The sequence below is a fragment of the Microcaecilia unicolor genome, chromosome 5 (assembly GCF_901765095.1).
Source record: "Microcaecilia unicolor chromosome 5, aMicUni1.1, whole genome shotgun sequence".
In the NCBI taxonomy this organism is placed as follows: domain Eukaryota; kingdom Metazoa; phylum Chordata; class Amphibia; order Gymnophiona; family Siphonopidae; genus Microcaecilia; species Microcaecilia unicolor.
In genome coordinates, this window is record NC_044035.1 from 324183070 (window position 1) to 324304965 (window position 121896).

Sequence of the window (121896 nt, forward strand, 5' to 3'; positions counted from 1 at the left end):
TCCTTTGTGCTGTTCATTTTTTGAACTATTCTTTTCTACTAATGGACCACTTATTCAAAAGTTTTTATTTGGTATTTTAAGTACTGTAATATATTTCTCCAAGGAGTAAACTCACATTTCACTACAGTTTCACAATTTTGTTGACAAAAAAATTCTGATGAATCATTTTAAGTGCTAAAATCTTTATCACTTACATTTTTATCTTACTTTCAACTGTTAATATCACAATATTTAAGTTATCCCATGCTGTTAATATCATCATACTTTACTACAGCCTGCCTGGACCTTTGGAAACAAAATGAATTATTTCTATTCTAAAGCAAATAAAAATTACCCTAACAAAAATTCTTGCATGAAAACGTCTGCAAAAGATTTGGAGCAAACAAGGCATTCTGCTCTTCCCAACCAATCCGATATTTACACTGAAATATCAAAGCATCCCATGGATGAAGGAGTGGCCTAGTGGTTAAGGTGGTGGACTTTGGTCCTGAGTTCGATTCCCACTTCAGGCACAGGCAGCTCCTTGTGACTCTGGGCAAGTCACTTAACCCTCCATTGCCCCATGTAAGCTGCATTAAGCCTGCCATGAGTGGGAAAGCGCAGGGTACAAATGTAACAAAAAAAAAAATACTGTATTTAACTAGAACTTTCAGTTGCAGTTAACTGCACATAGAGCCAGCCAGCTTTTCTTTATAGATACAGAGTAGGATAAAAACATTAGTGAATCATACCCACAGAATGCTAAATATGACACATTTATCCTCAGACTAGCATGTAATAATATTCCAATAAACTATTAACATAGTAGGAAGAACTTGTACCTTGTGGACTAACAGTCTGTGTTGTCACCATAGGCATCCTAACCTGCATAGAAAAAAAATCAGGAACTCACTATATTTTGTATGTTGCATATGTAAACATGCCTAATGTATGTTTATATATACTACTACTACTACTATTTAGCATTTCTATAGCGCTACAAGGTGTACGCAGCGCTGCACAAACATAGAAGAAAGACAGTCCCTGCTCAAAGAGCTTACAATCTAATATATCTATTAGTTACAAGGAAGCCATGTTTGATCTGTTGCTGGTTAGTGTTAATAAGGAGAAATTATGTTTTACCTGCTGATTTTCTTTCCTTTAACTGCAGCAGATGAATCCAGAGATTTGTGGGTTGTGACCATCTACCAGCAGGTGGAAACAGAGAGCACTTGTACAGCGCTGCGTAACCCTAGTAGCGCTATAGAAATGTCAAGTAGTAGTAGTAGTAGCACTGAACTTTGTCAGTATTTCTCATAACAAAGCAGAAGGAATAAAGAATCATAATAGATCCCCTTCCTCACAGAGAAGTAGCATGAACAGTAGAAAACAGCAAAAACTTTTATCACCAAAACAAGCCATTACCCTAAACAGAGAAATGAACAAACCATGAGAACAGTGCACTGAAGAAGGGTGGGGTTCTGGATTCATCTGCTGTGGTTAAAGGAAAGATAATTATCAGGTAAGACATAATTTTCCCTTCTTTAGCACCTGCAGCAGATGAATCCAGAGACTTGTGAGATGTAGCAAAGCAGTCCTCATCTGGGGTGGGATTCCGAAACTTATATAAGTATTGTCATACTGGGACAGACCAAAGGTCCATCAAGTCCAGCATCCTGTTTCCAACAGTGGCCAATTTAGGTCACAAAAACCTGGCAAGATCCCCAAAAAGTACAAAACATTTTATACTGCTTATCCCAGAAATAGTGGATTTTCCCCAAGTCCATTTAATAATGGTCTATGGACTTTTCCTTTAGGAAGCCATCCATACCTTTTTTAAACCCTGCTAAGCTAACTTCCTTTACCACATTCTCTGGCAATGAATTCCAGATTTTAATTACACGTTAAGTGAAGAAACATTTTCTCCGATTCGTTTTAAACTTACTACATTGTAGCATCATCGCATGCCCCCTAGTCCTAGTATTTTTGGAAAGCGTAAACAGACGCTTCACATCTACCCGTTCAACTCCACTCATTATTTTATAGACCTCTATCATATCTCCCCTCAGCCACCTTTTCTCCAAGCTGAAGAGCCCTAGCCGCTTTAGCCTTTCCTCATAGGGAAGTCGTCCCATCCCCTTTATCATTTTTATCGCCCTTCTCTGCACCTTTTCTACTTCCACTATATCTTTTTTGAGATGCGGCAACCAGAATTGAACACAATATTCGAGGTGCGGCTGCATCATGGAGCGATACAAAGGCATTATAACATCCTCATTTTTCTTTCCATTCCTTTCCTAATCATGGGCGTAGACTGGGGGGGGGGCGAAATGATGACAACGTGACGGCGCCAGTAGTAAAAAAAACCAAAAACAAGCAGGCACGCGCTCGTCTCTGTCTGCTGCCTGCGCTGGAGGGAGGGAGGAAGAGAGGGGGTAGACAGACACGCTCATCTCCGTCCGCTTCGCTTCCCTGCCCTCTCTGCGTCCCACCCGAAAGGAAATGATATCAGAGGAAGCCGGGACGCAGACAGAGAGGGCAGGGAAGCGAAGCGGACGGAGACGAGCGTGTCTGTCTACCCCCTCTCTTCCTCCCTCCCTCCGGTGCAGGCAGCAGTCTTTTTCAGCTTTTCTGTGTTCCTGGCAGCAGTAGCGATGTACACGCTGCCTTCGGCTCTGCCCCAAAGCCTTCTCTTCAAGTTCCTGTTCCCGCATAGGTGGGAACAGGAACTTAAAGAGAAGGCTTCCGGGGCAGACTGAAGGCAGCGTGTACATCGCTACCGCTGCCAGGAACACAGAAAAGCTGAAAAAGACTGCTGCCTGCGCCGGAGGGAGGGAGGAAGAGAGGGGGTAAATGGAGTCACGATCCTGGACCTTGCAGGGGGGGCAGCAGAGGGAAGATGGATGGGACTGGTAGGGGTGGGGAGCAGAGGGAAGGAGCAAGAGATGGATGGGATTGGGAGGGGTGGGGAGCAGAGGGAAGATGGATGGGACTAGGAGGGGTGGGGAGCAGAGGGAAGCCTACTGGAAAGAAGACACAGAATAAAACAGAAGACACTGGGACCAAAGCGAATAGAAAAACTAAATGATCATACAACAAAGGTAGAAAAAAGTATTTTATTCAGAATTTATTAATTGAAATATGTCAGCTTTTTGAAATGTGCATCTGTGATATTTTGCCTGTAAATTTCAATTTTTCTGGTATTGCTGCATGCTGAGTCTGACTTCTTGAGTTAACTTTCCAGTTCAGTACTTTGCCTTCATACATTTTTATTTCTAGTTCCTCGTGTCATGTCTGTTGTGTCATGTGTTTTTCATGTGTGATTAAGGTGCAGTATTCTGCTAGCGTGTAGTATTTGCAGCCCTTTTTGTTTTGCTTTTTTTCACGAGGTAGTGTATTGGTGTTTTAGAGCCTGGTGTAATTACAGTTCTGCCTTTTCACGCATAAGGTTGTAGCTCGTCCTGTCCTTGGAATTAGTGCTGTTATGGTTTAGTAAGGATATGAGTGTGTTTTTGCACAAGTTTGTGTAAAGCGTTTTGCAGTGGAGAGATTATGTGTTGGCCTTACTGAGGTGGCACCAAAACATCAGAAAGGGTGTAGAGTCTAAATCATGACACACTACCTCTTGAAGGATCTACATATAGAGCCTATGCATTTCTAAGGTCAACACTGGTATGGTATGGGAAAGGGGGTGGGGAATACTACTGGAGATGAAGAGGGAGTGCTGGGTAAGGAGGAAAGAAGGAAGGAAGGAAGGAAGGAAGGGAGAAAGAGCTGGCTTGATATCTCATACATATTCATTATGGTTATTCCCCAAAAAAGCCAGCTCTTTTTCCCTTCCTTCCTCCATATTAGCATATTCATTTTGCATATGTATATATGCAAATGATATGCTAATATGCTCCGCCCCATCCTTTGCCCCCACAAATGAAACAGTCAAACTACGCCTATGTTCTTAATAATACCTAACACTCTATTTGCTTTCTTAGCTGCAGCAGCACACTGAGCAGAAGGTTTCAATGTATCATCAACAACGACACCTAGATCCCTTTCAAGGTCTGTGACTCCTAACATGGAATCTTGCATGATGTAGCTATAATTCGGGTTCCTCTTTCCCACATACATCACTTTGCACTTGCTCACATTAAACGTCATCTACCATTTAGACGTCCAGTCTCCCAGTCTCGTAAGGTCCTCTTGTTATTTTTCACAATCCTCCTGCTATTTAACGACTTTGAATAACTTTGTGTCATCAGCAAATTTAATTGCCTCACTAGTTACTCCCACCTCTAGGTCATTTATAAATATGTTAAAAAGCAGCGGTCCCAACACAGACTGCTGGGGAACCCCACTAACTACCTTTTGCCATTGAGAATACTGACCATTTAACCCTACTCTCTGTTTTCTATCATTTAACCAGTTTTTAATCCACAATAGAACACTACCTCCTATCCTATGACTCTCCAATTTCCTTTGGAGTCTTTCATTAGGTACTTTGTCAAATGCCTTTTGAAAATCCAGATACATAATATCAATCGGCTCACCTTTATCCACATGTTTGTTCTCCCCTTCAAAGAAATGTAGTAGACTTTCTAGCTTATTTTTGAAAGAAAAGGACGACCATCTTTCGACACAAATCGGGAGATGGACGTCCTTCTCTGAGGGTCGGCCAAATCGATATAATCGAAAGTCGATTTTGACTGTCCTCGACTGCTTTCCGTCACGGGGACGACCAAAGTTCCCAGGGGCATGTTGGCAGTGTGGCAAAGGCGGGACAGGGGCGTGGTTAGGAGATGGGTGTCCTCAGCCAATAATGGAAAAAAGAAGGGTGTCCCTGTCGAGCACTTGGTCAACTTTACCTGGTCCCTATTTTTTCACAACCAAGCCTCGAAAAGGTGCCCGAACTGACCAGATGACCACCAGAGGGAATCAGGGATCACCTCCCCTGACTCCCCCAGTGGTCACTAATCCCCTCCCATGCTAAAAAACAAAAACTTTACAAACTTTTTTTGCCAGCCTCTGTGCTAGCCTCAAATGTCATACTTAACTCCATCACAGCAGTATGCAAGTCCCTGGAGCAGTTTTAGTGGGTGCAGTGTACTTCAGGCAGCAGGACCCAGGCCCCCCTACCTGTTACACTTGTAGTGGTAAATGTTGAGCCCTCCAACCCCCCCAAAACCCACTGTACCCACATGTAGGTGCCCTAAGGGCTATGGTAGTGGTGTATAGTGGTGGGGAGTGGGTTTTGGGGGGGGCTGGGGGGCTCAGCACCCACACTAAGGGAGCTAGACACCTGGGAGCAATTTGTGAAGTCCACTGCAGTGCCCCCTAGGGTGCCCGGTTGCTGTCCTGGCATGTGTGAGGGACCAGTACATTGCGAATGCTAGCTCCTTCCATGACCAAATGCCTTGCATTTGGTCATTTTTGAGATGGTCCTCGGTTTCCATTATCGCCGAAAACCAAAGTCGTCCATCTCTAAAGTCGACCTAAATGATGAGATTTGGGCGTCCCCGACTGTATAATCGAAACAAAATATGGACGCCCATCTCATTTAGATTATACGGGTTGCCCTGCCCCTTTTTTCACCGTCCTCGGAGATGGGCGTCCTTAGAGATGGTCGTCCCCGTTCAATTATGCCCCTCTTTGTCTCATTAATCCATGCTTTTGAATATGCTCTGCAATTTTGTTCTTTATAATAGTCTCTACCATTTTGCCCGGCACTGACGTCAGACTCACTGGTCTATAATTTCCCGGATCTCCTCTGGAACCTTTTTTTAAAAATCGGCGTTACATTGGCCACTCTCCAATCTTCCGGTACTGCGCTTGATTTTAAAGATAAATTACATATTACTAACAATAGCTCCACAAGTTCATTTTTCAGTTCTATCAGTACTCTGGGATGAATACCATCTGGCCCAGGAGATTTGCTACTCTTCAATTTGTAGAACTGTCCATTACATCCTCCAGGTTTATAGAGAATTAATTCAGTTTCTCTGACTCGTCAGCTTCAAATACCATTTCTGGCACCCGTATCTCACCCAAATCTTCCTCGGTGAAGACTGAAGCAAAGAATTCAGTTAATCACTCTGCTACCGCTTTGTCTTCCCTGATCTCCCCTTTTACTCCTCAGTCATCTAGCGGTCCAACCGATTCTTTTGCCGGCTTCCTGCTTTTAATATACCTAAAAATATTTTTACTATGTATTTTTGCCTCCAGCGCAATCTTTTTTTCAACGTCCCTCTTAGCCTTCCTTATCAGCGCTTTGCATTTGACTTGACATTCCTTATGCTGTTTCTTATTATTTTCAGTCGGTTCCTTCTTCCATTTTCTGAAGGATTTTCTTTTAGCTCCTATAGCTTCTTTCACCGCACTTTTTAACCATGCCAGCTGTAGTTTGGTCTTCCGTCTTCCTTTTTTTAATACGCGGAATATATTTGGCCTGGGCTTCCAGGATGGTGTTTTTGAACAGCATCTATGCCCACGCAGAGCACCAAATAGCCAAAAAAAGAGTCTGCTGAAGCCACAAAATTCAAATGATAATGCATGGAAAAGGAATGCAATGAGGACCAAGTAGCTGCTTTACATACACCTTCGAGGGAAAAAACTTGTGATTCCATCCAAGAAGTTGCTAGGGTCCTAGCAGAACGTACTGAAAGAGAAGTCGTCAAACGCACGCAGAGGAACTTCCAGAGAAGACGATTGAGGAAGCAACTCGAAGGGCACAACAGCACTTCGGCTGTCGTGTGTTTGGGTCCTCCGTCAGCACAGGTAGTCCACAACGGCGGCGGGTGGCGGTTTTCACCAGCACGGGGGGGTCGAGGGGGCCGTAGCGTGGGGGGGGGAGAAATTGCCTGCCTAGGGCCCGTTTCCTTGCCTTCAGAAACGGGCCTTTTTTACTAGTTTTTTTTAATTCTGCCTATCAATAACCTACAATTCCTCTTTTAAACCCCAATCTTTAAATTCCCAAAGCACAAGTCCTCCTTTAAACCCCAATCTAAGTTCCCAAAACACAGAGCAATATAATGTTCACTTACCAGAGAAATGTCCTCTTCTCTCAGAACTTCTCAGAAAGAAAATTAAATGGGACCTTTCATCTCTATATAGTTTTGAATCTAAGGGGACTGCTTCAAACAAACCCGTTCAAGCTAACTCAGTAATCCTATTGCCCTTAATAACCTTTGCAAATATTCTATTTCCTCACACCTTAATTAATACCTAATTCAAGTCAGTAGCAGTGCTCATTCTCCAGCAGCCAAAGAACAGAAAATAACTGTATTTTAGAACAAAATTGAGCCTTGCTACTATCCTTTTTAATTTTCTTTGGCTCCAGGGATATCGTATCAGCATAGCCCCCCAAACAGCGAACCGATTCTGCTTTCTATAGTGGGAGCAGCACTTCACCACTTCTGCAGCCATTCCCAAAAGTAAAAGTGAAACCGGCACAGGAAACACTCAGCCCGCTTACAGCTAGTGAAGAATCCTCGTCTGCTCCAATTATTGGCTGAAGAGAGACAGGCTTCCTGCTCTCACAGAACAAGCAGCCCAGCTGCCAAGCTCTCTGTCCCCCTAGAGCCTTTACCTAAAGCTGTTCTGTGACTAAATCAAATTGTTGTTCTTTTTTTTTTTTTTTTAAACAGAAACAGCTCAAAGAGCCTTTCTTTTTTAACGGAGAGGAAGGATACAGGAAGCAGAAATGTGTGCTGGGCACAGGCTGGGGGAGGGACCTGGAACCACCAGGTGTACCCCTCGAAGCCAACACTGCACAGCCGGGCACCCTCAAGCTCAGCAGAATCAGGCTACCCAGAACTGGAGTGGCCATCAGAGATGAATCCAGGAGCTTGTGGAAAACCGTTCACCACCTGCTGGATAGAGATATACTGAAGGTCCAGGAGAAATACCATCCTATAAGACAGGAGTTCAGTACTCGCTATCTCCACCTGCTAGTAGATAGTCACAACCCACAATTATCTGGATTCATCTGCTGCTGACTCAAAGGAATCTATAATTCCCAAAAGGAAGCAATTATGATTACCAAAATAATAAGCGAAGCTCCTCTTATGGATCACACCTTTTAAACATGACAGCTTAACAAAAATGCATATCTATGAGAGCTTATATAAAGTGGAAGACCATCAGTTGTATACAACTGAAATGAAAACTTTATTTAAATACTGCCAGCAAGTGCTATCACACTGTAGGGCAGCTAACATAAATGCACCACCACAGCTGCCTCAAGCAACTTTATGACATCATTAGTTTGCTACCTATATGTAAAAAACACCAAGCAGTTGAGATGGAGAAAAGTTAAGATGACAGCGTTTGAGAGTGAAAGGACCTCACTCTGAAGCGTGACCCATTCTAAATATTTTTTCTTGTGAAAACTTTTCTTATTCTGTTAAAATGCCTGCTAAACAGAGGGGTAAGGCAAGACCTTCCCCCAAAAAAGAGCTCTACCCCTGTAACAACCCAACTGAAGATAGATGGCTCTCTCACCCACCCTTCGAGGGGAAGACAGCCCGGAGGTGGTTAATTCCCCTGCTGTGGTCTGCATTAGTAGAAAACGCTAAATCGCTTGAGGGAGAAGATTCTCAAAAGCTCCCTAAACGTTCTGTCTATCTACAGCAGGTATTGCATGTGGCAGGGGTTGCAGCCGTTCATCTGGAAGGAGCTACTGCCACTAACCTGATTGCAGGCCAGGTCCTCCAGCTTCTACTGCACTGCAGCTTATTGGGGTTAGCTGTGGAGGAGCCAGTGGAGAAACACACCCGGAGAGGCAAAATTTGCCATTAGCTCCACAACCTCATGATGAAGTAAGACCTAATTCAGAGAGAAGGTAATGGTATTTTCCTCTTCTAAATCTATGGGAACAACTACTGAGGAAGTGACTCCTGGATCTGTTTGAGAATTTTTAACCAGACTGGACGCGACAGTGGTAAGCTGTTCATCAAATATTTCTTTTAAACAAACTTGTGGAACTCTGGAACAAAAATTTGAAACTTTAGAGGAAGCCCACTGAGTAAGACTTTGAGACGGTGGAAAAAAAAGGTAAAAGAGAATTCTGAGACGGTTAATTCTTTAAAGATAAAATATTAGCAATTTATACATCTACTTAATTTAGTTGGAATACAATCCTTAGACAAATTTTTAAAGTATCTAGTTGAAATACTGTCTATCTCACCAGGTTTAACGGTAAACAATTTTATTGAGCCAAATTAATGAAAGTTATAAATATTCATATACAAGTTCGTACAGTTCAATATTTCCAATCAATCAACCCCCATCCCCCTACCCCATGATAACAGCTATATAAATCCCAAGTCAACAATTATATTCTCAAATACACTTTGTCAGACATAAAATCCCCCCCCCCTGCCCCCCAAAAAAAGAATAAATGTACAAATAAATACCATGGATTATCTCGTAGTAATAAATTAATAGCTATCAAACGCCACTTCTGGTTTAGTTATAGAAAAATGCTGCTTATTAAAATTCTAACCCCTGCCTTCTTTATGTCGGTCGATAATGCACAATTCAATTACTACCCTGTTTCCCCAAAAGTAAGACATCCCCCGAAAATAAGACCTAGTAGAGGTTTTCCTGAATTGGTAGATATAAGGCCTCCCCCGAAAGTAAGACCTAGCAAATTTTTGTTTGAAAGCAGGGCAGCTGAGAGCCGGACAAGGCGGCCCCCCCCCCCGAGTTCGCTGGGCCCCCCCTCCACCGCTCCCGGAACTAACCTTAAACGCCTCTTTTCACCTTCACAGCAAGCAGCAGTAGGGCAGACCTCTCCTTCCTTCCATGCCCCGCCCTCATGGACATTATGTCAGGCGAGGGTGGGACATGGAAGGAAGGAGTGGCCTGCCCTGCTGCTGCTTGCTGTGAAGGTGAAAAGAGGCGTTTAAGGTTAGTTCCGGGAGCGACGGAGGGCGGGCGGACCAACCCCGATCCAACCCCTATGTTTCCCCGAAAAATAAGACAGCCCCTGAAAATAAGACCTAGCGCATTTTGGGGGGCAAAAATTAATATAAGACAGTGTCTTATTTTCGGGGAAACACGGTACCTCTAACATTTGTCTGAAATTAAACATATAAGAAAAAAATTGTAGAGCAATTTTATTCTACTTTTTATTTCGGTTCTTTCCACTTTGAGCTAGATACATATGTTTTCTAGAAAACACTTTTATTTTGCTTTCTAGATTTTATACAGATCTACCTAACATGAAAATTAGTTTCTGTTGAGCAAATTCATCATATTTTTCCATACTACAATGACAGGTTTGCCAGTATATCCTTGGTCGAGTACATAACAGGATTGAAAACCTGTAAGAAAAATGTAACTAAAACCATAACCAGAGATAACCACTAGATGGCAGCCGTTGCTTGTCAACTATGATCTTCTCAAACATGAAGACAACTTACATAGTAACATAGTAACATAGTAGATGACGGCAGAAAAAGACCTGCACGGTCCATCTAGTCTGCCCACGATAAACTCATATGTGTATACCTTACCCTGATTTGTACCTGTCTTTTCCAGGGCACAGCCGTATAAATCTGTGCAGCAGTATTTCCCATCTCCCAACCACCAGTCCCTCCTCCCATCACCGGCTCCGGCACAGACCCCGTATAAAAAGTCTGCCCTCCCCCATCCTAGCCTCTCAACCACCAACCCCTCTTCCCCCTGCCTCCCAATTTCAGTTAAGCTTCTGTGGATCCATTCCTTCTGTGTCATATTTCTTTCAAAGGCAGAAAATTATTGCAAAAACTCCCAAATATCACAAAACTACTTCTATCTATATTTTGGAAGTCTTCATTACTAAACACACATTAAATAAAATGTTAAGACCAGCTCAAAAGTAAAGTTAGCCAAATTAGTGCATACTTTTGAAATCTTGTGTGAGGAGGCACCTCAGGACAATTTATACAGAAATGTCAGACTTAAAAACAGAATTGATGGGTTTTGATCTAATTCATTCTTCTGCGTGGTACTGCCTGTCGTACTGTCCCATCTTCCAAGTGTATAATGATATGGAGCCAATTTATCTGAAAAATAAACTGAAGAAATTCAAGCCAAAAGTTTTATGATCTAGGTCCGATACTTGCACACCTTTGGGCACCTAATGTAGATGGGTAACAACATAAAATCAGGCATTCTCTAAGACTATGCTAAGGTTGGGGAATAATCTTTTGGCGAGTTTAATAGTACTGTTGACTACCAGCAATTTTGCAGCAAGTAAGGAACTCTGTTCTTCCCTCGTTTCCCAGCTCTACTGCTCCGCTGTCTTCTGCTCCAGCTTGCTCCAATCCGTCTGCTCCAGCCTGTTCCGGCCTACCTATTCCAGCGTGCTTCAGTCCATCTATTCCAGCCTGCTCCAATCCATCTGTTCCACCCTGTTCCAGTCATACTGCTCCAGCCAGTTCCAGCTTGTTCCAGTTCGACCGCTCCTGTATGCTCCAGCTTGTTCCAGTCCTACTGCTCCAGTCTGTTCCACTCCTACTGCTCCAGTCCATTCGTCCATCCTTCTGCTCCAGCTTGCTCCAGTCCGTCCACTCCAGCTTGTTCCAGCCTGCTCCACTTGTTCCAGTCCGTCCATCCAGCCCGACTGTTCCAACTTGTTCCAGCCCATCCGTTCCTGCACGACCCAGCTTGTGCCAGTCCGTCTGTTCCAGCGTGTTCCAACCCATCTCAGCGTATCCTGTTGTTCTGTCGTCTTCTGGTCCAACTCGTCACAGTCCATCTGTTCCTGCATGCCCCGGCTTGCTCCAGCCTGTCCGTCTGCTCATCCTGACACAGTCCATCTGTTCCTGCTTTTTTCCGGCTTGTTCCTGCTTGTTCCAGCTTGTTCCAGCTTGCTCCTGTCCCAGCTTGTTCCTGTCCGCCTGTTCCAGCTGCTACCTGCCTGCCTGTTAACACATCGAGTAACCTGCCTGCCCGCTTGTGAGCCTCTCAGCCACTGACTTACCTACCTGCCTGCTAGCTTGTCAGCCATACCTACTCTCCAGTCCAAAACCCAGCTTTCCAGCTCTATCTATATGCTTAACACCTCAGTCACCGCAGTCACTACATAGTCACCTGTTAACTGCTTAACACCCCAGTCACTACATAGTCACCTGTTACACCTCAGACACTTATGGCCCCTGTCCACGTTCTCTTCCTTGCCCTGTCCCTTCCTAATCTTCTTTCCCCCCCACTCCTACTGTCTACCACTAGAACTCACTGCCCTCCCGCCCTGCCCACCACGGCAATACCCTTTTCACCCTCATCCCCCACCACCTCACCATCCCTCCTGTCCCCCTCCTCCTTCCTAGCTCTTAACCTTCAACACTTCCTTCCTGCCATTAACCCATCCCTATTCCTCCTAAGTTCACCCCGTCTTCGTCGCCTTCGCCGCCCGACCTCCCCCACCCTCCTCCGCATTCTCTTGCTCCTCCTCCTGCTATCCGCAGGAGACATTAACCCTAATCCAGGTCCCCCTCACCTGTCCCCGCCCTATCCATGCGAACAATTCCGGGATGTCTCCAATCTCGTCTCTATTCCCCTCCTCTCCCCCTCTTCCCTCCCCTTCTCATGCGCCTTGTGGAATGCCCACTCAGTCTGCAACAAACTGCCCTTCACCCACGATCTCTTCATCTCTCACTCCCTTCAACTGCTCGCCCTAACCGAAACCTGGATCTCCCCGGAAGACTCGGCCTCAGTCACGGCCCTCTGCCATGGAGGTTATCTCTTCTCCCACACTCCCCACCCAACTGGCCGCGGTGGAGGCGTTGGGCTACTACTCTCACCCTCCTGTAGTTTCCAACCCCTCCCCTTACCACAGTCTCACTGCTTCTCTTCCTTTGAAGCCCACGCCATCCGGCTATTCTATCCGCTGCCACTCAGAGTCGCAGTCATCTACCGCCCCCCTGATAAATCCTTCTCTTCCTTCCTCACCGACTTTGATGCTTGGCTTTCCGTCTTTCTTGACCCCTCATCTCCGTCCCTCATTCTCGGAGACTTTAACATACACGTTGATGACCCATCCGACCCTAACGCTTCTAAGTTCCTCACCCTAACATCCTCCTTCAACCTCCAGCTGTGCTCCACCACCCCTACTCACCGTGACGGCCATTGTCTTGACCTCGTCCTCTCCTCCTCCGGCTCACCCTCCAATTTCCACGCTTCTGCTCTCCCTCTCTCCGATCATCACCTGATCACATTTACACTTCTTCACCCTCCCCCTCTGCCCCGTCCAACTTTAACCACCACCTCCAGGAATCTCCAGGCTATTGACCCCCCCCCCCCCCCCCCCCCCCACTTTATCCTCTAGTATCTCTAATCTCCTCCCCTCCATCATGTCCTGCAAGACTGTAGACAAAGCGGTCTCCGCTTACAATGCCGCTCTCTCCTCTGCTTTGGACACCCTCGCTCCATCCACCTCCCGTCCCACTAAGCGTACTAATCCCCAGCCTTGGCTGACCCCTTGCATCCGTTACCTTCGCTCCTGCACCCGATCCGCTGAACGCCTCTGGAGGAAATCTCGTACCCACTCAGACTTCCTTCACTACAAATTCATGCTATCCTCCTTCCACTCCTCCCTATTCCTTGCAAAACAGGACTATTACACCCAATTGACCAATTCTCTCAGCTCCAACCCTCGTCGTCTCTTCACCACCCTTAACTCCCTCCTCAAAGTGCCCCCCGCTCCCACTCCCCCTTCACTGTCTCCTCAATCACTGGCTGACTACTTCCGCGACAAGGTGCAAAAGATCAACCTTGAGTTCACTACCAAGCCACCACCTCCTCTTCAGCCTGTAGCCCCATCCAACAACCAACCAACCATGGCCTCTTTCTCCTCCTTTCCTGAGATCACCGAGGATGAAACCTCCCGCCTTCTTTCCTCCTCGAAATGCACCACCTGTTCCTCCGATCCCATCCCCACCAACTTACTTAACACCATCTCCCAAACTGTCACCCCCTCCATCTGTCGCATCCTTAACCTCTCTCTCTCCACTGCAACTGTCCCTGACACCTTCAAGCACGCCGTAGTCACACCTCTCCTAAAAAAAAACATCACTTGACCCTACCTGCCCCTCCAACTACCGCCCCATCTCTCTCCTACCCTTCCTCTCCAAAATACTTGAGCGCGCCATTCACAGTCGCTGCCTTGATTCTCTCTCCTCTCATGCCATCCTCGATCCACTTCAATCCGGTTTTCGCCCTCTACACTCGACAGAAACAGCACTCTCTAAAGTCTGCAACGACCTGCTCCTCGCCAAATCCAGAGGCCACTATTCCATCCTCATCCTCCTTGATCTATCCGCGGCGTTTGACACTGTCAATCATGATTTACTTCTTGCCACACTGTCCTCTTTTGGGTTCCAAGATTCTGTCCTCTCCTGGTTCTCCTCTTATCTCTCCCACCGCACCTTCAGGGTTCACTCTCATGGATCTTCCTCCACTCCCATCCCACTATCTGTTGGTGTTCCCCAGGGATCTGTCCTTGGACCCCTTCTCTTCTCAATCTACACCTCTTCCCTAGGCTCACTGATCTCATCTCATGGTTTTCAGTATCATCTTTATGCTGATGACACCCAGCTATATCTCTCCACACCAGAAATCACTGCGGAGACCTAGGCCAAGGTATCGGCCTGCTTATCCAACATTGCTGCCTGGATGTCCAACCGCCACCTGAAGCTGAACATGTCCAAAACCGAGCTCCTCGTCTTTCCACCTAAACCCACTTCTCCTCTTCCTCCACTCTCTATCTCAGTTGATAACACCCTCATCCTCCCCGTCCCATCTGCCCGCAACCTCGGAGTCATCTTCGACTCCTCCCTCTCCTTCTCTGCGCATATCCAACAGACTGCCAAAACCTGTCGCTTCTTCCTCTTCAACATCAGCAAAATTCGCCCTTTCCTTTCTGAGCACACCACACGAACTCTCGTCCACGCTCTCATTACCTCTCGCCTTGACTACTGCAACTTACTCCTCACCGGCCTCCCACTTAGCCATCTATCCCCCCTTCAATCCGTTCAGAACGCTGCCGCACGTCTTATATTCCGCCAGAACCGATATACTCATATCACCCCTCTCCTCAAGTCACTTCACTGGCTCCCGATCAGATACCGCATACAATTCAAGCTTCTACTCCTTACCTACAAATGCACCCGGTCTGCGGCTCCTCACTACCTCTCTACCCTCATCTCCCCCTATGTTCCCACCCGTAACCTCCGCTCACAGGATAAATCTCTCCTCTCCGTACCCTTCTCCACCACTGCCAACTCCAGGCTCCGCTCATTCTGCCTTGCCTCACCCTATGCCTGGAACAATCTTCCTCAACCCCTACGCCAAGCCCCCTCCCTACCCATCTTCAAATCTCTGCTTAAAACTCACCTCTTCAATGCTGCTTTCGGCACCTAACCTTTCGAGAAATATAGTAAGCCCTATCAGATCGACTCTACACTTGTCTTTTAGATTGTACACTTGTCTCTAGATTGTACACCTGTCTTTTAGATTGTAAGCTCCTTGAGCAGGGACTGTCCTTCCATGTTAAATTGTACAGCGCTGCGTAACCCTAGTAGCGCTTTAGAAATGTTAAGTAGTAGTAGTAGTTTGGACTAAGATATGATGAGGATGTGAAGTTGCTGAAGGGGGTGGGGGGTTTGAAGAAGATATTAAGTGAATATTGTTCTGTTTTACTGTTATGATTGTATGATGGAAGCTGTTATATCTCATTCTGTCCATCTGCGAGATGAAAGGATTGGTTATAGATAATTAAATTAAATAATGGTATGGAAAGAAAGAAAACAGAGTAAATGATTTCAAGCTTCTCTCTGTTAGCTTTGGTTCTATCCAAAGAGAGGCTTATAAGACCATACCGATGTCTATGTATGCTGTGGTTTGGGTGGATGGGGGTGTGTTTGTCCTCCCCGCAATCAACGATCTAGAAATGTCTTAAGATGAGGGTCTGAAATTTGGAACATTTAAAGAGGCTTAGATATTGATGAGATCCTTCTGCTTTAGACTCTTGAAAGGTCATTAGTGAGGGTGGTGAAAGAAATGTTTGAGAAGGAGACTGAATTGAAAACTATAGAGCAAAGCTTCCCAAACCTGTCCCGGTGACTGCACAGCCAGCTTTTTCTATTGGAAAAACAGGACAATACAGTGGAACTTGACTAAAAGATGGTGACTAACTTGTTCTTTGCTTGACTTATAAATTCAGATATTGCCTGAACTTTCTGTGAGGGTTATGGGTCAACCACAAGTTTATTACTTCAATATGTGACTGGCATTCATTGTAAGCAATAGAAGATTTCAGTCTATCACTTAATCACCTTCACTACTATACTTGCTATAAGACAACTAGTCTCAGTCATGCATAAGCTCCTTTGCACAGTCAGATATACCGAACAGGACAATCTAAAGCATCTGATGCATGCTTTTATAAACAGCCCTGTACAGTACCACATACATCTGGTATCCGTTATACAAATGAACAATAATACAGCACCATGTTTACATCATTTATTGTGCAATAAATATTTACTACATCACCAAAGCTTAACAGATCAAGGCATTTTACATCAAAAACAAATCATACAAGAGAAACGAATGCCATTAAAATAGGAAAGAACATCCACACAATAAGTCAGGATAGAGACATCCACACAACCCAAATTTAGACATTTAAAAGTCAGAATGGTACCTTTCAGAAAACTCAAGTCCCACCAGCAATCTGATGCCCAAAGGCACAGGTAACAAAAAAAAAAATAAGAAGAAGAATTCAAATGTGCCCAGAAAGATCAGGCAGGAGCTTATTCCACAAAACAGATGCATGTAAATTCCAAGTGTGCTGCAGAAAAAGAAGGCAGAATCAACCTGTCAGGCTGTGTCTAGCTTTTAATGTGCAACACTACACAGACGTGTAATGACAGGCTTCTACTACAATCAAGTTTAGCATATCTTTGCAAAATGGTCAAAAAGACAACTCAGCAAGCTTCCAGAACTGACAATTAACTGGGTCCTTTCACTAAGCTGCGATAGGCGCTAATGCTTGTCTCACACAGCAAAATGGACTAACGTGGGATGCACTACAACATTCCGTGTTAGGTTTGCCATCTGCGCACAGTAATTTTTCTTTTTTGGGAAGGGGCATGTCGGGATGGAAAATAAGCATGGATGAGCTAATCAGCTAGCATGCTGACATTGCCTCTGTGCTAACTGGTTAGCATATCCATAACACGGTAGCATCTATGGGTCCTTTTACTAAGGCGCGCTGAAAAACCGCCTGCAGTAGTGTAGATGCATGTTTTGGGCATGCGCGGAATCATTTTTAGTGTACCTGTAAAAAATGCCTTTTTAAAATTTTTGCCGAAAATGGACGTGCGGCAAAATTAAAATTGCCGTGCGTCCATTATGGGTCTGAGACCTTACCACCAGCCACTGACCTAGCGGTAAGGTCTCATGCAGTAACCGTCTTCGTGCATAGAATGATGATTACTGCCCCTTTTTTTGCCACACACCAGAAAATAAAGATTATTTTCTGGTGCGCACAGCAGACGCACATCAGAAATGAAACTGCTGCAAGAGCCACGTGGTAACCGGGCGGTAACTCAAAGTTGACGCACGTTGAGCGCGTGTAGGCACCTATACGGCTTAGTAAAAGGGCCCCCTAATGCAGGACAAGGGGTCTTTTTTATTTATTTATTTCACAGGCCAGAGATGGAAAAAGCATTGTATTGCTGACAGCTCCTACAAAATGCTGAAAATTACACTAAAAGTCAGAAGTGAAAACAACATAGCTAATGTGAAATGTGCAGGCATACAAGGCCATTCTTTCAAGAAAACCTGCAGTATTTTACTGGAGAAGCCTAGACAGATCTGAGACAGCTCAGACTGTCCCTACAGGCAATTCTATCTTGAACCAATGGTTAGTACAACTTGCTTCATTCTGAAAAAAGTAAATAGGAGTTCAGGAAATTCAGATTTCCAGGGGTGTTCAATTCTGGTCGCCATATCTCAAAAAACATATAGCTGAATTAGAAAAGGTTCAAAGAAGATCAACCAAAGTAATAAAGAGGATGGAAGTCCTCTCATATGAGGAAAGGCTAAAGAGGTTAGGGCTCTTCAGTTTGGAAAAGAGACAGCTGAGGGGAGATATAATTGAGGCCTACAAAATCCTGAGTGGTGTAGAACAAGTAGAAATGAATCAATTTTTTTACTCTTTCAAAACGTACAAAGCCTAGAGGACACTCAAAGAAGTTACATGGAAATACTTTTAAAACAAATTGGAGGAAATATTTTTTCACTCAAATAGTTAAGTTCTAGAACTCGTTGCCGGAGAATGTGGTAACAACAGTTAGCGTATCTGGGTTTTAAAAAGGTTTGGACAAGTTTCTGGAAGAAAAGTTAATAGTCTAGTATTGAGATAGATATGGGGAAGCCACTGCTTGTCCTGGGATTGGTAGCATGGAACGTTCTACTATTTGGGTTTCTGCCAGGTCTTGTGACCTATCTTGGCCATGAAAACAGGACACTGGCCTAGATGGACCATTGGTCTCACCCACGTTCTTAACATAACATAACACACAGTCTTGTATGCTGCTATGGCCTCGCAGTTCTAAGCAGCTACAAAAAGAAAAAAAGCTGGAGCAGACCTCTAGGACTATTATACATAATGAGCATAATAAAATCAATATTCAATGACGGAATAAATCAACTTTACATAACACAAATTTTCTAAATAGCCAGGTTTTAAACTTTTTCCTAAAATCTAGATAGTAATGAGCATTATAAAGTAAACCCAAAGTGTCTTTCCAAATTTTGGCAGATTGAAACACCTAAGAGAGATCCAGCAGCTTAAGCCTATTTTTATCCTTTGAGGAAGGAAAACATATATAATTAGATCTGTATAACCTGCGGTTTATAATTTATTTTTCAAAAAACACATGTTGGTATAGGTAGAAAGGTGCTAGACCATATAATATTTTGTAGAGAAAACAAGCTAGCTTGAATAAAATACATACTTCTAAGGGTAATTAGTGAAATAATGAGAGATCCTACCATATTTTCACAGTGAGATGAGATTGACAACAGTATTTTAAATAGTTTGCAACTTTTTAAATTGTTGCTGACAGCATCCCAGGTAGCAGACATTGGAGTCCAACTGGGTTAGTAGTTTGAATTCCTCAAATTCAAAATACAGTGCACTCCATTTAAGTACACGTCGGATAAGCGCATGCTCTGTTTAACTGCATGCCGTACTTCGGTCCCATTTTTGGCGCCATCAATTTCTATGGGAACAAACTTCGGTTTAGCGCACCACTGATAAGTGCAAGATTCGCTTATATGCATGGTTTAAGACCGCTGCACTGCAGGAAAGACTCCGCATAAGCGCACGCACGGAATATGGAAGCAGATTGGCGCGTGACAAAGGGGCGGTAAATCTGAAATCTTGTTGATTAACTGCCACAGGCAGAATAAGTGAAAGAATGTTGTTAGAGTGTACACTGGAGTCGTCGTCACGCAACTGTAAGACTTTAACACTGGCTGAACGAATAGAAGTTCTTAAAAAATTAGAAAACAAACAAAGTCAAACATCTATTGCTAAAGAATATGGTGTCAATCCCAGTCAAATTTCACGTATCTTGAAGCAGAAAGACCGGCTTCTGGAAGACTGGCAAAACAATACAAATCCACACCGGAAATGTAAACGGGCGGGAAAAGCTGAGGATGTAGAAGATGCTCTTCTTCGGTGGTTTAATCAAGTCAGGAGCAGACAGTTTCCTGTCAGTGGTCCACTGCTTATGGAAAAAGCTAATCAGCTAGCTGAAAGTCTTGAACTAACTGAATTCAAAGGCACTGTTGGATGGTTGGAAAGATGGAAGGAGAGGAACAAAAAATTCAAGAAACAGCATGGTGAAAAACAAGACGCTGATGACTTTGGTACTGAAAATTGGGTCGTTTCAGTTCTTCCTACCATCTTAAACAAGTTTGCACCTCGTGACATTTTCAATGCTGACGAAAATGGTCTCTACTGGCAAGCAACTCCTGATGGAACACTTGCATTCAAACAAGCCGAAACTACAGGAAGTAAAACGTCAAAGGACCGACTGATGATCCTCCTTTGTTGCAATATGGATGGGAGTGAGAAGTTGGAACCATTCGTCACTGGAAAGAGCAAACAGCCCTGTTGCTTCAAGAATGTTAAGCGACTTCCTGTGTCATACGAGACTAATGCAAATTCATGGATGACTGGGGAAATGTGGAAACAGTAGCTAAAGAAGTTAGACAATAGAATGCGGGCACAAAAGTGTCATATTTTGCTGCTTTGTGATAATTGTGCTGCACACAGGGATGATGTCAGGCTGTCTAACGTCTTCCTGCCACCAAACACTACCTCTCTGATCCAACCTATGGATCAGGGCATAATAGCCAATTTCAAACAACATTATCAGGCTCTTGTGCTACGCCGTCTGATGAGCGTTATGGATGACCAGACTGGCAAGGATAAATGTGCTGTTGAACTGTCTCGTAATCCATCACTGTTGGATTCCCTACATATGCAGAAAGAAGCCTGGAATCATGTTACACAGGCAACCATTGTGAACTGCTACAAGCGGGCAAGCTTTGTTAGGGATGTGGAGAGGGACGAAACAGATGCAGCTGTTGCAAATGCGTCAGATGAACAGGCTATTGATATCCCAGCCGGTGTTACTGAAGAGAAGTTTCATCACTACGTAGCTGTTGATTATGATCTACAAACAGCTGACGACAGCACTGATGTCGAGATATGTGCCTACACGCAGGCAACGGCTGATAATGAAACAGATGATGAAATGAGCAGTGAGGCACATGCTGACGAAATTCAACAACTTCCTGTCACTTTTGCAAGAGCACTGGAGAGTCTCAACACCATGCGGGCCTATCTGGAGGCTACTGGATGTCAGTGCTATGACAGTTTTTACCGTCTGGCAGACGTAGTCTATGGAACTCACAGACACAAGAGTGTACAGAGGACTATGACTGATTACTTCAAGTAAGCCTAACATCAGTTAACGGAGACTGTATACAGTACATAAAACAGTACTGTACATATTTTTATCAGATATCAAGCTTCTTTGGGTCACAACGGTTAAGTGCACGCTCCGGTTAACTGCATGTATTTCTTTGGTCCCAGACCCTTGCACTTAAGCAGATTGCACTGTATTTCCAAATTAGATTTCTGAATAAGATAGAGTATTATCCCAAGATTTTAATCGCTGGAGAGAGCGTATAGCTCATTTGTGCAAAGCTCAACGAGACTGGGATATTCTCGTTTTTTGTATTTATTAATAAAAACATTCCTCCGAATAATATTTGTAGCAAGAATAACTCTTGAACAAATTATTAAAGTCATTCCATTGAATAGGATGGAAATCTGTCCAATATCTATCTGCAGAGGTTTCACTATCCGAGAGTGAAAAATCCAAATCGGGTAAAGAAGTAGAGAACACAGATTGTAGGTTTTTAATCTTGCTTTCAAAGTAATCTGCTAATTGATCGGCAGTTGGACCTTTATCGGAAATAGTTAGATGACTGGAAGGTGATGCAAGTAGATCGTTAACAACATGAAATAATTATTTGGTATCTATAGAATCTATTCCTGTTAATGTGAAATAATAGTTTTTTCCTGGCTAATTTAAGCATTTGTTTGTACTCATTAATTGCTTTCCGCCAAATTAGTTTATTCTGGGTGGAATTATACTTTTGCCACTTCTGGTTTAACTTCCTAAAAAGTTGTTTTAGTTTCAATACTGCTGTAAACCATTTATTACTCTAAGAAGTTTACATTTAGAACAATAAGGTGCTAGTTCATCTAAAATTTGAGTACAAGTATTTCTACAGGTTTGTTCAAAATCAGAGATACCATCATTAGTCCATCAGGAAGAAAACATTTTCCAAATGTTCAGTAGGATCAACCTTCTCCCTAGGCATATAACCTTCTTCTGCTGGAACCCCATAAACATGCTGTAATTTAAAGTAAAAATTACATAAAAAGTGATCTGACCACTGCAGTTACAGATGTTTTTTGGAACAAAACACTATAATACACAATAAAGGATCAAGGAACTAAATCTAATTGGTGTCCCCTTATGAGGAGGAACGAGAATGATAATATAAGGCAGACAGAAAGGAAAACAAATGTCCAACATTAGAATCATGGAGTTTCACCAAATGCAGGTTAGTATCACCTACAATTAGATTATTGGGAATGAATCAAATTTCTGTAAACAGAGTATCAATCAAAGTCTCATCTTTCAGTTGAAAGGAAAAAATTCTAATTCAGGTGATTTTAAAAATTCTAAAATATTGACAGTAAAAATAGTTTTATAAATCAATGCAATGCCACCCCTTTTTTTCCTATCTGTAGCCAGAGAGAGTAATTTGTAACCTGTTGACAGATTATTTTAATACGTGGATCATCATCTGAGATCAGCCAGGTTTCAAGAAAGAGACAACCCGATTGGTGTTCTTCCAGCCAGTCTCTCACTACGGATACCTTGTAACCAATAGAACGGATATTCAGATAGTAACAGAGGATAGGAACAGTGAGAGGAGGAATCATGTTATTATGAGGAATTTCCTTTAGATTGGGTCTAATCATTCCTGTATTGAGAGGACGACTTGAATAATAATAATACTTAGGATGAGGCTTTCGAAAAGTATTAGTTATAACCTCGACTGAATGTGGCATTGCCTCAGCACAGTTCACAAGGAATCCATATTGGGGAGCTATAGTATTCGCTAACCCTGGCTATCAAGGTATAGATATAACAGAAGAAGCAAAGCTTAGAGATAGAGTGTATTCGAATGCAAAGCCCCACCCATCCTCTAAACTTATACATAGTAATAGCAAACATATTCATTCCATTTTGATTAGAATAGATGATGTGTGCCTCTGATTTTGTTTTTTTGCCTGATACAACTAGTGTGTCTGTGAAAATGCCCAATGAACTATTCACAAAAGTAAGGGCTTATATATCATAATCACTTCCACATGTCAGACAGCAATAATCTAATATAATAATTCGCACCTCCAACGTTCTGAAGCTGACCCCGTGGCAGCGTGGCAGTGAAGCCGTGTAGTGTTCGTAGGGTTTTTAATCGCCCCGCCCTCGAGGGAACTCTATATAGTTGCCAGGGAAACAAACACGACATCAGAAGGAGAAGGGACCAACCACAGGCAATTGCACTCGCTCTCACTGCCCCGCCCTCGGAGGGAAGGGAAGGCTGCATATAATATTCACCCACCGGACGTTCGTTCCCTCCCTCCGAGTTCCAGGGTCGTTGTCCGTCCCCCCCTCCCTCCCAGTTCCAGGTTCATCGTCCCTCCCTCCCTTCCAGTTCCAGGCCCCCTCCCTCCGAATTTTAAAAGTCATCCTGACTTACCTCGCATGGTAAAAAGCGTGCAGGCTCGGCACTTCAGTTTTCCCTTCGCTATCTCTCAGCTCTGGTCCCGCCCTTGCGGAAACAGGAAATGAGGGCGGGACCAGATCTGAGAGACAGAGAAGGGAAAACTGAAGTGCCAAGCCTGCACGCTTTTTACTGCTGCTGCCAGCCGCCGTAACCCCGACGAAGTTAGGATGACTTTTAAAATTCGGAGGGAGGGGGCCTGGAACTGGAAGGGAGGGAGGGATGACGACCCTGGAACTGGGAGGGAGAGAGGAGGGGGGGCCCTGGAACTGGGAGGGAGGGCCCTGGAGCTGGGAGGGAGGGAGGGAGGGAGGGGGGACGCTGGAACTTCCCTTAAAAACATTAATGGCAGAAGGTGATTACCTTGCTAGCACCCGTTTCATTTCAATGAGAAATGGGCTTTTTCTACTAGTATCTAATAATAAGCACAAATACTCTTATTACCAAATAATTTTAAAATAAAAATATTTGAGGTGCAATCTAGAGAGTACAAAAAAACAAAATTCTCTGGCCCCCTGATCACCTTGGTCCCCATGAAGGGCCACACAAAGGGCCCTTTGACGGGGGGCCACTAGTGGGACAGGCCGACCTACCAGTTGGCCATCTTGTAGGGCTTAGATGGATAACGTGAGGTCAAGGCGTTGGGGGGCAGGGCTTACCGCCGCTCAGTCTCATGCAGCAAGCAGCTTCCAGAGGGGTAAGGAGCGCATAAGATGATAAAAGTCTCTTACCCAGCTGAACTAGCTAGTAGCCTTTATGGAGAGCTAAGAGTAGCACTCTTCCAGTCAATCGGCCTCTTGTAAGGCTTAGACGGATAACATGCAAGGTCAAGGCATCGTGGGCAGGGCTTACTGCCATTCACAGTTTCATGCAGCAAGCAGCTTCTGGAGGGATAAGGAGCACATAAGGTGACAAATAGGCCTAGTGTAAGAGCAATATAAACTCCAGAGAAAACAAAGATCCTGATGCAGCTGACTGCTCTGTCCTGAGGCTGTAAAATGGAGGCTGTGCTCCGCATGTGATCAGAGGCTGCTCCTCACTGTCAGTCAGCCCCGACAAAATAGCACCTGTTCTCTCGTGCTCTCCTGCAAATAACTGCACACCGGCCCTGAAAGAGCCCGAAGATCCCAGCATATTAGGATGCTGCACTAAATCCGACGATGTGCTGCCACTGACCATTTCCTCCTCATCCTGTGGAATTCCCAGCAATGACCCAATTCCAACCAGCAGGTCCCACAGTGGGAACACTGCTTAAGTGCCTCCACAGGAGTCATCATTCTCCCTGTCACAAGCACAGCACAACGTGTCCCAGGCGGTGAGTCAGGATCCCTCCCCTGCACCAAGCAGAACTTGCAGCCTCCCAAGCAGTTCTGAGTCAAAATTTAGGCGGACTTACCATTGCCGATTGCTCCCCCCAAGCTCACAGTCTCCACAAGTCTTACCACAGATGAGAAAGGCTCAGGACTGATACTCTGTCCCACGCTGTCCAGCAAACCTCTTTCCTTCTCCTTTTTTTCTTTTTTTAAGGCTGTTGTGCTGGAAAAGAAGAGCTCCAAAGGAAATGGAGCACCAGAGTCCTGGGGATAGACTGTCCTAACAACCTTTCCAAATGACGTCACAGTTCTGTCCAATTTGACACATTCCCACCAGCAGTGGATAATTTTTACATTTCAGGCACATACTAGACACTCCCTTCTACACTTTACTAACCCAATTATGATGCATATACAAATGGCATAATATCTTATGATGCATCTTTCTCAATTGCATACTGTCTACTAATCCTACTCTGTCTCCACCTCTCCTGGAACCCTGCCTCCATATATTCACCCTTCAATTCCCCAGCCCACTTTTAGACAGTATGTTGAAATGGAGAGTTTCTATATTTTCTCATTTACTGTATTTCCTATAATATCTTCCTATTAATCCATTTGTTATACTTTCCTGGGGCCAGAGCTGATCAAAATTGCCATTTCCCTAGGCTGTGGGGTATTGAGTGGTGAGCTGATTTACAGTGTTTTGTTTGAAGATATCAACATCTGTCCCCTTCCCCCAAATCATATTTCATCATAATTCCTCAAAACTTATCGCTTGGGATATCCCATCTTCCTTCAATGATTGTTAATGGTATTATCCTTTATTCCCAATACATTTTAAATCCCATTTCCTGCATTCCTGGGGTGAAATCACCATTCCCAATTAATGTTAAATACAGAAAGCAGTTATCTGACACGCTGTATCTTTCCTTCCCATTTTCTATGCCCACTTCACAGAAGTGACAAGCACATTACTTCTCATTTTGGCTGGTAGGTTTCTCTCACTTGCATATATAGGTGGGAAAATGTGGGGTACAAATGTAACAAATAAATAAATATAAAACAGGGGCTGATGTTCTAAGTGTAAATTGCAATAGTTTGCTGTTTTCTCCACTGGCCCGCCCAATCGCTCATTTGTCTCAACAGCCAAGTAATATTATAGACTCATATCTGAAAGGCCCATTCCACCCTGCTCCTTTGGAAACTGCAGTGTTTCAACATCATCCACAATTTCACCCCCTTCCCAAAATGTATTATGTCCAATAAAAAAAGGTATCATCTTATTTTCTTTTACATGTTTTATTTTGTTTGATTTCTATTGATAACCTTTAAGAGTGAACTAACATGGCTACCACACCTCTCTACCCCCTTCCCAAGAAATGTATCATTTTATTCCATTTCTGTATACCTTTTCTTTGTATTGTGGCTTGTAGATTCTGGAGGACGAAAAGCTACTTCAAGTGCTATCTTTATGAACTATATATATCCTCCCCTCCAAGGATAATGGCACATCCTGCCAATTCTACAACAATCTGCCCATTTCCTCCAGGAAGAGTCTAATATCCAAGGAGTATAAGTTGCTAAGTTTCTGGAGTATCAGTATTCGTAGGTATTTCAACCTTCCTAGAGCCCACTAAAGGGGGGGGTGGGTTGTCCCTTCTAAGCCTTGTCTAGATACCTTCCTAATAATATAAGCACAGAGGATTTTCCTTGATTAACCTGTAGGCCTGAAAATCTGCCAGACTGCTTAAGATGTGTCAGTACTTCAGGTATTGTTTTCTGTGGGTTTGTCATAAACAATAAGTTATCTGCAAATACTGATGTTTTTATTTCTTAATTCATACTCTCAGTAAATCCTATATAATAATTCTCACCTCCAACAGGATGTGCTTGGGACCGTGCCTGCCGGAAGTGGTCTGCTAGGCAGGCAAGCACTGACCTCAGTGACCTCAGTGACAGACAATTTGGCAAGCAAAACAATCTGAGTGCTGGCAATCAGGACACAGGGTTGATAGGAGAGTTTTAAAAGACTGAAGGAACCGAAAGTGTTAAATGGGGGGAGGGGGGAAGTTCTGATGACTGAAAGACATGAACATTTGGGAAAGGAAAACAATCTGAATGCTGGCCATTAGGACACAGGGTAGATAGGAGAGTTTTAAAAGACTGAAGGAACTGAAAGTGTTAAACTGGAGAAGGGGGAGGGAGTTGTGAATGACTGAAAGACATGCAAATTTGGGACAGGAAAACAATCTCAATGCTGGCCATTAGCACACAGGGTACATAGGACAGTTTTAAAAGACTGAAGGAACCAAAAGTGTTCGGGGGGGGGGGGGGGGGGTGCAAGTTCTGAATGAATGAAAGAAATGAAAATTTAGAATGCCGGGCATTTGTACACAGGGTAGATAGGACACTTTAAAAAAAAAATGAAGGACGTGAAAGTATTACATCTTGGGGGAAGGGTGAGGAGGAAAGCGGTAGGGTATCCGGATACTGGGCGTTAGGGCCACGGGGGTACATAGACTTTTGAAAGCCTTAAGGAACCCAAAGTGTGGGAAGGAGGAGGAAAAGGAGGTGAGGGAACGGCGTGAGGGGCATTAGGAACAGGGGCGAGGGCCCTGTCACACACTCTCATTCTCACACACACACTGTCACACAGACAGTCTCACTCTGTCACATACCCACACATTCACTCTGGCTCTCTCTCTCAAACATACACACTCCCAAGAAAAACCTTGCTAGCGCCCATTTCATTCGTTCCAGAAACGGGCCTTTTTTACTAGTCTTTTAATAAAAACAATGGACAACTATCTAAAATACAGTTAAAGAAGAGTTTATGCAATAAAGTTTTAACTTGCACTGTACAACTGGTAAACACTCTTCCCACAGTCTATCAAAGGCAACTCCTAAATCATCAAATGGATCAGCTAGTAACAAAGAATCAGCACAGCTTAGCTATCACACGCTTATGAACTGGCTTTGCATTTTGATTGTGACTGGTGTTTTCTTCAAATATCATTTTTTTTTTTCTAAATCAAGGAACTGGAATTGCTTCCAGATATGGCCAGAAGTACTCTATAGAAGAAAATAGTTTCTGGTCTGTGGGTGCTACAGCTAGGGGCATTGTTCTCCTTAAAGTTTCCCTGTTAATATATTGTGAAATATCACTCTAACAGGTTTTTTGGTTTGGCTTCATTAATAATAACTGGAACATACCTCTAGAGCATTCATGCCTCAGAAGATTCTGCACATAAGTGGAGACTCGCAGGTATGTATAATGGTCCAATCAGTGCTGTGCTGGTAAATGTTTAACAACAGTCTCTCTCTCTCCCCGGTCCACCTCTGCGCCCCCCCCCCCCCCCAAAATTGCAGAGCTGGCTATAGCCGGGGAGAGAGCCTGGGGGGGGGGGGGGCAATGCATTACTCCAGGAAAAAAAAATTAAATGATCCCAGGTTCCAATCTAATTCATGTTTAATGTGGGATAAAATGCCATAAATACTACTACTACTACTTAACACTTCTAAAGCGCTACTAGGGTTATGCAGCGCTGTACAGTTTAACAAAGAAGGACAGTCCCTGCTCAAAGGAGTTTACAATCTAATGGACAAAATGTGCAGTCAAACAAATTGGGGCAATCTAGATTTCCTGAATAGAGGTATAAACATTTAGTGTTGAGCACCTGATTCTCAAAGTGGGCATATTCCAAACACTATAATGAAAATAAAATGATTTTTTTTCTACCTTTGTCTGGTGACTTTGTTTTTCTGATCATGCTGGCCCAGTATCCGATTCGGCTGCTGTCTTCTTAACTCCGTTTCCAGGGCTTCCTTTCCATTTCTTTCTTTACTTTCTGCCTTTCTTCTTCATTTCTTGCCCTATATCCGTAAGTAAAAGCTGGGTCCTCCGCAGACTTGACTGTCCAGTGGATCCAGCTTCTGCCTATTTTCTTCATCCATGTGCAGTTTTTCTCTTCTCTTCTTTTTCCCTCATCTCATCTCCTTCCTCACTCTTCCCTCCCCTCCATCCATGTCCAGCATTTCTTCTCTCTCCCTTCCCTCTCCTCCTTCCATGTCCAGCAACCCTCCTCTCCCCCCTGCCCTCCCCTCCATCCACCCATGTCCAGCAACCCTCCTCTCCCCTGCCCTCCTCTCCATCCACCCATGTCCAGCAACCCTCCTCTCCCCCTGCCCTCCCCTCCATCCACCCATGTCCAGCAACTCTCCTCTCCCCTGCTCTCCATCCACCCATGTCCAGAAACTCTCCTCTCCCCTGCCCTCCCTCCATATCAGGGATTCTCTTCTCTCCCCTGCCCCCCTCTATCTATCCATACCCAATTTTCTTCTCTCCCCTGCCCCCTCCAGCCATCCATACCCATCGATTCTCTTCTCTCCCCTGCCCCCTCCAGCCACCCATACCCAGCGATTCTCTTCTCTCCCCTGCCCCCTCCAGCCACCAATACTCAGCGATTCTCTTCTCTCCCCTGCCCCCCTCCAGCCACCCATACCCAGTGATTTTCCTTGCTCCCCTGTCCCCCCTCCAGCCACCCATACCCAACGATTCTCCTCGCTCCCGATTACCTCCGTCGAAGCGGCCACTTGTTACTGAAAGCCCTGCCCATCTCTAGCCTTCCCTTCGAGTTCATTCCTTCAGAGTCCCGCCCTCGTGGAAAGAGGAAATGATGTCAGAAGGCGGGACTCTGAGGGAATGAACTCACGAATGGAAGGCTAGAGACGGGCAGGGCTTTCAATGATGCGGCCGGACGGAGGTAATAAAAAAGATTTAACCCCCCCCCCCCCCCCCCAGGGCAGCGCAGGCAAACGACTGCAGTGGTGGGAGGTGAGGTAAATGGGGTAAGCATGGCTTGTGGCGCCCTCCTGTCATGCTTACCTCGTTTAACGAAGTCGGCTCACCCTGCAGAACAACCGGCTTGCAAGATGTTAAAAAATTTAACAACCGGCTCTTGCGAGCCAGCTCCAGCACACCACTGGGTCCAATCTACATCCTCCCAAGTTTTGTTTTAACACCTCTACAGATTTCAATATGCCCGTTTCTAGTAAGAGATTTGTTACATAAACTACCCCTTTAGATGCCCAGCGATGGAAAATCCCCATCTCCATTGCTGGACCAAAATCTAAGTTTCCTATGAGTGGTATCATATCTGTACAAGAAGGATTCTGGTGCAATAAAGTTACCAAGTATTGCCAGGTAAGTCTTATAGGGTGTAGCAGTATGTGCCACTGCCAGTGCTTAGGGACATTTTGAAGACTATATGGAGAAGATAGTGAGGGTGAAGTGGCCAGAATAGGTCCTGTTCTATCCCCCAGTCCGCTAGGTGCTAAAGCAGGCATGCCCAATTGTATAAGTGTAGGTTTGGTATGCCAAGCCCCCCCCCATATAGTTGTTCCAACTGAACCTTTGGTTTCTTACACCCCCCCCCCCCCCCCGACAAAATCAGGTCAGCATCTTCCTAAGCTTTCTGTTATCCTTTTGTAACATATATAGTGGAAGGTGCCAAAATACATATAACCACCTACGGAATAAAATCATACTATCATGATTAATCCTGCCACTTACCAAAATGGGCAAATTATTTCAGAGGGTTAATTGTTGGCAAGTGTGTTGGAGCAACAGATCCATATTACGTCTGTATCGGCATCAAGGGTCAGATTTAAGTAATATTTCCAGATAAGTAAATCCATCTGTAGCCCATTTCAATGGAAACTCCCCGATCCACCATCTCCTGAGGTCTGGATTTGTAGGCAACCCTTCTGATTTGTTCATATTGAGCCTAAAGCCCCATAATCACCCATATTCTGCAAAACTTTCCAGTAGCAGCAGCAGAGACTAGGCAGGGGTAGATTCAGACAGCTTCCTCCCCAATTGGGACAGCCGTTGTAGAACTATCTTAGACGCCATTGCGCCATTCAAGATGTGCTCTACAAAGAGGTCAGTTGCCGCCCCGTGGTTTAATGATCAACTTAGAACGCTTAAAGCAAAAAGCAGAGGACTTGAAAGGGCCTGGCATAAACACCAGGACGCACAACATCTATCTGCGTGGAAGCAGTCTCACAGAAAGTACAACTATGCAATCAGACAGGCAAAAAAACACTACTTAAAAAAAAAGATTGGCCCGGATTATAATGATGCCAAGAAACTCTTTTTCTTTGTAAACAAACTAATGGATACCTCAGTACTTACCACTACCGGAGAAGGCACCCCGCCCGCTGAAGATCTTGCTAAATTTTTTCAAGACAAACTCAAGAAACTTCAGAGCACACTTCCGCAGAACAACTCTAGCATCAGTGATTTTATTAATGGATTGGACCCGGGGCCTGACGAACAACCAGCAGACTGTCTACTCTCAAGCTTTTCCGCTCTCTCTGCTGATTCTGTCAAGCTGGAGCTCCGTAGATTTGTTAGGAAGTACTGCAGGCTAGATGCATGTCCCAACTATTTGCTCCAATATGCCCCTGCCTGCTTCCTGGATGACTTGACGTTACATCTCAACTACATGCTTGGTACAGGCAAGTTTCCTACAAGTCATGGTAACATCTTGCTTACCCCGGTACCTAAAGACACTAAGAAACAAAGTAGTGATCTGTCCAATTACCGGCCAATAGCATCCATTCCCCTTTTCGTAAAACTCATGGAGAGTCTGGTGAATAAACAACTTAGTGAATACTTGAACAAATTTAATATTCTACATACTTCACAATCGGGATTTCGTTCGCTCCATAGTACTGAGACCGTGCTTATCATTCTCCTATCCAGCTTCAAGAGGGAAATAGTTGAAGGGAAGAGCATTTTACTCCTGCAGTTCGAGATATCCAGTGCCTTTGATATGGTGCACCACGGTATACTTTTGTGGCTCCTTGACTATTTTGGTGCAAGTGGTAACATACTAGCCTGGCTGAGAGGTTTTCTTACATCCAGATCCTACCAAGTCCACGCCAACTCTAATCTATCATCTCGTTAGAAATGCCACAGGGCTCCCCTCTATCACCTACCCTCTTCAATTTGATGTTGATCCCTCTGGCAACGGCTCTCTCTAAACTGGGACTAAACCTGTTTATCTATGCAGATGATATCACTATCTTCATCCCTTTTGAGAAAGACCTAACTGAAATCACCTGTAGGATCTGGCGCGGCTTTAACACCATGCTTGATTGGGCTAATTCTTTTCGATTTAAACTCAACACTGAGAAAACGCACTGTTTGATCCTCTCCTCTCCCTATAACAAACTCAGGCCTCCTACATTAATTACTCCTGAGCTCGTCCTGCCTATCTCGGCATCCCCAAAAATCTTTGGAGTTCTGCTTGACAGATCTTTGACTTTGGAGCAGCATGTGAACTCTACAGTCAAGCAAATGTTCTGCTCTCTTTGGAGGCTTAAGCGTGTCAAGCCTTACTTCCCTCCAGTCCCTGGTAATTAGCCGTCTTGATTACTGCAACAGTATCTACGGGGGATGCACGAACCTGCTCCTAAAAAAACTGCAAACTGCCCAGAATACAGCAGCTCAACTCATCTTCAGCAAATCGAGATTTGAAAGTTCGAGACCACTACGTGAGCAGCTGCATTGGCTTCCTGTGAAGGACCGCATCGTGTTCAAGATCTGCGCATTGGTGCACAAAATCATCTATGGAGAAGCCCCTTCCTATATGGACACTCTCATTAACCTGCCGCCCAGGAATTCCCGAAGGTCAGCCCGCTCGTACCTCAATCTCCACTACCCGGCTCCTCGTGGCCTCAAATATAAGACAATTTATGGTTCCTCCTTCCCTTATCTCAGCACTCAACTGTGGAACGGGCTGCCGCGAGAGGTCAAATTCACTCCTGATCACCCGACCTTTAAGAAGCTACTCAAGACCTTCCTTTTTGGCAGAGCGTATGCTGTGAGCCCTTCTGTAGCCACACCATTTTAACCCGCGGCTCTCTCTCTCTATGATAACTTAACACCTCTCCTCTCTTCCTGTTCCTCCTCAGTTACTTCTTTCTCCCTCTTGTGACCTTGTATTTTGTACTATTGTTTGTTTTTTAACTACTGTACGTCACATTGAGCCTGCCCTTGGGTGGGAATATTGTGGGATATAAATGTCATAAATAAATAAGTACACTAGAAGATCATCGGCAAATGCCAAGATCTTAAATTCATGTACACCCATGTAACACCAGTAATTTCTGGGTTTCCCACTATCTCCTGAATCAATGGGTCCATTGTTAAGGCAAATAGTAAAGGAGACAGTAAGGATCCGTGACGAGTTCCACTAAGCACCGGAAATATTGCCAAAACATCATTCACCAGAACTCTGGCTGTGGGTCCCCCATAGAAAGCTTTAATTTCATGTTCAAAAAAAGCTCTCGATGCCATAAACATGCAGGACCACAAATAAAAACTCCCAACTGACTCTGTTGAAAGCTTTTTCAGCATCGAAACTGATCAGTAATGTATCTTGACCTGTATTATGTACCCTCTTCAAGGAGACTAGGAGGCATATTTTCAAAGCACTTTGGGAGGCTAAGTTCCATAGGTTTCTATGGAACTTTGGGAGGCTAAGTGCTTTGAAAATGAGCTTTTAGGAGTCCATGTTTTTCACCGCCTGTCTCCCTGTCACCGCTTTTAGGAGTCCATGTTTTTCACCGCCTGTCTCCCCCTAATGAATCCTACTTGAGGCTCTGTTATAATGGATGGGAGGAGCTTAGCTAAATGGTTAGATAGAATAGTACCCATTAATTTTGCTTCATAGCTAATTAGGGAGAGGGGCCTATATGATTCTGGGTACGCGGGGTCTTTCCATGGCTTAGGAAAAACCATAATATCTGCCAGACATAGAGAGGTAAGTAGGATACATTCCTCTATGGAGGCATTAAAAAGGCCATGTGCGGTTGCCTAATTCTGTTACAAGAAGCTTGAAGAATTCGTCCCTATAGCCATCTGAGCCTGGCACCTTGTGTAATGCGCTTCTCCCTACCACTCAATGTACTTTATCATCGTCAATGGGCCTATTCAAAATAGCAGTCTGTGTTTCTGTAAGTTTCGGTAGCTCTAGACTCCCCAAATAAATATCAGGATCCTGCTAGTATAATTGGGTATAATATTGTTGAAATATTTGTGTGATGTCACTATCTGAGTACACCATCCTATTTGTATAGTTGGAAATGACACTACATTGCCAACTTCTTGGCCCGCTGGTGCAGCAATTCGTTAAGGGCTGCCTGACCAGCTAACAATCGTTCTTTTAACTGAACTGTGGGAGTCACCCTATATGCCATATGTAACATAATAAATGACAGCAGATAAAGACCTGTACGATCCATCCAGTCTGCCCAAGATAAACTCATTATACATGGTATGCGATACATGGTCTTGTTCCTGAATGTTTGTTCTTGTGTGTCTTGTTTCTGAACCATGTTCCTGAAGCCTTGCTTTTGCAAACCTTGTTCATGGATGCCTTATTCCTGTATGACTTGAGTCCTGCCTAGTTTCATTCATGTGTCTTGTTCCTGAATCCTTGTTCTTGTGTGTCTAGTTTCTGAACCTTGTTCCTGAATGCCTGGCCTGGCTCCTGTATAGCCAAACCCTGCTCCTGGTTTCTGCTACTGTTTGACCCTGCTCCTGTTACAGTCTAACACTACTATTGATTCTTGCTACAGTCTTACCCTGCTCCTGGCTCTTGCTACAGTTAAACCTTGTTCTTGGCTTCTCCTACTATCTAGCTCTGTTCCTGTTTCTGATATTGCTAAGCTCTATTCCTGGTCTTTGCTATAGCCAAGCTCTGCTCCTGTTTCTGCTACAGTCAAGCTCTGTTCCTGGTTCCTGCTTCAGCTCTGTTCCTGGTTCTGGCTACAATCAAGCTCCATTCCTGGTTCCTGTTACAGCCAAGCTCGAGCTCTGTTCTGGTTCCTGCTACAATCAAGCTCAGTTCCTGGTTCCTGCTACAGCTAAGCTCTGTTCCTGGTTCCTGCTTAAGCCAAGCTCCATTCTTGCCTTTAGTCTGCTGCTGTTTGTTCCTGTTGCCCAGCTCCTGACTTGCTCTGTCTGCCGTGTCTTGTTTTGCTGTTTCTTGTCTATGGATCCAGTTCTTGCCCTGCCTAGCCTTGTCTGAACGCAGGTCTAGCCCTGTTCCTGTGTCTTGACGTGTTCCTGTCTGGGTTCAGTTCTAGCCTTTTTGCCTTCATCTCTTGCCTCATCTGGATCCAGCTTCTGTCTTGCCTGTCTGCTTTGTCCAGTTCTGTCTGGATCCAGTTCTTATCCTGGACCCAGTTTTAACCTAGTTCTGTATTTTGCCTTGTTCTGCCTGGGGTTCAGTTCTGTCTTGCCTATTCGTCTGTTGTATCTTGTTACTTCTAGCCTGTGCCAGGCCAGAGGACTTGTCTGCCGCAGTGCTGTCTATGGCCGAAGGGCTCACCATCCCTGAATCTGTGACAGATTGCAAAGGCCTCCATGGTCGTGACACCTGCTCTAAATTATTCCAGTTTCTAGAATCTTTTCAAGATCATCTCAAAGCAGGGTACATTATTAGTTTCGTTTAAATTAAAGGTTCAGAAAAAAATCAATTCTGATTATATATTTTGCCAAGAAACATGTATGTTTTTGTGGAGAGATGACAGTGATGTTTCCTGGTGTAGCCAGTCTGACCTCTAATTTGAAAGAAGGCATTCCTGCAGTTAAAGCCTTATTTTTTTCTCAAATTGTGTTGTATCTGGTTATATATGGACAGAATAAGAATGTGTTTTTAGGTCCTTCTTATTTAGAAAATGTTCTTGTTGTAAAACCTGTTTTGTAAGACACAAGAGATTTCATGAGATTTTAAAAATGTTTTGCCTGCTGCCCCCACAACCCCTCCACCTTCCCACTACCTAAAGGCCCTGAAGAGAAGTCCCCAATCGCTTTTGCTCCTATCGGTTCCTCAGCCAAAATAGCGGCTGAAACTGCCGTGGGAGGTCCCAGTGGCCATTTTGAGATTGCTTATGCTGGTTCCAATCTCCAGTCCCAGCAACCATTTTGGCTGAGGAACCGGCAGGAGCAAGAGAGCCTAGGGATCACGCTTGCCCAGAAAAGGCCACTAGTCCACCAGGACATTTAAAAGGTAGGCCCGGACAGCATCAGGGTAGGCATCATTAGACTACCAGGGCATTTAAAGGTAGGCCAAGGAGGTCCTATGGGTGGTCGGGCAGCCTGAAGGGGGGGGGGGGGGGGAGTGGAAAGATTCTGTTTCAGCCAAAATCCAAACCTGGATTTCAGGCTGCTCTCAGTGCTGAATCTGAAACCAAAATTTGGTCGGCCTCTAGGATACATTCCATTCTCTTTGGAGAGTGCACCAAATACCTTGCAGCCATTTCTGTTGCCATAAAAAGGTAGACAATATTTTATTCAGTACAGAAGACAGTGGAAAAAAGGATGGGGATGAATGCACATAAACTACATAACAGTAGGCACAATTGACGTTTTAATAATTTCTACCTAGCCCCACTACTGAAATCAATGTATAAAGCAAATGTGGCTGTCTTCCCGAAACCGGGTAAAGACCACTCCTCACGTGCCAGTTACAGACCTATAGTCCTGTTAAATAATGGCATGAAAATATTTACAAAAATTTTGGCAAACAGACTGGACCATATTCTTCCCAAACTTGTACACTGTAATCAAACTGGATTTGTGCAGGGAAGACAGTTAGGAGATAATGTTCAAAGCAAGAGCTATAGATTTGATTGATATTATAGCTAAAAGATGTGAGAAAGCTTTCTGCATTGCTACAGATGCAGAGGTAATGAATCCGATGGGACTGGGAAGGGGGGAGGAATTTTGGGATGTGGGTACGGTTCTTGTATGCAGAGCCACAGTGTGCCATAACAGCTGAGGATCAGAGGAATTTCCTCCTTCCAGAGGTATGAGAAAGGGGTGTCCCATGTCTCTGCTCCTGTTTGCTATAGCGAATGAACCTTTGGCCATTAGAATTAGAACTTCAAACATTGCCCCCTTAGAGGTTCATGAGAAACAGCATAAAATTTTACTATAAACTGATGTCACATTGATGTCTGACCCCAACCACTCTTTGGGGCTCATTTTCAAAAGAGAAAAATGTCCAAAAAGTGGCATAAATCTGCAAATGGCTGTTTTTTCACAAAAATGTACAAATTGGTATTTTCAAAACCAATTTTTAGTCATTTTTCTATGAAGTCCTTCAGAAGTGCATTCAAATTACAAGGGGGCGTGTTAAGAGTGGGATCTGGGCGTTCCTAACACATGGATGTTCTTCTGCCATAATGGAACAAAACAAAAACATCCAGGGCTATAAGTTGGATGTTTTTGTCTAGACCTGTTTTATTAACAAACTAGGAAAAAAGGTCCATTTCTGTCACAAATTAAACGGGCTTAGCAAGGTTTTCCTCGGAGTGTGTGTGTTTTAGAATGTGTGTGAGAGTGAGTGTGTGATAGAGAGTGAATGTGTGTGTGTGACAGAGTGAGACTGGGTGCGAGAGTGTGTGTGTGAGAATGAGAATGTGTGCCAGGGGCCCCCCCTCCCTCCCCTCCCAGTTGCAGGGTTGGCCCTCTCCCCCTCCCTCCCAGTTTCAGGGTCACCCCTCTCCCTCCCTCCCAGTTCCTGGGTCCGGCCGCCCCCCTCCCACCCACCCAGTTCCAGGGACGTTGCCCCCCTCTCTCCCAATTCCAGGGTCGTTGCCCCCCCTCCAGCCATTCTGCGATGTTTAACTACAAAATTAGGGAGCTGTGTAGTGTAATAAAACGCACCTGCAACTTTGTGAAGCTGACTCCGTGGCTTCACTGAAGTGAATGGTTCGTAAGGTTCGTCAGTCTGTCACCATCTCTCTTGGCCCCGCCCTCGCGCCTCTGGTAGGTTCGCCGCCCTCGACGTCATCACATTTTGACGTGAGGGCGGGGCCGAGAGAGATGGTGACAGACTGACGAATCTGACGAACCTTACGAACCCTTCACTTCAGTGAAGCCACGGAGTCAGCTTCAGAACGTTGGAGGTGCTTTTTATTACAGTAGAGATAAGCCACAATAAAGTACACTAAATGACCAGATAACCACTGGAGGGAATCAGGGATGACCTCCCCTTACTCCCCCATTGGTCACTAACCCCCCACCCCCTAAAAATGTGATTAAAAACATTACTTACCAGCCTCTATGTCAGCCTCAGATGTTATATTCAGATCCAATAGAGCAGCATGCAAGTCCCTGGAGTAGTCTAGTGGTCAGTGCAATGCACTGCAGACAGGTGGACCCAGGCCAATACCTCCCCCTAACTGTTACACTTGTGGTGAAAACTGTGAGCCCTCCAAAACTCACCAGAAATCCACTGTACCCACATATAGGTGCCCCCTTCACTCATATGGGCTACTGTAGTGGTGTACAGTTGGGGGTAGTGGGTTTTGGGGGGCTCAGCAGACAAGATAAGGGAGCAACGGTGAGATGTGTACCTCGGAGCATTTATTTGAAATCCACTGCAGTGCCCCCTAGGGTATCCTATTGCTCTCCTGGAATGTCTGTGTGGTCAAGTCTACTAAGAATGCTGGCTTCTCCTATATCTCAATGGCTTGATTTTGTGCATTTTTCACTTGGACATTTTTTTTTTCAAAAATGAACCAAAAAGATAAATGCAGAGATCACAAAAACATCTAGCAAATAGCCATTTTCAAAAAAAAAAAAAAAAAAAAGATAAATGCTTTTCTGTTTTGAAAATGGCTATATTCCCCACGTCATTTCGAAAGGGCCCCCTTTGCCTTTTTTTTTTACTGGCGGAACTGTCTCATTACAGTAAATTATCTGGCTGTAAAATTAATATTGACAAAAAAAAAGCTTTACTTTTTAACATTAATACTACAGATTTTTCTACAGTTCCCTTTCAGGTAGCTGATAAAGGATTCAGATACTTAGGCATTATCATATCTAATAATACAAAAAACCTGTATCATCTTAATTATGAAATACTTACTAAACAGATTCAAAGAACTGGAAATCTCTTATGTTGGTGGGGAACAATAGCGACACTTTGGATAATGATTTTCCCTAAATTCTTTTTTTTATTTGGCAATTAACAATAGCAAGTCCAACTAAACAATTTAAACAGTGGGACAGAATACTGACAAGAGTTTGTCAGGAGTAGAAAGTAAGTCTAAAGGTAAGGTGGTCTATCCTACAAAATGATAGAGGGTCAGTGGACTGGGAGTTCCCAACTTACAGAGGTACCATCAAGCTGCTGTCATAAAGGCCCTTGGGGACCATTACATAGAACAGCCTTCGATTCACTGGGTTCAACTAGAGAAGCACTGTATCTAGCCTATTCAATTTTTAAATCTTGTGACGGGCATAAAAGATACAAGAAATATAGCAGAAGCGCTTCTCTATTCCCTACAAGACACATGGGACAAGTTGAAAGAGGCTTATCAGGTTATAGGGGACGCGTACCCATTCAGTGCATTTAAAAATTATCACCTGTGGTCTATGGGTTATTTTATCCCACTGAGAAGAGAACTGGAAGAGGCAGGTTTTGTACTTGGTAACGATTTGGTGCCCCAAGGTTCCATGTTGTTCTTGAACCAACTACAGGAAATATTACAGTGGAAGATCCCCTTTTACCAATTTTTTCGGGGTGGGGAATTTCTATTGGGTAAAGACGCTACAGATAATCTACATAAAGATCATAATTGTGCCAGTAGTTCTGTTTAAGCTAAATCAACATTAAAAAATACTATCCAAGGTGTATGAATCTTTGGACAGATTATATCCATCTACCCAACCACCCACTAAAAGGGCTTGGCAGGAGTGGTTGGGTGGTCCTTTGAGTAAGGAAGACTGGGAAAGAGTATACTATTCTGCCCATAAATGTACGTCTATTACTAATTATAATCAACTCCAGTATCAAATTATACACAGATCATATTGAACATTCATTAAGGGGAAGAAGGCAGGGGACGGGGAAGGGGGAAATGTTGGAGTCAGTGTGGGCAGAGAGGCACACTGGAACATTAATTAATGGTGGGATTGCCCTACAATTAAAAAAATACTGCAGGTTGGTATGGGAGAAGATTTCAAGTTGGACTGGCGAGGATTGGTCTAGAGAATGACGCGGGGACAAAGTTTATCCCTGTCCCCACCCTGTCCCCGTGAACTCTATCCTTGTCCCCGCGAACTCTGTCCCTGTCCCCACAAACTCTGTCCCCATACACAGAAGCCGCAAACAGTTGATTTTATATTGAAATCTTTTATTACAGTATAAAAATGAACAATATTCTGAATTGTCTGTAATAAAGCAAAAATAGAACAAAGATACATCCCCCATCTTCCCTCCCAAGCCCTCACCCAGATTCTCTTATGCTCCCTCTCCAGCCTCTCCCCCAGTTTCTCATGCCCCCTCCACCCCTAGCCTTCAACCAGATTCTCTCATGCCCCTCTTCCCAGCCTCTCCTCCAGTTTCTCTCACGCCCCTCCCTCCCAAGCCTTCATCCAGCTTCTCTCATGCCCCCTGACCCCTTCCTAGCCTCTCCCCCAAGTTCTCTCATGCCCCCTGTCCCCTATATGGTTATTAACACGTTAATTGTCCACCCTGTCCCCTACAAAGAAGTAAACATATTACTACATCGTCGTCCTGCCAGGAGCGGCAGTGGACGGAGGAGCGCCAAGCAGTCAATCGGGATCCCAGTTCTCCGGGAAGTGAGAGGATGCCAGCTGCTGCTGCTGCTGCACTCTTCCCATTGGCTGCACATCTGGGCTGGCTCATCACGTTCTTCTGCTTCTGGCTCACTTTTGAGCTGCACGCAGCGCATACATCAAGCGTCTTGCCGCTGTGGGATTTTTTTTTTTTTAACAATAGCTTTGGGCCGGGGTCAGGCCAAGCAAGGACATTTGTCTCAGGGAGGAGCAAGCAAGAACATCGCCACTGCCCACCGCTGCTGGCCATGAATTTTTGGAAGAGCTTTTGTGGTACGGTCGGGCCCCAAAATATTGGTGGTGCTAGAGCACCCACAGAGTCGGCACCTATGGTTGCTACTACTGCAGCCTGGGGCGGGAGGAGGTGGAGAGAGCAGTCGAGAGCCCTCAGCTGATCAACTTGACAGTAAAAAGGTAGGCTTCAGTTTTACCGCAGGTGCCAGGGTTATTACCACTCCCACGGGGTGGGGAAATAATCTCTGTTTGCACCCACGGTAAAACTTTAAAATTTGTTCCCATTCCCGCGGTTTTACTGTGGATTACTGCGTTTACCCGCTCCCGTGTCATTCTCTAGATTGGTCTCAGAATAAACAAGCATGTTTTTTAGGTCTAACCCTCATTGGAACATGGCTTCTGGTACTTGCCGCTAAGATGAGGATAGCCAGAAAGTGGAAGGATGACTCAGGCCCATCTTTGTCACTTTGGTTAGGAATACTTTAAAAAATCCAATTATATGACAAACTCATTCTAAAGATTAACCCATTAGTGACCAATGTTCCCATAAGTGCCCATATGGGACCATTGGGCACTAATGGGTTAATGGTCGTGGTCATGAATACACCATGCTTTGGGAGTCTGTACAAATATGACTGCCTGTGTATGTTAATTACAATAGCATGACACATACCCTCCTACGCTCACCGTTGCGAAGCCCAAATGACCAATGTTTCTTGTTTTCGGTGAGCATGGATGCTAGGGATTTCCCCAATTGTGAGAATTATGGCCTGCTTGTCCTTGGAGATAGCGAAGATACTTACCTGTAGCAGACGTCAGACAGCTCCAGAATACATTTGAAAAATTCTTATTCCTTACATTCCCACTCGTTCTCTATGTTCCTCCCAACAAATGTACAGCTGTCTCTTCCCTCTCCCTCAGTTTTTTGCTTGAAACACTACTTTTGCATAGATTGGTCTTCATTTGCGGAATTCTCTCCCCGCTGATCTCAGACTTGAATCTTCCTTTCCAACTTTTGAAAAAATAACTGAAGATATGGTTATTTACACAAACCTTTTGTACTTAATTCTTAGTAATCTTCTCCTTTATCTACACTTTGGATTGTGTTCTACTTTACTTTGGGCCTCTTTTACAAAGCCATGCTAGCGATTCACGGTAAATGAGAGGAAGCCCATAGGAATTGAATGGGCTTCTTCTTATTTACTGTGCAGGAATTCCTAGTGCAGCTTTGTAGAAAAACCCCTTTATGTTTTTACCTATTTTATTGTCTGTTTTTATATCATTTTTTAATGTAAACCACCTTGTGGCACCGTTATGTAGTGATTGGAGGTATATCAAGCAACAAATAAGTAAATAAATTCTGAAAGGGTTTATGTTGCTGTTACTAAGTTGACACTAGAAACGTCCATTTTTTGTAGGGTTTTATGGCGAAATGAAACCCTGCTGACACGTTATTGGTCCCTTGCGTTGATTTACTCAAGCATTGTAACACATTGGAGAACACCATAGATAATAGATACCCTCCTTGTTAGTACCTTCTCTATAGAAAGAAACTGTTAGATAATGCAAAAATTTGTTTTGCTCCCCTGCCACCTTTTGGAGAAAGGTCTTCCTAAATCCATTGCTATCACTATAATTAAACTTATTTCCAATCTTACCTCATGCTGACAGTTGCTCATTTTATTATGATTTACGGATGGATGGGGATAGGATTTGACTCCCTTTCTGTTTGCAAATTATATATACACGTACTTATTGGAACTCGAACTCGGTTCCCCTGTTTCTCAGGCCGCTGCACTAACCATTAGGTTAATCCTCCATTGTAAGTCAAGTTATACCTTTTGTACACAGCCTTGGGTGAACCAATTTATAAAGACGGTTTATAAATCTTAACTAAATGCCAATACATTAACTCAACATCAGTAACTGAGTCAATAAATACTAAAAAATTTTTAAAAAAAAGTGCCATGCAGTTTTTGAACTGAAAAAAAAACTATTAACTTAAAGCATGAACAGATAACGACATGAAATTAGTCGCATCACAAGAATAAACTTGAGCAGGAGGACGGGAAAAAGATGAACAACACGATAGCAAACAACCCTCCCCGCTCTGCCGCGCGCCTGACGGTGTGTGCGTATGTGTAATACGTCATGAGCACTGTGCAACCAACTGAACCGACTGTCACTGCAAGCCAAGCCACTCGGGTAAAAGCTAAATCTCGCGAGAGGAGGAGGAACGGCGTATATCCCGGCTTCCATTTCGCTCGCGTAAAAGATGAAGACGGCCATGTTGGCGTAAGGGGAGCGAGCGAGGCGAAGGGGGAAGAAGAGCGTTGTGTCTGGTAGCTTGGCCGGATCATAATCCAGATCCATCGGGTGGTGGAGCGCTCGGGGATTCTCCAGCCCCCACGCCCGGAGGTCGCCATGAGCGGAGGGACGCCTTACATTGGCAGTAAGATCAGCCTGATCTCCAAGGCGGAGATTCGATATGAGGGGATCTTGTACACTATCGACACGGAGAACTCCACTGTGGCGCTGGCCAAAGGTACTACTAGGAGGGAGAGAGAATGAGAACTTAAGTGAGGGAGGGGAGTGACGCTCCAAATTCTACATATTCCCGGTTGGGTATTGTATACAATTCTTTTTACGGGACAGGCGGAGGCGGGGGGGTCTTCTCTGTCCCCCAACCAGGACCCCCCCCCCCCCGTTGTTTGGCATGGAGGGTTATTATTTTGCAGAGAGAGCTGTATTGTTACCTTCTGGGAGCCGCTGAACCTCGAGTTGGGGAACGTTAGTGTGGACTAACATGTTTTTAAAGGGGAGGGGTGCAGAGTGTGGACGCACTGTCTGTAACTTTATATTCGTTATTGTTTTGAAGATTTGTTCATTTGATAATTTAGCAGGGTAAAGTTGAGCTGATCAATTTTCCCTGAAATTATAGTAATTAAGATTTCTCTTCTCTATGCAAACTTTCTAATGACTTTTGATTAACAAAAATGACACTTTTATGACAACAGTACTCAAGACTTTAGGATTATATCCACTCACTTTTCGTGTTGGTTGCTTTCACTCTTGTTAGAAGAGTTTGATACTTATGGATTGGTGTATCTGTATTGTGAAGTGCAACTTTAGAAATACGTAGTTTTAGTATTCTGCAATTTGGCCATGACGTCAAAACTTATTGTTGGCATTTTAATGAAGAGAATCGGTAGTCGCACACAGGAGAAACTAATTTTATTAAAAGAGCATCTTTGCCTTCTAATTCCGCTTGCTTTAACCTTTTCTTTCATCATCTCCTTTCATCCTTGCAAACCAATTAAAAATGTTGTTTTGATTTCAGGGCTAAAGGTGGCTTACAATCCGTGTTCAGATAATTTTAGAACAGGTTCTTAAGATGAACCAAGCCTTAATGCCAGTGTATGTCATTTTGTTGACGTTAACTTTGTTATCCGTTCAACCTCTAAGTCCAGCAACTGTGATATGTTGCTGCTGTAGCATTATATTGCTGCTCATAAGCATTTGTGCAGTAAGAAGGGCCACTGCAGGGGTGCTCAGGTTGCCTAGGATAGTCCAGTTCATTGAAAACTTAGTTTTGCTGGGGGTGAGAGGAAGGTTGGGATACAGTCTGGCCCTTTTCATGTTTAAAAAGGTGGATACCAATAATTGACCATTTCTTGAATGTTGGCAACTGCCATACTCCCAGAAAGCTTGATCACTATGAGATATGAGGTGGGGGGCATGTGCCATGCACTCCCTCACTTCTACCTCAGTGGTCTTGGTTCCATGTTCATTAAGCCCTGCAGCAGAACTACTCCATTGGCAGTAACTGTTTTCACTGCTGTGAGTCCAGTCGTTTCCTTAGTGCTGGTGGGGCCTAGTTATTTTGTCAACGATGCTCTCTGTTCCTGTGGGGCCTTCTCTGTCAGCATTTGTATCACCCTTGCTATGGTATTTATTTTTCCTTGTGCTGGGAAACTGTATTATTTCTCTTCCACAAATGGAGAGGAGGGGTAGCCTAGTGGTTAGTGCAGCAGACCTTGATCCTGGGGAACTGGGTTTGATTCCCATTGCAGCTCCTTGTGACTCTGGGCAAGTCACTGAACCCTACATCATCCCAGGTATAAATAAGTACCTGTAGTACTATGTAAACCGCTTTGAATGTAGTTGCAAAAACCACAGAAAGGCGGTATATCAACCCCCATTCCAAAGTAGAACACATTCTTCTGGGGGCTGGATCCATCCATTGGAAGGAAAGTATAGCAAGTTAACATTTGGGAATCCCTGTCCTAATGCTTTACTAGAGGGACTGTGACTTTATGCCTATAGTCACTATTTGGCAATGTGACACAATGTTATTAATGCATTTGCTGATCAATTTTCTGTGATTGTGGTATACTGGAGTATCTTTTAGATCAGGAGATGCGTTGCACAGTAAATCCCCTTCACAAAATAAACACAAGGATGCACCCTCATCCAGCATGTATCAATTTTCTGTGGTTGTGACCCCTTTATTGCTGCCACAAGAAGCATGCATCTCCCCTGGAAGTACAGGGTGATTAATGTGTCTATGGATGGCCCACTCAGGTTTTTAATCCACACATCTAGAAAGTTGAAATGTTCATAATAGAAATTACAGTCAAACTTGATGGTAGGATAACATCCATTAAGTTCTTCCACAACTTGGAGTAACTCAGCCAGTAGTATTCCATAACAAAAATGTCATCTATGTAACTCCCCCAGTATACAACCTTATTGTACCCTGGTGTGGGATAACCACACCTAATTCACTTCAACCTCATTTGACCACAACACAATCTTGTATTTGTTATCAACCGAAATGGCAAACGCCATTACGTTACTTTGTAAGCCACATTGAGCCTGCAAATAGGTGGGAAAATGTGGGATATAAATGTAACAAATAAATAACATGGATTTTGCCCCACATTTGAGGTTGTGACCCACAGTTTGGAATTCCCTGCTCTAATCCTTTCCTCCATCCCACCAACTGCTGGATCACCTACTTTAGGGGGGGGGGAGGGCTTTTACTAAAGATTAGCTGAAGTCTGCAGTAGGGCTATAGGAATAAAATGTAAGATTAGAACATATTAAGTCTTTTAGGGCCCCTTTTACCAAGCTGCGGTAAAAGTGGCCCTGTAGTGGCATCAGCATGTGGATTTCCCATGTGCTGAGGCCCCTTTTACTTCAGCAGGTTTAAAAAAACATGGGAATGGCTGTGCAGTAAGTACAAACTTGCCATGCAACCAATTCCTGGGGAAGCCCTTACCCAGTGGTAAAAATAGAAAAATATTTACGGTTGTGCTGGAAATGGCGCATGGTAAGGGTGGCCTTACCATCATCTCCCGTGGTGGACTGGATTGGCGCATGCCAGTGCTGCGGTAGTTCTACTGCGACATAGTAAAAAAGGGCCCTTTAATTTTCAAATGACATATTGGAATTTATTAGAGCAAACTTTGTTTATGTACCTAAAACACTTCTCACACAACCTACCCAACTCCCGTCCATCTAAATCCTCTTTTACCTCAGCCTCAACTGTATTTAATTCATGTATTGACTTTATCATAACCCTAGTCTGTAAGCTACATTGAGCCTGCAAAAAGGTGGGAAAATGTGGGGTACAAATGCAATAAATAAAATAAATGTTTGAATATTTGGTGGTGTTTTTTTTTTTTTTTTTTAATCCATGCAGATAATTCTATTTCCCTAGGGCTTTTTCGTTTTTTTTAATATATATATATATACATGTATTAAGTTGGAAAGGGGAAGACTGTTAACATAGTAACATAGTAGATGACGACAGAAAAAGACCTGCACGGTCCATCCAATCTGCCCAACAAGATAAACTCATATGTGCCACTTTTTGTGTATACCTTACCTTGATTTGTACCTGTCTTTCAGGGCACAGACCGTATAAGTCTGCCCAGCACTATCCCCGCCTCCCACCACCGGCTCTGGCACAGACCGTATAAGTCTGCCCAGCACTATCCCCGCCTCCCACCACCGGCTCTGGCACAGACCGTATAAGTCTGCCCAGCACTATCCCCGCCTCCCACCACCGGCTCTGGCACAGACCATATAAGTCTGCCTAGCAGTATCCCCGCCTCCCACTACCGGCTCTGCCACCCAATCTCGGCTAAGCTCCTGAGGATCCCTTCTTTCTGAACAGGACTCCTTTATGTTTATCCCACGCACGTTTGAATTCCGTTACCGTTTTCATCTCCACCACCTCCCACGGGAGGGCATTCCAAGCATCCACTACTCTCTCCGTGAAAAAATACTTCCTGACATTTTTCTTGAGTCTGCCCCCCTTCAATCTCCTCTCGTTCTACCGCCTTCGCATCTCCGGAAAAGGTTTGTTTGCGGATTAATACCTTTCAAATATTTGAACGTCTGTATCATATCACCCCTGTTTCTCCTTTCCTCCAGAGTATACATGTTCAGGTCAAGTCTCTCCTCATACGTCTTGTAATGCAAATCCCATACCATTCTCATAGCTTTTCTCTGCACCGCTTCAATTCTTTTTACATCCTTAGCAAGATACGGCCTCCAAAACTGAACACAATACTCCTGGTGGGGCCTCACCAACAACTTATACAGGGGCATCAACAACCCCCTTTCTTCTGCTGGTCACACCTCTCTCTATACAGCCTAACAACCTTCTAGCTACGGCCACCGCCTTGTCACACTGTTTCGTCGCCTTCAAATCCTCAGATACTATCACCCCAAGATCCCTCTCCCCGTCTATACCTATCAGACTCTCCCTTCCTAACACATATATCTCCCGTGGATTTCTATTCCCTAAGTGCATCACTTTGCATTTCTTCGCATTGAATTTTAATTGCCAAACCTTAGACCATTCTTCTAGCTTTTTCAGATCCTTTTTCATGTTTTCCACTCCCTCCTGGATGTCCACTCTGTTACAGATCTTAGTATCATCCGCAAATAGGCAAAAACTTTACCTTCGAACCTTTGGCAATGTCACTCACAAATATATTGAACAGAATCAGTCCCAGCACCGATCCCTGAGGCACTCCACTACTCACTTTCCCCTCCTCCGAGCGAATTCCATTAACCATCACCTTCTGGCGTCTGTCAACCAGTTCCTAATCCAGTTCACTTCAGGTCCTATCTTCAGCCCATCCAGTTTATTTAAAAGCCTCCTGTGGGGATCCGTGTCAAAAGCTTTGCTGAAATCTAAGTAGATTACGTCTATAGCTCGTCCCTGATTCAATTCTCCTGTCACTCAATCAAAGAATTCAATGAGATTCGTTTGGCACGATTTCCCTTTGGTAAAACCATGTTGTCTCGGATCTTGCAACTTATTGGCTTCCAAGGCTTCCAAGGTTGTTAGTGTTGGATTATTTGTAGTAAATAATTAGCAGATTTTAGTACACACAGCTTCAGCTTTAGAAATGTTAATTTCTTTCTTCATCTCTCTCTCATACACCCCTGAATAATTCACTGCTGAGTCACTTTAAAGTTGAAGTAACAAAACATCTGTTTACTCACAGTTTGCAGTTAGATTATAATCAGACAGGCTTATATATACATATTACTATACATTTGTATTATCAGCTCCTTCCATGTGCTTAGATGGTAATGGATGCTCACACCACCATAGATTCTCTCAGGTTAGGAGAGATCATGAGCTCCATGTGCTCCATGTGCTGCATGTGCTGTGTCTAACCCCCACAGGAAGTTGCATAGCAGTGTGACCTCTCTAAGTAATTCACATCAGAGGTCACAGAGTAATCACAGAGAAATAATAGGTGACAGGCAATGCATGTAAAATACAATTACATTCCAACAAACCCCTTCTCATGCATAACTGTCATGCAATTATTTATTCATACAAAGTCCAAGCTTTATACGCAGATTCACAAAATGTTCTCTGGGTAACGGTTTGGTCATGATGTCAGCTGTCATCTCACTGGTGTGACAATAGTGTAGACTGATGACCCCTTCTTTCGCCAACTCTCGCACGTTGTGGTATTTCGTTGCGATGTGCTTGGTGCGTGACTGAACCTTGTCATTCTGTGACAGTCGGATGCAGCTCTGATTATCTTCCATTATCTGGATTGGTCTCTTTTCAGCTATTCCAAAATCCAGCAAAAGTTTTTCAATCCACATCAGTTCTCTGCACGCTTCCGATACGGCCACATATTCAGCTTCTGTAGAAGACAAACTCACAATACTTTGTTTATGACTGGCCCATGAAATTTGTACATTTCCATACATAAACACATATCCACTTGTGGATTTATAATCAGAATGATCCCCTGCCCAATCTGAATCACAGTAACATATTAGTTTTGGATTACTATTGGCTGAAATCTTTAATTTACAATCAATGGTACCCTTTAAATACCTTACCATCCTTTTAACTGCAGTCCAATCTGATTTGGTAGGTGAGCTGACCCTTCTGCTCAAAATTCCTACTGCATTTGCTATATCAGCCCTGTATGTGGTAGCTAGATATAAAAGCTTACCTATGGCTGATCTATATTGGATGTTATCTGGTAAAGGTTCTCTTACTGTTTCATCCTTCAGAAAATCAGTGATCATGGGAGTGCTTACAACTTGGGCATCTTGCATACCTAAACTTTCAATAAGCTCATTTATTTTCTGCTTCTGGCTTAGAAGATAAGAACCATCATTTTGTTTCTCAATTTCTATACCAAGATAGTATGACACATTACCAAGTTCTTTTATCTCAACATTGTGGTTTAAACATTTTACAATGTCCTTGTACTCTTGCTCACTTTTGCTTGCAATGAGCAGATCATCAACAAAAGCTAAAATGTATGCATATTGTCCATTTGTGCACCTAGTGTACAAGCATTTATCTGCTTCACCTTGCTTAAATCCTAAATTTGTCAATATTTCATGCAATTTTTCATTCCAACATTCTGCACTTTGCTTTAATCCACAAAGACCTTTGTTTAATTTACACACTAGCTGTCTTTGTTTTGTATTTATGAAACCTGTTGGCTGTTCCATGTACAAGTCTTCAGTTATATCTCCGTGAAGAAATGCTGTTTTCACATCAATGTGGTTGACTTGCATGCCTTTTGAGACTGCAATGCTCAGAAGTGTTCTGATTGTCGTGTGTTTCACTACAGGTGCAAACACTTCATCAAAATCTTCTCCATATTTTTGAAGATATCCCTTTGCCACTAATCTGGCTTTATACCTTTCCACTTTTCCTTGTGCATTCCTTTTTAACTTGAATACCCATTTGCATCCTATAGCTTTCTTGCCAGGAGGTAATTTTGTAAGAATCCAAGTATTATTTTTATCCAATGCATCAATTTCTTCTTGTGCAGCTTTATGCCATTCAGCAGCTTCTTCTGCTGGCATTTTCTCAATCTCATCCCATGTTAAGGGCTCTTGAGCTTCTGCTGACTTTGTTAAGTAAGACAGTCTTGGGGGTGGAACACCTTTGTTTTCCCTGGATGAGCGTCTGACAACAGGTTGGTCTGACCTTTCCGCATCCTCAAAATCTGAGAGTACTTCTCCAATTGATTCCCCTTCTCCAACTGTACTGTCTTCTTCAATGATCCTTTCTGTGTCTGCTTCCTCTGCCTGTTCCTCGTTAGATACAGGTGAGTTGCTTTCAGACATCTGCCTTGGTATGGCATTTATATACACTGGCATGTCTATTATGGTTCTAGTTTCATATTCTGGATGATAAGGCTCATCTGGGATAATCCAGCCTTTATCAACCCTCTTGTTTTCATCAAAATATGTAACATGTCTTATGCCAACAATGCCAGTTTTCAGATTCAAAATTCTATATCCTTTGTGTCCTGGAGTATAGCCAACTAAAATGCCCCTTTCTGTTGTGGAATCCAGCTTATGCCTTCTTTGCTTTGGTACATGAGCATATGCTGTACTTCCAAATGTTCTTATGTGTGACAGGTTTGGCTTCCTACCATGCCATGTCTCATGTGGTGTGCGCTCAGCGCCTTTAGTTGGCATTCTGTTTTGTAGGTACACTGCTGTGAGAATGGCTTCCCCCCATAGTCTTTTAGGGAGATTGCTATCTGACAGCATACATCTGGTCATTTCCACAAGTGACCTAAATTTTCTCTCTGCAACAGAATTTTGCTCTGGTGTATAAGCTACTGTTGTGATATGTTGAATGCCTTCTTGTTCTAGAAATGTGCGCATGCTTTGTGAAGTGAACTCACCACCATTGTCGGTCTGAAGAACCTTTGGTTTTCTTTCAAATTTATTGCTCACCATGGCTACGTATTTCTTCAGCATGTCTGTGACTTGACTTTTTTCTTTCAGCAAATAGGCCACACAATATCTAGAGAAATCATCCAAGAATATTAGCACAAATCTGTTATTTCCCAATGATGGGATATTAAACGGTCCACATAAGTCACTGTGTATTAAGTCCAGCACTTTATTACTCCTATTTCCTGTGTATGCAGGAAATGAGGGTCTCACACCTTTTTGAGTAACACAGTCTATGCATTTCTCCATTTTACCAGCATCTGCACTTATCTGAATGCCGGTGGCCAGTTGCTTACTGTAAAGATCCTGGATCACCTTAAAATCACGATGTCCCAGGCGGCGGTGCCAGATTTCCAGACTACATTTACCATCATTCTTCCTTACTTGCGCCATATGTGAGGCTTCACCTGAAATGTTCAGCTTATAAACATCATTATGCATAAAAGCTTCAGCATACACTTCATCATTTTTAGAGATTGTGCACTTACTGTTTTCAAAATGAATCACAAATCCCTTCTTATCTAATGTAGATACACTAAGCATATTGCAAACTGCTTGGGGAATATACAAGACATCACTTACAGGAATTTCTTTAACTTCATTAGACACTTTGCATTTTAAGAATCCAATACCTTTTGCTTGGATCTTAGCAGTCCCTGCGTTTGCAGTTTTAAGAATACCTTCCTCTGGACACATTTCCTGAAAGAAATCCTTACAATTGGTTAAATGGCATGTGCTCCCTGAATCCAAAATCCAAGTACTTTCATTTGAATTATTATTTACCATAGTCAAAGATTTTTCTGCCATTAGAAAGCCCTTGTGTTTATCTTTGTCCTTCATACATTTCCTGGTTTGAAAATTCTTTAGTTCCATTGGCTTAGGTGAGCTAGAGGGAGTGTTTTGTGTTTCCTTACACCATTTAGATACATGTCCCTCCTTTCCACATGAGTAGCAAATCAGCTTGCCCTTGGGTGGAGTTTTCCCATAGCTCCGCCTTCCTCTGTTCTTTGCCAAGAAATTTGTTTCATTTCTCTCTGACTTGCTTTGAGAACACATCTCCTCAGAATCATTTATTATGCATTCCTGCCTTAGTTTTGATGTTGCCTGTTCAAAAGATTGCCCTTCAATGGCCTCATTTACAGACCTAAAAACATCAAACTTCTTTGATAGTGAGGTAAAAAGAAATGCTCTTTTCAATGCATCACACATGGGAATTCCAGAAAGTTCTAGCTTTTGAAATGAAGACATAAGATGCATAATGTGATCATTACATTTACTTTTATCCCTTAATTTGGTTTCATTCAACTCTGCTAACCAAATTGGTTGCTGCTTTGCATATGTAGTTGCATACATAGTTCTCAGTTATATAAAATGTCCTTTGGTGTATCTTTTCCCTCCACTAATATGGCTTGTTTCTCTGAGAGAGCTTCCAAAAGCATGCACTTCACATAATAGTTTGCATTGTCCCATTCAGCCATATTTTCAGCTGTTCTGTCTTGGTCTAAGCATATATTTAATCTTTTTGCTCGAAGGAGACATATGAATCTTAATTCCCACTGCCGATAATTAAACTCAGTTAATTTAGGCACCTTGAGAGAATAGAACAATGGTGAATTTCTTCCCTCAGCCATTTTCTTAGCCTTCTGTCTGCTGTGTGGGGGGAGAGAGAGACAGACTGAATCTTTCCTTTAAAACTTAAGAGAAAAATGTGGCCTTTTTTTCTGCCTGGTAATATTTCTCTTCTTTTTCAATTCCTGGACCCTGGGCCCATAACCCTTTTGTTGGATTATTTGTAGTAAATAATTAGCAGATTTTAGTACACACAGCTTCAGCTTTAGAAATGTTAATTTCTTTCTTCATCTCTCTCTCATACACCCCTGAATAATTCACTGCTGAGTCACTTTAAAGTTGAAGTAACAAAACATCTGTTTACTCACAGTTTGCAGTTAGATTATAATCAGACAGGCTTATATATACATATTACTATACATTTGTATTATCAGCTCCTTCCATGTGCTTAGATGGTAATGGATGCTCACACCACCATAGATTCTCTCAGGTTAGGAGAGATCATGAGCTCCATGTGCTCCATGTGCTGCATGTGCTGTGTCTAACCCCCACAGGAAGTTGCATAGCAGTGTGACCTCTCTAAGTAATTCACATCAGAGGTCACAGAGTAATCACAGAGAAATAATAGGTGACAGGCAATGCATGTAAAATACAATTACATTCCAACAGTTAGAACACGTGGACTCTGGAAAAACTGCAGGAAAACCTTAGGAAATTGGAAGACTGGGCATCCAAATGGCAGATGAAATTTAATGTCAAATGCAAAGTGCTGCACATTGTAAAGAATAATTTAAAGCATAGTTACCCGATGCTAGGGTCCACCTTGGGGTCAGCACCCAAGAAAAAATATCTAGGTTTTATTGTAGATATATATATATATATATATATTACAATCTGCTTAAGTGCAAGGGTCTGGGACCAAAGAAGAGCGTGCATTTAACCATTGTGACCCAAAGAAGCTTGACATCTGATAAGCATTTGTACAGTACTGTTGTTATACGTACAGTCTCAGTTAACTGACGTTAAGCTTACTTGAAGTAATCAGTTATAGTCCTCTATACACTCTTGGGTCTATGAGTTCCATAGACTACGTCTGCCAGATGGTAAAAACTGTCATAGCACTGACATCCAGTGGCTTCCAGATAGGCCCGCATGGTGTTGAGACTCTTCAGCGCTCTTGCAAAAGTGACAGGAGGAGGTTGTTGAATTTTGTCAGCATGTACCTACCTCGCTGCTCATTTCTTCATCTGTTCCATCATCAGCCGTTGTTGCCTGCGTGTAGGTGCATATCTCGACGACAGTGCTGTCTTCAGCTGTTTGTAGATCGTAATCAACAGCTACGTAGCGATGGAATTCTTCAGTAACACCGGCTGGGATGTCAATAACCTCTTCATCTGACGCGTTTGCAACAGCTGCATCTGTTTCGTCCCTCTCCACATCCTTAACAAAGCTTGCCCGCTTGTAGCAGTTCACAGTGGTTGCCTATGTAACATGATTCCAGGATTCTTTCTGCATATGTAGGGAATCCAACAGTGATAGATTACAAGCCAGTTTATCCTTGCCAGTCTGGTCATTCATAACGCTCTTCAGTCGATGTAGCAGAAGAGCCCGATAATGTTGTTTGACATTGGTTGTTATGCCCTGATCCATAGGGTTGGATCAAAGAGGTAGTGTTTGGTGACAGGAAGACCACCTTGACGTTAGACAGCCTGACATCATCCCTGTGTGCAGCACAATTATCACAAAGCAACAAAATCTGATGCTTTTGAGCCCGCATTCTAGTGTTTAACTTCTTTAGCCACTGCTTCCAAATTTCCCCAGTCATCCATGAATTTGCGTTAGCCTGATATGACACAGGAAGTCACTTAACTTTGTTAAAGCAACGGGACTGTTTGCTCTTTCCAATGACGAGGGGTTCCAACTTCTCACTCCCATCCATATTGCAGCAAAGGAGGATTGTCAGTCGGTCCTTCAATGTTTTACGTCGTAGTTTTGGCATGTTTGAATGCAAGTGTTCCATCAGGAATCACTCGCCAGTAGAGACCGTTTTCGTCAGCATTGAAAATGTCACGAGGTGCAAACTCGTTCAAGATGGTAGGAAAAACTGAAACAACCCAATTTTCAGCACCAAAGTCATCAGCGTCTTGTTTCTCACCATGCTGTTTCTTGAATTTTATGCTGTTCCTCTCCTTCCATCTTTCCAACCATCCAACAGTGGCTTTGAATTCAGTTAGTCCAAGACTTTCAACTAGCTGGTTAGTGATCCACTGCTTATGAAGAAAGCTGACAGGAAACTGCTCCTGACTTGAGAGAGCCACCGAAGAAGAGCATCTTACTACTACTACCATTTAGCATTTCTGCAGCGCTGCACAAACATAGAAGAAAGACAGTCCCTGCTCAAAGAGCTTACAATCTTCTACCTCCTCAGCTTTTCCCGCCATTTTCGTTTCCGTTGTGGATTGTTTTGCCAGTGTTCCAGAAGCTGGTCTTTCTGCTTTAAGACACGTGAAATTTAACTGGGATTAACACTATATTCTTTAGCAGTAGATGCTTGACTTTGTTTTTCTAATTTTTTAAGAACTTCTATTCGTTCAGCCAGTGTTAAAGTCTTACAGTTCTGCTGTGACGACGACCCCGGTGTATGCTCTAACATTCTTTCGCTTATTCTGCCTGTGGCAGTAAATGTAAAATCTCGTTGGTTGTCACACGCCAGTCGGCTTCCATATTCCATGTGCGCACTTATGCGGAGTCTTTCCTGCAGAGGAGCGGTCTTGAACCATGCATATAAGTGAATCTTGCACTTATCAGTGGTGCGCTAAACCGGTTTGTCCCCATAGAAATTGATGGTGCCAAAAACGGGACCGAAGTACGGCAAGCAGTTAAACAGAGCATGCGCTTATCCGACGTGCACTTAAATGGAGTGCACTGTCTGAAAAGGTTCAAAGAAGAACGACCAAAATGATAAAGGGGATGGAACTTCTCTCATGAGGTTGGGGCTCTTCAACTCGGAAAAGAGACAGATGAGGGGAGATATGATCGAGGTCTACAAAATACTCAGTGGTGTAGAATGGGTAGAAGTGAATCGTGTGTTGGGGGGGTTTCTTTTCCCCAGTTATTCCCAAACTACAAAGACAAAGGGACACTCAAGGAAGTTACATGGAAATACTTTTAAAACGAATAGGAGGAAACGTTTTTTCACTCAATGAATAGTTAAGCTCTGGAACTCTTTGCCAGAGGGTGTAGTTACATCGGTTAGCATATCTGGGTTTAAAAAAGGGTTTGTACAAGTTTCTGGAGGAAAAGTCCATAGTCTGCTAAATTTTTGTGGTTTGAATATAAACATTTTTGTTGCATGGGGGGGGGGGGAGTCAGTGTGGATGTGAAAATGGACTAGGAGCTGATTTATAACTTGATATTAATATAAGGAGCTCATATTCTATGTATCTTATTTTTTTTAACAATACAGTTTTTAAACCATTTCTAGTTGTAGATCAGAACTTTTCTTGATAGTCATCTTTTATCAAAATTAAAAAGAAAAAAAGTACCAATATGATTGGAGATGCTTCTTTTTACTTTGAAGAAAATATTTAATCACATCACTTCAGCTTTTCCTCAGCATCTTAGTATTTTTGAGTGGTTTCTAACTTATTCATTGGGGGACCCTTTTATTAAAGCTTAGTGCACATTACATGCTGAGAAGCCCATTTATACCAATGGGCTTCTTAGCATTTAGCACCTGCTAAGCTTTAGTAAAAGGGCCCCTGTGTCTATCACTGTACAACTCTCATACTAAGTGTTCTACGTTTTAGTGAAGTGAACAGTGCATAGTACTATAGTGTTAAATTTTGCTGAAATTTCAGGTGATAAAATATACTTTTAAAGTCAAGCCACTTAAAGGAGCACTGCCATATGCAAACTCAAAACATTCTTCTAACAAAATGCTAACACAACACACACTTGTGCTTTAGTTTCGGTTCTTCAAAAGAATGGACTGTAGTTGTCCCTAAAATATCATCATAGAGAGGGTGTGTTTTTTCCGATTGTATGTACGAACCATTGGGAAAAGAGTACACCCTCTCTTATATCGTGCATACTGTTTAAGAATGCATATTCCTTCACAGAGAGTGTGCACTCTTGACCAGTCCTTATTCCAGAATTTAAAACAAAAACACACAGCTTTTTGGCTGCCCATTAGTGTAACTTATTCAGTGCTGTTTTTTTTTTTTCTCTTATGGTTATTATGTTTTGCTCCCTGCTGCCCCATGAATGTTTTGTGACCTGTCATAGTTTTTGGAGTTAAGGCTCTTTGGACCAGCAGGAGGTAACTGAGAGTGAACCAGGTACTAAAAATGTGCTGGTTCCTGAATTGGAGACAAGAAATGTTAGTTGAAAGATTTTTTTATTCAGAAAGATGTATAGCATAATGTGACAGTGCTACCTGTCCTTAAGGGCAGATACATCCTTTACTAAAGTTAGCGTACGGGAGTTAATGGTTTGCTGAAGTTCATACCTTCATCAGACCAAAAATAACTTGTATTTTGATTTTTACTGTAAAAAAAAAAATCAACATTGGACTTAAGTTGTATGATGCATCTGTGGCGTGACTGTACAAGCATAATTACAAATTATTTTTTTAGAGGAGGTATTTGTATATTGTGGAAAATGATTGAATCACATAATATAAACTCAGTAAGACTTAAAGCGATTACAAAGTTCTTGGATGAGTAAATATATTGACACATTTTACTAGTCCACTTTTGCTTTAAAAAAAAATCACTTAGAATAGGTTCCTAGGTATTTAGGGGCCCTTTTACTATGACATCAAAAAATGGAATTTTCCTGGAGGCGTTCAGGTGTCCTGCAGTAATTTAGCAATCTTATGTATGCTAAAAAAAATTTTTTGAGGGGGCGGAGAGTGGGAGTTCTTAGCTAACCACGTGGTACCAGAAGATTGGAGGGTGGCCAATGTTAACGCCGATTTTTTTAAAAAGGTTACAGATGAGATCCGGGAAATTATAGACCAGTGAGTCTGACGTCGGTGCCGGGCAAAATGGTAGAGACTATTAAGAACAAAACTACAGAGCATATTCAAAAGCATGGATTAATGAGACAAAGTCAACATGGATTTAGTGAAGGGAAATCTTGCCTCACCAATCTACTACATTTCTTTGAAGGGGTGAACAAACATGTGGATAAAGGTGAGCCGATTTGATATTATGTATCTGGATTTTCAAAAGGCGTTTGACAAAGTACTTCATGAAAGACTCCAAAGGAAATTGGAGAGTCATGGGATAGGAGGTAGTGTTCCATTGTGGATTAAAAACTGGTTAAAAGATAGAAAAATGGTCAGTATTTTCAATGGCGAAGGGTAGTTAGTGGGGCTCCCCAGGAGTCTGTGCTGGGACTGCTGCTTTTTAACATATTTTATAAATGACCTAGAGATGGGAGTAACTAGTGAGGCAATTAAATTTGCTGATGACACAAAGTTATTCAAAGTCGTTAAATCATGGGAGGATTGTGAAAAATTACAAGAGGACCTTAAGAGACTGGGAGACTGGGCGTCTAAATGGCAGATGTTTAATGTGAGCAAGTGCAAAGTGATGCATGTGGGAAAGAGGAACTCGAATTATAGCTACGTCATGCAAGGTTCCATGTTAGGAGTCACAGACCTTGAAAGGGATCTAGGTGTTGTCGATGATACATTGAAACCTTCTGCTCAGTGTGCTGCTGCGGCTAAGAAAGCAAATAGAATGTTAGGTATTATTAGGAAAAGAATGGAAAACAAAAATGAGGATGTTATAATGCCTTTGAATCACTCCATGGTGCGATCGCACCTCGAATATTGTGTTCAATTCTGGTTGCCGCATCTCAAAAACGATATAGTGGGATTAGAAAAGGTACAGAGAAGGGCAACAAAAATGATAAAGGGGATGGGACAACTTCCCTATGAGGAAAGGCAAAAGTGGCTAGGGCTCTTTAGCTTGGAGAAAAGGCGGCTGAGGGGAGTATGATAGAGGTCTATAAAATAATGAGTGGAGTTGAATGGGTAGATGTGAAGCGTCTGTTTACGCTTTCCAAAAATACTAGGACTAGGGGGCATGCGATGATGCTACAATGTAGTAAATTTAAAACGAATCGGAGAAAATTTTACTTCACTCAACGTGTAATTAAACTCTGGAATTCGTTGCCAGAGAATGTGGTAAAGGCGGTTAGCTTAGCGGAGCTTTAAAAAGGTTTGGACGGCTTCCTAAAGGAAAAGTCCATAGACTATTATTAAATGGACTTGGGGAAAATCCACTATTTCTGGGATAAGCAATATAAAATGTTTTGTACTTTTTTGGGGGGATCTTGCCAGGTATTTATGACCTGGATTGGCCACTGTTGGAAACAGGATGCTGGGCTTGATGGATATTTGATCTTTCCCAGTATGGCAATACTTATGTACAATAATGGGTGCGTTCAATTACTCTAATATTGACTGGGTAAATGTAACATCATGACATTCTAAAGAAGTAAAATTCCTTGATGAAATCAAGAACTGCTTTATGGAGCAGCTGGTTCAGCAGCCAACAATAGGAGGAAGAATTCTAGACCTAGTCCTTAGTGGAGCGCATGATCTGGTGCAGGTGGTAACGGTTCTGGGGCCGCTTGATAACAGTGATCGTAACTTGATCAGATTTGATAAGCTCTGGAGGAAGTACGCACAGGAAATCCAATACGTTGGCATTTAACTTTCAGAAAGGAGACTATGATAAAAATAAGAACAATGGAATAAAAACTTAGAGGAGGAGCTGCAAAGGTCAAAAATTTACATCGGGTGTGGATGCTGTTCAAAAATATCATCCTGGAAGCCCAGGCCAAATATATTCCCTGTATTAAAGAAGGAGGAAAGAAGACTAAATGACAGCCAGCATGGTTAAAAAGTGAGGTGAAGGAAGGTATTAGAGCTAAAAGCAAATCCTTCAGAATATGGAAGGATCTGACTGAAAATAATAGGAAATAGCATAAGGAATGGCAAGTCAAATGCAAAGCGCTGATAAAGGAAGGCAGAGAGACTTTGAAAAGAAGATTGTGTTGGAGGCAAAAACACTTAGTAAAAGCTTTTTAAGGTATATTGAAAGCAAGAAGCCGGTAAGGAAGTCGGTTGGATTGCTGGCTGACCGAAGGGTAAAGGGTTCACTCAGGGAAGACAAGGCCATAGTGGAGAGATTAAATGAATTCTTTACTTCAGTATTCACTGAGGAAGATGTGGCAGATACTGGTGCCAGAAATGGTATTCCTTGCTAAGGAGTCAGAAAAACTGAATCAAATTTCTGTAAGTAATATGTAGTTTTACCTTTGAAATCAAGCATGGTACCAGAAGATTGGAGGGTGGCCATTGTAATGCTGTTTTTTTTTTAAAGGGTTCCAAAGTTGATCCAGGAAATTACAAACCGGTGAGCCCGACATCTGTGCCGGACAAAATGGTAGAAACAAAATTAGAGCATATACATGAGCATAGATTGAGACCAATCCAACATGGATTTAGTGAAGGAAAATCTACTACATTTCTTTGAAGGGGTGAACAAATGTGGATGAAGGTGAGCCAGTTGATATTGTGTATTTGGATTTTCAAAAGGCGTTTGACAAAGTAGCCCTGGATAAGGGTGGGCTGAAAATAATAAATCTAAATGAACGACTCCAGATGAAATTGGAAAGTCATAGGATAGTGTTGTGGATTAAAAACTAGTTAAAACAGAGAGAAGGGTTAAATGGTCAGTATTCTCAATGGCGAAGGGTTGATAGTTGGGTTCCTTAGGGGTCTGTGCTGGGACCACTGCTTTTTAACATACTTATAAATGTTCTAGAGATGGAAATAACTAGTGAGGTAGTTAAATTTGCTGACGATGCAGTTATTCAACGTTGTTAAATCACAAAAAGATTGTGAAAAATTGCAGGAGAGACTGGGCATCGAAATGGCAGATATTTAATGTGAGCAAGTGCAAAGTGATGCATGTGGGAAAGAGGAACCCAAACTATAGCTACGTGATGCAAGCTTCCACATAGGAGTCACCGACCAGGAAAAGGATCTCTTTGCCATCATTGACGATATGTTGAAGCCCTCTGTTCAATGTGCAGTGGCAGCAAACAAAGCAAGTAGAATGTTAGGTATTAGGAAAGGAATGGAAAACAAAATTGAAGATGTTACAATGCCTTTGTATCGTGTTTCTGGTCACTGCATCTCAAAATAGATATAGTGGAATTAGAAAAGGTACAGAGAAGGGCAATGGACATGATAAAGTGGGTGGAACGACTTCCCTATGAGGAAAGAGGCTAGGGCTTTTCAGCTGGGAGAAAACATGGCTCAGGGGGGATATAGATGTATATAAAATGAGTGGAGTAGAATGGGTAGACATGAATCACTTGTTCCTTCCAAAAATACTAGGACTAGGGGGCACATAATGAAGCTACAAACTAGTAAATTTAAAGCAAATCGGAGAAAATATTTCTTCACTCAATGCGTAATTAATCTCTGGAATTCATTGTCAGAGAATGTTGTAAAGCAGTTTGCTTAGCCAAACCTGTTTTAAAACCCTGCTTTCCTTGTCATCAAGCAGATGAAGCCATTACGTATGGGTTATGTCCATCAACCAGCAGGGGAGATAGAGAGCACTCAAACTTTCACAGTGCCCTCTTGGCCAGCTAGCTCCACTGCCTCCTCTTCAGTATTCTCTATCTCCCTTAGCAGGGTGGCTGCAGCTTGTTCGAACTCCAGAAAAATCTGCCGGGAGGTGGTTCCTGGCTTGCCAGTTGTTAACCGGGGTGTTGGAGGCTATAGCAGCTTCACTTTAAAGGCACATAGGTTAGCCCTTTCCCTGCCTTACCCATACCTCTGTGGATGTGGACAAATTGCCTTGCTTTCTCTGTCCTTGCCCACCAACAGTGGATGCAGGCATATAGGTTCGCCCTTTCCCTGCCTTTCCCACTCATTTGAGCCTCCGGAGTCTTCAATACCTCTGCTTTCCTCACAGCTTAAAAAAAAAAAAAGTTGTCGCGTTTTTAAACGCAGAGACGCTGGAACAGAGGTTTTTGACCTGATTTTCAGCAGGATCGTAGTTGTACACTAGATCCTTTGAGGTAAGAGTGTTTTCCAACTCCTCCGGGGTGGGCCCGTGATCGGGGCGATTTTGGCGCGAACCGCCATTTTGGATTTTACCGCCATTTTTCGGTGATGGCTGCGGACAATGTAAAGCGCTGTTCCACTTGTGGCAAGCGCAAATCAGCAGCAGGGCTCTGTAAATCGTGCTGTATTGGCGTAGGAGCCGGCCTGAGCATGGCGAGCGATGTTTCTTCCCGCTCTGAGCTGGCAGCGGGCGCCATTTTGCTTACACCGCATGGCGCGGCCTCTGTGGACACGGAGAGACCTGAGCCAGGTGGGGCACCTCGAGATGAGGTTATTTCAGGAGTGGCTAGCACCGGACAGGATTTGGGTGCCCAGGGTGAGATTTTCTCCCCGGATTTTGTGCTTTTGCTGCATAAAGCATACATGATTAAAAGAGCCCTCCCCAAGGGTCGCCTGAGGCTCCTCTGATTGCCCCCCCGATGGATTCTGGCCTGGGACTGCCCAGTGAGGCTTTGTTCCCGGATGCTTGGCCTAAAGATAAGCGCAGAAGGGTTAATTCCCCTTCAGATTGTGGTGCACCTTTTTCCCCCCCGTGGTCGGGGTGTGAGGATTCGGAGAACTCTGACAGACGTTCTTGGTCTGAGGAACCAGAGTCAGGTGCGGATTTACCACAGGATCTGGATGATCCCTCGCGGTGAGGATTTTCCACCGTGATGAGCTGCCAGCGCTTATTTCAGATACCCTGCAGGCCCTCTCGATTGAAGATCCTGACAGTGGCATGGCCTCCTCGGGTAATCCCAGGATGGCTAGTACCAAGAAAGCTGCTTGGGCCTTCCCTTTGCATGACTCCATCCTAGAGCTTGTTTCGGCTCAGTGGGCTGACCCCGAGGGACCTTTGAGAGTTTCCAGGGCTATGGGGCAGTTATACCCTCTGCGTGAGGGACATATGGCTCGTTTTCAGATGCCTACAGTGGATGCCCTAGTCACTGCGGTGACAAAGAGAACTACCCTCCCTGTTGAAGGAGGTGTGCCCTGAAGGATGTTCAAGACCGTAGGCTGGAAACAGCGTTGAAACGGTCCTTTGAAATTGCAGGTCTCACTGTTCGGGCATCTGCATGCAGCTGTTATGCTGTGAGAGCCTGCCTAGCTTGGCTGCAACAGGCAGTGGCTCAGCCCGGAGATGGAGCGGAGCCCTTCTTGGATGTGGCTCCGCGGATGGAGGTGGCCTTGTCCTTTCTGGCTGATGCCCTTTATGACCTTGTCAGAGCTTCGGCTAAACAAATGGCAGTAGCAGTGGCGGCTCGCCGTCGTCTGTGGCTACGACACTGGGCAGCGGACATGGCCTCTAAGCAAAGGTTGGTGAAGTTGCCTTTTCAAGAGAAAATTGTGAAAGGCCTGGGTGATCCAAAACCCCAGCGCTTGCCCGAAGATAGGCAGAGGCCTTCCTCTAAGGGCCAGGCGGTCCATTCCTCGTACAGACCTCGCTTCCGTGAAGCTAGAAGGTACCGCCCGGGGCGTTCTGCTGGGTTCACTTCACGTGCCCGTGGTCAGCAGAGGAACTCCTTTCGCTCGGACAAGCGTTCCGCAGCCGGTGGCTCAAGACCAGGAGTTCAGGGGCGACCCTCTCAATGATGGTGCGCCGGCCCTCTCCTCGATGCCTGTCATCGGAGGACGGCTTTCCCTCTTTGTCGAGGAGTGGGCCAAGATTTCCTCAGATCAGTGGGTTCTGGACCTGATCAGAGATGGATACAGAATAGATTTCAACGCCCCAGTAAGAGACGTGTTTGTGGAGTCCCGATGCGGTTCTGCCGTCAAACGGGCGGCGGTGGAGGAGACTTTACAAGGTCTGATTCAGTTAGGGGCAGTGACCCCGGTGCCTCCCGCCGAGCAAGGCTGCGGCCAATACTCCATCTACTTTGTGGTGCCGCGAAAAGGTGGGTCCTTTCGCCCTATTCTGGACTTAAAAGAAGTGAACAAGTCCCTGAGAGTGCGGCATTTCCACATGGAATCCCTGCGCTCCGTCATTGCGGCGGTTCAGCCAGGAGAGTTTCTCACGTCTCTAGACCTGAAAGAAGCTTACTTGCACATACCGATTTGGCCCCCGCACCAGAAGTTTCTGAGGTTTGCGGTGTTGGGAAAACATTTCCAGTTCAGGGCCTTGCCACAGCTCCTCAAACCTTTTCGAAGGTAATGGTGGTAGTAGCTGCTTTTCTTAGGCGAGAAGGTATCAGGGTTCACCCGTACCTAGACGACTGGCTCATCAGAGCAGACTCTGCAACAGAGAGCTTACAAGCTACAGCCAGAGTGGTCTCAGTACTGCAATCTCTAGGCTGGGTCGTCAATATGGCCAAAAGTCACCTGTCCCCTTCACAATCTCTAGAGTTTTTGGGGGCCAGGTTCGACACAGTCTCGGGCTATGTGTTCCTACCCGAGCCAAGGCGGTGCAAGCTTCAGAATCGGGTCCGTCTGCTCATGAGGATGCCCCGCCCGCGAGCTTGGGACATTGTCCAGCTGTTGGGATCGATGACAGCCACGATGGAAGTGGTACCCTGGGCGAGAGCGCACCTGAGACCTCTACAGTATTCCCTACTCCGGAGATGGTCTCCTTTTTCTCAGGATTACCAATGCAGACTTACTTGGCTCCCTGCGGCCCGTCTCAGCATGGAGTGGTGGCTCTCGGACAGCATGCTGCGGCGAGGAATGCCGCTGACGCTCCCCGTTTGGTGCCTAGTGGTAACAGATGCCAGCCTGAAGGGCTGGGGCGCACACTGCAAGGGGAAGCATGCCCAGGGTCTATGGACACCCGAGGAGTCGGAGTGGTCCATCAACCGCCTAGAGTTGAAAGCGGTGTTTCAGGCGCTTCTGGCCTTTCAAGTGACCCTGGAAGGATTGGCTGTCAGAGTGATGTCGGACAACACGACAACGGTGGCCTATATAAATCGACAAGGCGGAACAAGGTGCAGAGCACTAGCCGCGCAGGCCGAACTGATTTGCCACTGGGCCGAGCTGCATCTTCAGTGTCTGTCGGCAGCTCATATTGCAGGTCAGAGCAATGTGCAGGCCGATTATCTGAGCAGGCATCAGATCGATCCAGCAGAATGGAATCTGGCAGACGAAGTATTCCTGCAGATCTGTGCCAAATGGGGCAAGCCCGTGATGGATCTAATGGCGACAAGTGCCAATACCAAAGTCCCGTGCTTCTTCAGCAGACGGAGAGATCCTCGCTCGGCGGGGTTGGATGCCTTGGCTCAACCCTGGCCTCCGGGTCTACTTTGTGTTTCCCCCATGGCCCTTGATAGGGCGCCTGCTCTTGCGGATTCGGCTGCACCCAGGAGAAGTGGTCCTCATTGCCCCGGATTGGCCAAGGAGACCTTGGTATGCAGACCTCCGACAGATGCTCCTGGAGGCTCCTCTGCCGTTACCTCTGGTACCGAACCTGTTGACTCGGGGACCGGTAGCCATGGAGGACGCCGGCCGCTTTGGTCTTACGGCATGGCTATTGAGAGGGCGCAATTGAGGGATAAAGGTTATTTCAATAGTTATTTCCACTCTCCTGCAAGCCCGCAAGCGGTCCACTTCCTTGGCTTATGCCAGGATTTGGTGCCTGTTTGAGTCTTGGTGTGCTTCCAGAGCCATTGTTCCAATGCGGGCTCCTGTCTCGCCGATTCTGGACTTTTTGCAGGAAGGTGTACAAAAAGGCTTGGCCTATAATTCCCTGCGGGTGCAGGTGGCAGCGTTGGCCTCCCTTCGTGGTAAGGTGGAAGGCGTGTCTTTGGCTGCTCACCGAGATGTGGCACGGTTTCTTAGAGGGGTGCTTCGGCTCCGACCTCCAGTGCGAGCACCCTGTCCAGCTTGGAACCTGGGGCTAGTTTGAAAACCCTGCAGGCATCTCCTTTTGAGCCGCTTCGGCGAGCATCGGAGAGAAAGACTTGACACTGAAGGTTTTTCTGGTGGCCATAACCTCGGCGAGACGGGTGTCAGAGCTCCAGGCGCTGTCCTGTAGAGACCCATTTCTGCAATTTTCAGAGTCCGGAGTCACGGTTCGGACCGTGCCTTCCTTTATGCCTAAGGTGGTTTCAGCCTTTCACTTAAACCAGCCTATTTTCTTGCCCTCTTTTTCAGAGGAAGAGTTTCCAGAATCTTTTGGGCAGCTGCACCTTTTGGATGTGCGCAGGACTCTGCTGCAGTATCTGCGAGTTACTAACTCTTTCAGGACTTCTGATCATCTGTTTGTTTTGCTATCCGGTTCTCGCAGAGGGTCTCCAGCGTCTAAAGCCACTATTGCCCGCTGGCTCAAAGAAAACTATCTTTTCAGCTTATCTGCTGGCCGGCAGGGTTCCGCCTGTAGCCTTTAAGGCACATTCTACTAGAGCGATTTCTTCCTCTTGGGCTGAAACTGGAGCGCACTCTCTTCAAGAGATATGCAGTGCAGCAACATGGGCTTCTAAGCTCTTCTTTGCCCGACATTACAGGCTGGATGTGGCTGCCAGGAGGGATGCGCGTTTTGGTGCACAAGTGCTAGCGCGTGGTGTGGCTTGTTCCCACCCTATCTAGGGATTGCTTTGTTACATCCCATACGTAATGGCTTCATCTGCTTGATGACAAGGAAGGGAAAATTAGGTTCTTACCTTGGTAATTTTCTTTCCTTTAGTCATATCAGATGAAGCCATGAGCCCTCCCTGTATGATTGTCTGTATGCTGTGAATCTGTTTTTCAGGTTCTGTTTAAATTTAGGAGGATGTTCATTCCCTCCAGCATGTTTTTTTTGGAGGATGTGTTGATTCTCTCCAGGAGGCGCGTGTGTTCCCATCCAGTTCTATAAATAGGAGGATGAGTTCATTCCCTCCAGTGTGTTGGGAGGATGTGTTGATTCTCTCCAGGAGGCGCGTGTGTTCCCCTCCACTTCTACAATAAGGAGGATGAGTTTATTCCCTCCAGGAGGATGTGCATTCCCTCCTTTATGAGTTCATGCCCTTGTGATGGGCCATCGTTCGCTGTGAGGAAAGCTCTTGTGATTCCCATTGCGGTTTGCCATACTGCTTTGGAAGCTTCAAATACTGAAGAGGCAGTGGAGCTAGTTGGCCAAGAGGGCACTGTGAAAGTTTGAGTGCTCTCTATCTCCCCTGCTGGTTGATGGACATAACCCATATGTAATGGCTTCATCTGCTATGACTAAAGGAAAGAAAATTACCAAGGTAAGAACCTAATTTTCCCATCTTCCTAAAAGAAAAGTCCATACACCATTAAGGTGGATTTAGGAAAATCAACTGCTTATTTCTAGGATAAGCAGCATAATGTACTACTTTGGGATCTTGACAGGTACTTATGACTTGGATTGGCCACTGTTGGAAACAGGATACTGGGATTGATGGACTTTCAGTCTGTCGCAGGCCCAGATGCATCAACCATACATAAAAAAACCTAAAACGTTAAAGTCCTTAACAAATTTGAAAAAACGAAGCATGCAGCAAAAAAACAAGTCGCACATGATTGGTGCCGTACTGAAAAGTACAATGTGTCAAAGATTCGTAATCCCCGTCGGTAATCAGCCCCTAAAGCATGCGCAAAGCAGCCAAGCGTTATGCTGGCTGCTCTGCGCATGCCACAAACGTCCAAAACAGCAAAAAAAAAAAAAAAAAACCCAAAAGTGGCTCCCCACTTCCCTCTGCATAAAATAAAAAAAATGAACACAAAATCGAAAAAGGATCAGGAGGGGCAAAGGCGCTCGTCAGAAGCGTCCTGTATGGACGGCCAACCCCCCCCCCCCCCAAGGTCACCGCTGCTCCCTGCACAGCGCCTCTCACCTCTGTGTGAAGGCGCTGCACGGGATGGAATAGCTGATCGGTGATCACTGCTGCCTCCTCCGACGTCTCTTCTTCCTGGGCCCGCCCTCCTCTGACGTAGATAACTGGCGGGCCCAGGAAGACAGAGAGATGTCGGAGGAGGCAGCAGTGATCACCGATCAGCTATTCCATCCCGTGCAGCGCCTTCACACAGAGGTGAGGCGCTGGGGGGTCCGGTAGAGGGGGGGGAGCGTTGGCAACGAGCTGAGGAGGGCAGAGGATGCCGTGAGGCGGAGCTATGGGAGAAGGAGTACAGAGCGGAAGCGGGGAGCAGCGGTGACCTCGGGGGGGGGGGGGGCAAGGCCGTCCATACTGGACGCTTCTGACGAGCGTCTTTGCCCCTCCCGATTCTTTTTCAATTTTGTGTTCCTTTTTTATTTTATGCAGAGGGAAGCGGTAAGCCAAGTGTTTTGTTTTGTTTTTTTTTGTTATCTCACTTTTGTTTTTAAACATGCCAGCTTGGATTTTCATGGTGCAGGGGGAAGCGGGGAGATGACAGCTCAGGCCTTAACGACAGGTCTGAGCTGACGTTAAATTTCTCATGGAAAATGATTCGTGTCCACATTTCAATGGTAGTTCTCGTTGCATTTCGTTTTCGTTAGCTGCTAGCGTCGTCGGGAAAATGGCCTTTAATGCATGCTACGTTTCCTCGTTAGAGGGTCGTTAAAGTTTGTGCATCTGGGCCCCAGTATGGCAACGCTTATGGTCCCTATGTGCCAAAATCAATTTTTAAAAATGTAATTAATACATTTATAGTAGTTTCATTACTATGATTAGTACGAAATCCAGTCTGTCGGGGGTGTAGTATATGATGATTATCTGTGAGCTGTGTTTAATTGTTCAATTACAACACGTTCAGTGAGTTTTTAGAAAGAAAACAGAGATTGGAAATAGGACTGTAATGCTCAGGAGAGAAAAGATCTGGTGTCAATTCTAGCAGCACTAGATCCTTTCCCCTACTTAATATTTCTTCAAAATCAAATGACTTTTTTGCCAATCAAAGCACAGATTAATGGACTCAATCACACCAGTGTCATCTATTCTAGTTCCGTGTTCAGCCGTAAAGCAGTACAGAATTTAATTGAAAAATCCAGTTTTGCTCCTTGTAATTCAAAATAAGATTTGTACACTTTTTTTAGTGGATTGGATCCAAGTGAATGAAGAGACTATGGATAAATGGTGTACATAAAGTTACTAGCTGTATACAAGGACTTCATTAGCTCTGATTTCCTAATTGTATTCTTTAAGGACAGGTCTTAAATTTTTATTAAATCTAGACACTAACTCAAAAACTTAAGAGCCAGCAGCTAAGATCTCTTGCTGCTTCCACACCCTGTGAAGTATGGGGGGGAGGGGTGGAATCTTCCAGATCAGCGGTAGTTTTAGAAACTTATCAGCAACAGCTTTTTCCTATTCTGTCTGTGGGCAAACAACCTTTTTAGATCACTCTCTAAATATTTTTTTAATGTTGGGTCTGCATAAACAGATTTCTATTTAGTTGTGCAAACTATGATAAGTCATACTTTGCAGAGCCGAATGCCCTGAAGGTAAGACATGTTCATCTTTCCACGACTGGTCTATCCTTGTCAGTAGAAAGTTTTATACATTGTGAGCTCCCAAACAGTGACAGAACCAACTCAAGCTTTAGTATCAAGAACAAGTGTTGCCCTGCTGTACTTTAAAGAATAAAATAAACATTTTGAGGGAATACTATTTTTCCACACACTGAAACGAGCTCTTATCAAATTGTGCGTCTGAATAAGATCGCACATTTATGTATCCCTTCATGTCATTGTTCCTCCAGATGTTGTTTGAGTGGTGCTGAGAGGGAGTTGTATGATACAGATGCATTTTATAAAATATCTAAACACACAGGGAACATGAATATATTTCCACCATCCTTGTGTGCATTTTTGTGAGAGCATATGTGCACCATTGGAATGAATTCTGGGTATGTTTCCATTATAAAATATAATTATTTAAACACTACCACCTGACCATATATAAATATTTTAGAGATTTTTTTATAGGTTTTATGGACCTCAGTGGAGAAACTCAACGGTTGTGAATTTCTTATTCCATCGAGAATTGATCTCCTTTGTCATTGTACATAAGTATTGCCATACTGGGAAAGACCAAAGGTCCATCAAGCCCAGCATCCTGTTTCCAACAGTGGCCAATCAGGTCACAAGTATCATCGTCATTTCTGTTTCAATTTGAATTCTTAATTTCTTAAATTGTTCACATCGATATATAAATTTGTGAAACATTTAATTCAAGCTTATCTGATTGTGTTGGCTGGTGGATCTCTCTTCCAACATGAAAATCATGTTTTGCTTAGTGCTGCTTCAAGGAAACCCCCTGTGAAAAAGACATTGTAGTTAAATGCCACACTTCAAGAGAAGGATGACAAAAAGGGGATGGGATGACCTCTCTATGAGGAAAGTCTAAAGCAGCTAGGGCTCTTCTGATTGGAGAGGAGATATGGTAGAGGGGTATAAAATGAGTGGAATGGAACAGGTGGACGTGAATAGCTTGTTTACGTTTTCCAAAAATACTAGGACTGGGGGGCACAGAGCAAAGCTAAAAGTAGTAAATTTAAAATGAATCTGCAAAAATATTTTTTCACTCAATGTGTAATTAACTCTGGAATTGTTGTCAGGGAATGTAGTAAATTCGCTCTACATGTTGTATCCCCCATTTCAGTCTCCTTAAAGTGCCCCTGCAAATCACTGACAAAAGACAGCAGTCTGTTCCCAAGGCATGCTGTGTGACAGTGACCCCTTGACAAATCATTGTTTCACTTATCACCATGGCCCAGGTCCCAACAACTGTGTCTCTCCTCTCCCCTGAGAAGGCAGAAAGCCAGAAGAAACTTTGGCAAGAGGTATAAGTAGAAATCCAGCGAGGGATTCAGTTGGACTTTACATCATCAAGGTATAAAAGGAACACTTTGGGGAGGGTAAGGCCATAGTGGAGGTACTAGATGAATACTTTAGTTGTTCGGTCTCAACTGAGGAGGAAGTAAAGGAGCTACCCACACCAGTAAAAGTATTTAAAGGTGATGACACACACAAGAGCGAAAAGAAATCTTGAGAACCTGGAGGATGTAATAAGCCAAATTGGCAAGATAAAGAGCATCAAATCATCAGGACCAAATGGTATAATACCGTAGAGTACTGGGAAAAAAAGAACCCCTCAAATGAAATTGCAGATATACTATTAGTAATTTGTAACTTGTCATTAAAATTAGCCACCTTCCAATTTTCAAGTATGATGTAATACTGTTGGTGTGATCCGGGCTCTAGTAGCTGATACATCTTACACAAGATTTCATCAACAGCGTAGTTTTGCTTATGTATCTAAGTTCATTCCTAAGGTAGTGTCAGAGTTCCATCTTATTATTCTGCCAATATTTTTCCTAAAACTCTCTATGCCCATCCTGGTGAAATTGCACTGCAAACTTAGGACTTTGAGTGCCTTGGCCTTCTATCTGGAAAACAGACTAAAGCTCATAGATAGTCCACCCATCTTTGTTTCTTTTGATCCTAACAGGATGGTGGCTACCATTGCTAAACACACTTTACCCATTTGGCTAACAGATTACCTTGCCTTCACTTAAAGCACAAGCTGGGCTGACTTGAGTGTCGTGTTATGACTCATAATGATGGAGCCATGACTCTGTTGGTAGCTTACCTAAGCTCAGCCTCCATAGATCTCATCCATCCACACATTTACATCTTACTACTGCCTAGAGCAAAATTCCCAATGCAACAGCCAGTTTGTTCAGACAGTCCTTTAGCATTTATTTAGGGTCTAGAATCCAACTTCCTGTGCCTGTTTTTTCTGTTCCTAAGCCTTGCCTGTTGCTGGCCCCATTGTGTTTTTTGCCCCTCTTTATTTCAGACTTGGAAGCTAGGGATTTCCCATGTGTAAGAATTGTTGTCCTGCTTATTCTCTCAGAAAATGAAGTTGCTCACCTGTAGCAGGTGTTCTCTCAGAGGACAGCAGAACACACACATTCTCACAGATAGGTGTTATCAGGCGAAGCCCTAGTGCAGAGGTGCTCCCCAGTGTTCAGATATTGAAGAAGCTTTTCGCAGTGCCCACAGTTCGTACACACTCCTTTCTGCCTGCCATTGTATGTGATCAAGGCAGTCTAATATAAAACTTGATAAAATACAACTCCAGTGAAGTGGGTGGCTATGTGAGAATGTGTCCTACTGTCCTCGGAGAACAGTTGCTGTCTGGAAAAAAAAGGGTCATAAGATGAGAATAAAAGGGTTTAGACTTGAGAGTAATGAAAAGAAATATTCCATTACAGAAAGGATGGTGGATATGTAGAACAGCCTCCCAGTGCAGGTGGTGAAGACGAGCACAGTTTCAGAATTCAAGAATGCATGAGACAGGTATCTGAGGGAGAAGGCATTGCAGCAAGTTAACTGTTTGGTTAAACAGACTGGGTAGACCATATAATCTTTGCCTTCATTTTCTGTGTGGCCAGTATTTAACTGTAAATAGAGGTTAATTGTAAACATTGGCCATCACAATTAAAATGAAATCAGCCAGGTAACGTGCTGGATATCTGGTTTGAGCTCCAACCTGTAAGAGCTTATGTGGTTAGCAGTGATATTCGGACTGCTAACTGGATAAAATTAGGGCAGGGGTTTTTTTTTTCTGTCCATTGTTTATCCCCACTAACCAGTAACCTTGGCTGAGATTTGCAACAGAGTGGGACGCCCGGGAGGGAGTGGAAAAGCATGAAAAGGGATCTGAGGAAGCTAGAAGAATGGTCTGAGGTTGGCAATTAAAATTCAATGCGAAGAAATGCAAAGTGATGCATTTAGGGAGTAGAAACCCACGAGAGACGTATGTGTTAGGCGGGGAGAGTCTGATAGGTACTGAGGGGGAGAGGGATCTTGGGGTGATAGTATCCGAGGATCTGAAGGCGACGAAACAGTGTGACAAGGCGGTGGCCGTAGCAAGAAGGTTGCTAGGCTGTATAGAGAGAGGTGTGATCAGCAGAAGAAAGGAAGTGTTGATGCCCCACCTGGAGTATTGTGTTTCAGTTTTGGAGGCCGTACCTTGCGAAGGATGTTAAAAAAAAAAATGGAAGCGGTGCAAAGAAAAGCTACGAGAATGGTATGGGATTTGCGTTCCAAGACGTATGACCAAAGACTTGCTGACCTGAACATGTATACCCTGGAGGAAAGGAGGAACAGGGTGATGTGATACAGACGTTCAAATACTTGAAAGGTATTAATCTGCAAAAAAATCTTTTCCGGAGATGGGAAGGCGGTAGAACAAGAGGACATGAAATGAGATTGAAGGGGGGCAGGACTCAAAAAAGATGTCAGGAAGTATTTTTTCACAGAGAGAGTTGTGGATGCTTGGAATGCCCTCCCGCGGGAGGTGGTGGAGATGAAAACGGTAACGGAATTCAAACATGCGTGGGATATGCATAAGGAATCCTGTGCAGCAGGAATGGATCCTCAGAAGCTTGGCTGAGATTGGGTTGGCGGAGCAGGTGGGGGGAAAGAGGGGTTGGTGGTTGGGAGGCTAGGATAGGGGAGGACAGACTTATACGGTCTGTACCAGAGCCGGTGATGGGAGGCGGAATACTGCTGGGCAGACTTATACGGTCTGTGCCCTGAAAAAGACAGGTACAAATTCAAGATATGAGTTTATCTTGGGCAGACTGGATGGACCATGCAGGTCTTTCTGCCGTTGTCTACTATGTTAACCTCAGGTTCTACCCTAGCTTCACATACAGACTGCCCCAGCACAGTGCTGAGGTGGTCAGAGAACATTCAGTGGCACTGTTTGGCTAGTACCACTGAATATTCCTTTCACTGGCACTTTATCTGTTTAGTAGCACTTGCTAACTGGATAAGGTGTGTTTGAATATTATCCCCAATGCATCTATGTAAGCACCCATCCCACTCTACTACTACTACTATTTAGCATTGCATAGAAGTGCTATGCTTCTGTGTACATTCTTTTTATGCTCACATACCCCCCCCCCCCCCCCCAGGCCATTTTATAAGATGCTCACTTGAACATATAAAGCAATGTTTTTACAAGCTCAAGTCACTTATGGATTGTAAGCTCTTGAGCAGGGACTGTCTTTCGTCTATGTTTTGTGCAGTGGCTGCGTATTGCCTTGTAGCGCTATAGAAATGCTAATAGGAGTAGTAGTAGTCCCGAAGCCATAATTGTACACCCTCCCTTAATCTAACATGTTTTTCTTTTTCTTACCTAGTTCGTTCCTTTGGAACAGAGATCGACCAACAGATAGACCTATACCACCTCGTGATGAAGTCTTTGAATACATTATATTCCGTGGCAGTGACATCAAAGATCTAACTGTTTGTGAGCCACCAAACCACAATGTTCCCTGCCCCAGACCCAGCCATTGTTCAGGTAAGATGGATTGAACCCTATTCTGCCTTTCTGGTATGGTATAGTTCACTTCCATTTACCAGGAAAGTATTTATAAGTGGGGAAAATGACACATACATTGAAGACTTTTCTGTTGTATTAACAAAGAAGCTGATGTGGTCTTCAGATTGTGAAACAAAAACCAGAAGATGGCTCTTTACAGAAAGGTGGGAGCCTGAAGAACTAGTTGAAATCCAAAGTGACTTCACAATGTAAAATAAAATACTTGTATTACCAATGAAATAATAATGAATTATAATAAAAACCAACACAGCCATGTGTCAGGTAATCTGCCTTTATCGAGGGTTCATAAAACATCATACAATCCACGAATGCTTCTTAAATCAAAGGAATACAATAAGTAATTACCTTATAATATTGTAATACCCTTTTAAAAAATTCATAATTCCTTAGCGTCCATCTGGAACCGGCCCAGAATGTGACTGATGGGTTGTGCGCTCCTTCCAGCAGGTAGAGACTGAGAACTCTTGAGTCTAGAGAGAGCCATTAAGAGCCCCTGCCAGCTAGAGACAGGTTCAGTATTCTCAGTTTCCAACAGGTGAAGAGGAAACTGGACAAATAGCCTGGTGGTGAGCCCTTCAATCTCTTTATTTTAGATTTTCCTGTTTTCCTATTCTGTGGTTATTAGCTGCTGATTCTTCAAAAAGCAAAGTTTTCTTTCTAGTGTAGAGTCTGATTATTAAGGGTTTTTACCTGACTGTGGAGGCTGAGCCCGTAGGGGTTTTCTGTCAGCCTGGGGGGTGTCACATTCGGTGGCCGGGTCCTTCCCCCCCCCCCCCCCCCCCCCCCCCAAGTCCTCCCTATTGCAGCGATCTGATCTTCTGGCGATTTATTTCTATTGCCTCAGTCTCTTCAAGAGAAGAGCTGTAAAGGCAGAGGGAGATGGCCACTTACAAAAAAAAAAAAAAGACACGAAAACCCTTGAGCAGCTGTTTGTTGTAGAGACAAGCGAGCAAGGCAGCTCCCTTCCTGTCTTTTATAGTGGTTTTTGCCTCCGTCTTGAATCTTTGTTGGTTCCGGCATCGTAGAGTAAGAAAAAAAAAAAAGTTGGGCTGGTGCCTTTAGCCACCATGGCAGAGAAACTCTGCCGCTGTGCAGTGTGTCAGCGGCGTGGTGTGGGAGCAATCGGCTGCTGTAAATATTGCACCGTGGCTGAAATTTTGCAGGAGACAGGCCCAATTCCTTCTATCTCCTCGGGGGGGGGGAGGGATTCGGATGTTGGGAAGGACAAGTTGGTGGCACCAGTTTTGGTGGGAAAATGCCATTTTGTCTTCTCCGGCTATAACAGCAGATCGGTCTGATTCTCTGCCACTTCTTTCAGTACAGCAGCTGGCAGGGAGTTTTTCTCTTCTGCAGGCAGGATCTGAAGGGGGTTTTCCACTGGAATTTGTCCTGCAGATGTACAAGGCGTTTCTCATTCAAAAGTCAGCCCCTTCTTCAGCTTCTGGGAGAAGGCCTGCTGAAGGTCAGCTGGTTTCGGCTAAGCGTCCCAAGGAGTCCTGGGGTCTGATTCAGATCGGGAGATGCCCTCTCTTGAGGAACCAGATTTTTCAGTGGAAGGACAGGTTACTGAGTACGCTGGTCAGGCAGACTCTGGTGCTGAGTCTCTTCTCCCAGGAGAGGATCCTTCAGTGGTTAATTTTTCACAAGGAAGATTTGCAGGAGCTGATTTCTTTGGTTTCCACTACTTTTTATGTTTTCAGGAAGAGGAGACCCCGCTGTATAGGGACAGATGGTGGATCTCCTATTGAAGGGCATTCGAAGGCCAGGTAAGGACCTTCCTGTGCACCAGGATATCAGGGACATCATTCAGGCACAGTGGGATGTTCCAGATTCCTCTTTATAGATTTGTCAAAGTCTGTGGTTTGTTTCTATCCGGTCCCTGATTCAGACAAGTCCCTTCTAAAGCCTCCAGTGGTGGACGTGGGTAGTCTCGGCAGTTACTAAGAGAAATAAGGTTCCCTTGTATGGTGGCACAGCACTCAAGGATGTTCAATATCACCGTACGGGAGCTTTGTTGAAGATAATTTTGATATTTCTGCTCTGGCAGTACAGGTGGCTATTTGCGGTTCCTTGGTGGCTAAAGCTTGCTTTCGCTGTCTGAGAAGGTCCTGGATAGATCTTTGGATGATGTGTCTTGTCATAGACACCAAAGTGGCTAAGACTGAGAAGTTCTGCTTCCTCAGCGACCCTCCAGACCGGTCAAGACGTGTGGGGTTATGCTCGCCTACCAGCAGAGGGAGACTGAGAACACTAACTTCAACTATGTACATATAACCTGTGCCCATCCCACAAAAGCCAGTATTTTCTCAGTCTCAGCAGAGGGTAGACAGGCAGCCTGTGCAGCTTGTCCGGTCTGGTAGGAGTCGGGATCAGTTGAGAGTTTTAGGCTGGTCTATGGTCGTTCCTGAGAGCATCCCTGTGCCTGGACTACTCTGTGTGCTTGGGGGTTGGTGGTGCCGGTGGGGCCTGCCATTGTCCCCCCTGGGGTGTCACACCCGGGTGGCCGGGTCCCTCCCCCGAGCTAGCTCTCCAGTTTGGGCAGCTTTGTGCCTCGGCTGCAGTTTTTATATTGCAGCCTTGAGTGCCAGGGATTTAATAGCAGCAGGGCTCAAATTGTGCTGCAATAAAGTAAAAAAAAAAAAAAAAAATCCCAGACGGTGTGGAGAGCTGTGCAGCTGCACTCCGGAGTGCCGGAGGCTGGGCAGCCGTTCGAAGGGAGCTGTGAGTGGCTTCTTTGGGGTGAGTTCCCTTTTCTTTTACCTTTGGGAGGTTTTTGGCGCGAAGATGTCCACGAAGCCGCTTCGCTGTCGTTTTTGCGCGCGTCGGGGGGGGGGGTCGATGCGATTGGCGGTTCCTGCCGCTTTTGCGGGGAACCGAAGACTCAGTCCTCCGCTCCGCCGGTGTTAGCGGCGGAGCTTCCCGCGCCAGCCGTGCAGGAGGTTGCAGGGGCTTCGGCTAGCGGTTCAGCGGCGGTCCTGGTTTTGGCGAGAACCGCCGCCATCTTGGATTCGGGCCCGAGGAATTCCGGATTTAGTCAGCGGACCTCAGGGCAGCCCGGTGGGTGGGGCTTCTGGAGGGGACGTTTCGGGAAGAATGGGTTTTCCTCCGGAATTTGTTTGGTCCTTATTTCAGGCCTGGCAGGCGGGACCGTCGCGCACGGAGCCCCTTAGTCTGGGGGCAGGCTTGAGCGCTAAGAGGCCACGTGTTGAGTGGGCTGAGGACTTGGACTGTTTTTCTCCTCCAGAGTCAGAGGGCGACTTCAGTCCCCTGGAGGAGGAGGAGGGGTCCTCTTCTGGGCCAGATAGAGAGACAGTGCCCGGGGAGGATCCGTCGGTGGTCCGCATTTTTCACAGGGAGGAATTGGCGGATCTTATTGAGCAGGTGTCTGCTATGCTCAAATTTGACCCGGCAGTAGATCCGGCTCCCTCTGAAAAGCAGGACCCGCTGGTTAAGGGGATCCGTAGGGTCTCTCGGACTTTTCCTATGAATGCGGACCTTAGAGAGATGGTAACGCAGGAATGGCTATCGCCGGAGGCGCCGTGTAAGGTGGCACGGGCCATGGCTAAGCTCTATCCCCTTCCGCAGGAAGATAGAGATTCTTTAAAGCCTCCGACTGTAGATGCCGTAGTGACGGCGGTGACTAAGGCTACTGCAATTCCTGTAGATGGAGGGGCTGCCTTGCGGGACCCTCAGGACAGGAAATTGGAGACATTTCTGAAGCGCAGTTTTGATTTATCGGCGCTGGCTTTGCAGGCTTCAGTTGTGGAGGTCTGGTAGCTCGAGCATGTTTTCCGCTGGGCTGAGCGGCTGCTAGATGCTCCGCAGGTTGATAGAGCCGCCTTAGTGCAGGATTTGGCAAAGTTGGAGATGGGCTCATCCTTCTTGGCAGATGTGCTATATGATTTATTGCGTGCATCTGCGAAGAACATGACCCTCGCAGTGGCGGCTCGAAGGGCCCTGTGGTTGCGGGGCTGGCTGGCAGATGCCGCGTCCAAGGCAAAGTTGTGTTCGCTTCCCTTTAGGGGCACTTTGCTTTTTGGAGACGAATTGGATAAGTTGGTTAGGGGTGTTGGTGATACTAAGATCCCGCGGCTTCCAGAGCTTCGGCCTAAGGCGTCTAGGGGCTCTGCGGTGCGAGGCCGTTTTCAGGAAGCTAGACGGTATCGGCCAGGTGGGTCCTCAGGGGGGTTCCGGGGTCGTTATTTTCAGAGAACCCAGCCCTTTCGTGGGGGCCGCCGGGGGGGCGAGCTACCTCTTCGGGAGCAGCCAGCACGTCCCGTGTGTCGCAATGATGGTTTGGGGGTCCAGCTCTGGTTCGTGTGGGGGCTCGCTTACGCTTGTTTTACCAGAGGTGGGCCCAAATCACGTCAGACCAGTGGGTGCTGCAGATGATAGTGCGAGACGGGTACGCGCTGGAGTTCAATGGTCCTCTGTCCGATTTCTTTCTCGTCTCTCCCTGTCATTCAAGGCGCAAGGCAAGGGCAGTGCGAGACACGCTGTCACGTCTGGTAGATTTAGGCGCTGTGGTGCCTGTTCCGCCAGAAGAACGAGGTACCGGTTGTTACTCCATTTACTTCGTGGTGCAAAAAGAGAGAGGATTCTTTTCGGCCCATTTTAGACCTCAAGAGGGTCAATGCGGCTCTAAAGATTCCTTCCTTTCGGAGTGGAACGTTGCGCTTGGTCATTGTAGCGGTTCAGGAGGGGAATTTCTGACTTCATTGGATTTGACAGAAGCTTATTTACACATCCCCATTCTGGAGGCGCACCAGCGTTTTCTTCGTTTTGTGGTGTTAGGGAGTCCCTTTCAGTTTTGTGCGCTCACCGTTCGACCTGGCTACAGCTCCTCGCACTTTCTCCAAGGTGATGGTGGTCGTGGCAGCGGCTTTACGGTTGCAGGGCATTTTGGTGCATCCGTATCTCGACGACTGGTTAATTCGAGCCAAAACGCAGACGGAGAGCGAGGAGGCTACCGTCCGGGTGGTGACCTTTTTGCAGTCGCTGGGTTGGGTTGTCAATCTGGCCAAGAGTCACCTAGTTCCGTCACAGTCTCTAGAATATCTGGGAGTTCGGTTCGACACGGAGCGAGGCCGGGTGTTTTTGACGGCTCCTCGCATTTCCAAACTGCAGCTTCAAATACGTCAGCTCCGAGCTCAGAGGGCGCCTGCGGCACGGGAGTATCTTCAGGTGTTAGGTCTGATGGCTACGTCTATAGAGGTAGTTCCTTGGGCCAGGGCCCACATGAGACAGTTGCAGAGTTCGTTGTTGACTCGTTGGTCACCTCAGTCCCAGGAGTTGGAGGAGCGGTTAGCGCTGCCGGAGAGGGTTCGGCGCAGCCTCCGCTGGTGGCTTCACTCTCCGAATCTAGCGAAGGGCATGCCGCTAGAGGTGCCGAATTGGGTGGTACTGACCACGGATGCGAGTCTGTTAGGCTGGGGGGCGCATTGTCTAGGGCAGGTGGCCCAAGGGCGATGGACGTCTGAAGAGGCGTCGTGGTCCATCAACCGCCTGGAGACTCGAGCAATTCGGTTGGCTCTTCGGTCCTTCCAGAGTCTGCTAGAGGGCAAGGCGGTCAGAGTTCTTTCCGACAATGCCACGGCCGTCGCTTATGTGAATTGGCAGGGGGGGACGAAGAGCCCAGGATTAGCTGTAGAGGCAGCGGAGTTGTTGGGGTGGGCAGAGGCTCATCTTCAGGCTCTTTCGGCAGACCACGTGGCAGGAGTGGACAATGTGGACGCGGATTATCTGAGCAGGCACATGTTGGATCCCGGAGAGTGGGCTCTCCATCACTCAGTGTTCGAGCGGGTAGTGTTGCAGTGGGGTCGGCCGGTGTTGGATCTCATGGCATCGGCCGACAATGCGCAGGTCGCGCGGTACTTCAGTCGTCGAAGAGATGCTCGAGCCGAGGGTCTCGATGCGTTGGTTCTGCCGTGGCCGACTCAGCAGTTGCTCTATGTGTTTCCGCCGTGGCCGCTGGTGGGCCGCGTGGTGCAGCGGATCGGTCGTCATCCCGGCTTAGTGATTCTGATAGCGCCCAATTGGCCTCGTCGGCCATGGTACGGAGATCTGGTGCGGTTGTTAGTGCAGGATCCTTTTCCCCTGGGGTCTCGGGTGAGACTGGTGCAGGGCCGATCGAGATGGCCGACCCCTCTCCATTCTTGCTTACGGCTTGGCTCTTGAAAGGCACAGATTGAGAAAGAAGGGTTTCTCGGCCAGGGTCATTGATACAATGTTGCGGTCGCGTAAGAAGTCCACGTCGTTTGCTTATGTGCGGGTGTGGCGCATCTTTGAGAGTTGGTGTCTTGAACGGAATGTTGCCCCTTTGCGGGCTTCGGTGATGGGGGTTTTGGAGTTTTTGCAGGATGGTTTAGACAGGGGGCTCTCCCTTTCTTCCCTGAAGGTGCAGGTTGGTGCTTTGTCTTGTTTCAGAGGTAAGATTCGAGGAGTCTCCTTGGCAGCTTCTCCGGACGTAGGGCGGTTCCTGATGGCAGTGAAGTTGATTCGGCCGCCCCGTCGTCCGATGGTTCCGCCTTGGGATTTGAATTTGGTCTTGGAGACTCTGGTGGGTCCTCCGTTTGAACCATTAGCGTCCATCACATGTAAGGATCTTACCTTGAAGACGTTTTTCTGGTGGCCATTGCTTCCGCTCGTAGAATTTCAGAGTTGCAAGCCTTGTCTTGTAGGGAGCCTTTTCTGTCCTTTGCGAAAGAGAAAGTGACTTTGAGGACGGTTCCTTCCTTTGTTCCTAAGGTGGTTTCAGCGTTTCATGTGAATCAAGTGATTTCGTTACCGGTGTTGGGGGATCGTTCGGGGGATGCCTCTCAGCGTCGGTTGGCTAAGTTGGATGTTCGGCGCGTCTTGCGGTCCTATTTGAGCAGAACGAGAGATTTCCGGGTTTCGGATAGGTTGTTCCTTTTGTTTGGAGGTCCCAAGAGAGGGGCTGCGGCCTCCAAGGGGGACTCTGGCTAGGTGGTTGAAGGAGGCTATTGCCTCGGCTTATTTGTTGAGGCGGCGTTCGGTGCCCCCGGTACTTAAGGCGCATTCAACTCGGGGGGTTGCTGCTTCCTGGGCGGAGAGTAGTTTTGTTCCTCCGCAGGATATTTGTAAGGCAGCGGCCTGGTCGTCCATTCATTCCTTTGTGAAGCATTACAGGATTGATGTGCAGGCAAAAGAGGATGCATGTTTTGGAGCGGCTGTGCTGTCTTCTGCGTTTCGAGGGTCCCACCCTTAAGTTTCTACTGCTTTGGTACTTCCCACGCGTCTTGACCGGTCTGGAGGGTCGCTGAGGAAGGTGAAATTAGGCCTTACCTGCTAATTTTCTTTCCTCTAGACCCTCCAGACCGGTCAAGAGCCCGCCCTATGGATTTTCAGAGATATTGTTCGTATCAGAAGTATTTGAGCCTTGTTCTGCTATGACTATTCCTTTTCTTTCACTGGGCCGGAGAGTTTTCTTCGCCCATAATACTTGACAGAGCGGGGCGCATGTCGTTCCGTCTGTCTGAGCACACTGTTGGTGTTGACTATTGGTTTTCCAGGTACAGGGGTTTTCTAGATTCAGAGTTCAGGTTGCAGGGGGTTTCTCTGCTTTGCTAAGTGTATACTGGCTTTGTGGGATGGGCACAGGTTATATGTACATAGTTGAAGTTAGTGTTCTCAGTCTCCCTCTGCTGGTAGGCGAGCATAACCCCACGCGTCTTGACCGGTCTGGAGGGTCTAGAGGAAAGAAAATTAGCAGGTAAGGCCTAATTTCACCTTTTTTAGCAGATGCTTTATAAGGTTTAATGAGAGCTTCAGCTAAGTCTATGGCTTTGGGAGTAGCTGCAAGACTATCTCTTTTGCTATGGGGTTGGCCAGTGAATGCGACTTCTAAGTCTAAGTTCAGTAGATTAACCTTTTGGGATTCTCTGGTGAAGAGTTGGACAAGTTAGTCCGTAGTCTAGGGGATACCAAGGATCCGCGGCTGCCGGAGGACCAGCCTCGGGCATCTGGGTGCTGTATTTTTCGAGCTGTGGTCGGGGGCTTGATTTTCGTCACTTCAGACCAGGTAGAGCGGTTGCGATCCAGCAGTCCTGTTTTTTTTTTTTTTTGTTTTTTCAAAGGAATCAGTCCTTTCGAGGAGCTCACAGAGGGGGCAGAGATGCAGCAGCAGCCTCTATCCAGTCTACTGCTCATGAGACACAGTGAAGGTTTCCAGGCCAAACCTATAATTCCTGCAGGAGCTCGCTTAGCACAGTTTGCTTGGAGGTGGGCCCAGATTACCTCCGATCAGTGAGTACTAGAGGTATTCGAGAAGGGTACACCTTAGAGTTTGCGCAGCCTCTTCCAGATGCCTTCCTAGAGTCTCCCTGCTGGTCTCGTCTGAAGGTGGGTGTGGTCAGGGATACTCAGGAAAGGCTTCTCGACCTACAGGCTGTTTGTCCATTTCCCTCTTCAGAGCTCAGATGGGGTCGGTATTCAATTTACTTTGTCGTTCCAAAGAAAGAGGGCCCTTTCAGACTGATTCTGGACCTCAGAGCGGTCAATTACTACTACTACTACTACTACTATTTAGCATTTCTATAGCGCTACAAGGCTTTTCATATGGAGACTCTTCACTCAGTCATAGTAGCGGTTCTGGCCGGAGAGTTTTTGACTGCACTAGACCTGACAGAGCCCTGTCTGCACATTCTGATTCAGCCCATGCATCAACGCTTTCTGCATTTTGTGGTGTTGGGCAAGCATTATCAATTTCGGCCGTTGCCCTTTGGCCTTGCAACAGCCCCTTACACATTTACAAAAGGTTTTGGTGGTAGTGGCAGCGGCTGTCAGGAAGGAGGGAGTCCTAGTTCACCCTTACCTGGACGATTGGCTAATCATGGTGAAATTGTACCAAGAGTGTGCAAATCACAGATCGTGTGGTTCGTTTCCTGCACCACTTCAAGGAGAGGTGGAGATAAATTCCTACTACAAGGTAAATAGCGGTTCATCTTCAAATTGTTCACTTTAACTCCGAGAGGTCTTAATTATGGACCTTTCAGTGTTTTTTATATTGTAAGTTAAGTGTGATCCATTTTGGAATTATTTCTCTGTTGGTATTGTGTATGTATATTTGATTTTTTCGATGTGCTTTATTGCATTGTCAGTGAGTTAGATTGATTACCTTTTATTTTAGTTGTGGTACTTAATGATATTTATATTTATTTGTGTTTTTATCTTTTGAATCATTGCCTGATACCTGTATTCTGCAGCAATACATTCTATATGTTAATCGTTGTACGTCTTCCGCATTTGGATGCTTTCACTTCCTTCCCTCTGGGTTGTTTGATTAAAAGTCGATTTCTTAAACAAGCTTGTGTAACATGATGATTTCATTTTTGAAATGTTATGGCCCCGGTGTCATGTACATGTTGGTTTTGGCCTAGCCAATAAGAATTTGACGTCTTCTGTCATTAGAATGCATATGGGTTCCGGGCCCAAGCACAGCATTCCAATGCTTATAAATTTTTTTTTTTCTTTAATTCCACCAGTGTTTTTGTTTGAATAACAGGCACAGTGTTGCCAATGGTTTATATTATGCATGTTTGTAATGTTGCTTGTTCGCATCAGAGGAGGCAGGACACACCAGAGGAAAGGCCCCCAGCGCTGTTTAAGGTCACCTGTGTGAATTGGAAATGAAGAAAAGAGGAGAGCGGGAAAGAATGGTGACTCCCGAGGAAATTTGTTGGGCTACTACATGGTCTTTTTTGTATTTAAGTGCTTCAAGCTTGATGTCGGCAGCTAGACTTCTTTATGGGAAGCCTAGGTTTGAAAGTGCAACACCCCTCCGTATGAAACTTCATTGGCTCCCTATTAGAGAACGAGTCAACTTTAAAACCATCACACTAATCCACAAGATCATCCATGGAGTTGTCACCAAGTTACGTGGTCAATCTAATAAACCTTCCATTCAGAAACATGTCAACATCTTCACGATCATACCTTAACCTTCACCTTCCCAACTGCAAAAGACTAAAGTACAAAGCCTACCATGCATCTAACGTCCCCTTCCTGGGATCCGAACTCTGGAATGCTCTACATTCTGTCAATTAATGAATATCTTCCCTTTAGGAAACTATTGAAAACCCATCTATTCAAACAGTTTTACCCAAGTGACTTGACCTATCAAAAACAAACATAAGCAAACCATCTATCTACCGGTTGAAATAACCATTAACTACAATGACTCAGAAAATATCTCCTACCAACCTTCTTACCCTCCATGCTCTTCTCATCTTCTCCTTAATCGCTCCACCGCCTTACCTATCCCTATCCTTTTTCTCATACCTCTTCTTCTATCCCATTTACTCCTTGTTCATTTGTCCTATCACATACCCCCTTTGTTGATTCTGTTAACTATAGATTGTATTCTCTTGTTACTATGTAAGCCGCGATGAGCAGGAAAGCGCGGGGTACAAATGTAATAAATGTATAAGCCAGTCGACAGGGCAGCCTTGAAGGGGCTATCTCTTCATCCACCCTGTTGGAGAAGAGCTTTGGTACGTCCTATTGGTCTGAACTGGTCAAAAAGGATGATAAGGAAGGTGATATTTTATTCTCACCTTGAATTATGCTAGATCAGTTCATGACATGCTCTGGATTATGGCAGTTTCTTGGGGCTTTGCTCTGCCGCTGGTCAGTTTAGTCCTGCCTCCATTGGACACCCTCTCAGACCCTCTTCCTTCATGAAATGGTGTTAGTTTTGTGCTTAGTTCTTTTCTGTTCTATGCGCTGCATTGGCATACAGCCAGAAACCTTCCAGTATGCTAATGTTTCCTTATAGTGAAGATATCAACAGAATCTTCAGGTTCTCTGCTAGTGAGGGGACATGACCCATAGAGCTGGACAGGTTCAACAGGATTCAAGAAAAGAAATTAACAGGTAGGAACAAATTTCACCTTGTATGCTTTTGGAATAAGAGGTACGTACCCTTATTACTATTTTGGCCCCATGTCCTTATCCAGAATGTTTTGCTATGATCTGGGTAGTTCTGTGCTTCTCTGCACTGCTCTGACTCCTGAGTATAAAGTACCTCAGTGGTGTCACTTGATTTATGTAGCTTGAGGGGGGCAAGTGAAAAATATTTAAAAAATTCAGTAAAACCTGAAATGAATGGGGCACTAGTTTTTTAACTGTATAAAATGGTTTACTAGTCCTACTCTAGGAAGTATTATTGTGCATTTTCTAACACACCTTCTGAGGCTTGAGGGATGAAAACATTTTCTCATGGTTATCTGTTAGCATGCTTTGCTGGTGAATCTAGATTGTTTAAAGCATGTGAAATCTTTGATTACCCCCTTTTTTTTTTCTTCCAGTCTTCTCTAGGATCCTCATCGTCTTCCTCCTTCCAATCTGTGAGTTCCTATGGTCCTTTTGGCAGAATGCCTGCATACAGCCAGTTCAGTCCCAGCCCACTAGTGGGGCAGCAATTTGGTGCCGTGGGAGTTGGTATGTGTGTGTACTTATGACTTTGTGTTCACTTTTTTTTTTTTACCCACTGTAATTTTCTAAAACTCAGCAACTATAGTAAACACATTTGGGAATCATAGAAAGGAAGAGTTGCGTTATGTTGTTTACTAGCATGAGTTCCTTGTGTAGAAGGGTTCAGGCATTTAAGTTGGATTATTGGGGTATGCCTTTTTGAATAGGTTAGTTTTTAGTGATTTTCTGAAGTTTAGGTGGTCATATATGATTTGGTAAACAGTCAGTGCATATTTTAAAGGTGATCTTGGCATTTATGAGAAGCCAGTGAAGTTAAACAAGTGATTCCACCCCCCCCCCCCCCCCCCCCCAATTCCTGTTAAGACAAGACCAGACTAATAAGCTAGTTCCTCTTTCAGTAGATGGAGGTAGAGAACCTGGAACTTTTTCCAGTAACGACAGCAGCAGCATAAGGAGTGGTTGTAGTCCTGGAATTTTCCATTTCTTTGCCTCTGCAGCAGATGAATCCAGAAACTGGTGGTTTCTATCTACCAGCAGGTGGAGATAGGTAACACTGCCTTCAGTTTACTGTTCTCTGACAGTCTGCTCCTTCCTCGGTTGATATATCTCTATCTCCAGCAGGTGATGAACAGATTCTTAATACCAAATAAACGGCTCCAGCCAGAATTGACTGTTGGTCGCGGGCGGTGCTCATTGGGTGAGATGGAGAAAAGCCTTCAGAAACTACTGGTATAATACTGGTGGTTTAGTGCGTGGTTATGCAATGTTTATAGAATAACTCACGCAGCAGTTCTATCATTGGGCAAAAAACTCCACTGGCCCGGGCTAAATTTTTAAGCCTCAAGGTTCTACACACAGTTTTAGCAAATATATTATCTATATGCTAATATTCAACAACACAGGATAGTGAGTAGCACTTAGCTTATGATTTCTATCGGGCACTCTTCTGTATCCGTTCAACGGGGACCACCGTTTCACCTAGAAACATGGCTTCGTCAGGAACGGAGTGCTCTCTTGTGGTGTTGAGAATCTGAAACAGACAAGATATATATTAGATGCCTGTGATTGTGTGTGAAATCTTTTGGTAATCACACCTTCAGGAAGTCACCCCACGGACAGACGTACTTGAGCTGGAGGCATGAAATTGAAAATGGCGCCTCGGCGTTCACGTACAAACAGCTGATAGGTGTACTTGCGTGAATATGACGTAATAAGCATCAGTAAAAATTGAACCAATCAATGGAGCTGTTCAGCCCATTGGGTGCTAAAGTGTCCAATTCAAAGAGCCACCTGGCTTCCCTCCTTGCTAGTTTAAGTTTGCGATCGCCGCCCCTATTGGACGGCGCTATCCAATCGATGACAGAACATTGCATTGTGTTTTTGAGTGACACAGTGTTCCACAATAGGCTCTTTTACTGCTGACCTCCGAATATTTGATCTGTGTTCTAGGATCCTGACTTTCAAGGGTCTCGTTGTCATCCCGATGTATGTTTTACTGCAGGGGCAGCTTAGAGCACCGCGACCAACAGTCAATTCTGGCTGGAGCCGTTTATTTGGTATTAGGTTACGTATTTTGCCCCAACCACGCTGCATTTGCCCTGTGTAGTTATCTATGATGAACAGATTCTTCCCAGCTCCTGGATTCTTTGCTTGGGCAACTCTTGGGCTACGTTTAGCCAGTTGAGTTAAGGGGTGTTTGGCCAGTGGTGTCATCTTTGGAGGTATACTTGGTAACCTCGGGTTTTTCTCTCCTAAATTCATTCTTCTTTTACACCAGGCCTACATGTTGGAACAGTCATTTCCCCAGTAACCACCTCATCCTGTGCTGATGGCCCCGCAGGGGTATTTTGGGGTTTGGGACAGTCTACCCAGTCTCTGGTGGACGACCCCACGCAGAAGAGGAGACGGATGGGCCCCTCGCCTGAGGTGGCCTTGTTGGGGGACAGTTCCTCTCCATGTCACTTGCTGTTTTTTTCTGAGGACTCATTAAGACCTTCAGAGTTTGATGAAGTGGAGGAAGGAGAGATCCTGTAGGAGGAGCTGGATGACCCTACGGCTGTCCACATTTTCCACAGGGATCTCTTATTGCCAGTGCATTAGAGGCGTTAAACATTTTGGATCCCGAAGCTGCTGCGTGGCATTGCCGGTGAATTTGAAGACTGCTAGCACCCAGAGACTGGCTAAAGTGTCCCCGGTCCTGTCCCTGGTCCATGAGGCCATCCGGGAGGTCATTAGTGCTCAGTGGTCCATTCCAGATAGTAACCTCAGTCTCTAAAGCCATGACTAAACTTTACCCGGTGGGCATGGACCACTTGGGAAATTTTGTTTGTAATTTTCACAAAGATCAATCTGCTGTAGTGCCTTGTAAAAAGTCTTCATACCCTTAAACTTTTTCCCACCCTATTGTCTAAAATGTATTAAATTTTCACTGCTCTACACAACATACTGGATACTTTGATCATGAAAGAGCAACTAGACATTCAACAAGTAAATGCTTGATCAAGCCCCTTTTATTGTAATAAGAGTCATTAGTCACCTTTTCATAGTAAGATGCTCTTTTCTTCTTGGGAATAGCTCAACTTTTTTTCAAGTTGTCAGGGGATAGCAGACTCTAGTTTTGAAGTCTTGCTGCAGATTTTGTATTGTTTTCAGGTCTGGACCTTTGAGCTACCTGAGCATTTGCTTTTCTCTGCTGGCTTCAAAGCTTCTCCAAAGCATAACACTTCTACCACCACCATCAGGGCTGGCGGTAAGCAGGGTATTCATGGTAGGGGGACACCAACATTCAAGGGGCGCCAGAAACTGCCATGCTTACCCTACGCTACTGCAGCCCTCCCATGAAGACCTACCTTGATCCTTGAAGGCCGCCCTGGAGGTGGTGTGGCCTCTGCAGCTGCGGGGACAGGAAAGAATTCCACTCTTTCCTGCCCTCTACCGCTCCTCCGTCTCCCTTTGCTCTTTTGTGCCGCAGGTGGCGCCACCGTATTTTAAAAATGGCTGCCGAGGCTTCCGCAGTCTTCATAAAACAGAACTGATTTGTCATCCAGAGTTTTCAGATCTGATAGCTACTGTAACTGGACACACACAGGCTCAATTTAATATAATATGAGTCTTGTTAAGGCAGTTTTTGGAACTGGAGCTAGTTTGGGTTTGCTATGATAACGGGTGTGAAGACAAGTTTTGATTTGCATTTCTTCTAGGACTGTTCAAAAAATAATTTGTTCTTTCTTGAACGTGTAGAGTGTTTTTTGTGTATAGGTGAAGCAAATGTTTGCTTTAATGCATTTTAAATGTATTTTTAAGACCCCATTTGAATTTATACAAAGATTTGAAAATGTTTTGCAAGGAAATGTGTGACTCCAGAAGAAAATCTCTTGCAACTAGTTTGATCCTTATTTTTACATGTGTAAGACTTGGCTTTTATAAAATGGAAATATTTTTCACACTCTGATTCTCCACCACCAGTGTTCTTATTGCATTCCTATTACTGTTTCTCACCCCACCATTTTCATCTTTTTTTTTTTTCCCCTCCACTATTATGTGCCTCTTATCAGATTCATGTCCTTTTTCTCTTATGCCATGCCACCATTCTGCCTGCTGTGACTCATTTGTTCTCCATGGTAGAGGGGACACTGTTGCAGTAGCCTGGAGCAATCCTGTGGGGTGGAGCTTGCAGCCCATAGAGAAGGAACAGCAACTGGCAATGCTGCACCTTGGAAACCCATTTGGGGGAGAAAGACTTAGGAGAAGGGTACTTAGCCACAGTTATGCAACAAGGGTCAAAATTTGAACATCATTGAACTACAGCATACTGGGACTTGTGGCAATACATATTCTATTTACGAAGCACATCATTCTGCTCTGTATTAGTTGTATATCTTTAAATGTCAACTGTTCCTTGTTGAGCTTTGTCTTCTTGCTGTTGAGCATTGAATTTACATTTTGTAAGAGCAATTTAATTGTTTCTTTGAAATGCTTTCAAGACTAATCAGTGTATTGTATGTACAGAGTGCAGATAAATTCATTTGTTGTATCTCTTTCCCTCCCCCCCCCCCCCCCCCAAAGCAGGTAGCTCCTTGACATCTTTTGGAACAGAAACATCAAACAGTGCTTCAATGTCCCAAAGTAATACAGTTGGTTCCACTTTTACCCCTGATGCACGGTCATTAAAAACACAGCTATCTCAAGGTATGTTTTCCCTGCATGTACAAAAATAATTTTTGCTTTGAGTAAGAGGTTTTTTCCAAGTGGGGAGGACCATTTTATGGGAAATGAAAACCTTTTCCTTAGCGTCCCTCCGGACCAGCCCAGGATCAGACTGATGGGTTATGCACTCCTTCCAGCAGGTGGAGACTAAGAGCTCTGACTCTAGTGAGCCAATATGAGACTTGGCGGTCTAGACCTAGATTCAGTATTCTCAGTCTCCAGCAGGTGGAAGGAGGTGTAAGCCCTGTAGTCTCCTCTTTATCTTTTTACTGCTTACTTTGGAAAAAAAAATAGATTTGGCTTTTTAAGACTTATTTAAGGTTTATTTTCTGTGCACTGGTAATTATTCTATTTGGAAGCTGAGTTCCGCGGGGATCTCCCTTGAGCCTCAGGGGTGTTACGCTCTGCTGTTCCAAGTCCCTCCCCCTAATTTCCTCCCAATTCCTTCCTGCAGCGCTAGCCGCTTCTATTTGTTAAGGAGAGTGCTCAGTCTCTTCGGCAGAAGTGTTTGAGCTCAGGGAGAGGCATCCATGTTTGTGTGCGTAACCCCCCCCCCCCCCCCCCCCCCAGCAAATGAGCAAGGCAGCTCTATCTCCGCTGGTATTAGCAACGGTCTGCTTTTCCTGTGTGTCTCAGCCTCGTTATGGCGGAGAAGCTTTGGCAATGTGATGTCAGCGCTGAATGGTACATGTAAATATTGCACTGCTATGGAGATTTCAACTGTGGTTGGCTCTCTGCTCCTCCCGCACCGCTCGTGGTTTCTCTGTCATTGGCACTCAGTGCAGAGTAAGCTAGCCCATCTTGGGGGGGGGGGGGGGGAGAAGCCGCCATTTTGCCCTCTTCTGATGACTCAGAGGACAGTCCCACTTTACTGCTCCAGACAGCAGAACGGTCGTCAGTGGTGCTACTGAAGCAATCGGGACTCCAGGAGGGAGGTGTCCCTCCTGAGTTTGTCCTTCAAATGTAACAAGCTTTTTTTATTTACAAAATCTGGTCCTACGACTGGTGGCACCTACAAAGAGAGCTAGGGGGTTCTGGGATCTGGAGGAGGACCAAGTTTCTGATCCAGGTTTGAACATGCCGTCTCTGGAGGAGGCAGATGTGTTAGGCGAGGGGCTGTTGTTGGAGGACCCCGGTCTTGCTGACTCGGGGGCAGAATCTTTACTCCCAGGGGAAGATCCTTTGTTTATTAGAACTTTTCACAAGGAGGACTTGCAGGAGCTCTTTCTTTGGTGGCGACCACTTTGAGGACAAACAGCCCAAGGTGGATCTGCTGGTTAAGGGCATTAGACGTCCAGGTAAAATTTTCCATATGCACCAGGATATTAGGGACATCATTCAGGCCCAATGGGATGTGCCGGATTCTCCTTTTGGTCCAGCTCTGTCTACGGTGCGGCTTTATCCAGTTCCAGATGCGGACAAGTCCCTTCTTAAAATGCCCATGGTAGATGCGGTATTCTCAGCTGTGACTAAGCACAGTACACTCCCTGTTGATGGAGGCTCTCTTAGAGTAGTTTTGATGTCTCTTCCTTAGCGGTTCAGGTGGTCATCTGTGTTTCCTTGGTGGCTAGGTGTGCTTCCAGTTTGCCGAAAGGGTCTCGGATAGAGCTTCGGATGATTTGTCTTCAATAGACGCAGAAGTAGCTAAAATTGAGATGGGTTCCACCTTTTTAGTGGATGTTTTGTACGATTTGTTGAGGGCATCTTCTAAGTCCATGGCCTTGGGAGTCACAGCATGCCATTCTCTTTGGTTGAGAGGTTGGTCTGTAGGTGCGGCTTCTAAATCTAAACTGAGCAAATTCCCTTTCCGGAGGGACGCTAAGGAAAGAGAAATTAGATCTTAAATGCTAATTTGCTTTCCTTTAGTCCCTCTGGACCGGCTCAGGTCCCACCTGTTTTCATGGTGGATCGTACTGAAGAGTGGTTAATGGCTTCTTTTTTTTTTTTTGTTGACTATGGAAATTGGTTTGGGGATTGAGCTGTATTGTGTGTGTTCTGTTTCTTTATTAAAAATAAATAATGGCGTGTTTTGCCAAACGTTCGAATGTGCAACACCTTTGTTAGTGTCTCTGAAAGCACATTCTTATTACAGATTGGTGGCTGCTCACGTTCCCGGTTGCACAGAATGTGGTTCGTTTTTTCTTCTCTTTCTTTGTTAACTTAATACTGAATCTAGTTCTAGATGGCCAGGGCTGTTACTAGAGTCAGAGTTCTCAGTCTCCACCTGCTGGAGTGCATAACCCATCAGTCAGATCCTGGGCTGGTCTGGAGGGACTAAAAGAAAGCAAATTAGCAGTTAAGATCTAATTTCTCCTCCTATCTTTAACGTATCCCAGAAGTGGATCACTAGTTAGCAACATATAGTACTGCAAGATCTCATATCCCCTAACTTTTTCTCCTTGACCTCCTGAGGAGATAGAGAAGGAGCTTAGGAGGGTGAGGTTTTGAACTACTGCTGTTTTATTTGGCACATTTTACAAGAGTTTTCAGGTTCACCAGTTCCTGTTTAAAACACACGTGATGTGATCTCAAAATCCTGTCTACTCCCCCAACTTCTTGGTCTCTGCAAAAGCTTTTATGAATTAGGTGGTGAAAAGTAAGGGATGAGTAATGAACATCTTAACAGACTAGTGCAGCTGCCTAGATCATTCAGCAACATTGCTGTAGCCTGTAGCTTTAATTTACATAATTAGCTGATGCACTCAAGTTGCAAACAAGTTGGGCATTACATTTGACACACCAAGCCTGAAACCTGACTTTCCTTAGCGTCCGACCGGACCAGGATTGGACTCTTGGGTTGTGCTCGCCAATAAGAGCCCTGGTCATGTGACCCTAGCCTCAGTATTTTCTCAGTCTCCCAGCAGGTAGGAAGCGAGCCCATTAGTCTCTCTCTTTATCTTTCTCTTAAGTTGCAAACAAGTTGGGCATTACATTTGACACACCAAGCCTGAAACCTGACTATTTTCACTGAAGAAAGATTTAAATTGCAGTGTTACAAAGTGGCAATGAGTAATGTTGGGGGTTAATGGACTTCTCTTGTAAAAGTGTTTAAAATCCCACATGCCAGTCCTGATTGCTTTATGTACTGTTTTTCCTTGCAGCTTGGTGATACAAGGCAACTAGTACAAATGATAAGCTGGGGCCTTAGTTTGAATATATGCTATAATGAAACTATGCTTGTTAAGCTATAAAATATACAAATGTCTTGGGGGCCTTTTTACTAAGGTGCGCTGAAAAATGGGCTGCGCTAGTGTAGGCGCATGTTTTGGGTGCGCAAAGATCCATTTTTCAGTGTGCCTTAGTGAGAGGCCCTTTTTTTTTAAAAAATTTGCTAAAAATGGACGTACGGCAAAATAAAAATTGACGCGCATCCATTTTGGGTCTGAGACCTTACCGCCAACCATTGACTTAGCAGTAAGGTCTCATACAGTAACCGTGTGGTAATCGTCTACGCATGTAGAATGACGATTACCGCCCAGTTTTTGCTGTGAGCCAAAAAAATAAAAATTGTTTTCCGGCATGCGTAGCAGACACACGTCAAAAATGAAATTACCACAAGGGCCACACGGTAGCCGGGAGAACTCAAAAATGATGCTAGTTGCATGTAGGTGCCTACAAGTCTTAGTAAAAGGGCCCCTCAGACTTTTTGGGGGCCCTGCTAGTTGAATGTAAGAGCTGGAATTAACACACAAGATATTAGTTATGGCCTGGAAAAGTGGAAATGGCTCACCCATTTACTCATATATTTTGACAGCAGATTCTTTGCTACTTCGCATCTGAGTTTGAGCTAAAAATCAGTTTGATCTTGAAGAATTTAATGTTCGCAGATTAATGTACGAGTTAATATAAAAGTATTAAAAATTCAGGATTTCTAAAATATCAGATGCAGGTCTCACCTAGAGATTAAAGGTGTGTAGTTGTATGTAAATATGTTTTTGAAAGGGTGTTTTTTTTTTTTTTTTTTAAATTTTGAGTTAATCCAATAGAGCAGACATAACTGTATTGGGTAGTTCCCTATTGATCTGTTTGTATTTCTTGCCAATCCTATGGGATTTTGCTGTACCCATGAAATTTGAGTGGGCTGATGCAGGTGGCTCACTCTGTGCTCAAATGCAACTACAGTTGCTGTTCCTTGGGCTGGCCAGAGGTTGGTATTCCCTCTGTGCAGGGCTGTGGAGTCTGAGTTGGAAGCAATTTTAGGTGGAGTGAGTCGGTGAAAATGTACAGACTCCAGCTTCAAAACAAAAACTTGGATATATTTTTTGTCCAGGATCCAAAGTACTAGTGTAAATGTTAAATGATCAGAACAAAAATTGTAAAAGCCTTAATATCAGTAGGAGTTGAAGTTTTAGTGTACTAACTCCACAGCCTTGCCTCTGTGGCACCCCAAACCAATGGTCAGACTTTGGATCAACACATAGAGATCGATTATTCAATGTGATTTAACTGGCCAGAAATAGTTCCTGGCTGGTTAAATCACCTGTTAGGGGCTAATCGGTCATTTTCAGCTCCACTTAACCGGTTAGCACTAAACTCAAGCCTGGCCATTTGGGGGGGCTGTTCCAGGGCGGAGTCAGCACTTGGCCAGGTAAGTGCTGATATTCAGCACTAAATTGGTGGTTTATTCTGTATTTGATATACCACCTTTCAGGAAAACTGTTTACAATCTCAACATATAGGTAGAAAAGAACTACAAAATCATTGAATAGAGGGGGGAAAAAACCCAACACACTGGAAGTGATGCCTCTGCCTGGTCGTCTCAGTTGAATAAGAGGTTTCCGGGGAAAGGCTAAAGAGAATAAATGAGCCTTCAGGGAGGCTCGAAATAAGAGATAGGAGAACTGTACTTTGAGTTCTACAGGCAGAGAATTCCAGAGGGGAAGGTGCAGCAAAGAAGAAAGCAGAGTGTCTGGTGGCTTCAAGGTGAGGACAGTAAACAGAGGGGAATGGAAAGTTGATTACGAGTAGAAGAATGGAGAGTGTGAGCAGGTCGGTATGGGACAAATAAGAGAGGAAAGGTAAGGTGGAATCCCAGAGTATAGAATCTTAAGTGTCAAAATCAGTATCTTATGTTGGATCCAGAAAGGGATCAGAAGCGAGTGGGGTGACACGGTTGAAATGGTGTGCATGAGTAAGAAGAGGAATAGATATGTTCTGAACAGATTGGAGTTTCTTTAAAAGGAAAAATGGAAGGCAAGAATAAATGTTAGAATAATGTAGTGTAGAAGAGACAGGTGTATAAAGAAGTGTACAAGATTATCATCACAATATGGACATTAAAGAACGAATGATACATAGAGAAAAGAAACAGGATCTTGTGACAGAGGACATCTAGGAACTGGAGGAGAGACTTGTATCAAGAATAATGCCTAAATATTGTAAGGAGATTCACTAATTGTAGAGGGGGAACCCTGCAGTGTAGGAGAAAATGGTAGGATGAGATGAGCGACCTGTGATACACTGCAATTGAGGGGATATGATAGAGACATTTAAATATCTCAGTGGCATTAATGTACAGGGGGTGAGCCTTTTTCGAATAAAGGAAAACTGGAATGAGAAGGCATAGGATGAAGTTAAGAGGAAATAGGCTTAGAAGGAATCTAAGAAAATACTCTTTCACAGAAAGAGTGGTGGATGCGTGGCATGGCCTCCCGGTGGAGGTCATGGAGACAAGGACTGTGTGTATGTATAGACTTTCAGTGAGAAATTTGACATACTTTGTCATCATATTAGTATTTAAACAACATTTAATTATCTTAAGCTATGTTGATGTTACTGACATTTTACTGCTACTACTTAGCGATTTTTGCATGTTAAAAATGTTTGCGTTTAAAACACAGTAAAGTAAGGTCATTCAAATGATACAATTAAGTGTGTCAGAATTTCATAGTCACTGTGAATTCTCATTGTCCAACCCCAGCTTTAGCACAGGCCTTCATTTGCTTTGGGAAGTTCTTAACAAGTCTTGTCAATCGGTCGCTGTGGCAGGCTGTCCCAGATCATGTGCAGTACTTCCTTGAGTTTGGTGATTGTGGCTTTGGGTGAAGCTTGTGATAGCCCTGCAAGTCTAGGTTACCGCTCAAGTCTGTAACTTCACTGTGTTTAAAGATGTATCTCATTCCACTCAGCACATAAAGGTAGATAGTAACAACAAATACAGCTGTAAAATTTCACATTGAAATTCCATGCATTTGCTGAGAAAACAGAAAAAAAAAATCCTATAGGGGGGTGTTTTTTTTTTGTTTTTTTTTTTTGTTTTGCCTCACCTTATTTTTGTGTGTATGTATATAGGGCTGCATTTCGATTACAGTTTTTAATTGAGCAATTAAAGGTGGGGCATAGCCAGCCATTTATTAGTGGGGGGGGTGCACAGGGATGGACTGGAAGGGAGACACGCATCCCCCCCCCCCCAAAAAATAAAATAAACGCATTAAATATCATACCTTTGCTAGTGGAGATGCTGAAGCCCTGCCAGTTGAAGAAAACCATTGCCAAAAGTGGCTCCCTTCTTCCTTGTGCTGCCTCAGGAGCGAGGAAGTCAGTAGGGTGTTTCCAGCCACCAATGCAGGCACTCCCTAAACATGCTCAGTTCATACACACATTGAGCATGCTTGAGAAGTGCAAGTGTTGGTGGCTGGAGGAACCATGCTGATTTCCTCACTGCTGAAGAAAGGGGGTGACTGAGACAGTGGATTTCTTCAGCTAGAGAGACTTGAGATAACCCACCAGCCATTGAATGGGTACTGCAGCTTTGTAGGGGGCCCAGGTCTCCATCCTTTTTGGCTTTGCCACTGATTTAAAGGCCCAGCATTACTCTTTCTTTCCTGTATCCAGGTCCAATTCTCTCTCCCTTCCTCCCCTCTACCCCCAGGTCAATTATTTCTCTCTCCCCTCTCATCCAATGCCTCTTTTTTTTTTTTTTTTCTCTCCCTTCTCTTCTCCCTCTAAGCCCAACGTTTCTCCCCCTGCTTGTACAGTCCAGCATCTCTCCCTCCTCCACCCCCAGTCACCTGAGGTTTGTTCTCTCTCTCTCTCTCCTTTCTATCCAAAATAGCCCTTTGAACAACAACAAAAAAAAAAACCAAACTGTGTGTCTTGAGTCCCACTGCTTCTTTGAGCTGAGGTATGTCTCCTCTTTGCCACCCCAGTTTCAATGCTCACTGTCTGGAATGTCTCCCTCTTCCTCCTATCTGCAAGTAAAACAAGCTCTACTGCACTGGGCAGGAAAGGGGGGTGGGGGAAGGTAAGATGCATTTCCAGATCATAGGAAGGAAGAAATATGCCAGATTGCAGGGAAAGGGTAGTGGGACAGAGATGCCAGAACACGGGGGTGGGGAGAGAAACATGCTGCATTGAAGAAATGAAAGGGAGGGAGCTCCAGTTTTTCTACTTTTTATGAAGGTTTATTTTTCTAGGGTCCATTGTGTCAAAGGCTATTTTGTCGGGGTGCTATATATAATTTTTATATATCCATGGGGTAGGGGAGCAGTCTTTGTCTTCATCACAAATTCCTTTCAAGAGATCTTAAGAAACCTAATCCCAAGTATGAGATTTGAGTTTTCATCCTAAAGGAGGAGAATAAAAGTGTTTATCCACAACACACACACAAAAAGTGAGACACACTTTTTAACTTTTAAAGATTTTGTTTTTCAGTATATGAAAACCTAGTTTACATGTACAACAAAATTGTCAACAGAGAAATTTACTTTCTAATCAAAGCCCTTGACTTGAAGCTTAAACATTTACTTTAATCAATTTTTTTTCCATTATGCAATGGCACTGTAGAACATATTGATTTCAATTTTAGGTCGTTCAAGTCCGCAGCTAGATCCTTTGCGAAAGAGTCCAACAATGGAACAAGCAGTGCAGACCACCTCAGCATCTCATATATCAGTTTCAGCACCTGGAGGGAGGAGAAGTCCTGCCCCAGCAAGGTCTTATCCATTCACCAGCCAAAAGAGTGTAGAAAACCAGGAGCAAAGAAGAGGTAATGTAGATGCCTACTCATTCTCTGATCTTGTTTTCTCTCCTAGAAAGTTCAACCTTTTCCTAAATGCTGGCTTTTCTTCAAAGTTTAAATGTAAGGTCTCAAATCCTCCTTTATAATGCCTGTCTTTGAACAGATGGTATTTGATATGAGAAATTGGGTAATAGGAAAGATGTCAGGTTTCTTAGGAAGTGGTGTTTCTGCTGGACTTGGACATCCATATTTTAGAGGTAGCCAAAACATTTTTTTATTGAATTGTGCACACAATCACTATGACAGATTTTGGAATTAGTGTATTAGAGAATGACCTGGTCTGTGGTGATTGCTCAGTCAGATTACTGCAATGCCTGTTTTGTTGTTGTTAGTCTTTCTGCTCACAGGTTCTACTAAACACTTCATTTGATTTTATCTAGATGATGTATAAAGGGGGGGGTGCATCCCTTCTATTGAGGGATCTACATTTAATTCTCCGAGGACAAGCAGGCTGCTTGTTCTCACGTGTGGGTCAACGTCTGTGTCGGCCCAGGAATCGGCATTTTGCAAGCAAAAAAATTTAAAAGGTTTGCCAGAGTCTTCTGGCGCATGTGCAGCGTGCACTGCGCATGAGCGGACTGATTTCCCGCCCCCCTAGGTACGCCACTGATTTCACGGCTCCAATGAGGAGATTTGCAAGGCTGAAACGTGGTCATCAGTCCACACATTCACATCTCATTACTGCCTTCAGCAGGATACTCGACGTGACAGTCGGTGCTGCAGAATCTGATCGGGGTTTAGGATCCAACTCCACCCCCTTAGATCCATTTTTGATCTATTCCAGGCTGCACTCTCAGTTGTTTATGGTTTAAGGTCAATCTGTTATGTCCTCACCATTGTCGGGCCCAATTGACCAATGTTCATTGTTTTGAGTGAACCTGGGTGCTAAGGATACCCCACAAGTGAGAACAAGCAGCCTGCTTGTCCTCGGAGAAAGCGAAGATACTTACCTGTAGCAGGTATTCTCAGAGGACAGCAGGCTGCTTGTTCTCACAAACCCGCCCACCTCCCCTTTGGAGTTGTTACTATATGCTTTTTGATTTAACTGAAGGGGCACGCTCACAGGGTGGGAGGGAAATCGGTCCACGCGTTCGCGGTGCGCTCTGCATGCCCGCCAGAAGACTCTTACAAAACTTTTAATTTTTTCCTTGCAAAATTCCGATTCCTGGGCCGATGCGGACGTCAACCCACATGTGAGAACAATCAGCCTGCTGTCCTCGGAGAATACTTGCTACAGGTAAGTATCTTCGCTTTATTCCTCACCTTAGCAGAAATGAGTAATCAGTCTTTTCCGAGAATAAGCGGGCTTTTTCTTACATGTGGGTCATGCCGACCTGCATCTCCTGGTCCGGAATTTACAAAAGTCTAATGCGAGACGAGCGTAAGCGCCTTCCCATCCGCTGCGCATATGCAGTCTCCTTGCTTATTTTTCTACCGCTTTGGGGAGAGTTCATATTTTTACCATCTCCTCACATCGCTCAGTCCTAGAGAGCTTTTTTGTGCCTTTTGACTATTTTTTTTTTTTTGGGGGGGGGGGGGGGGGGGGGTACCATGTATTGTGTTCCTTTCGTGGAACCTCTGTCCTTCAATTTTACTTTGTTTTTAGGTGTTTGGCCCGGTTTTAAGTTTCCTTTTTTGCCGTGCCTTGCCCTTTCTCAGGCACCGTTGTTTTAGTTGAGGAAGTTTTTCCTTCCATGTCCGTGAAGGTTCCCAGTGGCTTCATGCACTATACCTGGTGCAATCGGATAATCTCTGGGAAAGACACCACTCTTGGTGTCTTCAATGTCTTGGGCCCAACCATAGCCCCACTGTTTTCTTTGTCTTCGCATAAAGATGTGAATCCAGGTTTCCAGAGAGGCTCAGCAAGAGGCTTTTTGGAGCCAAGTCCATTTCCCAACGTCAGTATCAACATTGAGCATCGCACTGACATTGGGAGTGTTGGCAAGCATGGCTGCTGCTAGACCCTCAGACACTGGGAACAGTGAAGCATCAAGTGGATCTCCACCTGCCCTGAGGCGTCCTGCTGTGCAGGGCCCCTTGGACGGTCCATCATTGGACCTGACACCAAGGAGAAGTGTGGATTCGACGTCATCTTCGTCAGCACAGAGAAACCTCAGTGACGCACTTCGGGCAAAGGCCAATAAGCATTGTCATTGATCGCCCTCAATGCATGGTGCCGGGAGCTCCAGGGCATCAAAGGATTCAGCACCCGAGAAGCGTCGACACCAGAAGAACCATTCCCCTTCATACAGGAGGTGTCGATGCATCTGTCTCCCAGTGTTTTCCTACCCTCTTCACACAGAACGAGGGGTCCCTTCTACATACCATCCTCCAGTCTCTAGCTCTCGCAGCTTAGATTTTGAGAGCCTAGAATTTGTTTCCTTGGGTCTTTCAGAGGGTGTCTCCCGGGTCTTGCCGGCTACCAGGAAAGGTTCCACTAAGAGGCACTATTCTTTCATATGGAGGAGGTTTGCTGTCTGGTATGAGGAAGGCCCTAGATTCCCTTGCTTGCCCTACCCAGACCATGCCTGAATACCTTCTTACACCTATCTGATTCTGGTCTCAAGATCAACTCCGTAAGGGTTCACCTTAGTGCAATTAGTGCTTATCAGCTTGTAGAAAGTAAGCCCATCTTGGTCAGCCTCTAGTTGTTCACTTCATGAGAGGTTTTACTTTTGTCAAAGCCCCCTGTCAGACCTCCACCAGTGTCATGGAATCTCAAAAGTCGTTCTTACCGAGCTGATAAAAGCTCCTTTTGAGGCACTGAATTCCTGCCATCTGAAGTACTTAACCTGGAAGGTCATTTTCTTGGTGGCTATTAACTTCAGCTCTTAGGGTCAGTGAACTTCAGGCCTTGGTGGTGGATGCACCTGATACTAAGTTTCACCACAACAGATTAGTCCTCCACAAACATTCTAAGTTCCTGCCGAAAGTGGTGTCGGAGTTCCATCTGAACCAGTTGATTGTCTTGTCAACATTCTTTCTCCAACCTCATGCCTATCCTGACAGTAGCAGCTTGCATGCCTTGGATTTCAAGAGAGCATTGACCTACTAAGTGGAGCAGACTAGGCCCCACAGACAGTCCGCCCAACTTTTTTTGTTCTGATCCCAACAGGTTGAAGGTCGCCATTGAGGAAATGCACAATCTCTAACTGGCTGGCAGATTTCATTTTTTACTTATGCCCAGGCTGGGCTGACCCTGGAGGGTCATGTCACTGCTCATAATGTCAGAACCATGGCTGCCTCGGTAGCCCACTTGGTCAGCCTCCATTGAAGAAGTTTGCAAAACTGATGTCTTCAGACCACACATGCACATCACACTACTGCCTTGAGCAAGATTCCTGACATGATAGTCGGTTCGGGCAAACAGTGTTGTAGAATCTGTTTGGGGTGTGGAATCCAACTCCACCCTCCTAGGCTCGTTTTATTCTGATCCAGGCTGCATTCTCATTCAGATTGTATATAGTTGCAGGTTAATCTGTGTTATGTCCTCGTTGTTGTGAGGCTCAATTGATCAACGTTTGTTTTTGGTGAGCCTGAATTCCTAGGGATGCCTCACTTGTGAGAATAAATAAGCCTGCTTGTCCTCGGAGAAAGCGAATGTACTTACCTGTAGGAGGTGTTTGTTCTCTGAAGACAGCAGGCTGTATATTCTCACAGTCCTTCCCATCTCCCCTTGGAGTTGTTTCCTTTGTTGTTTTTACTTTATTTTTGCTATAGTATGCACACTGGAGCGTGTCACATGCTCCACTATTCTCTCATTAGACTTTTGTAAATTCCGGACCAGACGATGCGGGTTGGCGTCATCCACTTGTGAGAATATAATGCCTTCCTCAGAACACCTTCTACAGGTAAGTACCTTTACTGTGTAAGGCTCTTTGGGGGGTTAGGCCCTTTCTATTCTTAGGGTCAAATTACTATGCTATAGAACTCGTTAAATTATGCATCCTATGTGGGTAGGGTAATAGAGGAAATACAGGTTCCACAAATAATGTTGCTCATACACTAGCATAAGTATATAAATCTTCTTTATATCACAAGTGTAATAACAGTAGTAGTAATATCCAGCACCTGTCACAAGTCAGCTAATATATGGCTTACAAAATGACAAAATCGCAAATGTGATTTACAGCAAACATAATAATTGATATATCCCCACACTATAATGGGTACACTCTATTCCCAATAAAGATCTTTCTCTCTCCTTCTCCTCTCTCAATGGAAGCTTCTCCGAGGACAAGCAGGCTGCTTGTTCTCACTGGGTGACGTCCACGGCAGCCCCTCCAATCGGAACACTTTTCTAGTAAAGTCCTTTGCTAGCTCTCGCGCGCCGATGCGCACCGTGCATGCGCGGCCGTCTTCCCGCCCGAACCGGCTCGTGTTCGTCAGTCTTCTTTTGTCCGCGCTCGGTACGGTCGTGTTACGCCGTTCGCACCCCTTAAGTTGACCTCGCGCGTCTTTTTTGGACTTTTCGCTAGTAAAAAAAAAAAGAAAAAAGGAGAGAGGATTTCGGAGAAAGGCCCTTTCGGTCTTTTTCCCCTTCCTGTATTTCCAGTTTTTGCCCCGTTAAGTTTCTTTTCGTTTTTGGGGTAGGCCCTTTTCAGGCCTCGGGTCGAATTTTTTTCTCCCCCTCTTTTTGGTGCCTTACCGCAATTACGAGTTTTGATTTCGCCGACGTGATTTTTCCGCCTATGTCATCGAAGTCTCCCAGCGGCTTCAAGAAGTGCACCCAGTGCGCCCAGGTAATCTCGCTCACTGACAGGCACACGTCGTGTCTGGGGGCTGGGCACTGCCTGCAGGCCTGCAGTCTTTGCGCTCTTTTACAGAAAAGGACTCAGCGAGATTGGCCCAGTGGAACGTTTTGTTCTCGGGCTCTTCGTCGGCACCGGGAGTATCGAGTACATCGACGTCGACACCGTCAAGACCTCCGTCCTCGGCCGCGACTGCATCGAGTGCATCAAGGCATCGACCCTCTGCATCGGGGCCGAGACATCGGAAGGCGGCGTCGGTGGTACCGGGACCTCCACTTCTGCTGATGTCGTCGGACGGTGGTGCTTCGACTGGAGTGCAGGTGAGGGCTGTCCATTCCCCTGCTGGTGGCGGTGAGCCTTCGGGTGGGTCTCCCCCTACCCTGAAGGCTCCTGCGGTACAGCCCCCCCGAGACCGACCCTCTTCGGCCTTGGCCCCGAGGAAGGCGACGGCTGGATTTTACGTCCTCCTCGTCGGTACCGGGAAGCTCCGGTGACATGCTTCATTTGAAAAAGTCAAAGAAGCATCGACACCGGTCTCCTTCCCGTATCGGTACCGAGAGCTCTGGGTCGCCGAGGGAGTCGGCACCCAGTAGGCATCGGCACCGAGAGGACCGCTCACCCTCTGTTCAGGAGATGTCGATGCGCTCCACTCTGGACAGCCCGGAACAGCCTCCACGCCCGGAACAGACTCTGACATCGACACCTGCATTGGCTTCCATGTCTTTCTCCACAGCCGCTCTGCACGAGAGTCTCCGGGCCGTTCTCCCAGAGATCCTAGGAGAGCTGTTGCGCCCTTCCCCTCCGGTACCGGGGGTGCTTGCGCCACCGGTACCGTTGAGTGAGGCACCAGCTGGCCCTTTGCCTGTGGTGAGGTCTCAGACATTGGTGCCGCTTACGGTACCGACTGCGGTCACCTCCCAGGAAGGCTCCCCGACGACGTCGGTGGAGGGAACTTCGCGGGCGAGGGAGTCCACCTCTCGACGCCCACACTGTGGCCGTGGTTCCACGGAGTCGAGCCGGGCACGGCTTCAGACACAGGACCGTGAACTTGTCTGATACCGATGGTGAGGCCTCGTGGGAGGAGGAGGAGGACATCAGATATTTCTCTGACGAGGAGTCTGATGGCCTTCCTTCGGATCCCACTCCCTCCCCTGAAAGGCAGCTTTCTCCTCCCGAGAGTCTGTCTTTTGCGGCCTTTGTCCGGGAGATGTCTACGGCCATCCCCTTCCCGGTGGTTGTGGAGGACGAGCCCAGGGCTGAAATGTTTGAGCTCCTGGACTATCCTTCTCCACCTAAGGAAGCGTCCACAGTACCCATGCATCATGTCCTAAAAAAGACATTGCTGGCGAACTGGACCAAGCCATTAAGTAATCCCCACATTCCCAAGAAGATCGAGTCCCAGTACCGAATCCATGGGGACCCAGAGCTGATGCGCACTCAGTTGCCTCACGACTGGAGTTGTGGATTTGGCCCTAAAGAAGGCTAAGAGTTCTAGGGAGCATGCTTCGGCGCCCCCGGGCAAGGACTCTAGAACCTTAGACTCCTTTGGGAGGAAGGCCTACCATTCTTCTATGCTCGTGGCCAAAATCCAGTCTTACCAGCTCTACACGAGCATACACATGTGGAACAATGTGCGGCAGTTGGGCTTGGTGGACAAGCTCCCCCTGAGCAAGCCAAGCCATTTCAGGAGGTGGTCAGGCAGCTGAAGGCGTGCAGAAAATTCCTGGCCAGAGGGGTGTATGACACCTTTGATGTTGCGTCCAGGGCCACTGCTCAAGGTGTGGTGATGCGCAGACTCTCATGGCTGCGTGCCTCCGACCTGGAGAATAGGATCCAGCAGCGGATTGCGGACTCTCCTTGCCGTGCGGATAATATTTTTGGAGAGAAGGTCGAACAGGTGGTAGAGTAGCTCCACCAGCGGGATACCGCTTTCGACAAGTTCTCCCGCCGGCAGCCTTCAGCTTCTACCTCTACAGGTAGATGTTTTTATGGGGGAAGGAAGACTGTTTCCTACTCTTCTGGTAAGCATAGGCACAATCCTCCTTCTCGACAGCCTGCAACCCAGGCTAAGCCCCAGCGCACGCGCTCTCGTCAGCAGTGTGCGCCTCAGCAAGGCCCCTCAGCTCCCCAGCAAAAGCAAGGGACGAGCTTTTAACTGGCTCCAGCAGAGCATAGCCGACATCCAAGTGTCAGTGCCGGGCGACCTGCCGGTCGGGGGGAGGTTGAAAGTTTTTCACCAAAGGTGGCCTCTCATAACCTCCGATCAGTGGGTTCTCCAAATAGTCCGGCAAGGATACACCCTCAATTTGGCCTCAAAACCTCCAAATTGTCCACCGGGAGCTCAGTCTTACAGCTTCCAACACAAGCAGGTACTTGCAGAGGAACTCTCCGCCCTTCTCAGCGCCAATGCGGTCGAGCCCGTACCATCCGGGCAGGAAGGGCTGGGATTCTATTCCAGGTACTTCCTTGTGGAAAAGAAAACAGGGGGGATGCGTCCCATCCTAGACCTAAGGGCCCTGAACAAATATCTGGTCAAAGAAAAGTTCAGGATGCTTTCCCTGGGCACCCTTCTCCCCATGATTCAGGAAAACGATTGGCTATGCTCTCTGGACTTGAAGGACGCCTACACGCACATCCCGATACTGTCAGCTCACAGACAGTATCTGCGATTTCAGCTGGGCACACGTCACTTCCAGTACTGTGTGCTACCCTTTGGGCTCGCCTCTGCGCCCAGAGTGTTCACGAAGTGCTTGGCTGTAGTAGCAGCAGCACTTCGCAGGCTGGGGGTACACGTGTTCCCATATCTCGACGAATGGCTGGTGAAGAACACATCCGAGGCAGGAGCTCTACAGTCCATGCAGATGACTATTCGACTCCTGGAGCTACTGGGGTTTGTGATAAATTATCCAAAGTCCCATCTTCTTCCAGTGCAGAGACTCTAATTCATAGGAGCTCTGCTGGATTCTCGGACGGCTCGTGCCTATCTCCCAGAGGCGAGAGCCAACAACTTGTTGTCCCTCGTCTCGCGGGTGCGAGCGTCCCAGCAGATCACAGCTCGGCAGATGTTGAGATTGCTGGGCCACATGGCCTCCACAGTTCATGTGACTCCCATGGCCCGCCTTCACATGAGATCTGCTCAATGGACCCTAGCTTCCCAGTGGTTTCAGGCTGCTAGGGATCTAGAAGACGTGATCCACCTGTCCACGAGTTTTCTCAAATCCCTGTATTGGTGGACGATTTGGTCCAATTTGACTCTGGGACGTCCTTTCCAAATTCCTCAGCCACAAAAAGTGCTGACTACGGATGCGTCTCTCCTGGGGTGGGGAGCTCATGTCGATGGGCTTCACACCCAGGGAAGCTGGTCCCTCCAGGAACGCGATCTGCAGATCAATCTCCTGGAGTTACGAGCGGTCTGGAACGCTCTGAAGGCTTTCAGAGATCGGCTGTCCCACCAAATTATCCAAATTCAGACAGACAACCAGGTTGCCATGTATTACATCAACAAGCAGGGGGGCACCGGATCTCGCCCCCTGTGTCAGGAAGCCGTCAGCATGTGGCTCTGGGCTCGCCGTCACGGCATGGTGCTCCAAGCCACATATCTGGCAGGCGTAAACAACAGTCTGGCCGACAGGTTGAGCAGGATTATGCAACCTCATGAGTGGTCGCTCAATTCCCGTGTAGTGTGACAGATCTTCCAGGTGTGGGGCACCCCCTTGGTAGATCTCTTCGCATCTCGAGCCAACCACAAAGTCCCTCAGTTCTGTTCCAGGCTTCAGGCCCACGGCAGACTGGCATCGGATGCCTTCCTCCTGGACTGGGGGGAGGGTCTGCTGTATGCTTATCCTCCCATATCTCTGGTGGGGAAGACTTTGTTGAAACTCAAGCAAGACCGAGGCACCATGATTCTGATTGCTCCTTTTTGGCTGCGTCAGATCTGGTTCCCTCTTCTTCTGGAATTGTCCTCCGAAGAACCGTGGAGATTGGAGTGTTTTCCGACCCTCATCACACAGGACGAAGGGGCGCTTCTGCATCCCAACCTCCAGTCTCTGGCTCTCACGGCCTGGATGTTGAGAGCGTAGACTTTGCCTCTTTGGGTCTGTCAGAGGGTGTCTCCCGCATCTTGCTTGCTTCCAGGAAAGATTCCACTAAGAGGAGTTACTTCTTTCTATGGAGGAGGTTTGCCGTCTGGTGTGACAGCAAGGCCCTAGATCCTCGCTCTTGTCCTACACAGACCCTGCTTGAATACCTTCTGCACTTGTCTGAATCTGGTCTCAAGACCAACTCTGTAAGGGTTCACCTTAGTGCAATCAGTGCATACCATTACCGTGTGGAAGGTAAGCCGATCTCAGGACAGCCTTTAGTTCGCTTCATGAGAGGTTTGCTTTTGTCAAAGCCCCCAGTCAAACCTCCTACAGTGTCATGGGATCTCAATGTCGTTCTCATCCAGCTGATGAAACCTCCTTTTGAGCCACTGAATTCCTGCCATCTGAAGTACTTGACCTGGAAGGTCATTTTCTTGGTGTACGTTACTTCAGCTCGTAGAGTCAGTGAGCTTCAGGCCCTGGTAGCCCAGGCCCTACACCAAATTTCATCATAACAGAGTAGTCCTCCGCACTCACCCTAAGTTCTTGCCAAAGGTTGTGTCGGAGTTCCATCTGAACCAGTCAATTGTCTTGCCAACATTCTTCCCCCGTCCTCATTCCTGCCCTGCTGAACGTCAGCTGCACACATTGGACTGCAAAAGAGCATTGGCCTTCTATCTGGAGCGGACACAGCCCAACAGACAGTCCGCCCAATTGTTTGTTTCTTTTGATCCCAACAGGAGGGGAGTGGCTGTGGGGAAACGCACCATATCCAATTGGCTAGCAGATTGCATTTCCTTCACTTACGCCCAGGCTGGGCTGGCTCTTGAGGGTCATGTCACGGCTCATAATGTTAGAGCCATGGCAGCGTTGGTAGCCCACTTGAAGTCAGCCACTATTGAAGAGATTTGCAAAGCTGCGACGTGGTCATCTGTCCACACATTCACATCTCATTACTGCCTGCAGCAGGATACCCGACGCGACAGTCGGTTCGGGCAGTCAGTGCTTCAGAATCTGTTCGGGGTTTAGAATCCAACTCCACCCCCCTAGGCCCATGTTTATTCTGTTCCAGGCTACACTCTCAGTTAGTTGGATAAATTGTTAGGTCAATCTCAGTTATGTCCTCGCCGTTGCAAGGCCCAATTGACCATGTTTGTTGTTTTCAGTGAGCCTGGGGGCTAGGGATACCCCATCAGTGAGAACAAGCAGCCTGCTTGTCCTCGGAGAAAGCGAGTGCTACATACCTGTAGAAGGTATTCTCCGAGGACAGCAGGCTGATTGTTCTCACAAACCCGCTCGCCTCCCCTTTGGAGTTGTGTCTTCCCTTGCCTTTGTTTTGTTACATATGGGACTGACGAACACGAGCCGGTTCGGGCGGGAAGACGGCCGCGCATGCGCGGTGCGCATGGGCGCGCGAGGGCTAGCAAAGGACTTTGCTAGAAAAGTGTTCCGATTGGAGGGGCTGCCGTGGACGTCACCCATCAGTGAGAACAATCAGCCTGCTGTCCTCGGAGAATACCTTCTACAGGTATGTAGCATTCGCTTTCTCACCTTGCCTCAGAGCGATATCCTCTCTGCTCCATCTCTTGGCTGGGGTCATTCCCTTCATGGCACATCCTTTTGGTCCCTCTGCTGTATACTGGAATTCTCCTTCAATTGGCTGGTGTCTAGGAAACCCCTTGTATAGGGGGTTGTCTTTTTCCTGTCATTGTCTGTCTATAGATAAGTTAAAGTAAGTGTAGTGTCTTGCTGGCACTTTGATTGGTCCAGACCTTAGAGACAGACTGGCCTGACCTTACCATGGTCTCAGCATCTGCTGTTCAAAGCAGTACATGGATGTGAAGAGTGCAGCTTATGTTCCTCCTTGTGACTCATGACAATAGTAGTTTATTTGCAGATATGGCTGGATTATTTCTTTGTGTACTTAATATTCCTTCTAAACTCTAAAAACCTAGTTCAGAGGCTTCAGCTCGGTCCCTTATCATAACACCTCTTGTCCGCCCAGGAATAATGGAATAGCCTAATAGCGAGTGCAGTGGGCTGAAAAACTGGGGAACTGCAGCTTCATGTGAGTCCAAGCAAGTCACGTAATACTCCATTGCTTCATGTGCATAACTTAGATTGTGAGTCCACTAGGGAGAGAGTACCTGCATTATATATATATATATATATATAACCACTTTGGTTGTACCACAGATAGGCAGGACATCAAATCCATGACCCTTTGCCCTCTCATAACACTGTTTCCATTATTCCTTCCCACTAATCCAGAACCTGTGGGTTAATTATGTCCATCAACCAGCAGGTGGAGGTAGAGAACTGAAAATTGAGCTCAGGCATCTTTCTTGGCATCTAGTCCAGCTCCTCAGTATTACATAGACAAGCAGAAAGGAAAAACTCAGAATAAACACAACAACCTTAAACAACTTGCTAACCTAACACTAACCATACAAGCAAACATGTTTGGCCCTCTCTCATCGCTGGACAACTTGTAGAGAACAAAAGATATGCAGGAAACACCATGCAAGGTGACAGTCATTATATGACCCATTACTTCCATCAACTAAACATCTCCGAAACCTTGGGTGAGCCTCTGGAACAGAGTGAAGAACTAATGGAAAGAATTTATCAGGTAAGACCTAACTTCTCCTTCCATTGCGTAGCTTCTCACTATTCCAGAACTTGTGGGATATTCAAAAGTAATCCCTAGAGTGGGTGAAATCCTGACACCACCATTGCCCTGAGGACCAAAGCCCCAAAACTGGCTTGTTGAGCACACTGTAACGTCCACCCTATAGTGCCTGGTAAAGGCATGCAACATTAACCAGGTTTCCGCACTGCAAATATTCGCTGAAGAAAGTAAAGTACTCTCTGCCCAGGATGTTGCTATATGCCTTGTAGATTGAGCCCACAAGGCGTGAGAACCCTACTTCCTGGTAAGCAAATAAGCTGACACGATAGTTTCCTTCATCCATCTAGCAATTGTGGACTTGGAAGCCATGAGGCCAAGTTTGTTTTACTAAAAAACAGTTTGTCTGATTTGTGTACAGTGATACCTCGGTTTTCGTTGATAATCGGTCCGAAAACAATCAATGAAAACTGAGGCAATTATTTCCATATGAATCAATGTAAATCCAATTAATTCGTTCTAGACACTCCAAAATACATACCAAAAACACACTTTATAGAGAATAAATGTAGTCCCATGATGGAGCTAAAGGGAAAGGGTTAACTTATTAGCAAGGGAAACACTTAACAGGGAAAATGAGATTTGAGCACATGTGATTTTATCTAGCGTGTATTGCGTTAGAAGCGCGGGGTGATGCTCACCCAACAAGAAACCGCCACAATGAGCAGGCGAACGCGTGGGTCGCCCTTTGTTTTAGCAAAATTAGCAGCGAAAACCGAGGCAACCAACGAAATTCAAGACACATTTTTCACTGAACAAATCAATGAAAACCGAAACCAACGAAAACTGAGGTTTCACTGTACTTACAGATATCTAATGAGGAATCTGCACAAATCGAGAGTCTTAAAGGAAGAATACAGAGCCTCTTTATCCTCTCTACAAAAGGAAGGATGCTCCACAAATCGGGTGAGATGAAATGTTGACACCAGTTTCAGAAGAAAGGAAAGAACCATGCACAGGGAGACCCCCACCTCCAAAAAGCTAGGAAAGGGATCCCGACAAGAGCCTGAAGCTCTGAAACCCTATGGGCCGATGCAACAAATACTGAGCACGCTGTTCAGCCTATGATCTTTCAAGGAGGATTGGATCAAAAGTAGGCTTCTAAAGAGCCTGAAGGACTAAATAGAAGTTCCACTGTTGACACGGCATAAGAAAGGGAGGCCGCAAGTGTCCCGCTCCCCACAAGAATCGATCAATATCCGGGTGTGCCGCAACCTGAACTTTAGAGAACCCAATGCCAATCCTTTCTGAAGGCCTGCCTGGAGAAATGCTAGGATGTGTACGATCTAAGCAGAGAAGAGAGAAAGTATATGCTCAGAACACCAGCCATTGAATATCCTCAGCCTCGCATATACCATGGATATAGAGTATTTCCAAGCTTGAAGCAAAGTAGGGAGTTTAAAAAAGGTTTGGACGGCTTCCTAAAGGAAAAGTCCATAGACCGTTATTGAATGGGCTTGAGGAAAATCCACTATTTCTGGGATAAGCAGTATAAAATGTTTTGTACTTTTTTGGGATCTTGCCAGGTATATTGTGACCTGGATTGGCCACTGTTGGAAACAGGATGCTGGGCTTGATGGACCTTTGGTCTTTCCCAGTATGGCAATACTTATGTATTAATATGTAGCAATGGCTGAATCAGAATAGCTTTTTCGTCTCAGTTGAACACTTTCAATAGCTAAGCCTCATGTCAACACTTTCAATGGCCAAGCCGTAAGACTAAAGGGGCACGGATCCTCAATGAGCCCCCTCATTCTCAGTGAAGATGATGAACTGATGTAGAAGCGCAAGGCTCCTCAATGGAAAACACTGCTAGTGGCTTAGAGGCAGTGGGGTGAGAAACTGAAGCACTTTTCAGCAATTCTGCCCCTGCCTCAGTAAATAGATGTGGTCTAAGAGCAATATAAACTCAGAGAAAACAAAGATCCTGATGCAGCTGAATGCTCTGTCGGGCCCTGAGGCTGTAAAATGGCAGCTGTGCTCTGCATGTGATCAGACAGAGGCTGCTTCTCCCTGCCAGTTGGTCCCGACCAAATGATGCATTTCCCATGCTCTTCTGCATCAAACTGCACACCATCCCCACTGGAGAGTCCGAAGATCCCCCAGCATATTCAGATTCTGCGCCAAATCCAAAACTGTGCTGCCACCAACCTTTTCCTCCGTGTCCCACGAGATTCCTGGCTTGCATGCACTACGCTCCAACACTGGCCAGTAGGCTCTACAGCAGGAACACTGCCTCTGTGGGGGTCGCCGTTCACCCCAACTGTAACAAGCACAGCACGTGTCCTAAGCAGTGAGTCAATGTCTCTCCCCTGCACCAATAGAATTACAGCCTTCCAAGTCGTTCAGAGTCACTTTAGTTGGACTTATCATTGCCAGCTGCTGGCACCCAAGCTCAGTGTCTCCGCAAGCCTTACCTTAGATGCGAGGCTCAGGACCGATGATAACTCTGTCCCACGCTCTCCATAAAACCTCTTCCCTTTTTTTTTTTTTTTTTTAAAGGTTGTGCTGGAAAAGGAGAGCTCCTTGGGAAACAAGTAAAGGGAGGGAAGAAGTAAATTCTTAGGGCACTGAAGACAACCAGATATGACATCACAGACTCGAGATCAACAGGGAACCAGTTAACCAACTGAAACAGGAGCAAAAACATTCAGAGCCAGAGGCTGAAAAGTTTGTCCATCCACCTGCTGGAGATAGAGAACTGAAAACTAAGCTGACATCTTTTGACATCCAGTTCAGCTCCTCTATTTTCTAGCTCCACCTTCTGGTTGATGGACACAACTATCCCACAGGTTCTGGAATAGTGGGAAGCTACATAATGGAGGCAGTGTTATTGTAGAGGGCAAAGGGTCATGGATTTGATGTCCTGCCTATCTGTGGTACAACCAAAGTGGTTTACATATATATGTAGGCACTCCTTCCCGAGTGGACTCGCAATCTAAGTTATGCACCTGAGGCTGGAGCAGTTGGTGCAGTTGTGTCCATTTTGTGGAATGAACTCACTTTTTTGTTTTTATTTTAATGTTGGGGGTTTGGTGGATGGCAATTGTGAGGTGTTTGTTTTTTTTGTTTTTTTTTAATTTGTCTTTCGTTATGTGTAATATCCAATATGCTTGTGGGGTTTTGAAGGGTTTTTTTTGTTTGTTTTTTAACGGGCAGTTTCATAAATTATTTATGTAGTGAAATGATATAGTAAACAACTTTTAAATGGTTGACTTTGGCATATTTTACATGTTATTTTTTCAGGGCCTAGCAGAACATAGTAAGAATGACAGGAGGGGCACTACACATACCTTGCTTACAGCTGCATTAGGTCTGCACTGCTTCATCCTGCCTCTTCTGACAGGAAGTCCTCAAAGAGAATGGAATGCAGCAGCGCTGGAGTGTAGGACTGTGGAGAAAGGCCTCACAACAGCGCTGATAGAGGGTGGCAGAGGTTGGACCTGGGGGGGGGGGGGGGGGGGGGGACATGGGCACACCAGCCAATAGATGCAGGAGGGTGTTTGCAACCTTAGTTCCAGGCCTATGCGTTTTGTACAGTATAATTCGTATATTTTTTTTCCAGCTGATACACACAAAATTTCAAGATCAGAAGCAGAGCAAGCTAAACATGAAAACAAAGATTCAAGTAAGAGGCAAGCAGGTATACAAAGCTTTTTTTTTTTTTTTTTCCCCCCTCCCTATTAGTAGACAACTAGTTGTTCATGGACTTCTTATACATAATGTGTTCAGTTACTATCCTTTTGTGTATGTCTTGTGTGATTATTCCTTTAACTGTTGCTATGAAAGGGAAAGGGGATAGGATTTGTTATACCGCCTTTCAAAGCAGTTTACATATTATATACAGGTACTTACATCTGGGCCAATGGAGGGTTAAGTGACTTGCCCAGAGTCACAAACAGCTGCAGGGAGAATTGAACCCAGTTCACTAGGATCAAAGCCCGCTGCACTAACTACTTGACTGCTGTTACTCCCCCTCCTTCCTAATAGCAGTTTGTCAGGTTAATAGAATAAGTAAAAATAAAATGAGGGGACTAGTCTATCTTGGATACAATTGTACTAAAAACTGTTCACTAATGATTAAATGTTACATGCGATGTTGAGGCTGCTGTAGTTTCTAAACTAGTTGGCCTTTCAGGTTGATTTTTGGTAGGTGTACTAAATGCACGGCTGTAATGAGGCATTCCAATTTGCAGCACTTTCCTTCAAGTGGTTGAAAAATTATAAGCATTCAAAGTTAGTATCAAAAGCATTTTTGCCCATTTTGGGCTATCTTTGATGCCCTTGATCTCCAGTGGGACAGCTTCAATATTCTTTCTTTTAGCACCATTAGAAAGAGCAGATTTCCTTTTATCAGAATATGTAGTTTTCATTTTGGAGTCTCTTCATATAAGGATTGCAAAAATGCCCTCAAATGTTTGCGGGCAGCAGCCTGTGATTTCTTCACTACACCCTTGATACAAGTGTAGTAAAAGTGATTCTTCTTTGAAAAAGCACCAGTTTTTTAAAATTAAGAACACATTATGTTATAAAACTGTATTCAAGAAAACTAAAAAACAGGAATGTTTTTTAGGATGTGGAAGGATGAGGCCAGGTTTCATAACAGGTTTAAAGAAAACTGCAGTCAGTTAGGATGACCGACTCATGCGTAAACTACCCACTGATATTCTAGTCTGTAGAGCAGTCTGAGAGCAGCTGCTAACAAGAATATTTGGGTTCTATTAGTCAAAAGGTTTAATTCACTCTCTAGATATGTCAGCTAAATGTGAAGTACTGGAAAAATTTATTAATCCTCCTAAATTTTTACCCTCTGGATTGTACTCTCACCCCTATCCTTTACTTGTGAACTGAACTAGGGTTGCTTTGTTTACTGACCAGTCATAATTTGCATTTGGTGGTCCTGATATTACTAGAATCTCATATTTCTTGTTAACTCTTTTAATGGTGCAGCTTCAGGTGGGCCATCAGTAAGAAGAGGCCGTGGTGGACATCGTGGTGGTAGAGGAAGATTTGGTATTAGAAGGGATGGACCAATGAAATTTGAAAAGGACTTTGACTTTGAAAGTGCTAATGCACAGTTCAACAAGGAAGAAATTGACCGAGAGTTTCACAGTAAATTGAAATTGAAAGGTAAAGTTCCTCTTCCCCTGTTGCATTTCAGTGTAGAAAGAGATCTGCATCTCCATATCTGACAAGTTATTGTACAGTTTTGCAAGTTTTATTTCCCTTGCACTCTTAAAGGTAAGTTACTTAGATTTGAGTTTAACCTGTTTGCTCAAAATAAATTTAATATGAAATTCTGAATGTAAAACAAAAAATGGAATTCAGTAATTAATGATAATCCATTCATGGTCTGTGTGTGTGCTTTCTATCTTCATGTTTGTGTGTTTAATATTAGTATCCATTTTTTTAACTGCATTAAAACAATGTGTGCTGTGATAAGCTCAAGCCCAGTCCTCAGAACACACCAAGCCAGTCAGGTTTTCAGGATACCCTGTAATGACAATGCATGAGATAGATTTGCATGGAATGGAGGCAGTGCATGCAGTCTCTCTAATGCATATTCACTGTGGATATCCTGAAAACTAGACTAGTTTGAGAACCTTTTGAAGTTCATGATCACTCCTCTGTTAATTATTTCTGTAGTGCTGCAGAACATATACATCACTGTACAGAAGCAGAAGAGAGAGTTTGTCCCATGTTCCTAAAAGCATAAATGGGGTTTTGGTGAGACTCTAGAATACAGAGAAGGGTTAGAAACAAAAACCTAGGCTACCTTTTAAGGGTTTTGCCAATTTTAAATTGGCATTTTAGGGTGACTTCTTCCTTACAGTGCTATTACGCTAAGTTATCACTGTAGAACCTTATTGCAAAAGGTTTGTGTGTTGTAATTCTCAGCCTGCCTTCAGATACCGGGGTTACCATCTGACCTGCTTCTGAGCTTTGTTAAAATGTTTGCAATTAACACTAAAACCTCTTGAGTCAATGCTAGAGAAACCTCCAACCAAGAAACCACAAACAAAACCAAGTATACAAGAACTGTCATTCATTTTTCATCTGAAGTCTAAATCTCCTCTCCCCAAAATAGTTTCAACCAACATAATTCCCCAGTTATATTAAAGATCCTTAGCATCCCTAGACGATATACAGTTGGAGCCTTGTATAGAAATGAATCCCATACACCTTTTCCTCTACCCTCATCCCAACCCTATATAAAACCAACTAAGGAATCCAAGTGTCTGGGTTCTTATTACCCCCAGATCTCCTATAAGGTAAAGATAACTCCTGACTTGCTCACATTAAACATCTGCCTTTTAGACGCCCAGTCTCGTAAGGTTCTCTTATAATTTTTCACAATCCTCTCACGATTTAACAACTTTAAATAACTTTGTGTTGTCAGCAGATTTAATTGCCTATTGTACACCCTAAAATGGAAGCCATGTATTACACGATAAGTGGTTCAAAAGCATCTCTGTACAGCTCCAAAAGGAGTGAACCAAGGTGTTTTCCATTATGTTCCCAGTCTTCCAGGATGTGTGGGTCGCTATGTCCATCAACCAGCAGGTGGAGAAACTCAGAACTGAGCTGTCCCATATATATTCAGCCAGCCAGCTCTGTTCTCCTATATTTTCTGTTTCCAGCAGGTGGATGGACATGCGGTCCTGCTCCTACGTAAGTACATAAGTATTGCCATACTGGGGAAGACCAAAGGTCCATCGAGCCCAGCATCCTGTTTCCAACAGTGGCCAATCCAAGTCACAAATACCCGGCAAGATCCCCAAAATGTACAAAACATTTTATACTGCTTATCCCAGAATTAGTGGATTTTCCCCAAGTCCATTTTAAAACTCTGCTAAGCTAACCGCCTTTACAACATTATCTGGCAACGAATTCCAGAGTTTAATTACACGTTGAGTGAAGAAACATTTTCTCAGATTCATTTTAAATTTACTACATTGTAGCTTCATCGCATGCCCCCTAATCCTAGTATTTTTGGAAAGCATAAACAGACGCTTCACATCTACCCGTTCAACTCCACTCATTATTTTATAGACCTCTATCATATCTCCCCTCAGCCGCCTTTTCTCCAAGCTGAAGAGCCCTAGCCGCTTTAGCCTTTCCTCATAGGGAAGTCGTCCCATCCCCTTTATCATTTTCGTCGCCCTTCTCTGTACCTTTTCTAATTCCACTATATCTTTTTTGAGATGTGGCGACCAGAATTGAACACAATATTCGAGTTGCGGTCGCACCATGGAGCGATACAAAGGCATTATAACATCCTCATTTTTGTTTTCCATTCCTTTCCTAATAATACGTAACATTCTATTTGCTTTCTTAGCCACAGCAGCACACTGAGCAGAAGGTTTCAATGTATCATCGACGACGACACCTAGATCCCTTTCTTGGTCCGTGACTCCTAACATGGAACCTTGCATGATGTAGCTATAATTCTGGTTCCTCTTTCCCATATGCATCATTTTGCACTTGCTCACATTAAACATCTGCCATATAGACGCCCAGTCTTGTAAGGTCCTCTTGTAAGTTTTCACAATCCTCCCGCGATTTAACAACTTTGAATAACTTTGTGTCATCAGCAAATTTAATTACCTCACTAGTTACTCCCATCTCTAGGTCATTTATAAATATGTTAAAAAGCAGCGGTCCCGGCACAGAGCCCTGGGGAACCCACTAACTACCCTTCTCCATTGAGAATACTGACCATTTAACTCTAATCTCTGTTTTATTTTGTATTTTTTGTTACATTTGTACCCCACGCTTTCCCACTCATGGCAGGCTCAATGCGGCTTACAGGGGGCAATGGAGGGTTAAGTGACTTGCCCAGAGTCACAAGGAGCTGCCTGTGCCGGGAATCAAACTCAGTTCCTCAGTTCCCCAGGACCAAAGTTCACCATCCTAACCACTAGGCCACTCCTCCACTCCACTATCTTTTAACCAGCTTTTAATCCACAATAGAACACTACGTCCTATCCCATGACTCTCCAATTTCCTCTGGAGTCTTTCATGAGGTACTTTGTCAAAACACCTTCTGAAAATCCAGATACACAATATCAACCGGCTTCCCTTTATCCACATGTTTGTTCACCCCTTCAAAGAAATGTAGTAGATTGGTGAGGCAAGATTTCCCTTCACTAAATCCATGTTGACTTTGTCTCATTAATCCATGCTTTTGAATATGCTCTGTAATTTTGTTCTTAATACTAGTCTCTACCATTTTGCCCGGCACCGACGTCAGACTCACTGGTCTATAATTTCCCGGATCTCCTCTGGAACCTTTTTTAAAAATCGGCGTTACGTTGGCCACCCTCCAATCTTCCGGTACCACGTTCGATTTTAAAGAAAAATTACATATTTCTAACAGTAGCTCCGCAAGCTCATTTTCCAGTTCTATCAGTACTCTGGGATGAATACCATCCGGTCCAGGAGATATGCTACTCTTCCTGGTTCCGAGGTCCTGCTCCTCGCCCAGTTGGTCAGCTGGTCTCCCAGTCGAGCCTAGTGGGTGACTGTCTAATTGGAGTCATATCTGGTGGTGCCAGATCCCTGTATCTGGTCCCTGCAGAGCCCTGCAATCCTATCATTTTCCTCTGCTCTCTAGTGCTGCCTGGCCACAATTTTAAAGCTGTATAAAAATAAAAAGGCCCCAAATAACTAAGTCTAAGAAAAGGGGAGACTGTCTTCATTCCAGCAGCTTCAAGGAACACGAAGTAAGCAGTACAGGTCTGTGCTCGGGTGGAGCTCCAGGACAGCCCCTTGTCATGGGGGCTGGGAGGTTAGTGTGTGTCTCGGAGGAGAGAGAAAGTTGGTGTGGTGGGGTCCTTCCTTGGAACAGCATTCCAGTCTTGCCGGTTTAGGAATGCTCGTGGCTGGATTTCTGTGTCAGATGTTTGTTAAAAAATATATATATGGTGCCCTGTTTCGTGCGCTTGGGGGTAACTGGAGTCAACGATTTCATTCCTGCAAGCTTCCGGGTGACGCAGCTATGGCCTCTTAAGGCAGGGCCTGTTCCCTGCTCTGTGCGGTTCCCCTTCACAGCGGGTTGTTTTTGTCAGTTTCAAGAAAAAATGGCATGGGCACTGGAGGCACCGGCAGAGGAGTTCTCCAGGCAAACGGGACATTGGAGAATGGGTGCGGCGTTCTTCTGGTGCTTCTCCATCAGCAGAGGTGTGAAGCTGTTGCTCAACTTTCACTATATCTTTTTTGAGATACGGTGACCAGAATTGAATACAATATTCGAGGTGCAGTTGCACCATGGTGCAATAGAAAGGCATTTATGTAGTCATGGCATTTTTCCACAATTGTTTTCCTCCACTTTGAATTCAGTCTTGAACTCTTTCCACAGGAGCAGTATTTTTAAGCTACCTTTATTTCTATAGATTTTCTTTCGGGAGGGGGGGGGGGGGAAGACACTTGCATTTGCACTTGCTGATAAATGTTGCGTGATTGAGTGCTAATAAATTCTCCATACTTCATAGATATTTAAATTTCTTCAGCTTGCTTGAGCATCATTTTAGACACAGACCATAACTAGACAAATGCTTTCCTGATTTCTAGATGATAAACCAGAGAAACCAGTTAATGGAGAAGATAAAGGTGACTCTGGGGTCGACACCCAGAACAGTGAAGGAAACGTTGACAAGGAAGATCCACTTGGGCCCAACTGTTATTACGATAAAACTAAATCCTTCTTTGATAACATCTCCTGTGATGATAATAGGTAAAACCTTAAACTAATACTTTGCTGTTTTTTTTTCAAGAGTGTACATTTTTAAAACTGATATACCCTCAATAATGAGTGGAAGCTATGCCAAACAGGGCTTTAATTCAGCAGAAGCTATGATGAGTGATTCGAGTAATCTCTGGAGGTGAAGCCATATGTTTTTGTTTTACTTTTATTTGTAGTTAAGAAGACTGCTTATCCCTGTAGACTTACAACTATTGAACAGAGTGGAGACATTCAAAGCTACTACAAAGCTTGGATCCTCCCATCAGTTTTGTTTTGTTTTGGTTTTTTTTTTTAGAAGTATCTTATCCTCATTCTCTACTCACTTTTCTCATTGTAAAATAGATTGTTGGTCCTTGTAGCTGAGACTACTACAATTTTGCATTGGTATAGATGGGTTATTCAGAAACTTGCTATTTGTTTTTGTTCTTTCTGAAGCCTGCATGCTCCTAGTTATGGTGTTAGATGCTTTCCCTGTGGGACTTGGTATCTTTGAGGATGCTCCTTGCTTTGGTTCAATTTGTGTAACTTTGGGGTTGCTTGCCATGCTAAAATGAGGAGTTCTAGAAAGTACCTAGATGTTGGAGGCCCTGCTCTGTCTAGCAAAAGCTGCTGAAATACTTTTAAATGGGGGCATATTTAGGCGAATGCACGACTCATGATGCATTAAATGGAAATCTATTGAAGCTCTTTTATTCTCTCCACTATAGAGAGAGGAGACAGACGTGGGCTGAAGAAAGGAGGCTAAATGCAGAGACATTTGGACTTCCGCTGCGTTCTAACAGAGGCCGTGGTGGATACAGAAGCAGAGGTGGCATGGGGTTCCGTGGCAGCCGAGGCCGTGGAGGTGGAAGAGGTGGTTTCCCTGCCCCACGAGGTTTCCGTGGGGGTTTTAGAGGAGGACGTGGAGGCAGGGAGTTTGCAGACTTTGAATACAGGGTAAATCATCTAAAAAAAAATACTTGTACTCCTTTCTTTCCTTATTACGCAGTCAAGAAAGCAATACATTGCAAAACTGATTCAGGTGAAATGTCCCCAATTTATTCAGCTGATTGATAAATACTAAGCATGGGTCCTGTGTGAAATAACAGCTTTTAATTTGTATGGCTTTTACTGACTCTCCTCCTCTGTCCTACTAGTACTCTAATGTCCACCAAATTCCATCAAAGCCTGAGCTTCAAGAGATGCTGATGGTGAACCCATCAGTATGAGTTTTTAGGTTTCTAACAAAAAATGATTTTCTCATTTTGAAGGGAACATTTTGTAAGGCTGTCGCCCAGAAACTTTCATTCATTCATTCCAGCATTGTTGTAGATACACTAATTGGATATAATCTTTCTCTTCTGCTTTTTTTTTTTTTTTTTGTGGGGGTGGGGGGGCTTCTGATTGCTGGGTATGAATTAAGTCAAAGGGATAGTTATCAAGGCTGTGGAGTTTGAAGTGAGACAGTCTATAAAAATGTACTGACTGACAGGTTCAAAATAAAGATGTACAACATTATAAGGTATGGTGTGTGTGTGTGTATATATATATATATATATACACACACACACCTTATAATGTACATTTTTATTTTGAACCTAAGTCACAGTATCTGGGAAATATGTTATATGTACCAGTATTTTAGATCCAATATATATATGTATGTATGTGTGTGACCTGTTGAGCATAAAGGTACTAAAAGTGGAGTTACAAATAACAAACTGTAGAAGTTTGAAGGGGCAACTTTTTAGTTTTGTGTACTATAGGATCAGTAGAATGGGACTCTACAGCTTTTTCGCAACCTTCATGTTTTTTCATGTTCTACAGCCTAAAAACTGCAGGTATCAAAAGTGGGGTATGTAATTTCTGGGGTTAATTACATTTTTTTATTGATAAATATTTATTTTTTAAAGGCAGAATTAGTCCATACCTGAGGCTGAAATGTTGTAGGATTATGAAGTTGATATTCCTCTATCTTGAGGTATATGTCTCACAAAAAAAAATCCCTTTTGGTAGCTTTTTGCTCAGAAACTCACTTATATATCTTTGTCCTAGATCTAAAGTACTGGTAAATTAAGTTACTTTTACCAGAATTTTAGATCTAGAACAAAAAATTGTAAAGTCTATCAGTAGGAGTTGGAGTTTGACAGTAGAAAAATAGGAGTCAAAATCGAAGGTTTGGTGTACTGACTCCACAGCCTTGGTTTGAAAGTTGAATTTTTCTTGTTATTGGTGGATACAATATAGTTGTTTATACACAGGGAAAGCATAGATCTGCAATTCTTTGCCTCCCTGGGAATTCCCATTTAGAGTTTTTAGGCAATCGGAAGAAGGTTGCACTCAAAAGGACCTGTAGTAGCTTTCAGCCTAACAAAAGCCGACATTGAATTGGAAACCTTATCTGTGGTACAGTATGATTTGATTAGGAGGTAGGGTGGTTATGAATTTCAAGAAGTGTGTTATAACTATATGATCAAGGTTATTTTTCTTAAAAGGCAAGTAACATTTTATTTATTTATTTTTCCTTTTCCTTCCAGAAAGACAACAAAGTAGCTGCATAGTCTACAAGGAAACTTACTAGGTGAAAATTTTCAGTCTTCATGGACAGTCCAGAGAATTAGTTTCTTTGCAAACAATGGAGAATTTTTTATTTTATTCTATATTCGTCACCAGCACTGGGGTTTAGCTGCTTAACTTTACATGGTGAAAGGCAGTTAAGTACATTTTTGAAAAAATGGCCATTTTTGTCAAGGTTGAGCATTAAATATATTTGAAATAGCAGAAGGATGAGAAACTATTTCTTATGTATAGTTAAAATGAAAAAAAAATTAACAGTACTTCAGTGGAGCTCAAAAGTATTTTTCCATAACTAAGGATTTTTTTCTTAAATTGTATTTGATAATTGCTCAGAGTTAGATAATTGTATGCAGAAAGCCGTCAATACTGTGAGTTTAGATCCACTGAAAGTTGTTTTGGGAAATCCTGTAATATTCCTATTGAGGTTCTGTCCTTTGTCAAATAGTTTGGGTGCCAGGTAGTGGAGAACTTCCTTTTGTGAGTCACCTGTGTACACATACAGTAAATACTGTTTCTTA

General features: G+C 44.7%; 1 protein-coding gene across 1 annotated transcript; it reads left to right on the forward strand.

The window, feature by feature from the left end:
• Positions 1-42901: 42901 nt before the first annotated feature.
• Positions 42902-121619, forward strand: LSM14A (LSM14A mRNA processing body assembly factor). The gene is given in 13 exon segments (XM_030204440.1): positions 42902-43177; positions 73673-73687; positions 73690-73791; positions 73794-73811; positions 73814-73833; positions 85203-85335; positions 89395-89517; positions 97343-97522; positions 112643-112720; positions 114028-114207; positions 118651-118813; positions 119530-119758; positions 121339-121619. Coding segments are annotated over 13 exon segments (1386 nt in total). The 5' UTR covers positions 42902-43056; the 3' UTR covers positions 121363-121619.
• Positions 121620-121896: the final 277 nt, after the last annotated feature.